This window comes from Anser anser (assembly GCF_964211835.1).
Source record: "Anser anser genome assembly, contig: HAP1_SCAFFOLD_141, whole genome shotgun sequence".
Classification (NCBI taxonomy): Eukaryota; Metazoa; Chordata; class Aves; order Anseriformes; family Anatidae; genus Anser; species Anser anser.
This window is the reverse complement of record NW_028153522.1, coordinates 124,086-262,979: the sequence shown is the minus strand read 5'-3', so window position 1 is coordinate 262,979 and position 138,894 is coordinate 124,086. Positions and strand designations below refer to the sequence as shown.

General features: G+C 47.5%; 3 protein-coding genes, 5 long non-coding RNA genes and 2 pseudogenes across 11 annotated transcripts; all 10 read left to right on the top strand.

The window, feature by feature from the left end:
* Positions 1-14,356: 14,356 nt before the first annotated feature.
* LOC310891979 lies at positions 14,357-19,425 on the top strand. Of its 2 annotated transcripts, none has more exons than XR_014577831.1 (3): positions 14,357-17,979; positions 18,700-18,758; positions 18,966-19,425. It is a non-coding gene; the product is annotated as an uncharacterized lncRNA (long non-coding RNA). The 2 variants fall into 2 exon arrangements; XR_014577832.1 differs by lacking the exon at positions 14,357-17,979 and adding an exon at positions 17,995-18,228.
* Positions 19,426-27,577: 8,152 nt separating this feature from the next.
* LOC310891995 (zinc finger CCCH domain-containing protein 11A-like) lies at positions 27,578-36,609 on the top strand (annotated as a pseudogene). The gene is made up of 14 exons: positions 27,578-27,631; positions 27,858-27,977; positions 28,760-28,883; positions 29,328-29,531; positions 30,049-30,168; positions 30,677-30,757; positions 31,174-31,284; positions 32,023-32,085; positions 32,344-32,466; positions 32,650-32,715; positions 33,229-33,615; positions 34,731-34,900; positions 35,317-35,378; positions 36,156-36,609. The product of its transcript is annotated as a zinc finger CCCH domain-containing protein 11A-like (transcript).
* Positions 36,610-43,678: 7,069 nt separating this feature from the next.
* Positions 43,679-56,023, top strand: LOC310891984. The gene is made up of 7 exons (XR_014577838.1): positions 43,679-43,846; positions 44,319-44,377; positions 44,585-44,716; positions 53,059-53,598; positions 54,381-54,504; positions 54,949-55,152; positions 55,682-56,023. It is a non-coding gene; the product is annotated as an uncharacterized lncRNA (long non-coding RNA).
* Positions 56,024-58,854: 2,831 nt separating this feature from the next.
* On the top strand, positions 58,855-62,241 carry LOC310891994 (zinc finger CCCH domain-containing protein 11A-like; the record flags this gene model as incomplete). The annotated part of the gene is made up of 4 exons (XM_083854187.1): positions 58,855-59,248; positions 60,364-60,533; positions 60,950-61,011; positions 61,789-62,241. 4 exons carry the CDS (start codon positions 58,855-58,857, stop codon positions 62,048-62,050), a joined length of 888 nt encoding a protein of 295 aa, XP_083710313.1. The 3' UTR covers positions 62,051-62,241.
* A 2,613-nt stretch (positions 62,242-64,854) lies between these two features.
* On the top strand, positions 64,855-81,639 carry LOC310891987. The gene is made up of 7 exons (XR_014577840.1): positions 64,855-69,227; positions 69,948-70,006; positions 70,214-70,345; positions 78,675-79,214; positions 79,997-80,120; positions 80,565-80,768; positions 81,298-81,639. It is a non-coding gene; the product is annotated as an uncharacterized lncRNA (long non-coding RNA).
* A 2,831-nt stretch (positions 81,640-84,470) lies between these two features.
* Positions 84,471-90,061, top strand: LOC310891993 (zinc finger CCCH domain-containing protein 11A-like; the record flags this gene model as incomplete). Its single annotated transcript, XM_083854186.1, has 4 exons — positions 84,471-84,864; positions 85,980-86,149; positions 86,566-86,627; positions 87,405-90,061. The coding sequence occupies 4 exons, from the start codon at positions 84,471-84,473 to the stop codon at positions 87,664-87,666; spliced, it is 888 nt and encodes a 295-aa protein (XP_083710312.1). The 3' UTR covers positions 87,667-90,061.
* A 3,677-nt stretch (positions 90,062-93,738) lies between these two features.
* On the top strand, positions 93,739-98,079 carry LOC310891983. Its single transcript, XR_014577837.1, has 3 exons — positions 93,739-97,211; positions 97,683-97,741; positions 97,949-98,079. It is a non-coding gene; the product is annotated as an uncharacterized lncRNA (long non-coding RNA).
* An 8,715-nt stretch (positions 98,080-106,794) lies between these two features.
* LOC310891992 (zinc finger CCCH domain-containing protein 11A-like) lies at positions 106,795-117,941 on the top strand. Its single transcript, XM_083854185.1, has 11 exons — positions 106,795-106,961; positions 107,744-107,867; positions 108,312-108,515; positions 109,044-109,163; positions 109,672-109,752; positions 110,169-110,279; positions 111,018-111,080; positions 112,224-112,610; positions 113,726-113,895; positions 114,312-114,373; positions 115,151-117,941. The coding sequence occupies exons 3-11, from the start codon at positions 108,428-108,430 to the stop codon at positions 115,410-115,412; spliced, it is 1,344 nt and encodes a 447-aa protein (XP_083710311.1). The 5' UTR covers positions 106,795-106,961; positions 107,744-107,867; positions 108,312-108,427; the 3' UTR covers positions 115,413-117,941.
* A 7,852-nt stretch (positions 117,942-125,793) lies between these two features.
* Positions 125,794-127,165, top strand: LOC310891996. The gene is made up of 3 exons (XR_014577841.1): positions 125,794-125,969; positions 126,441-126,499; positions 126,707-127,165. It is a non-coding gene; the product is annotated as an uncharacterized lncRNA (long non-coding RNA).
* Positions 127,166-135,543: 8,378 nt separating this feature from the next.
* Positions 135,544-138,144, top strand: LOC310891991 (zinc finger CCCH domain-containing protein 11A-like; annotated as a pseudogene). The gene is made up of 5 exons: positions 135,544-135,549; positions 135,600-135,719; positions 136,502-136,625; positions 137,070-137,273; positions 137,803-138,144. The product of its transcript is annotated as a zinc finger CCCH domain-containing protein 11A-like (transcript).
* The last annotated feature ends 750 nt before the right edge of the window (positions 138,145-138,894 follow it).

Genomic DNA, 138,894 nt, shown 5'->3' with positions numbered 1-138,894 from the left:
CTGGTCACCGAGAGGAAAAAAAAATTATATAAACTGTGTTATGGAACTAGTAGGTGGCTTGTGGGACGCCTGCCATTGCAATCGTGAATAAAAATGCTACCTCACTGAGATACTTGCCTGAGCCTATGGTATTGGTTACAGAGTGTTTCTAATAAGGTGTTAGGGTGTTAAGGTTTCAGGGCTAAGGCACTAGGGTTGGGTTTCAGGGTTAGGGTTTCCAGGGTTTAGGGTTAGGATTTTAAGGTTGTTAGGGTTGGAGTTATAAGGGTTAGGGTTTGGGGGTTAGTGTGTTAAGGTTTTAAAGTATTTTGTGGTTTTAGTGTTGATAGGGTTTTTAGGGTTAGGGTCTTAGGGTTTTAGTTATGGTCAGGTATTTAGGGTTAGGGTTTTAAGGTCTTATTTTTTTTTTTTTTAAGGTTAGGGTCTCCAGCGTTAGGGCTTTGAGAATCTTTACGTTTTGGGTTAGGGTTTAGAGGGTCTTAATTTTTAGGGTTAGGGCTTTTAGGCGTAGGTCTAGTGTGGTAAATTTTATCGGGTTAGGACTGTAAGGGTTTTTAGGGTTAGGGTTTCTAGGGTTTTTTGGGGTAGGGGTTAGGGTTAGATCCGTGGGAGCCGTAGTGTTAGGGGTCAGGGTTCTTAGGGCTAAGGCCCAATATTAGGGTGGAAGGCCAAACTAAGGGGGGAGCCCCCCCCAAAATTGAAGGGTCGAAGCCCCAATTTAGGGGAAGAAACGTCAAAATTGTGGGGTCCCCCAAAATTGGGCGGAAGAGCTCTTAATATTGGGGGAAACCCAAAAAAGGAGGGTGGGGGACTCTAAAATTGGTTGTGTCCCCCCCCAAATTGGTTGTGTCCCCCCCAAAATTGGTTGTGTCCCCCCCAATTAGGGGAGGAACCCCCAAAATTGGGTGGGCGGACCCCCATATTGGGGGGGCAGAACACTTAAATGGAAGTGTGAAATTCCAGAATTGAATGTGGACCCCCCAGAACAGTCTTCAGGGGTTTAGTGTGGTAAATTTTATCGGGTTAGGGCTGCAAGGGTTTTTAGGGTTAGGGTTTCTAGGGTTTGTTGCGGTAGGGGTTAGGGTTAGATCCGTGGTTGCCATAGCGTTAGGGGTCAAGGTTCTTAGGGGTTAGGCCTAATATTAGGGCGGAAGGCCAAAATAAGAGGGTGGGAGCCCCCCCCAAAATCGAAGGGTTGAAGCCCCAAGTTAGGGGAAGGAACGGCCAAATTGTGGGGTCCCCCAAAATTGGGCGGAAGAACTCTTTAATATTAGGGGGGAACCCAAAGAAGGAGGGTGGGGGACTCTACAATTGGGGGGGACCCCCAAAATTGGTCGGGTCCCCCCAAATTAGGGGAGGAACCCCCAAAATTGGGTGGGTGAACCCCCAAATTGGGGGGAAGAAGACTTAAATGGAAGTGTGAAATTCCAGAATTGAATGTGGACCCCCCCCCAGACCTGGGGAGGAATCCCCAAACTTGGGGGGGACCCCCAAAATTGGGGTTAAAGCCCCAGATCCCGGGGAGCTAAGCCCCAAATTAAGGGAAGGAACCTCAAACATGTGGTGAGAACCCCAACATTGGGGGAAAGAACCTTAATATTAGGGTGGCAGGCCAAGAAAGGATGGTGGGGGCCTCCAAAATTGTGGGGGGCTTGGAACTGGGGGGAATCCCCAAAATGGAGGGGGAACCCCAAAAGTGGGGGGGGGGGGGGCGAAGCACCAAATTAGGGGAAGGAACCCCAAAATTGCGGGGAAAAACTCTGAAATGGAGAGCTGAAAACCCGAAATTGAGGGGAAACCCCCCAAAAAGGCGGGAAAACCCTCCATAAACACGAAACCGGTAATGTAACAGAGCAAAAAATGGCGTCCTACGGCACGCTGCGAGGCTCAATTTTCTGGGGAGTGCTGGGAAATGTAGTTCTTGGCCACCGGGTTTCCGGGAGTCCATATTGTTTTCCCAGAGCATGCCGGGAGATGTAGTTCTCGGACACTGGGCTTCCGGGAGGCCATGTTGGTTTCCCATCTTTGCTGGACTCCGGGTGCTCTGGCTTCACAGAGAAACCCCCAAACTGAAAAATGTACCTGCTAATATATTGGGCTCTAAATGTAGCCCTGGGTTAATTGAATAACAATCCCTGGGTAAGATTGAAGTGCAGGAGGGGTTGGCTACGGTTTTAAGAGCCGGTTTGCAGAAAAGGGATTTCCCGTTAAGAAATGGCATATACTGATTGTTCTCTTCCTTGCTCTGCCAAGACCTGAAGCACATCTTGGAAGCCAGGCAGAATCCATGGAGCCAATGGAGTTCTCAAGCTCGACTTCAGCTTCTTCCCAGCTAGAAGAAGCAAGGACACGCCGGCTGAGTTCCACAGGCAACGCGCCCGTATCTGTAGACGAGGATTTAGAGATGCTACTTTGGGAACTCTCAGACGGCATACTGGAAGCCGAGCTCGACTTGGACCCAGGGAAGGATGAGGATGACCTCCTCCTTGAGCTTTCCAAGATGATTGATGATTGAACTGCATAGTCCTATGGTATATTGAAAAAAAAAAAAAAAAGAAAAAAAGAAAACAACTCTTCTTCTTGTTGGATACCCTGAGGTGATCCTTTTTCTAACTGAGGCTTTGCAATGAGACTTAAAGCACAGTTGGAACTGGTAGAAATTGGCAGGATCTGCACTCAGTTGTCCTAAGTTTTCCTGCTGGTCAGAGTTAAGGTCTTGTGCATGGTTCCGTAACTATAGGTGGCTACCTTTGATATCAAGAGGACAAAGCACTTGTTTCTTTTGGCACAGAAAGATGTCCATCGGCACGCTGTGGTGGCTGTGAATTGACGTAGTGATGGAGCGATGCTCTGAAGGCTCAAACGGAAAGCTTCTTCCTTCCGCCCCCCCTTGGCACAGCTCGATGTTGGGCACATTGTGAAGCCTGGGTGTTCTGATTTCTCGGACAGTTGATACCCAAATCCCGGAGTTACTATGTCAACTCTTGACTTTTATTTGTGTATGCCATTGTTTTGACTGTAATCTTTTCAGATGATGAAGCTGTAGGGGTGGGAGGGAGCAAAATAATTATTCTAGCGTTGTGGACCAAACATGCTGCCAGGAGTGGTGGTGGTGGGGTCAGCCCACCCGGCCTTACTTTCAATTATCAGGGATGATAAAATGGTGTGAAAAGCAGCAGCTCTGCGATACGGCTACGCTACCCCCACTCCCTTCTCTTGTGCTGTACCAAAGTTCCCCCAAGCTTTGGTTGGTGCTTTTTGCTGGTGCCAGTAGGACTCCAGGGCGAGTAGTCGGGACTCTCCTGCAGTAACTGGGTCAATTAAGGGTTGGTTTAAGTGCCTCCTGGTTTTTAAAATTGCTCCCCTGAGCTGCTGGCTCTGCTGCCTGCTACAGCAAATGTTCGGGTGCCATCAGCGTCGCACTTGGGCGTGGGCACTGACCCTGCGGAGGAGAGCTGAGACTCGCGTGTATTGTGTACCCTGCCGCCAGTGATCGTTTTCCCCTAGCAGATCTATTTTGAATCATTTCCCTAAATTTTAGAGGAACTTTAGGCTCTTTGTGCTATGATTTGTGAAGCTGTAGGGGCCCTCAGGCATTTGCTGCTGGCAGAGGAAAACCGCTTGTCGAATTTGTTGTAAATACTTTCTGTTTGGACAACAACGCCTGTGTGTGTGTGTGTGCGTGTGTGTGTGTGTGCGCGTGCGTGCTTTGACGACCCCCTGCAACGCCCCAGCTCCGCGAGGGAAGCTTTGAAGCGGCTCTGGGAAAACCTCTGCGGAAGAAACCGCTGCTAGTGACTTGCGGAAAAGGGACTCCACAATCAGTGAGATTGTAAAGTAGGTATGTTTATTCAGCGCTGGGCAGCACGGGAGGTCGTGGGCATGAAGATTGATGACTCTTCCTCGTCACCGCTAGTTGACCTCTTGTCTTTGCACAGACTCAGTTGCTCCTTGGCTCTTGTCCACCTGCAGGACCAGTTTCTCCCAGTTTCTTAAGACAGGCTCACTCTCTTATTAGGAGACTGACCTTGGTAAGGGGCCCAAGGCTTCTTGCTTTAGTTAATTGGCACAATGCACCATAGTTAGCAAAGACGCTAAGTAGCATCCTAGTTTAACGCTGTCAGCGCTCTATCTCTACTTGATAAGATTCTCCTAACTCCCTCTCTCACTGGAGCCCACGCAGCCCTCCGTCCTGCCGAAGGACTTCACGGGGACTTCTGCCGGCTCCGGGTGCCCGCACACAGACAGAAATGGCTTTGAGAGAAAACAATCAGGAGGAGGAGAGCTCAGAGACTGCGGCCGGCTTCGGCCACCTTCCCCTCGCTTTCCCTCTCCGTGTTCAAACCGAGCACTGTTCTGCCGTCAACCTTCGCTGCCTCTGCCCGCGGCGCTGGGCTTTCGCGTGTGCCATTGCTCCTCTACATATTTTATCCTTCCTTTTGTAAGGAATGGTCCAGCAATTCGTGTCACTAAGGGATTTGAAGGGTTAACATCGAGGCCCGGGTCTAGGTGATAAGAGAACAAAGGGGTTTTTAGGGAAAAGTGCTGACTACTGCAGGGGATGTTGCTAGAGTTTCTGAAATCCGGCGCAGAGGCTCCCAAACGAGGAGGAAGGGGGAGCTGAAGGACAATTGAAGGACAAAAGCCTGAGAGGAAGACAACCAGCATTGAGCCCGAGCAAGCCCCGAGAGACCACCAGAGACTGGTACGCAGGCGCCCCTGGGAGGGGTTTCGGATTCCGGAAACCAATTCTAATAACCCTGCCTCTTCTCGAAGTAGTAATGAATATGTATTAGCCTGGGAGCATCAAAACCAGCCGCCTTACGTAACAGGTGTGCGTCCTGGGGGAGCAGAGACTCCCGGCGCACGCAGCGCTGCTTGCTTGCCTCTATTCGTTTAATAAATTGTAAACTTTGATTGTAATCCTATTTGGATTTATAACAGCCATTTATAACACTTTTTATATTTGTATTTTATTTAAGGCTGTCTTGCCCCCCTCCCCCCCCAGCCTCGCTGCTCGCCAATAAAGCTGGCGCAGGGGCTAAGGGATTTGAAGGGCCTGCTTGTACACCTAAGGGATTTGAGGGCCTGCTTGTACACCTTTGGGGACTGCCTCTTTTGGGGGGGGGGGGGTGTTAGGAGCTGCTTGTATACTTTTTTAGGCATTCCTCTGAGAGGGGGTTGGGAGCTTCGTGTATACTGGGGGGGGAGGGCCTCCCTCGAGGTGGAAGGGGGGGGGTTGGAGCGTTTCTACACTGTAGGGGCCTGCCTGTACACTTTTGGGGCCTGCCTTGGAGGGGTTGGGAACTGCTTGTACACTTTTGGGGCCTGCGTCTGCGCGGGGCGGGGCGGGGGGGGGGGTTGGAGCTGGTTTTAACCTTTCGGGCTTGCATCTGGAGGGGGTTGGGGCCTGCCTTTGGGGGGGTGGTTGTGAGCTGCTTGTATACTGTAGGGGCCTGCTTGTACACCTTTGGGGCCTGCATCTTGGGGGGGGTGGGAGCTGCTTGTACACTGTTAGGGCCTGCCTTGGGGGAGGGGTTGGGGCATGTGCCTTGGGGGCATGGGGTTGGGAGCTGCTTCTACGCTGTAGGGGTCTGGGTCTTGGGGGGTTGGGGCTGTTTGTACACCTTTGGGGCGTGCCTCTGGGGAGGATGGGGAGTTGCTTGTACACCTTTGGGGCCTGTGTCTGGGGGGGGGTTGGGGCCTGTGCCGGGGGGGTTGGGAGCTGCTTGTACGCTCTAGGGTCCTCTGGCAGGCTTTGGGGCCTCCCTTTGAGGGGGGCAGTTGGGAGCTGGTTGTACACCTTTGGGGCCTGAGTCTGGGGTGTGGGGGCTGGGGCTGAGGCCTGGGGCCTGGGGCATGCATCTGGGTGGTGGTGGGGGGGGGTCCAGTTCATGGGGGGGGTGGGTTGGGAGCTGCTTGTGGACAGTTGGGGTCTGCATCCGGGTGTGGCTGGGGCCTGCTTGTAGACTTCTGCAGCCTGTGTCTGGTGTTTGGGGGCTTTTCTGTAGTGTTTGGGGATTGCATTTTGGCTTTGGGATGTGTCTAGAGCTTCTGGGGCCTAGCTGTAGTGCTTGGGGCCTGCGTCTGGGGCTTTTCTGTAGCATTTTGGTAGCGTGTTTGTGATTTGGGGTCTGTATCCAGGGTTTTGCCTTTTTTGTAGTTTCCAGCTTTGTGTCTGTTTCTTTGTTGGTTGCCTGGGGTTTGGGGTTTGGATCATTAGTCAGTGTCATTAGCGTCGGGGGGTTGATATGAAGGGTTAGGGTTGTGGTTAGAGTTGTTAGGGTTAAAGAGAATAAGGATTTTAGGGTAAGGGGATCAAGGTTGTGGGAATAAAAATGTTTTTGCACAGAGTTACATCGTTTAGAGGGAAGGAAGGTGGTATTGATATATGCTTGCAGTGATAAGAAAGCTTAACAGACAACCTTGTAAAATGCAGACAACCAGAATCCTTAGAGCAATTGGGTGGAAATCACGGTGTAAGAAACATTACCACCTCAAAGAGGAAAACAGTCAAGAAAAAAATAAAATTGACTAGTAACAGGCCAGCAGCTTTGTATTTTCTGTGAAGCACTGGATAGATTGTGAACATGGATTACCCAGTCAATGGGGAAACTGGGGAGGGTCCTGGTCACCGAGAGGAAAAAAAAAATTATATAAACTGTGTTATGGAACTAGTAGGTGGCTTGTGGGACGCCTGCCATTGCAATCGTGAATAAAAATGCTACCTCACTGAGATACTTGCCTGAGCCTATGGTATTGGTTACAGAGTGTTTCTAATAAGGTGTTAGGGTTTTAAGGTTTCAGGGCTAAGGCACTAGGGTTGGGTTTCAGGGTTAGGGTTTCCAGGGTTTAGGGTTAGGATTTTAAGGTTGTTAGGGTTGGAGTTATAAGGGTTAGGGTTTGGGGGTTAGTGTGTTAAGGTTTTAAAGTATTTTGTGGTTTTAGTGTTGATAGGGTTTTTAGGGTTAGGGTCTTAGGGATTTAGTTATGGTCAGGTATTTAGGGTTAGGGTTTTAAGGTCTTTTTTTTTTTTTTTTAAGGATAGGGTCTCCAGCGTTAGGGCTTTGAGAATCTTTACGTTTTGGGTTAGGGTTTAGAGGGTCTTAATTTTTAGGGTTAGGGCTTTTAGGCGTAGGTCTAGTGTGGTAAATTTTATCGGGTTAGGACTGTAAGGGTTTTTAGGGTTAGGGTTTCTAGGGTTTGTTGCGGTAGGGGTTAGGGTTAGATCCGTGGTTGCCATAGGCTTAGGGGTCAAGGTTCTTAGGGGTTAGGCCTAATATTAGGGCGGAAGGCCAAAATAAGAGGGTGGGAGCCGCCCCCCAAAATCGAAGGGTTGAAGCCCCAAGTTAGGGGAAGGAACGTCAAAATTGTGGGGTCCCCCAAAATTGAGCGGAAGAGCTCTTAATATTGGGGGAAACCCAAAAAAGGAGGGTGGGGGACTCTACAATTGGGGGGGACCCCCAAAATTGGTCGGGTCCCCCCAAATTAGGGGAGGAACCCCCAAAATTGGGTGGGCGAACCCCCAAATTGGGGGGAAGAAGACTTAAAAGGAAGTGTGAAATTCCAGAATTGAATGTGGACCCCCCCCAGACCTGGGGAGGAATCCCCAAACTTGGGGGGGACCCCCAAAATTGGGGTTAAAGCCCCAGATCCCGGGGAGCTAAGCCCCAAATTAAGGGAAGGAACCTCAAACATGTGGTGAGAACCCCAACACTGGGGGAAAGAACCTTAATATTAGGGTGGCAGGCCAAGAAAGGATGGTGGGGGCCTCCAAAATTGTGGGGGGCTTGGAATTGGGGGGAATCCCCAAAATGGAGGGGGAACCCCAAAAGTGGGGGGGGGGCGAAGCACCAAATTAGGGGAAGGAACCCCAAAATTGCGGGGAAGAACTCTGAAATGGAGAGCTGAAAACCCGAAATTGAGGGGAAACCCCCCAAAACGGCGGGAAAACCCTCCATAAACACGAAACCGGTAATGTAACAGAGCAAAAAATGGCGTCCTACGGCACGCTGCGAGGCTCAATTTTCTGGGGAGTGCTGGGAAATGTAGTTCTTGGCCACCGGGTTTCCGGGAGTCCATATTGTTTTCCCAGAGCATGCCGGGAGATGTAGTTCTCGGACACTGGGCTTCCGGGAGGCCATGTTGGTTTCCCATCTTTGCTAGGCTCCGGGTGCTCTGGCTTCACAGAGAAACCCCCAAACTGAAAAATGTACCTGCTAATATATTGGGCTCTAAATGTAGCCCTGGGTTAATTGAATAACAATCCCTGGGTAAGATTGAAGTGCAGGAGGGGTTGGCTACGGTTTTAAGAGCCGGTTTGCAGAAAAGGGATTTCCCGTTAAGAAATGGCATATACTGATTGTTCTCTTCCTTGCTCTGCCAAGACCTGAAGCACATCTTGGAAGCCAGGCAGAATCCGTGGAGCCAATGGAGTTCTCAAGCTCGACTTCAGCTTCTTCCCAGCTAGAAGAAGCAAGGACACGCCGGCTGAGTTCCACAGGCAACGCGCCCGTATCTGTAGACGAGGATTTAGAGATGCTACTTTGGGAACTCTCAGACGGCATACTGGAAGCCGAGCTCGACTTGGACCCAGGGAAGGATGAGGATGACCTCCTCCTTGAGCTTTCCAAGATGATTGATGATTGAACTGCATAGTCCTATGGTATATTAAAAAAAAAAAAAAAAAGAAAAAAAAAAAAAAAAACAACTCTTCTTCTTGTTGGATACCCCGAGGTGATCCTTTTTCTAACTGAGGCTTTGCAATGAGACTTAAAGCACAGTTGGAACTGGTAGAAATTGGCAGGATCTGCACTCAGTTGTCCTAAGTTTTCCTACTGGTCAGAGTTAAGGTCTTGTGCATGGTTCCGTAACTATAGGTGGCTACCTTTGATATCAAGAGGACAAAGCACTTGTTTCTTTTGGCACAGAAAGATGTCCATCGGCACGCTGTGGTGGCTGTGAATTGACGTAGTGATGGAGCGATGCTCTGAAGGCTTAAATGGAAAGCTTCTTCCTTCCGCCCCCCCTTGGCACAGCTCGATGTTGGGCACATTGTGAAGCCTGGGTGTTCTGATTTCTCGGACAGTTGATACCCAAATCCCGGAGTTACTATGTCAACTCTTGACTTTTATTTGTGTATGCCATTGTTTTGACTGTAATCTTTTCAGATGATGAAGCTGTAGGGGCGGGAGGGAGCAAAATAATTATTCTAGCGTTGTGGACCAAACATGCTGCCAGGAGTGGTGGTGGTGGGGTCAGCCCACCCGGCCTTACTTTCAATTATCAGGGATGATAAAATGGTGTGAAAAGCAGCAGCTCTGCAATACGGCTACGCTACCCCCACTCCCTTCTCTTGTGCTGTACCAAAGTTCCCCCAAGCTTTGGTTGGTGCTTTTTGCTGGTGACAGTAGGACTCCAGGGCGAGTAGTCGGGACTCTCCTGCAGTAACTGGGTCAATTAAGGGTCGGTTTAAGTGCCTCCTGGTTTTTAAAATTGCTCCCCTGAGCTGCTGGCTCTGCTGCCTGCTACAGCAAATGTTCGGGTGCCATCAGCGTCGCACTTGGGCGTGGGCACTGACCCTGCGGAGGAGAGCTGAGACTCGCGTGTATTGTGTACCCTGCCGCCAGTGATCGTTTTCCCCTAGCAGATCTATTTTGAATCATTTCCCTAAATTTTAGAGGAACTTTAGGCTCTTTGTGCTATGATTTGTGAAGCTGTAGGGGCCCTCAGGCATTTGCTGCTGGCAGAGGAAAACCGCTTGTCGAATTTGTTGTAAATACTTTCTGTTTGGACAACAACGCCTGTGTGTGTGTGTGTGTGTGCGTGTGTGTGTGTGTGCGCATGCGTGCTTTGACGACCCCCTGCGACGCCCCAGCTCCGCGAGGGAAGCTTTGAAGCGGCTCTGGGAAAACCTCTGCGGAAGAAACCGCTGCTAGTGACTTGCGGAAAAGGGACTCCACAATCAGTGAGATTGTAAAGTAGGTATGTTTATTCAGCGCTGGGCAGCACGGGAGGTCGTGGGCATGAAGATTGATGACTCTTCCTCGTCACCGCTAGTTGACCTCTTGTCTTTGCACAGACTCAGTTGCTCCTTGGCTCTTGTCCACCTGCAGGACCAGTTTCTCCCAGTTTCTTAAGACAGGCTCACTCTCTTATTAGGAGACTGACCTTGGTAAGGGGCCCAAGGCTTCTTGCTTTAGTTAATTGGCACAATGCACCATAGTTAGCAAAGACGCTAAGTAGCATCCTAGTTTAATGCCGTCAGCGCTCTATCTCTACTTGATAAGATTCTCCTAACTCCCTCTCTCACTGGAGCCCACGCAGCCCTCCGTCCTGCCGAAGGACTTCACGGGGACTTCTGCCGGCTCCGGGTGCCCGCACACAGACAGAAATGGCTTTGAGAGAAAACAATCAGGAGGAGGAGAGCTCAGAGACTGCGGCCGGCTTCGGCCACCTTCCCCTCGCTTTCCCTCTCCGTGTTCAAACCGAGCACTGTTCTGCCGTCAACCTTCGCTGCCTCTGCCCGCGGCGCTGGGCTTTCGCGTGTGCCATTGCTCCTCTACATATTTTATCCTTCCTTTTGTAAGGAATGGTCCAGCAATTCGTGTCACTAAGGGATTTGAAGGGTTAACATCGAGGCCCGGGTCTAGGTGATAAGAGAACAAAGGGGTTTTTAGGGAAAAGTGCTGACTACTGCAGGGGATGTTGCTAGAGTTTCTGAAATCCGGCGCAGAGGCTCCCAAACGAGGAGGAAGGGGGAGCTGAAGGACAATTGAAGGACAAAAGCCTGAGAGGAAGACAACCAGCATTGAGCCCGAGCAAGCCCCGAGAGACCACCAGAGACTGGTACGCAGGCGCCCCTGGGAGGGGTTTCGGATTCCGGAAACCAATTCTAATAACCCTGCCTCTTCTCGAAGTAGTAATGAATATGTATTAGCCTGGGAGCATCAAAACCAGCCGCCTTACGTAACAGGTGTGCGTCCTGGGGGAGCAGAGACTCCCGGCGCACGCAGCGCTGCTTGCTTGCCTCTATTCGTTTAATAAATTGTAAACTTTGATTGTAATCCTATTTGGATTTATAACAGCCATTTATAACACTTTTTATATTTGTATTTTATTTAAGGCTGTCTTGCCCCCCTCCCCCCCCAGCCTCGCTGCTCGCCAATAAAGCTGGCGCAGGGGCTAAGGGATTTGAAGGGCCTGCTTGTACACCTAAGGGATTTGAGGGCCTGCTTGTACACCTTTGGGGACTGCCTCTTTTGGGGGGGGGGGGAGGTGGGGGTGTTAGGAGCTGCTTGTATACTTTTTTAGGCATTCCTCTGAGAGGGGGTTGGGAGCTTCGTGTATACTGGGGGGGGAGGGCCTCCCTCGAGGTGGAAGGGGGGGGGGTTGGAGCGTTTCTACACTGTAGGGGCCTGCCTGTACACTTTTGGGGCCTGCCTTGGAGGGGTTGGGAACTGCTTGTACACCTTTGGGGCCTGCGTCTGCGCGGGGCGGGGGGGGTTGGGGGGTTGGAGCTGGTTTTAACCTTTCGGGCTTGCATCTGGAGGGGGTTGGGGCCTGCCTTTGGGGGGGTGGTTGTGAGCTGCTTGTATACTGTAGGGGCCTGCTTGTACACCTTTGGGGCCTGCGTCTGGGGGGAGGGGTGGGAGCTGCTTGTACACTGTTAGGGCCTGCCTTGGGGGAGGGGTTGGGGCATGTGCCTTGGGGGCATGGGGTTGGGAGCTGCTTCTACGCTGTAGGGGTCTGGGTCTTGGGGGGTTGGGGCTGTTTGTACACCTTTGGGGCGTGCCTCTGGGGAGGATGGGGAGTTGCTTGTACACCTTTGGGGCCTGTGTCTGGGGGGGGGTTGGGGCCTGTGCCGGGGGGGTTGGGAGCTGCTTGTACGCTCTAGGGTCCTCTGGCAGGCTTTGGGGCCTCCCTTTGAGGGGGGCAGTTGGGAGCTGGTTGTACACCTTTGGGGCCTGAGTCTGGGGTGTGGGGACTGGGGCTGAGGCCTGGGGCCTGGGGCATGCATCTGGGTGGTGGTGGGGGGGGGTCCAGTTCATGGGGGGGGTGGGTTGGGAGCTGCTTGTGGACAGTTGGGGTCTGCATCCGGGTGTGGCTGGGGCCTGCTTGTAGACTTCTGCAGCCTGTGTCTGGTGTTTGGGGGCTTTTCTGTAGTGTTTGGGGATTGCATTTTGGCTTTGGGATGTGTCTAGAGCTTCTGGGGCCTAGCTGTAGTGCTTGGGGCCTGCGTCTGGGGCTTTTCTGTAGCATTTTGGTAGCGTGTTTGTGATTTGGGGTCTGTATCCAGGGTTTTGCCTTTTTTGTAGTTTTCAGCGTTGTGTCTGTTTCTTTGTTGGTTGCCTGGGGTTTGGGGTTTGGATCATTAGTCAGTGTCATTAGCGTCGGGGGGTTGATATGAAGGGTTAGGGTTGTAGTTAGAGTTGTTAGGGTTAAAGAGAATAAGGATTTTAGGGTAAGGGGATCAAGGTTGTGGGAATAAAAATGTTTTTGCACAGAGTTACATCGTTTAGAGGGAGGGAAGGTGGTATTGATATATGCTTGCAGTGATAAGAAAGCTTAACAGACAACCTTGTAAAATGCAGACAACCAGAATCCTTAGAGCAATTGGGTGGAAATCACGGTGTAAGAAACATTACCACCTCAAAGAGGAAAACAGTCAAGAAAAAAATAAAATTGACTAGTAACAGGCCAGCAGCTTTGTATTTTCTGTGAAGCACTGGATAGATTGTGAACATGGATTACCCAGTCAATGGGGAAACTGGGGAGGGTCCTGGTCACCGAGAGGAAAAAAAAAATTATATAAACTGTGTTATGGAACTAGTAGGTGGCTTGTGGGACGCCTGCCATTGCAATTGTGAATAAAAATGCTACCTCACTGAGATACTTGCCTGAGCCTATGGTATTGGTTACAGAGTGTTTCTAATAAGGTGTTAGGGTTTTAAGGTTTCAGGGCTAAGGCACTAGGGTTGGGTTTCAGGGTTAGGGTTTCCAGGGTTTAGGGTTAGGATTTTAAGGTTGTTAGGGTTGGAGTTATAAGGGTTAGGGTTTGGGGGTTAGTGTGTTAAGGTTTTAAAGTATTTTGTGGTTTTAGTGTTGATAGGGTTTTTAGGGTTAGGGTCTTAGGGATTTAGTTATGGTCAGGTATTTAGGGTTAGGGTTTTAAGGTCTTTTTTTTTTTTTTTTTAAGGATAGGGTCTCCAGCGTTAGGGCTTTGAGAATCTTTACGTTTTGGGTTAGGGTTTAGAGGGTCTTAATTTTTAGGGTTAGGGCTTTTAGGCGTAGGTCTAGTGTGGTAAATTTTATCGGGTTAGGACTGTAAGGGTTTTTAGGGTTAGGGTTTCTAGGGTTTGTTGGGGTAGGGGTTAGGGTTAGATCCGTGGTTGCCATAGGCTTAGGGGTCAAGGTTCTTAGGGGTTAGGCCTAATATTAGGGCGGAAGGCCAAAATAAGAGGGTGGGAGCCCCCCCCAAAATTGAAGGGTTGAAGCCCCAAGTTAGGGGAAGGAACGTCAAAATTGTGGGGTCCCCCAAAATTGAGCGGAAGAGCTCTTAATATTGGGGGAAACCCAAAAAAGGAGGGTGGGGGACTCTACAATCGGTTGTGTCCCCCCCAAATTAGGGGAGGAACCCCCAAAATTGGGTGGGCGAACCCCCAAATTGGGGGGAAGAAGACTTAAATGGAAGTGTGAAATTCCAGAATTGGATGTGGACCCCCCAGAACAGTCTTCAGGGGTTTAGTGTGGTAAATTTTATCGGGTTAGGGCTGTAAGGGTTTTTAGGGTTAGGGTTTCTAGGGTTTGTTGCGGTAGGGGTTAGGGTTAGATCCGTGGTTGCCATAGGCTTAGGGGTCAAGGTTCTTAGGGGTTAGGCCTAATATTAGGGCGGAAGGCCAAAATAAGAGGGTGGGAGCCCCCCCCAAAATCGAAGGGTTGAAGCCCCAAGTTAGGGGAAGGAACGTCAAAATTGTGGGGTCCCCCAAAATTGAGTGGAAGAGCTCTTAATATTGGGGGAAACCCAAAAAAGGAGGGTGGGGGACTCTACAATTGGGGGGGACCCCCAAAATTGGTCGGGTCCCCCCAAATTAGGGGAGGAACCCCCAAAATTGGGTGGGTGAACCCCCAAATTGGGGGGAAGAAGACTTAAAAGGAAGTGTGAAATTCCAGAATTGAATGTGGACCCCCCCCAGACCTGGGGAGGAATCCCCAAACTTGGGGGGGACCCCCAAAATTGGGGTTAAAGCCCCAGATCCCGGGGAGCTAAGCCCCAAATTAAGGGAAGGAACCTCAAACATGTGGTGAGAACCCCAACACTGGGGGAAAGAACCTTAATATTAGGGTGGCAGGCCAAGAAAGGATGGTGGGGGCCTCCAAAATTGTGGGGGGCTTGGAACTGGGGGGAATCCCCAAAATGGAGGGGGAACCCCAAAAGTGGGGGGGGGGCGAAGCACCAAATTAGGGGAAGGAACCCCAAAATTGCGGGGAAGAACTCTGAAATGGAGAGCTGAAAACCCGAAATTGAGGGGAAACCCCCCACCCCCAAAACGGCGGGAAAACCCTCCATAAACACGAAACCGGTAATGTAACAGAGCAAAAAATGGCGTCCTACGGCACGCTGCGAGGCTCAATTTTCTGGGGAGTGCTGGGAAATGTAGTTCTTGGCCACCGGGTTTCCGGGAGTCCATATTGTTTTCCCAGAGCATGCCGGGAGATGTAGTTCTCGGACACTGGGCTTCCGGGAGGCCATGTTGGTTTCCCATCTTTGCTAGGCTCCGGGTGCTCTGGCTTCACAGAGAAACCCCCAAACTGAAAAATGTACCTGCTAATATATTGGGCTCTAAATGTAGCCCTGGGTTAATTGAATAACAATCCCTGGGTAAGATTGAAGTGCAGGAGGGGTTGGCTACGGTTTTAAGAGCCGGTTTGCAGAAAAGGGATTTCCCGTTAAGAAATGGCATATACTGATTGTTCTCTTCCTTGCTCTGCCAAGACCTGAAGCACATCTTGGAAGCCAGGCAGAATCCGTGGAGCCAATGGAGTTCTCAAGCTCGACTTCAGCTTCTTCCCAGCTAGAAGAAGCAAGGACACGCCGGCTGAGTTCCACAGGCAACGCGCCCGTATCTGTAGACGAGGATTTAGAGATGCTACTTTGGGAACTCTCAGACGGCATACTGGAAGCCGAGCTCGACTTGGACCCAGGGAAGGATGAGGATGACCTCCTCCTTGAGCTTTCCAAGATGATTGATGATTGAACTGCATAGTCCTATGGTATATTAAAAAAAAAAAAAAAAAGAAAAAAAAAAAAAAACAACTCTTCTTCTTGTTGGATACCCCGAGGTGATCCTTTTTCTAACTGAGGCTTTGCAATGAGACTTAAAGCACAGTTGGAACTGGTAGAAATTGGCAGGATCTGCACTCAGTTGTCCTAAGTTTTCCTGCTGGTCAGAGTTAAGGTCTTGTGCATGGTTCCGTAACTATAGGTGGCTACCTTTGATATCAAGAGGACAAAGCACTTGTTTCTTTTGGCACAGAAAGATGTCCATCGGCACGCTGTGGTGGCTGTGAATTGACGTAGTGACGGAGCGATGCTCTGAAGGCTTAAACGGAAAGCTTCTTCCTTCCGCCCCCCTTGGCACAGCTCGATGTTGGGCACACTGTGAAGCCTGGGTGTTCTGATTTCTCGGACAGTTGATACCCAAATCCCGGAGTTACTGTGTCAACTCTTGACTTTTATTTGTGTATGCCATTGTTTTGACTGTAATCTTTTCAGATGATGAAGCTGTAGGGGTGGGAGGGAGCAAAATAATTATTCTAGCGTTGTGGACCAAACATGCTGCCAGGAGTGGTGGTGGTGGGGTCAGCCCACCCGGCCTTACTTTCAGTTATCAGGGATGATAAAATGGTGTGAAAAGCAGCAGCTCTGCGATACGGCTACGCTACCCCCACTCCCTTCTCTTGTGCTGTACCAAAGTTCCCCCAAGCTTTGGTTGGTGCTTTTTGCTGGTGACAGTAGGACTCCAGGGCGAGTAGTCGGGACTCTCCTGCAGTAACTGGGTCAATTAAGGGTCGGTTTAAGTACCTCCTGGTTTTTAAAATTGCTCCCCTGAGCTGCTGGCTCTGCTGCCTGCTACAGCAAATGTTCGGGTGCCATCAGCGTCGCACTTGGGCGTGGGCACTGACCCTGCGGAGGAGAGCTGAGACTCGCGTGTATTGTGTACCCTGCCGCCAGTGATCGTTTTCCCCTAGCAGATCTATTTTGAATCATTTCCCTAAATTTTAGAGGAACTTTAGGCTCTTTGTGCTATGATTTGTGAAGCTGTAGGGGCCCTCAGGCATTTGCTGCTGGCAGAGGAAAACCGCTTGTCGAATTTTTTGTAAATACTTTCTGTTTGGACAACAACGCCTGTGTGTGTGTGTGTGTGTGTGTGTGTGTGTGTGTGTGCGCGTGCGTGCTTTGACGACCCCCTGCGACGCCCCAGCTCCGCGAGGGAAGCTTTGAAGCGGCTCTGGGAAAACCTCTGCGGAAGAAACCGCTGCTAGTGACTTGCGGAAAAGGGACTCCACAATCAGTGAGATTGTAAAGTAGGTATGTTTATTCAGCGCTGGGCAGCACGGGAGGTCGTGGGCATGAAGATTGATGACTCTTCCTCGTCACCGCTAGTTGACCTCTTGTCTTTGCACAGACTCAGTTGCTCCTTGGCTCTTGTCCACCTGCAGGACCAGTTTCTCCCAGTTTCTTAAGACAGGCTCACTCTCTTATTAGGAGACTGACCTTGGTAAGGGGCCCAAGGCTTCTTGCTTTAGTTAATTGGCACAATGCACCATAGTTAGCAAAGACGCTAAGTAGCATCCTAGTTTAACGCCGTCAGCGCTCTATCTCTACTTGATAAGATTCTCCTAACTCCCTCTCTCACTGGAGCCCACGCAGCCCTCCGTCCTGCCGAAGGACTTCACGGGGACTTCTGCCGGCTCCGGGTGCCCGCACACAGACAGAAATGGCTTTGAGAGAAAACAATCAGGAGGAGGAGAGCTCAGAGACTGCGGCCGGCTTCGGCCACCTTCCCCTCGCTTTCCCTCTCCGTGTTCAAACCGAGCACTGTTCTGCCGTCAACCTTCGCTGCCTCTGCCCGCGGCGCTGGGCTTTCGCGTGTGCCATTGCTCCTCTACATATTTTATCCTTCCTTTTGTAAGGAATGGTCCAGCAATTCGTGTCACTAAGGGATTTGAAGGGTTAACATCGAGGCCCGGGTCTAGGTGATAAGAGAACAAAGGGGTTTTTAGGGAAAAGTGCTGACTACTGCAGGGGATGTTGCTAGAGTTTCTGAAATCCGGCGCAGAGGCTCCCAAACGAGGAGGAAGGGGGAGCTGAAGGACAATTGAAGGACAAAAGCCTGAGAGGAAGACAACCAGCACTGAGCCCGAGCAAGCCCCGAGAGACCACCAGAGACTGGTACGCAGGCGCCCCTGGGAGGGGTTTCGGATTCCGGAAACCAATTCTAATAACCCTGCCTCTTCTCGAAGTAGTAATGAATATGTATTAGCCTGGGAGCATCAAAACCAGCCGCCTTACGTAACAGGTGTGCGTCCTGGGGGAGCAGAGACTCCCGGCGCACCCAGCGCTGCTTGCTTGCCTCTATTCGTTTAATAAATTGTAAACTTTGATTGTAATCCTATTTGGATTTATAACAGCCATTTATAACACTTTTTATATTTGTATTTTATTTAAGGCTGTCTTGCCCCCCTCCCCCCCCCAGCCTCGCTGCTCACCAATAAAGCTAGCGCAGGGACCCCTGCCTGCAACCATAGAGACGCGGTCCTCCCGGCCTGCTAGAGCGGCCCCCCACGCTCCTCCAGCATCCCAGCGTACCTTGCGCGCTCCCGCCCGGCCTCAGGGGCTTCCGGAGGCGGCCCAGCAGGGGCGGCGGGAGCAGCGAGGCGGCGGCAGCCATGGCGTACCGCGGGCAGGACCAGAAGGTGCAGACGGTGATGGTGCAGCCCATTGTAGCCTTCCTGCGGCTGGGGAGCGACGGGGGAGCGGGTGGGGGGCGGCCCGGGCCTCAGGGGTCTCAGCCCTGGCCTTGAGGCCTTGTCCCGGGGCCCTGGGGCCTCGTTGCAGGGTTTGAGGCCTTGTCTTGAGGCCTTGTCCCGGGCCTGGAGCTCTTGTCCCCGTGCTGAGCCCTTCACGCAGTGCCCCAGAACCTCATCTTCCGCTACCTGCAGAGCGTGAGTAGCGCGGGGAGAGGACGGGGAGGGGATGGGGATGGGGATTTGGGGGGGGTGGGGGGAGCAGGGAGGGTCCGGGGATCTCCCTCGCTGAGTTTTCGGCTCCCACCCGTTGCTCGGGGCAGGTTTGTGGGGAATGGAGAGCTGTGCGGTGTGCTGGTGGGTACAAGGAGCTGCTGCGCAGCCCGGCGTTTCCCCCTCGTGTTAACGGGAGTGGGATCGTGCAGCCGGGCGTGCAGGAGTGTTCCCTTGTGACTGGAAACGTGTCCTTCAGCAAACGTGTAGTATTCACCCAGTCATATAAGACTCTAAAATGTCAGACTGTTAATTGAAACTGCCCCTGAGAGTTGCTCCTTGGAGTGTTTGGGAGCTCTAGCGGCTATGGTTAGCGGGTATTTCTGAACACACGAGAGAGAACAAAACTGCTCGCGGTGTTTGTGTTCCAATTTACTCTCCTCCTTCGTTCTGCAGAGCTCGAGGATCCAGGTGTGGGTGAGCAAGTGAACGTGCGGATAGAAGGCTGCATCATCGTGAGTGTCAGCACGACCCCACGTTACATCGTTAGTTTGTTTTCCCTCATTCACAATCCTATTTTTTCTTGTCAAGAAAAACTAGCCCAAGGGAAAAAAGAAATCGTGCTTCTCTAACAATTAGTCTTCGTTGTCCAGCCTGGGTCAGCAAAGCTGACGATGGTTCGTGTTGTTGCTGAACTAATTGCCACTGTTGCCGATTTGTAGGGCTTTGACGAGTACGTGAATTTGGCGCTGGACGACGCAGAGGAGATTCACTCCAAGACAAAATCAAGGAAACAGCTGGGTGTGTCGTGTGTCTGTGCAACCCGAGTGACGCGCGGTCTGAAACCTGCCCGGGTGAGCCTTCTAGGTAGCAGCACTGAGACGTACCAACCGTGTGACGAGCCTTGCTGTTGAAGTTCAGTGAGCAATTCCTGGCTACATCTCTGTCCCTGATGATTTTTGAGCTGCTGATTTTGCTGAATGAAGGAGAATCTGTCCCTGCCTGAGACCAGTTCTGGTCTTTGAAACGTGTAATACCAGGCGGCCTGCACTCTGCGTGATGGGCAAAACCCTGCTCAACCACACGAAACACTTTCTGAAAACACGAGATTATTCTCAGGTTCTGGGCTCTCTCTAATCCCCTCTTTCCCTTCTCTGTGCTGCAGGCCGGATCGTGTTAAAAGGGGACAACATCACTCTTCTACAGAGCGTTTCTAAGTAGAATTTGCCATCCTTAGAACAAAGGTGGCTGCCGTGCTGCGGAGTGACTGAGTGCCAGGGGAACGCGGCCCGCTGGTAGATAGGAAGTTATTTGTAACTGGGGTTGCATGCTGAGGTCAAAAGTCTTTCCTTTGTGGGAGCGAGTTGTTTGTAGCTTGAAACAATACGTGATGTATTTCACAAATAACCATTTTTCACATTAACTGTAAATGTAAACACAAATCTGCTTGTTTTCAGTCTCTTCCTTCTGTGAATGGAGAAGGAGGAGAAATATAGAAGCGTGGGCTTTTCTTTTTGCTGTGGATCTGATAAGTTTCGATAACGCTATGTGCTTTCTTGACCATTACATCTGCGTTATGTGGCCAGGGTGGACTCGTTCAGGGCACGGAAGCCCCACACAGTCCTTGAGCTAGCAGGGTGCTAAGGAGGGTGTTGGAGATTTTGCATACAATTGCAGCCCTTTGTTGCTGCAGTGACAGGTTCCTCAGATTCTTTCTAAACAGGGTTTAGCTTGTTGAGAATCTTTTTGGGAGTGTTTATTGTGGATCAGTCAGTAAAAGTATCTTAGTGGGCCCGTGAGGGATTTGGGGCTGTGGTGCAGTAACCCAGTGTTTACAAGTGTTACTGCTATGCATGCTTGTCCAATAACGTCTCCAGATCAGAGAGTGAGAGCGGGCAACTGGTTTGGATTAAATCTGTCACTTCTTGCTGCTTTGGACAGAGCCTGTAGATTAAACCCTTGTGCTGTTCAATAAGCTGGGGTATCAGATGTGTCGGTTGGGTTTTTATCATTTGATTTATTTTTTTTATCCGTTTGGAGATCTGTCTTTTCTATTTAAGTTTCCCCAAGAGAGCTGAGTTGCTTGATGCATCGACCAAAGAGAAGTTCCCCGGCTGACTTGGGACAGCCAGTCCCCTCGTTTTTCTGATCACAAAAAAAAAAAAAAAAAAAGAAAAAGAAAAAAATCGAAGAAGAAAAATTTTGACTGTAACTGTAACTCAGAAACTAAGATTACCTAAATGGAGAGAAATGAATTTTGATGCACAGGCTGTGCTAGAAATCTGTTAATCAGCATTCAGTTTTTCAAAACTTCAATTTGTGTATCATCATCATGAAAATTAATAAATTCAAGGTGGGAGATCCTTTCCTGAAAGGGAAGGACAGAAATACGAGTCTTGCTGTGGGGCCTACCCAGCGCAGTTCTGCCATTCCGAGAAGTAATACGTCAGGAGTGTCACAGCAGACGTTCCCAGGAAGAAACCTTTGAGGGGCAGCATGACACACTTGATTGGCTAAAGCAGCTTCAGCTGGACAGCCTGCTGCCGGGATGGGTAATTCTAAGTTGTGTTCAAGTTGCTGAGTTCCTTTCAGCATGTAGTAAAGATGTAACGTGCCGATGTCGTTTGGGAACAGGAGGCATTACGTGTCACCAGCAGTGGGCACGTAGGGAACAAAACAGTATCTTACGAGGTCCTCCACATCTGCCTTTCATTTTGTCCTTGGTTTGCCAGCTGGAGCTTTCAGGAGGTGAGGAAGGAGGCTGTCCCAGTGAATAGTTCAGGTGTTGCAGGGTATTTGTGATGCAGTGCTTGTAAAATTTACCTGCCCGCATCTCCTGTTACAGGCAGCCCCCCGCGGGCCCTGTGAGATGGGGAGCTGCTGCCCGGGGTTAGGCCCAAGGTGCCCTGTCAGGCCCAGGGCCGCCCTTCCCCTCGCCCTGCCCTTCCCTCCCGCTCCTCAGCCCTTGCTCAGGCCTTTTGGGCCGTCTGGCCGTCCGTCTGGCCGTCTGTCCATCCATCCGGCCATCTGGCCGTCCATCTGGCCCTGTGTCCCCCCGTCCCACCGCCCTGCCCCGTCCCTGCCGTCTCCCTAGGGAAGCAAAGAGTCCCTGGGCTGCCTTCAGGGGGGAGGTTCTGCTCAGGAAATTAAAGCTTCCCCCTTAACGGGCGCCTTGCGAGTTATTTTGAGTTCCAACCTTCTGCCTTCCTTTCGTAGCAGTGCCTCTGAGGGGTGCGCTGTAAGGTAGCCGTCATCTGGCGCGCTGCTCCTGCGTTTCCCAAAGGAACTGCCTTCGGGATCTGACTAACTCTGGATGCACGCGGTTGTCACCTTAATTTCTCCGTTAGTTTGCTGAAAACAACCCGCTTGGGTGACCTTTGTGTTTGTTTCTTCAAACTTGGATCGAGGAGGTCTCTGTTTCCTTATGTTGATGTTCACGGCGAAAGTGCAGAAGGGATGCTTACTGTTGCCCGGGTCAGTCCTGTTGCCAGGATGGGAATGTTTAGCCTACCGGCCCTCTGGTGCTGTTAGGCTGCACTCGGAGTGTGAGCTCTGGGCCTTATTTGGAAAAGACTGCGTTATTTGAGTGTACAAACCCGAGATATTCTGCGGATAGGTGATTCTCAAACCACGTCAGAACCACCGCTGTGACGTGTGCTGGAGTCGGACGCGCGTTTGACTGATCAGGCGGAGCAGGTGAATTGAATTTGTTGCTGGATGGCGAGGTGTTCTGGGGGAAGAGCTAGGCTAAGGAAAACTTCCTCTTACTGCCCCTTCCCATCTCAAATGGCCACTGCCTGGGGAAATTGCTTCTTTATGACATTAACTACAACGTTACAGTGAGGATGAGGAATCATCTTTACTCCCATAGTTATTTGCTGCCAGGCCGCAGCATTGATTTCAGAGATTTAAAAAAAAAAAAAAGGAAAAAGAAAGGAAGTATGTATTCTTTCACATACTCTCTTTTCCCTGAGAGTAAATGTTGTAGCTTCAGCAGTACCCTTCCTCTGGAAACGATTCCCAGTGCCTGCTCAGACACTGGGGAGTAAAATGACAGAACAATGGAGGAGAGCCACCCGATATAAAGAAAGGAAAAAAGGGGTTATGGATGAAGGGAAAGCAACTACATAAACAATTGGTGCTATCTAAAAATTGGTTAACGGTTTGGGACCTGCAGGTGCTGCCTACACGTGCGTGTGTTGCAGTCGTGCCTGTTGCCACTGCGCAAAATGGAGAGAGCTTCTTTGTCGAATGCAGCACGTTAAAGAATGCGCCATCCCTCGTGTGGGACTTCTTCCCCATTGATCTGTGGTTTACCTGAAGGTTTACCATAACCTACATAAGTTTCAAAAGCAAGCAAACAACCAACCAAAAAACAACACCAACATTAAAGAGTGGCAAGGCAGATGCTCATCTGGGGACTCTGACTCATCGGTGACATCACCAAGCAAAGCATTGTGAGCGCTTCGGGTCGGGGCTGCTGTGGCGAGCCTCGCAGCCGGGAGGGAGAGCGGGTACGGTTCGCCTCTGGTGGGTCTGTGTCAGCCCTCTGCCCTGGTGGCTTCGTTAGCAGTGAGGGTTTGACTGCTGTGTTCCCAGCTTTCGCTTCTGCACCGACCGTGTGGCAGAGCCCGCAAGCTGCTTCCTCAGCTGGAAGAGGAAGAGGAGTGACCTCAACTGTGCCGAGGTAAAGCAGAACCGTTGAAAAGATTTGTCAAAGATGCGGCTGGTACCAGCGCAGCCGCTGCAGCTGCAGCAGGTCCTGGAGCATTGGAGAAGATAGAGAGGGGTTTCTTCGTGAAAAGAATGCTGTGAAAGTGTTTTCACGCCAGAAATTAGGAGAAGCGCCTCTGTTGTTTGGATATCCTCTATTGACCTGGCACACGGGCATTACAGCATACCTGGCACACTCTTTGTATTGTTTGTAAAAGAAAAAAAAAAAAAGTGTTTTAGGGCAGGCCAAAAACCTGCCTTGGCACTTCCACATTGCAGCAGTGCTTGCAGGCCGTGCATCCTGGATGCCAGGCAAGGATCTAAATCCGATGGTGCTGTTGGTAACGTGAAGTTCAGGAAGCACTTCTGGGTTTTTCTGCTCTTCCATGTGAATTTTTGCCCTGTGAAGGTGGTGTACTGAGCTCTTTTCTTACCAACAAATAGGTTTAAAAGCAGTTACAGCAAGGATGAGCTGTGTTAGCAGGAGGCTGTTCTGTGCTTTGACCATGGGAAGATGAATGGTTTACCTATGCACCGTTAAATATAATTTGACACCTAGCACACAACACTTGCAGCCTGTGGGGTGCTTTAACAAGCAGGTAAATCAGCGGAGACTGTTTTGCAGCAAGGCTGATGCTGGGTGATTAAAAAGCAGGGTCACAACAAGGATTTATGCTGTTCTTTCTTGCTTGTCATCCGACTGTCCGCTTACACTGTTCTTAAAATAAAAAACCACCAAAACGGGGTAAGCATCTTTAATACCTTTATTATAAATGGAAGGCACAAAACAGGCCAGCAACAGAGACTGTCCAAGAGAAAGACTTTGTGCTTTATAAACAAACAAGAAATTACCCTTAGGTAGGTGTGATAATCCTTCCCTAATGCATTTTTTGGAGTGCAAAAATATTTTGTTCCCTTCTTGCTCTTCTCTCCAGGACAAAGGCAGAATAGCCAACTGGAAAGTTAGACCAGGGAGGTCAGTTTGTTCCATACTGAGAAAGACAAGCCTGTAAAACAAACTAGGCAGGTTTTCTTTGGACTAGTTATCTTCCTTCAGCAAAGGCAAAGTTTATGACACTTGTTGGCATGTATTTCCAGACCCCCAGCTACCGTGACTGTAGTGCATCTGTAATTCTTTTGTACAAAAAGAGTTCAAAATCTCGTAACGCAAAAACTTTACTAGCACCCTGGAGAAAAAAGAAATCTAAAAATCTTGCCAACTTCTATTACAGACCTGCTGAGTGCACCAGAGTTACTCATTTTTATTCAGGCTTTCAGGGGCTAGTTCAGTTGGTTTCTGTTCAGCACTTGGATCGCCATATTGGCAGATGTCAGTTTAAAAAAAAAAAAAAAAGCCTTGGAGATCTTTTTTAAAATGTGACTGCTTTTTATGGCATTTAGGGCTGTGAGGTATCCTTGGTTTTTGCTTTCTTCCCATTCCTTAGACCAGATCCATTCATATCCTGAACAGCGTTCTGGGTCTGTTCAGGAAAATGGAAGGCAACAAGCAAAATGATGAGCTCCTTGGGCATTCAAAAGAGCTCAGTCTGGAAAAGATTTCAAGTCCAACTTCCATGCTAAGGAGCACCAGTAATTTTTAGAAGTAGATGCAGAGGAATCTGCATGGCACTAAGTGTGTTTCTGAAGGTGCTAAAGGTCAGAAGTGACGATTCCTCTCAATACTAAAGAAGAGAAGGAAACCTTGCACTTAACTACTGTTTTTATTCCCTTTGTCAAGCAGTCAAAACCAACAACTAATACGGGAACCCAACTTTTCCCCTCTTTACTTTAGATTTGGGAAAATTCCCTGCCAAAATAATACTTCCTGGAAAATTCACTAGTGTTTGTGTGAGTAAAAGGTTCCAACCTTTTATTATTAATTTGTAAGAACTATTTCATCCGCTTTTGTCCAGAAGAGTCAGAAATAATTTGCACAGAAATGTGTAGCATTTTAATGAAAGGCTTCAGAATCACTCTAATTTGAACTTTATCTGGTCTGGTTGCAGGTTTTATGACATTTAGTGTCTTAAAAAAAAAATCAAAATATCTGACTTCACATCAGAAAAAAAAACCTGCTTGTGGCTAAATAAAATCTGTTGCAGCTCTGGTCATTGAAAAATCATTGGCTGTTAAATTGGACCTAAGTCATCTTTTCTAACCTTTCATGATCTTGCAGCAATGGATGATGATGGATATATGGATTAGGGAACAGCACGTGATGGCAAACCTGTGGTATTTGCTACAGCGCAGAAAGAAAACAAATTGCTTCCAAAAAATCAAACTAATTCAAAATTCTTGGTATCATGCAGCCATGCCACTGGCAAAGTGAGCATTGCCCTGCCTCTCAAAGCTTGCTGTATCCTTGATCTGCTGCCTTCCTGCTGTTAATTGATTGCAACTCTACGTGTCTGATCAGGGCTACGAGTTGTTCTCCATATGGATACCATACGACATATACTGTGCACGCTTGTGTGTATAGATATGTTTATCCTGTATGCATGTACATATTTGATCTGGATAGGCTGGAGCGATGGGCTGAGGTCAACTGTATGAAGTTCAACAAGGCCAAGTGCCGGGTCCTGCACCTGGGTCGCAACAACCCCAAGCAGAGCTACAGGCTGGGAGATGAGTGGCTGGAAAGCTGCCTGGCCGAGAGGGACCTGGGAGTGTTGGTTGACAGTCGGCTGAATATGAGCCAGCAGTGTGCCCAGGTGGCCAAGAAGGCCAACAGCATCCTGGCCTGTATAAGAAGCAGTGTGGCCAGCAGGTCTAGGGAAGTGATTGTGCCCCTGTACTCGGCTCTGGTGAGGCCGCACCTTGAGTACTGTGTTCAGTTTTGGGCCCCTCGCTACAGGAAGGACATGGACGTGCTCGAGCGAGTCCAGAGAAGGGCGACCAAGCTGGTGAGCGGTCTGGAGAACAAGTCTTACGAGGAGCGGCTGAGGGAGCTGGGCTTGTTCAGCCTGGAGAAGAGGAGGCTCAGGGGCGACCTTATCGCTCTCTACAGTTACCTTAAAGGAGGCTGTAAAGAGGTGGGGGTTGGTCTGTTCTCCTACGTGCCTGGTGACAGGACGAGGGGGAATGGGCGAAAGTTGCGACAGGGGAGTTTTAGGTTGGATGTTAGGAAGTACTTCTTTACCGAAAGGGTTATTAAGCATTGGAACGGGCTGCCCAGGGAGGTGGTGGAGTCAGCATCCCTGGAGGTCTTTAAAAGACGTTTAGATGTAGAGCTTAGCGATATGGTTTAGTGGAGTACTTAGTGTTAGGTCGGAGGTTGGACTCGATGATCTTGAGGTCTCTTCCAACCTAGAAATCTGTGATACTGTGTGATACATATGTATGCATATTTGTGTGCTGGCCCCCAGATCACTCATGGTATAAAGCATTGGCCTCGAAGGCATACTCATCAAAATATTTGGTAGATCCTCCTTTTTTTTCTAGTTCCCTCAAAATGAGAGAGTTTTTACGCGCTCTCTGTGTCAAAAAGGCAAAACTTCTGATTTCCACTGTCGCTCTCGCTAACTTTCTATCACTCACTCCTCGTGTGTGTGTCTAAACACATATGTGTGTATGCGTATGCACATTTGTGTATTTCTGTGCACTGGTGTGTTTTTTGCTGTACAGGTAATAAAGACGGGGAAAGGTTTTAGTGTTTTCTTAATAGGTGAAGAAATCTTGAAGACCAGAGATTGGAACATACTGAATTTTGAATTAAAAAAAAAAAAAAAAGTCAAATTTTCTGGCTGTGGAAGATGGAGCCTCATTTTTGCAGCCACTTTGAATCACGAGTTCATCTCTAAATGCACTGGGTTTTTTTGTTTTTGTTTTGTTTTGTGGTTTTTTTTTTTGGTTTTTATTTTTTGAAGAGCTAACTAACCCTGGCTGTCTCCAGTCTGAGAGAGTGTTCAGATGGACTTGCTTCCTCCATTAGTTATAAGCTGTTTAAAAGCACATCCTATGTTTGAATTGTGGATGAGAGGCTCCCTTGGCAAAGTGAGGAGGCAAATTCTTCCTACCCCTTTATCATTAATTCACGGATTCAGTGTTGGTTCGGCCTCCAGGAGAAGTTAACTGGAAGTCTTTGAAGATCGATAACTTTGCTGAGGTTGTCCAGGTAGGTGAACTCGAAGACCCACAGTGACTGGAACGTGCTATTTAATGCGTCATACTGCGTTCTGTAGAAGTTACTCGTAGCCATAGTTGATCATTGCCTTGCATGTATGATCAGGTGGTTTTTGAAGAAGTGACTCCATTTTCAGGCTTCCGGATGTGCTCCAAGGCATATTATTGAGGACGTGGAAGAGAACACTTGCTGACAAAGCTCCTGGCAGCTTTACAGAACTTTAGTTTAATATTGTGTTAGTTCCCGTAACAGCTGATTTCAAGGCATTGCTCTCCTCAAGAGACTAATTTGATGAACAGAAGAAAGCTGGAAAAATGCTTGTTACTCATTATTTTTCACTTGTTGGTACTTTCTTTAGGGTTACTTTTAAAAAGAAGATTTCACTGATCACAAGCCAGTGGAAGACTTTCAGCCCAAGCAAGGGTGAAGACAGCTCTCTCCAAGAGCAGAGGAAGTCCCTGTGGAGAGAACCCGAGCTTGTTATCAGAACTTGTCGGCATGTCTAAACAAGGAGACGATTGCTACTTCTATTTCTATTCTACCTGTACCAAGGTATGGCTGGGTTTCTTTTGCTTTGCTTTGCTTTGTTTTTTTTTTGGTTTTTTTTTTTTTTTCATTTTTTTCAGGAAGGGGTAGAGTAGGAGGAGGAGGCACACTGGTCTTTGGTTAACGTGATAACCAGATAGATTCTGAATTCAATTGTAGCAACCTGAAGCAGTAGCATGGACGTTTTTGAGGCTGTACTATATTTTCCTTGTTGGTTTCCTTTTGGTTACAGGGAGACAACTGTTCCTTCCGCCACTGTGAAGCTGCTCTGGGGAACGAGACAGTCTGCACGCTGTGGCAGGAGGGTCGTTGTTTCAGGAATGTCTGCCGATTCAGACACATGGAAATCGATGTGAGTGCCTAAAGATGTGTTCTCAAAATAAATCAACAAAAGCATTTTTCAGTGCTGTAGGTGTGCTGATTGTGCTTTTGCAGGATAGAGTCCTTTGCTTTGGAATTACACTGGTTTCTGTTAGCAGGGGAGGGGGTGGGAGGAAGGAGAGGGAAATAAAATCAATGCCTTAGGTATGTCTTAGCAAGATTTTCTTTTATTAGACGCCGACAGTATTTTCTCAACAGATGCAGAATAACCGCTAACTAGACTGCTAAAACCTGCTGGAGCAGGGGGGTAATAAACAGGCTGTACTAGCCTCCTGAGAGCAGGCTTGATAATGATCTATCAGGTCTCTTGTGTCCCGGAGTCCTTCAGATAATGCTGTTCTAGCTGCCTGGGCTAGGAAGCAGTGGGGAAAGTTAAAGGTGCAGAAGAACGAAGTCTCCGAGAAGTAGTTCTGGATAGAGTTAACGTAGGCAATTTAAGATGTTCTTTTTCCCTCTGAATAATCCTAGTATAATCCTAGGTGTATTAGTTTAACCCACCCTAAACTGATGTCTGAGAGTGCCTGTCTTCTCAAACTGAATGATGACAAGGCTAAACGTGCATAGTGGTTACAGCTTCTGCAAACTTTGTGAATATGCCCGGAAATACTATACTTCCGTGATAAACTGACCTTTGGAATGATGTTTCAGCACTGTATTGTGACAGCCCTATCGCTGTCGTGACCTGGAACTGTGCATCTCTTTGCAAACCTTAGGTGCATGTTATCACGAGCTTGTCTTTCTTTCTGTCTTCAGAAAAAGCGCGCTGAGATTCCCTGCTACTGGGAGAAGCAGCCAGTAGGCTGTCAGAAAGCCAACTGTGCTTTTCATCACGCAAAGGGACGTTACATCGATGGCGTCTTCTTACCACCAAGCAAGAGTGAGTTTAGGTCCTTTTTCTTTAAGTATTGAAGAATTAATTTTGCATATTACTTAGTGGGTGCCAATAGTGTAGGAGACATCAGGTAACCGTTCATTTGTGAGTGCAGGAAAAGGTCTGCAGTCCTAGGTGGTCAGCTAAACCGAGTGTACTGCTGCTGTACTGCTGGTATTTGTTTTCTGCTTTCATGCTCAGCTTCTCTCTGCTTTGTGTGATATTTGCCTTGCAGTTTGCTTTCTGTTGTTTCGTCTTCTGCTGGGTGGTAGGGAGATGTGTTGTTGTTTGAAGGCAAGTCATTGTTCACGGTGTAAACAGTGGCGGGATGGGCAAAAGGAGATGCTGCATTCATTGCCTGTGCAGGTTATCTGCCTTAGCTACCATCTTCGTGCATTGTGGTCAAAGTTTTAAACTGCCATATTACTGATGATCCTCCTCTTCCTCTAGCTACACTGCCAAGTCCGCCTGAGTCCGCGGACGATGATTTGAAAGTGGCTCAGATGTCACTGCAGCAAAACAAACTTTCTGTCCAGTCCAATCCCTCTCCATAGCTAAGGCGGGTGATGAAAGTGGAAAACTCAGAAAATGTCCCAAGCCCTACACACCCTCCAGTTGTAATCAATGCTGCAGATGATGATGAAGATGATGATGGTGAGCATGGTTTGGTTCTTGGAAGGAATTTGTGCTGTAAATGATTGTGTAAGTCTTTGGTTCTTGGAAGGAATTTGTGCTGTAAATGAATGTATAAATCACAGATGACCTGAGGTCTGACTAGCGATAGGGCAGGCAGTCCGCTCAGGTCACTGGTGGCTTTGTCTGGCAGTCAGTGGACAGAACCTGAAATGTTGGAGGAAAGCTTAGAACCACTCTTGGCTTTAGCTGGTCTGTTGTGTAAAGCTCTATGTGAAACTAGGAAGGAAATTCCTTTTTTTTTGTCTGAAGAGTAATATGTTGTGTAGTAGTTAAAGCTGCAGAGAGAATCTAGAGTCCTAGATGTTTTGTCCTAGGGTAGTCTACTTACGAGTTCATCAGGTCAGTGTAGCTGTATTAAAAAAAAAAAAAAAAAACAACTTTTTTATAGGAACCATGGACTGAAGTGTCATTGCATGAGCTACATAATCACGAACAATCTGGCCTATGCATAACTGAATAGATTTTTCCCCTTCAGACCAGCTTTCTGCGGAAGGAGAAGAAACTAAAACTCCCGTCCAGCAACCAGCTGAGGAAGGCCAAAATGGATTACGGATGATTTCCACTCGGAAAGCCAGTGCTACTACTGCTAAACAAGGTATTCCAGCACCTGTAGTAGGATAAATCGGAAGGAGAACTTGACAATTAACTCAAAAGCAATGTGGCGTAAAAACACAACAGAATGTAGGGGTGCTGAATGGACTCGGTTATTTCCATGATCTCATTTCTCCCTGATACCATCATGTGCCCATTGGGTCAGAAAGTTGAACTCCTTTTCTTTCCTTTTGGAGAACAAAACAGGGTCACAGCATGGAGTTTAAATGGCTGCACGTGCAGCCTGGCAACCACTGTTGAAAGCCATATCTAACGATAGAGGGATCTAATATCACGTAAATGGATTAAAATTAAAACTACAGTTTTTACCCTGAAGGGTGAAAGGAGGGGCAAAATGCCATTGATTCTATGGTTGTTTCACTTGTGAGGAGTGTTGACAGGCTTTATTCTAAATACTTCTGAAAGTTCCTGAGCACTAAGAAGCCTGAGGATCTGTGGTCCTCAGTGAGTGCCTCTAAGCCTTAGTCTCATTAACTGTTTTCTGTTTTCAGAGGACGGTCTGAATTTTGGAATAAAAACACTTGAAGAAATCAAATTGCAGAAAATGAAGGAAAAAACTAAGAGACACGGTGGTGAGTTAATATTCCCTGCTTCCTTACCCTGTTCACCTTCATCCTGTGTGATGATTTTTCTTTCAAAAAAAAACTCTTCCAGTAATACCGGGTAGCTGGCTATGCTTTGGTGAATCCAACTATTTTGCCAAAGAAGTGAAATTTGATTGGCTTCAGAATGGCAGGTGATGGTGGCTGGGAGCTGCTTGAGGGATAGACTTCCATGTTTAGCTGGGGGCATCGAGCAACCTGATTCTCAGCCAGCTGGTATTCTAGATGGGAATTCCAAGGGCAACCAGAGGCAAACTAGTCACCTCTCTTATTTGCATGCTCTGGTCACTGTATGTTTGACAGTAATGAATAATTAAAGTTTTTTGTTCTTCGTGATAGTTTTTTCTGTTTGGTAAACTTCCTTATGTTTTGCTTGCTCTGAGCAGAAGGTCCTTCAAGATCTTCTCTTCCTCCCGTCGATTCTATGATTTTTCCTGCTCCGGAAAAGGAAAATGTCCGGACAGTGGTGAGAACTGTGACACTGTCTACAGAGGAAGGTAATAATTAATGCTTTTGTTTTGATTTCATTACTCCTAAACTGGAAGGTTAAGCAAGAAGGAAGGCAATTCACCCCTGTTAGCCTCCTGGTGCTGCCGCCTTCTGTTCAAAACATGCTTTTATGCTGAAAGTCCCTGGTTGTACTGGAAAGCTTTGGTGCTCAGGTTAAGTGCAGTAGCAGGAGAAAGAAAAAAATGTGTCAGTATGCAAATAGGGGGATAACTGAAAAACAGGAGAGTAACGAGAAGAAAGAGCTCTAGAGGACAGTGCTATGTAAGAAGCAATTTCTGAAGCTTTAAAGAGGCTGACAGTGGCACGTGTGGACAGTAGTGCGATAGGAGTCTGTGTATAAATTATATTGTTTAGAGTTGTGCAAATTCCTTTGAAAGGGAAAGAAGTGAAGAAGAACTTCTACTCATAGACATTCACCTTAGAAAGGAATATTTCTCAGCATTTGTACCTAATAATATTCTGCTTGCTTATGCAGCTCTGTTCTGCACAAAGTATAGCTGTCAAGCAGACTCAGATTCATTCTCGACTACATTCAGCTGGAATTTGAGGCAAACACTGAGACTATGGATACTTTTTCTAAGTTAATTATAGTTGAAATATGAGTTTGTGTGGTTTAGCTGTCAAAACAGTGCCTTGCTGGGTTCTTTTTGGACATGGGCTAACAGTATACTATTTCTATTGGCTACTGGTTTCTATGAAATAGAAAAATTTTACTTTTGTTTTAGGGGAGGAACCTGTGGTTCGACTAGATCTTGCTGAGAAACAAGGAAAACGGAAAGCCTCCGTGGGTAAGAACTTTTTATGAGCTGTTATTTAGGTGCCGCCTTCTCTATATGACTGCATTGAAGAGTATTTTTGACGTATGAGAGGAAAATGCGTTGCAGTGGAGATCTGTGTTGACTGCAGAAATGGCAAAAAAACCATTTAGCAGCTGAAAGGCAATTTTATGAAAATATGCTTGAAAAATAGAAGCTTGTGGTTGACTGTTCTCAAATCTTCCTGCAAAGAAATGTTCTTAAAATATTCCTTGTTTTCTCCGTCTGAAGCTGATGTAAGCGCCCTTCCGGTGAAGCGCAGCCTTGCTGAAAGGCTGGGGAAGAAGGTGGAGGTTCCGGGAAATGCTGACAAAGCACCAAAGAGAGGTACAGCTACTAAACAGGCATCTGGATGTGATTCACGGGTTTTGTATTTAGGCTTTCTGTTTGTCCTTTTCCTGCGATGTTTCTTTTTGCATGTTGGCTGAGGTCTTAATCGCCGGGATTCAAAGTTACCTTTCCTGCCTTGTTTTCGAATGTGAACACAAAGTTGACGTTTATGCAGCCTCCCTAATTTGGTCTTTTTCTGTTTTGCAGTTCAAGTTCCCAAGTCTGTGAAGGAGAGGCTAGGATTACCTTCTCAACGGACTAGTACTGCGAAAGGTAACAACTGGCTATTAAATATACTTTCTCCTTCTTCCTTTCCGTGAACTTAGACCGTTTTCATACAGCCCTAAAAAGGAATTCAAATGAAAACAAAGAACTGATTCCTCTTGCTTGAGTGCTGAAGCTCTTCTGACAGCCACTATCAGAAATCTGGCTCTAGGTGTGTGTTTATTTTCCGCTTGTGCCTTGTCAAGGTTTTAAGCTGCTTCTGTGAACCATCATATACAATTAGAATAGAGCCACTGCCGGGAGCAGGAATTTGAAATGCAGTCTGAAAAAGTAATCAAGTAAACTAGCATTTCTGTGTAGCAGCTCTCTCTGGATAGGGCTGGTCTTCAAAATACAACAAGTGGCTCAGAGGAGGAGGAGAATGTTAGGCTATTGTCCTAAGATGCGTTATTGGGAACGCTCAGGCTTAGTTTTCCTTAGTACTGTGACAAATTTTGGAGACTTAAACTATTGTTGGACTCTCTTTAAATGTTGGTGCTTCTCATTTCTTGATGATGACAGGGAAGGCTGCTAAGCCAAAGGGAGAGATCCATGTGAAAACACTGGAGGAAATCCGTCGTGAGAGAGCTCTTCAGAGACGAGAATGTCAAGCCAAAGCCCAGGCTGAATGGCATGGTAAAACCAAAGATCCCAGCGCAGGGGCAAAAATTCAGGGTGAGCCCAAGAAGCAGAGCGTGCTCACTCTTTCCGGGCCCAGCAAAGTGCAGTCGAAGGAGCCGGCAGGTAAAGCCAAGCCAGAAGGAGAAGTGCGTGTTAAAACCCTGGAAGAAATAAAGCGCGAGAAAGCTCTGCGGATGCAGCAGAGTGGAGGAAATGTGCCAGCTCCCCCAGCACAACCTGGACCTGCCCCAGCCGGGCAGAAATCGTTATGGAACACAAAGCTATCAGGTAATAAGATGCTTTAATACCTGCCTCGGTGAGGTGCTTCCCATATTGAGCAAGTTCCGTTTGCTCAGGATCTGCTTTGCTTTTTCCTTCAATGCGGAGGATAAAAGAGTTTAAGGCTACAAAGTTCAAAGGCAAAGAAGGGCCAGAACGTGCAACCATGTCTGTTTTCGTTAATTACGTGATGGTATTCTGTATTTCCCACTAGAAAATTAACACACTGAGGGGCTTTTTAGTCTAATTTTGGTATTCTGTTTTTTTCTGCCATCTGTTTATGGTATGAAGTCCTCCCTGCGTTGAGTTCAAGTTCACCTTCCTCTTTGGCATGTGTTGCTTAACTTGACACGTGTATGTGTTTGTAAAGCATGCATCAGCGTCTTAATGTGGGGGGCCAGTTTCTGTCAAAAATGACAGAGGATCAAAGGCCTCGTTGTTAAGATTATATCAACTTTGTAAAATGAGATTGTGTGAGGGAGATAAGGAGGGCTTAAAGGCTGCATGCACTGCACATTGTAGCCTTTCTCTCTGTCTCATGGGACACGAGGAAATAAACACACAAAGAAAACAAGTACCCAGCTTTCTTTCGTTTCTTCTCCTGCCAGCCAGATGTTAGGTCAGGAATGGGAGACTAGAATATGACTCTACAAATTTGGATTTTGTAGAACAACTTAATAGATTTTGTGGGACATCACTGCAGGGGAGAGGAAGCTGGTACAACAGTTGCATACACTCTCTTGTCTTACTATACCTGCTGCTTTTCCTTTCCTAGAGGGAGCAAGACTTTAAATACAAAAGCTGTCAACATTTGTGAATCTTACTAGACTTCATACAACGTCTTAGAGTATTGCTTGCACTTGGGATCGCTCTGTGTCTGAGTTTCCCTCGTCCTGGATTATGATTTACTGTAGCTATTCAGTTCCTTTGTTCCTTTGTATGGATTGTTGGTAGACGGAGTTTACTATGTGGAAGATATTGCTGAGAATCCAGGCAATGGCAGTGTAATTCTGCTGGCCAAATACAGTTAACTGTGTAGACGGGCCGTGGAAATGAGGAAGAGAACGTGGATTTTTCATGAGGCAGAGCAAGACTGTATCAGTTCTCTCTTCCTTTTACTCTAGCCAACTTTAACATGTTTGCGAAGCCTTGGGATGGGAAAGTCGCTTCCCCCAAGAAGAAGGCACTGAAACGTAAGGCACCTGGCAGTTTTCCCTCTGCTGTAGCAGCTGTGAAGCCACGGACTGCCTCTGACGCTGACACAATGGGACCTCCAGCCAAAAGAGCAGCTATGGTAAGGACAGGGGCTAATGCAGAAATGGATCCCTTGTAAAATTTACACCCTCCTCTAGGAGAAAAGATGGAAAACTCAAAAGTTCTACAGGCTTTCTGTTTCCTTTTAAATCCAGTAGCTGCCTACAGAATTCTTGTAGTACCCTTCCATATTTATTAGATTAATGGCACTATTTACTTAGTCCTCTGTGATTCTGTGATTTCTCTGGTGTGGAGGATTTTGTCCATTAATGCTGTGTTCTTAAAAGACACAAGATCATTAGTAACCTCCAAGTGAATATTAACTTTCTTCAGGAGCACCTTGGTTTTGTATTTTGGCTAAGGCTCCGCAATGCCAGAGGAGAAGCAGCATGGAGGAAAAAGCTAGTAAGGAATCTTTTACCCATGAGTCCTAAATACTGTTTTGCTGCTTTCTAGGCTGTTCCAGCCACGCTGGAGCACGTCCCAGCCACCAGACTTGAAGAAAATCCCCAAAACAGGTGATGACCACAACTTGTTCTTTTTCTCAATCGGTGTATATCCCCAGTGAAACATAAGTTCTGTCACACGTGGGGAAAAAAGGAGGGTTCTGAGATAATTAAAGCCCAAATCCATCAGAGGAATAAGTCACGTGAAATGACTTTCTAGCAGCTAGCAGGAATGCTTAATTAGACTTACTTTCTTTAAATGCTGCAAGTCGGTACAGCTTTCCAGTGACTTCTTGCTCTGTCTGAATACCTAAATGAGGATGAGGTGAAGTTCTCCTACTTCCTCGTGAGGTGATAAATGATGAGTAGTGTCCTCTGCCTTTTGGTCCTCAAGAAAGCCACCCGAACAAACATACAAGGTGACAAGAGTGCAGGGAGAGCAGAGGGAAGTGATGGCTGCAGATCAGCTTCCTGTAGTGGGGAGCAAACTCTGCTGAGTGTGCCGTGGGAAAAATGACTAACTTAGCAAACAGATATTTGCAGATGGAGACTTCTTAACATTTTAACAGGAAAATTAAGCAAGGTGGCAAAGTGCCTCTTGCTACAAAAATTGAACCATCTTTGCTAGACTCCAGGTGCTCTGGCTTCACAGAGAAACCCCCAAACTGAAAAATGTACCTGCTAATATATTGGGCTCTAAATGTAGCCCTGGGTTAATTGAATAACAATCCCTAGGTAAGATTGAAGTGCAGGAGGGGTTGGCTACGGTTTCAAGAGCCGGTTTGCAGAAAAGGGATTTCCCGTTAAGAAATGGCATATACTGATTGTTCTCTTCCTTGCTCTGCCAAGACCTGAAGCACATCTTGGAAGCCAGGCAGAATCCGTGGAGCCAATGGAGTTCTCAAGCTCGACTTCAGCTTCTTCCCAGCTAGAAGAAGCAAGGACACGCCGGCTGAGTTCCACAGGCAACGCGCCCGTATCTGTAGACGAGGATTTAGAGACGCTACTTTGGGAACTCTCAGACGGCATACTGGAAGCCGAGCTCGACTTGGACCCAGGGAAGGATGAGGATGACCTCCTCCTTGAGCTTTCCAAGATGATTGATGATTGAACTGCATAGTCCTATTGTATATTAAAAAAAAAAAAAAAAAAAACTCTTCTTCTTGTTGGATACCCCGAGGTGATCCTTTTTCTAACTGAGGCTTTGCAATGAGGCTTTGGGGCCTCCCTTTGAGGGGGGCAGTTGGGAGCTGGTTGTACACCTTTGGGGCCTGAGTCTGGGGTGTGGGGGCTGGGGCTGAGGCCTGGGGCCTGGGGCATGCATCTGGGTGGTGGTGGGGGGGGGTCCAGTTCATGGGGGGGGTGGGTTGGGAGCTGCTTGTGGACAGTTGGGGTCTGCATCCGGGTGTGGCTGGGGCCTGCTTGTAGACTTCTGCAGCCTGTGTCTGGTGTTTGGGGGCTTTTCTGTAGTGTTTGGGGATTGCATTTTGGCTTTGGGATGTGTCTAGAGCTTCTGGGGCCTAGCTGTAGTGCTTGGGGCCTGCGTCTGGGGCTTTTCTGTAGCATTTTGGTAGCGTGTTTGTGATTTGGGGTCTGTATCCAGGGTTTTGCCTTTTTTGTAGTTTCCAGCTTTGTGTCTGTTTCTTTGTTGGTTGCCTGGGGTTTGGGGTTTGGATCATTAGTCAGTGTCATTAGCGTCGGGGGGTTGATATGAAGGGTTAGGGTTGTGGTTAGAGTTGTTAGGGTTAAAGAGAATAAGGATTTTAGGGTAAGGGGATCAAGGTTGTGGGAATAAAAATGTTTTTGCACAGAGTTACATCGTTTAGAGGGAGGGAAGGTGGTATTGATATATGCTTGCAGTGATAAGAAAGCTTAACAGACAACCTTGTAAAATGCAGACAACCAGAATCCTTAGAGCAATTGGGTGGAAATCACGGTGTAAGAAACATTACCACCTCAAAGAGGAAAACAGTCAAGAAAAAAATAAAATTGACTAGTAACAGGCCAGCAGCTGTGTATTTTCTGTGAAGCACTGGATAGATTGTGAACATGGATTACCCAGTCAATGGGGAAACTGGGGAGGGTCCTGGTCACCGAGAGGAAAAAAAAAATTATATAAACTGTGTTATGGAACTGGTAGGTGGCTTGTGGGACGCCTGCCATTGCAATCGTGAATAAAAATGCTACCTCACTGAGATACTTGCCTGAGCCTATGGTATTGGTTACAGAGTGTTTCTAATAAGGTGTTAGGGTTTTAAGGTTTCAGGGCTAAGGCACTAGGGTTGGGTTTCAGGGTTAGGGTTTCCAGGGTTTAGGGTTAGGATTTTAAGGTTGTTAGGGTTGGAGTTATAAGGGTTAGGGTTTGGGGGTTAGTGTGTTAAGGTTTTAAAGTATTTTGTGGTTTTAGTGTTGATAGGGTTTTTAGGGTTAGGGTCTTAGGGTTTTAGTTATGGTCAGGTATTTAGGGTTAGGGTTTTAAGGTCTTATTTTTTTTTTTTTAAGGTTAGGGTCTCCAGCGTTAGGGCTTTGAGAATCTTTACGTTTTGGGTTAGGGTTTAGAGGGTCTTAATTTTTAGGGTTAGGGCTTTTAGGCGTAGGTCTAGTGTGGTAAATTTTATCGGGTTAGGACTGTAAGGGTTTTTAGGGTTAGGGTTTCTAGGGTTTTTTGGGGTAGGGGTTAGGGTTAGATCCGTGGGAGCCGTAGTGTTAGGGGTAGGGTTCTTAGGGGTAAGGCCCAATATTAGGGTGGAAGGCCAAACTAAGGGGGGAGCCCCCCCCCAAAATTGAAGGGTTGAAGCCCCAATTTAGGGGAAGAAACGTCAAAATTGTGGGGTCCCCCAAAATTGGGCAGAAGAACTTTTAATATTAGGGGGGAACCCAAAAAAGGAGGGTGGGGGACTCTAAAATCGGTTGTGTCCCCCCCAAATTGGTTGTGTCCCCCCCCAAATTGGTTGTGTCCCCCCCAAAATTGGTTGTGTCCCCCCCAATTAGGGGAGGAACCCCCAAAATTGGGTGGGCGAACCCCCATATTGGGGGGGCAGAACACTTAAATGGAAGTGTGAAATTCCAGAATTGAATGTGGACCCCCCAGAACAGTCTTCAGGGGTTTAGTGTGGTAAATTTTATCGGGTTAGGGCTGTAAGGGTTTTTAGGGTTAGGGTTTCTAGGGTTTGTTGCGGTAGGGGTTAGGATTAGATCCGTGGTTGCCATAGGCTTAGGGGTCAAGGTTCTTAGGGGTTAGGCCTAATATTAGGGTGGAAGGCCAAAATAAGAGGGTGGGAGCCCCCCCCAAAATCGAAGGGTTGAAGCCCCAAGTTAGGGGAAGGAACGTCAAAATTGTGGGGTCCCCCAAAATTGAGCGGAAGAGCTCTTAATATTGGGGGAAACCCAAAAAAGGAGGGTGGGGGACTCTAAAATTGGGGGGACCCCCCAAATTGGTTGTGTCCCCCCCCAAATTGGTTGTGTCCCCCCCAAAATTGGTTGTGCCCCCCACAATTAGGGGAGGAACCCCCAAAATTGGGTGGGCGAACCCCCATATTGGGGGGGCAGAACACTTAAATGGAAGTGTGAAATTCCAGAATTGAATGTGGACCCCCCAGAACAGTCTTCAGGGGTTTAGTGTGGTAAATTTTATCGGGTTAGGGCTGTAAGGGTTTTTAGGGTTAGGGTTTCTAGGGTTTGTTGCGGTAGGGGTTAGGGTTAGATCCGTGGTTGCCATAGCGTTAGGGGTCAAGGTTCTTAGGGGTTAGGCCTAATATTAGGGCGGAAGGCCAAAATAAGAGGGTGGGAGCCCCCCCCAAAATCGAAGGGTTGAAGCCCCAAGTTAGGGGAAGGAACGTCAAAATTGTGGGGTCCCCCAAAATTGGGCGGAAGAACTTTTAATATTAGGGGGAACCCAAAAAAGGAGGGTGGGGGACTCTAAAATCGGTTGTGTCCCCCCCAAATTAGGGGAGGAACCCCCAAAATTGGGTGGGCGAACCCCCAAATTGGGGGGAAGAAGACTTAAATGGAAGTGTGAAATTCCAGAATTGGATGTGGACCCCCCAGAACAGTCTTCAGGGGTTTAGTGTGGTAAATTTTATCGGGTTAGGGCTGCAAGGGTTTTTAGGGTTAGGGTTTCTAGGGTTTGTTGGGGTAGGGGTTAGGGTTAGATCCGTGGTTGCCATAGGCTTAGGGGTCAAGGTTCTTAGGGGTTAGGCCTAATATTAGGGCGGAAGGCCAAAATAAGAGGGGGGGAACCCCCCCCCAAAATCGAAGGGTTGAAGCCCAAAGTTAGGGGAAGGAACGGCCAAATTGTGGGGTCCCCCAAAATTGGGCGGAAGAACTCTTTAATATTAGGGGGGAACCCAAAAAAGGAGGGTGGGGGACTCTACAATTGGGGGGGACCCCCAAAATCGGTCGGGTCCCCCGAAATTAGGGGAGGAACCCCCAAAATTGGGTGGGTGAACCCCCAAATTGGGGGGAAGAAGACTTAAATGGAAGTGTGAAATTCCAGAATTGAATGTGGACCCCCCCCCCAGACCTGGGGAGGAATCCCCAAACTTGGGGGGGACCCCCAAAATTGGGGTTAAAGCCCCAGATCCCGGGGAGCTAAGCCCCAAATTAAGGGAAGGAACCTCAAACATGTGGTGAGAACCCCAACACTGGGGGAAAGAACCTTAATATTAGGGTGGCAGGCCAAGAAAGGATGGTGGGGGCCTCCAAAATTGTGGGGGGCTTGGAATTGGGGGGAATCCCCAAAATGGAGGGGGAACCCCAAAAGTGGGGGGGGGGCGAAGCACCAAATTAGGGGAAGGAACCCCAAAATTGCGGGGAAGAACTCTGAAATGGAGAGCTGAAAACCCGAAATTGAGGGGAAACCCCCCAAAACGGCGGGAAAACCCTCCATAAACACGAAACCGGTAATGTAACAGAGCAAAAAATGGCGTCCTACGGCACGCTGCGAGGCTCAATTTTCTGGGGAGTGCTGGGAAATGTAGTTCTTGGCCACCGGGTTTCCGGGAGTCCATATTGTTTTCCCAGAGCATGCCGGGAGATGTAGTTCTCGGACACTGGGCTTCCGGGAGGCCATGTTGGTTTCCCATCTTTGCTAGGCTCCGGGTGCTCTGGCTTCACAGAGAAACCCCCAAACTGAAAAATGTACCTGCTAATATATTGGGCTCTAAATGTAGCCCTGGGTTAATTGAATAACAATCCCTGGGTAAGATTGAAGTGCAGGAGGGGTTGGCTACGGTTTTAAGAGCCGATTTGCAGAAAAGGGATTTCCCGTTAAGAAATGGCATATACTGATTGTTCTCTTCCTTGCTCTGCCAAGACCTGAAGCACATCTTGGAAGCAAAGCAGAGTCCATGGAGCCAATGGAGTTCTCAAGCTCGACTTCAGCTTCTTCCCAGCTAGAAGAAGCAAGGACACGCCGGCTGAGTTCCACAGGCAACGCGCCCGTATCTGTAGACGAGGATTTAGAGATGCTACTTTGGGAACTCTCAGACGGCATACTGGAAGCCGAGCTCGACTTGGACCCAGGGAAGGATGAGGATGACCTCCTCCTTGAGCTTTCCAAGATGATTGATGATTGAACTGCATAGTCCTATGGTATATTGAAAAAAAAAAAAAAAAAAAAGAAAACAACTCTTCTTCTTGTTGGATACCCTGAGGTGATCCTTTTTCTAACTGAGGCTTTGCAATGAGACTTAAAGCACAGTTGGAACTGGTAGAAATTGGCAGGATCTGCACTCAGTTGTCCTAAGTTTTCCTGCTGGTCAGAGTTAAGGTCTTGTGCATGGTTCCGTAACTATAGGTGGCTACCTTTGATATCAAGAGGACAAAGCACTTGTTTCTTTTGGCACAGAAAGATGTCCATCGGCACGCTGTGGTGGCTGTGAATTGACGTAGTGACGGAGCGATGCTCTGAAGGCTTAAACGGAAAGCTTCTTCCTTCCGCCCCCCCCTTGGCACAGCTCGATGTTGGGCACATTGTGAAGCCTGGGTGTTCTGATTTCTCGGACAGTTGATACCCAAATCCCGGAGTTACTATGTCAACTCTTGACTTTTATTTGTGTATGCCATTGTTTTGACTGTAATCTTTTCAGATGATGAAGCTGTAGGGGCGGGAGGGAGCAGAATAATTATTCTAGCGTTGTGGACCAAACATGCTGCCAGGAGTGGTGGTGGTGGGGTCAGCCCACCCGGCCTTACTTTCAATTATCAGGGATGATAAAATGGTGTGAAAAGCAGCAGCTCTGCGATACGGCTACGCTACCCCCACTCCCTTCTCTTGTGCTGTACCAAAGTTCCCCCAAGCTTTGGTTGGTGCTTTTTGCTGGTGCCAGTAGGACTCCAGGGCGAGTAGTCGGGACTCTCCTGCAGTAACTGGGTCAATTAAGGGTTGGTTTAAGTGCCTCCTGGTTTTTAAAATTGCTCCCCTGAGCTGCTGGCTCTGCTGCCTGCTACAGCAAATGTTCGGGTGCCATCAGCGTCGCACTTGGGCGTGGGCACTGACCCTGCGGAGGAGAGCTGAGACTCGCGTGTATTGTGTACCCTGCCGCCAGTGATCGTTTTCCCCTAGCAGATCTATTTTGAATCATTTCCCTAAATTTTAGAGGAACTTTAGGCTCTTTGTGCTATGATTTGTGAAGCTGTAGGGGCCCTCAGGCATTTGCTGCTGGCAGAGGAAAACCGCTTGTCGAATTTGTTGTAAATACTTTCTGTTTGGACAACAACGCCTGTGTGTGTGTGTGTGTGCGTGTGTGTGTGTGTGTGCGCGTGCGTGCTTTGACGACCCCCTGCGACGCCCCAGCTCCGCGAGGGAAGCTTTGAAGCGGCTCTGGGAAAACCTCTGCGGAAGAAACCGCTGCTAGTGACTTGCGGAAAAGGGACTCCACAATCAGTGAGATTGTAAAGTAGGTATGTTTATTCAGCGCTGGGCAGCACGGGAGGTCGTGGGCATGAAGATTGATGACTCTTCCTCGTCACCGCTAGTTGACCTCTTGTCTTTGCACAGACTCAGTTGCTCCTTGGCTCTTGTCCACCTGCAGGACCAGTTTCTCCCAGTTTCTTAAGATAGGCTCACTCTCTTATTAGGAGACTGACCTTGGTAAGGGGCCCAAGGCTTCTTGCTTTAGTTAATTGGCACAATGCACCATAGTTAGCAAAGACGCTAAGTAGCATCCTAGTTTAACGCTGTCAGCGCTCTATCTCTACTTGATAAGATTCTCCTAACTCCCTCTCTCACTGGAGCCCACGCAGCCCTCCGTCCTGCCGAAGGACTTCACGGGGACTTCTGCCGGCTCCGGGTGCCTGCACACAGACAGAAATGGCTTTGAGAGAAAACAATCAGGAGGAGGAGAGCTCAGAGACTGCGGCCGGCTTCGGCCACCTTCCCCTCGCTTTCCCTCTCCGTGTTCAAACCGAGCACTGTTCTGCCGTCAACCTTCGCTGCCTCTGCCCGCGGCGCTGGGCTTTCGCGTGTGCCATTGCTCCTCTACATATTTTATCCTTCCTTTTGTAAGGAATGGTCCAGCAATTCGTGTCACTAAGGGATTTGAAGGGTTAACATCGAGGCCCGGGTCTAGGTGATAAGAGAACAAAGGGGTTTTTAGGGAAAAGTGCTGACTACTGCAGGGGATGTTGCTAGAGTTTCTGAAATCCGGCGCAGAGGCTCCCAAACGAGGAGGAAGGGGGAGCTGAAGGGCAATTGAAGGACAAAAGCCTGGGAGGAAGACAACCAGCATTCAGCCCGAGCAAGCCCCGAGAGACCACCAGAGACTGATACGCAGGCGCCCCTGGGAGGGGTTTCGGATTCCGGAAACCAATTCTAATAACCCTGCCTCTTCTCGAAGTAGTAATGAATATGTATTAGCCTGGGAGCATCAAAACCAGCCGCCTTAAGTAACAGGTGTGCGTCCTGGGGGAGCAGAGACTCCCGGCGCACCCAGCGCTGCTTGCTTGCCTCTATTCGTTTAATAAATTGTAAACTTTGATTGTAATCCTATTTGGATTTATAACAGCCATTTATAACACTTTTTATATTTGTATTTTATTTAAGGCTGTCTTGCCCCCCTCCCCCCCCCAGCCTCGCTGCTCACCAATAAAGCTAGCGCAGGGACCCCTGCCTGCGACCATAGAGACGCGGTCCTCCCGGCCTGCTAGAGCAGCCCCCCACGCTCCTCCAGCATCCCAGCGTACCTTGCGTGCTCCCGCCCGGCCTCAGGGGCTTCCGGAGGCAGCCCAGCAGGGGCGGCGGGAGCAGCGAGGCGGCGGCAGCCATGGCGTACCGCGGGCAGGACCAGAAGGTGCAGACGGTGATGGTGCAGCCCATCGTAGCCTTCCTGCGGCTGGGGAGCGACGGGGGAGCGGGTGGGGGGCGGCCCGGGCCTCAGGGGTCTCGGCCCGGGCCTTGAGGCCTTGTCCCGGGGCCCTGGGGCCTCGTTGCAGGGTTTGAGGCCTTGTCTTGAGGCCTTGTCCCGGGCCTGGAGCTCTTGTCCCCGTGCTGAGCCCTTCACGCAGTGCCCCAGAACCTCATCTTCCGCTACCTGCAGAGCGTGAGTAGCGCGGGGAGAGGACGGGGAGGGGATGGGGATGGGGATTTGGGGGGGGGTGGGGGGAGCGGGGAGGGTCCGGGGATCTCCCTCGCTGAGTTTTCGGCTCCCACCCGTTGCTCGGGGCAGGTTTGTGGGGAATGGAGAGCTGTGCGGCGTGCTGGTGGGTACAAGGAGCTGCTGCGCAGCCCGGCGTTTCCCCCTCGTGTTAACGGGAGTGGGATCGTGCAGCCGGGCGTGCAGGAGTGTTCCCTTGTGACTGGAAACGTGTCCTTCAGCAAACGTGTAGTATTCACCCAGTCATATAAGACTCTAAAATGTCAGACTGTTAATTGAAACTGCCCCTGAGAGTTGCTCCTTGGAGTGTTTGGGAGCTCTAGCGGCTATGGTTAGCGGGTATTTCTGAACACACGAGAGAGAACAAAACTGCTCGCGCTGTTTGTGTTCCAATTTGCTCTCCTCCTTCGTTCTGCAGAGCTCGAGGATCCAGGTGTGGGTGAGCAAGTGAACGTGCGGATAGAAGGCTGCATCATCGTGAGTGTCAGCACGACCCCACGTTACATCGTTAGTTTGTTTTCCCTCATTCACAATCCTATTTTTTCTTGTCAAGAAAAACTAGCCCAAGGGAAAAAAGAAATCGTGCTTCTCTAACAATTAGTCTTCGTTGTCCAGCCTGGGTCAGCACAGCTGACGATGGTTCGTGTTGTTGCTGAACTAATTGCCACTGTTGCCGATTTGTAGGGCTTTGACGAGTACGTGAATTTGGCGCTGGACGACGCAGAGGAGATTCACTCCAAGACAAAATCAAGGAAACAGCTGGGTGTGTCGTGTGTCTGTGCAACCCGAGTGACGCACGGTCTGAAACCTGCCCGGGTGAGCCTTCTAGGTAGCAGCACTGAGACGTACCAACCGTGTGACGAGCCTTGCTGTTGAAGTTCAGTGAGCAATTCCTGGCTACATCTCTGTCCCTGATGATTTTTGAGCTGCTGATTTTGCTGAATGAAGGAGAATCTGTCCCTGCCTGAGACCAGTTCTGGTCTTTGAAACGTGTAATACCAGGCGGCCTGCACTCTGCATGATGGGCAAAACCCTGCTCAACCACACGAAACACTTTCTGAAAACACGAGATTATTCTCAGGTTCTGGGCTCTCTCTAATCCCCTCTTTCCCTTCTCTGTGCTGCAGGCCGGATCGTGTTAAAAGGGGACAACATCACTCTTCTACAGAGCGTTTCTAAGTAGAATTTGCCATCCTTAGAACAAAGGTGGCTGCCGTGCTGCGGAGTGACTGAGTGCCAGGGGAACGCGGCCCGCTGGTAGATAGGAAGTTATTTGTAACTGGGGTTGCATGCTGAGGTCAAAAGTCTTTCCTTTGTGGGAGCGAGTTGTTTGTAGCTTGAAACAATACGTGATGTATTTCACAAATAGCCATTTTTCACATTAACTGTAAATGTAAACCACAAATCTGCCTGTTTTCAGTCTCTTCCTTCTGTGAATGGAGAAGGAGGAGAAATATAGAAGCGTGGGCTTTTCTTTTTGCTGTGGATCTGATAAGTTTCGATAACGCTATGTGCTTTCTTGACCATTACATCTGCGTTATGTGGCCAGGGTGGACTCGTTCAGGGCACGGAAGCCCCACACAGTCCTTGAGCTAGCAGGGTGCTAAGGAGGGTGTTGGAGATTTTGCATACAATTGCAGCCCTTTGTTGCTGCAGTGACAGGTTCCTCAGATTCTTTCTAAACAGGGTTTAGCTTGTTGAGAATCTTTTTGGGAGTGTTTATTGTGGATCAGTCAGTAAAAGTATCTTAGTGGGCCCGTGAGGGATTTGGGGCTGTGGTGCAGTAACCCAGTGTTTACAAGTGTTACTGCTATGCATGCTTGTCCAATAACGTCTCCAGATCAGAGAGTGAGAGCGGGCAACTGGTTTGGATTAAATCTGTCACTTCTTGCTGCTTTGGACAGAGCCTGTAGATTAAACCCTTGTGCTGTTCAATAAGCTGGGGTATCAGATGTGTCGGTTGGGTTTTTATCATTTGATTTATTTTTTTTATCCGTTTGGAGATCTGTCTTTTCTATTTAAGTTTCCCCAAGAGAGCTGAGTTGCTTGATGCATCGACCAAAGAGAAGTTCCCCGGCTGACTTGGGACAGCCAGTCCCCTCGTTTTTCTGATCACAAAAAAAAAAAAAAAAAAAAGAAAAAGAAAAAAATCGAAGAAGAAAAATTTTGACTGTAACTGTAACTCAGAAACTAAGATTACCTAAATGGAGAGAAATGAATTTTGATGCACAGGCTGTGCTAGAAATCTGTTAATCAGCATTCAGTTTTTCAAAACTTCAATTTGTGTATCATCATCATGAAAATTAATAAATTCAAGGTGGGAGATCCTTTCCTGAAAGGGAAGGACAGAAATACGAGTCTTGCTGTGGGGCCTACCCAGCGCAGTTCTGCCATTCCGAGAAGTAATACGTCAGGAGTGTCACAGCAGACGTTCCCAGGAAGAAACCTTTGAGGGGCAGCATGACACACTTGATTGGCTAAAGCAGCTTCAGCTGGACAGCCTGCTGCCGGGATGGGTAATTCTAAGTTGTGTTCAAGTTGCTGAGTTCCTTTCAGCATGTAGTAAAGATGTAACGTGCCGATGTCGTTTGGGAACAGGAGGCATTACGTGTCACCAGCAGTGGGCACGTAGGGAAAAAAACAGTATCTTACGAGGTCCTCCACATCTGCCTTTCATTTTGTCCTTGGTTTGCCAGCTGGAGCTTTCAGGAGGTGAGGAAGGAGGCTGTCCCAGTGAATAGTTCAGGTGTTGCAGGGTATTTGTGATGCAGTGCTTGTAAAATTTACCTGCCCGCATCTCCTGTTACAGGCAGCCCCCCGCGGGCCCTGTGAGATGGGGAGCTGCTGCCCGGGGTTAGGCCCAAGGTGCCCTGTCAGGCCCAGGGCCGCCCTTCCCCTCGCCCTGCCCTTCCCTCCCGCTCCTCAGCCCTTGCTCAGGCCTTTTGGGCCGTTTGGCCGTCCGTCTGGCCGTCTGTCCATCCATCCGGCTGTCTGGCCGTCCATCTGGCCCTGTGTCCCCCCGTCCCACCGCCCTGCCCCGTCCCTGCCGTCTCCCTAGGGAAGCAAAGAGTCCCTGGGCTGCCTTCAGGGGGGAGGTTCTGCTCAGGAAATTAAAGCTTCCCCCTTAACGGGCGCCTTGCGAGTTATTTTGAGTTCCAACCTTCTGCCTTCCTTTCGTAGCAGTGCCTCTGAGGGGTGCGCTGTAAGGTAGCCGTCATCTGGCGCGCTGCTCCTGCGTTTCCCAAAGGAACTGCCTTCGGGATCTGACTAACTCTGGATGCACGCGGTTGTCACCTTAATTTCTCCGTTAGTTTGCTGAAAACAACCCGCTTGGGTGACCTTTGTGTTTGTTTCTTCAAACTTGGATCGAGGAGGTCTCTGTTTCCTTATGTTGATGTTCACGGCGAAAGTGCAGAAGGGATGCTTACTGTTGCCCGGGTCAGTCCTGTTGCCAGGATGGGAATGTTTAGCCTACCGGCCCTCTGGTGCTGTTAGGCTGCACTCGGAGTGTGAGCTCTGGGCCTTATTTGGAAAAGACTGCGTTATTTGAGTGTACAAACCCGAGATATTCTGCGGATAGGTGATTCTCAAACCACGTCAGAACCACCGCTGTGACGTGTGCTGGAGTCGGACGCGCGTTTGACTGATCAGGCGGAGCAGGTGAATTGAATTTGTTGCTGGATGGCGAGGTGTTCTGGGGGAAGAGCTAGGCTAAGGAAAACTTCCTCTTACTGCCCCTTCCCATCTCAAATGGCCACTGCCTGGGGAAATTGCTTCTTTATGACATTAACTACAACGTTACAGTGAGGATGAGGAATCATCTTTACTCCCATAGTTATTTGCTGCCAGGCCGCAGCATTGATTTCAGAGATTTAAAAAAAAAAAAAAGGAAAAAGAAAGGAAGTATGTATTCTTTCACATACTCTCTTTTCCCTGAGAGTAAATGTTGTAGCTTCAGCAGTACCCTTCCTCTGGAAACGATTCCCAGTGCCTGCTCAGACACTGGGGAGTAAAATGACAGAACAATGGAGGAGAGCCACCCGATATAAAGAAAGGAAAAAAGGGGTTATGGATGAAGGGAAAGCAACTACATAAACAATTGGTGCTATCTAAAAATTGGTTAACGGTTTGGGACCTGCAGGTGCTGCCTACACGTGCGTGTGTTGCAGTCGTGCCTGTTGCCACTGCGCAAAATGGAGAGAGCTTCTTTGTCGAATGCAGCACGTTAAAGAATGCGCCATCCCTCGTGTGGGACTTCTTCCCCATTGATCTGTGGTTTACCTGAAGGTTTACCATAACCTACATAAGTTTCAAAAGCAAGCAAACAACCAACCAAAAAACAACACCAACATTAAAGAGTGGCAAGGCAGATGCTCATCTGGGGACTCTGACTCATCGGTGACATCACCAAGCAAAGCATTGTGAGCGCTTCGGGTCGGGGCTGCTGTGGCGAGCCTCGCAGCCGGGAGGGAGAGCGGGTACGGTTCGCCTCTGGTGGGTCTGTGTCAGCCCTCTGCCCTGGTGGCTTCGTTAGCAGTGAGGGTTTGACTGCTGTGTTCCCAGCTTTCGCTTCTGCACCGACCGTGTGGCAGAGCCCGCAAGCTGCTTCCTCAGCTGGAAGAGGAAGAGGAGTGACCTCAACTGTGCCGAGGTAAAGCAGAACCGTTGAAAAGATTTGTCAAAGATGCGGCTGGTACCAGCGCAGCCGCTGCAGCTGCAGCAGGTCCTGGAGCATTGGAGAAGATAGAGAGGGGTTTCTTCGTGAAAAGAATGCTGTGAAAGTGTTTTCACGCCAGAAATTAGGAGAAGCGCCTCTGTTGTTTGGATATCCTCTATTGACCTGGCACACGGGCATTACAGCATACCTGGCACACTCTTTGTATTGTTTGTAAAAGAAAAAAAAAAAAAGTGTTTTAGGGCAGGCCAAAAACCTGCCTTGGCACTTCCACATTGCAGCAGTGCTTGCAGGCCGTGCATCCTGGATGCCAGGCAAGGATCTAAATCCGATGGTGCTGTTGGTAACGTGAAGTTCAGGAAGCACTTCTGGGTTTTTCTGCTCTTCCATGTGAATTTTTGCCCTGTGAAGGTGGTGTACTGAGCTCTTTTCTTACCAACAAATAGGTTTAAAAGCAGTTACAGCAAGGATGAGCTGTGTTAGCAGGAGGCTGTTCTGTGCTTTGACCATGGGAAGATGAATGGTTTACCTATGCACCGTTAAATATAATTTGACACCTAGCACACAACACTTGCAGCCTGTGGGGTGCTTTAACAAGCAGGTAAATCAGCGGAGACTGTTTTGCAGCAAGGCTGATGCTGGGTGATTAAAAAGCAGGGTCACAACAAGGATTTATGCTGTTCTTTCTTGCTTGTCATCCGACTGTCCGCTTACACTGTTCTTAAAATAAAAAACCACCAAAACGGGGTAAGCATCTTTAATACCTTTATTATAAATGGAAGGCACAAAACAGGCCAGCAACAGAGACTGTCCAAGAGAAAGACTTTGTGCTTTATAAACAAACAAGAAATTACCCTTAGGTAGGTGTGATAATCCTTCCCTAATGCATTTTTTGGAGTGCAAAAATATTTTGTTCCCTTCTTGCTCTTCTCTCCAGGACAAAGGCAGAATAGCCAACTGGAAAGTTAGACCAGGGAGGTCAGTTTGTTCCATACTGAGAAAGACAAGCCTGTAAAACAAACTAGGCAGGTTTTCTTTGGACTAGTTATCTTCCTTCAGCAAAGGCAAAGTTTATGACACTTGTTGGCATGTATTTCCAGACCCCCAGCTACCGTGACTGTAGTGCATCTGTAATTCTTTTGTACAAAAAGAGTTCAAAATCTCGTAACGCAAAAACTTTACTAGCACCCTGGAGAAAAAAGAAATCTAAAAATCTTGCCAACTTCTATTACAGACCTGCTGAGTGCACCAGAGTTACTCATTTTTATTCAGGCTTTCAGGGGCTAGTTCAGTTGGTTTCTGTTCAGCACTTGGATCGCCATATTGGCAGATGTCAGTTTAAAAAAAAAAAAAAAAGCTTTGGAGATCTTTTTTAAAATGTGACTGCTTTTTATGGCATTTAGGGCTGTGAGGTATCCTTGGTTTTTGCTTTCTTCCCATTCCTTAGACCAGATCCATTCATATCCTGAACAGCGTTCTGGGTCTGTTCAGGAAAATGGAAGGCAACAAGCAAAATGATGAGCTCCTTGGGCATTCAAAAGAGCTCAGTCTGGAAAAGATTTCAAGTCCAACTTCCATGCTAAGGAGCACCAGTAATTTTTAGAAGTAGATGCAGAGGAATCTGCATGGCACTAAGTGTGTTTCTGAAGGTGCTAAAGGTCAGAAGTGACGATTCCTCTCAATACTAAAGAAGAGAAGGAAACCTTGCACTTAACTACTGTTTTTATTCCCTTTGTCAAGCAGTCAAAACCAACAACTAATACGGGAACCCAACTTTTCCCCTCTTTACTTTAGATTTGGGAAAATTCCCTGCCAAAATAATACTTCCTGGAAAATTCACTAGTGTTTGTGTGAGTAAAAGGTTCCAACCTTTTATTATTAATTTGTAAGAACTATTTCATCCGCTTTTGTCCAGAAGAGTCAGAAATAATTTGCACAGAAATGTGTAGCATTTTAATGAAAGGCTTCAGAATCACTCTAATTTGAACTTTATCTGGTCTGGTTGCAGGTTTTATGACATTTAGTGTCTTAAAAAAAAAATCAAAATATCTGACTTCACATCAGAAAAAAAAACCTGCTTGTGGCTAAATAAAATCTGTTGCAGCTCTGGTCATTGAAAAATCATTGGCTGTTAAATTGGACCTAAGTCATCTTTTCTAACCTTTCATGATCTTGCAGCAATGGATGATGATGGATATATGGATTAGGGAACAGCACGTGATGGCAAACCTGTGGTATTTGCTACAGCGCAGAAAGAAAACAAATTGCTTCCAAAAAATCAAACTAATTCAAAATTCTTGGTATCATGCAGCCATGCCACTGGCAAAGTGAGCATTGCCCTGCCTCTCAAAGCTTGCTGTATCCTTGATCTGCTGCCTTCCTGCTGTTAATTGATTGCAACTCTACGTGTCTGATCAGGGCTACGAGTTGTTCTCCATATGGATACCATACGACATATACTGTGCACGCTTGTGTGTATAGATATGTTTATCCTGTATGCATGTACATATTTGATCTGGATAGGCTGGAGCGATGGGCTGAGGTCAACTGTATGAAGTTCAACAAGGCCAAGTGCCGGGTCCTGCACCTGGGGCGCAACAACCCCAAGCAGAGCTACAGGCTGGGAGATGAGTGGCTGGAAAGCTGCCTGGCCGAGAGGGACCTGGGAGTGTTGGTTGACAGTCGGCTGAATATGAGCCAGCAGTGTGCCCAGGTGGCCAAGAAGGCCAACAGCATCCTGGCCTGTATAAGAAGCAGTGTGGCCAGCAGGTCTAGGGAAGTGATTGTGCCCCTGTACTCGGCTCTGGTGAGGCCGCACCTTGAGTACTGTGTTCAGTTTTGGGCCCCTCGCTACAGGAAGGACATGGACGTGCTCGAGCGAGTCCAGAGAAGGGCGACCAAGCTGGTGAGGGGTCTGGAGAACAAGTCTTACGAGGAGCGGCTGAGGGAGCTGGGCTTGTTCAGCCTGGAGAAGAGGAGGCTCAGGGGCGACCTTATCGCTCTCTACAGTTACCTTAAAGGAGGCTGTAAAGAGGTGGGGGTTGGTCTGTTCTCCTACGTGCCTGGTGACAGGACGAGGGGGAATGGGCGAAAGTTGCGACAGGGGAGTTTTAGGTTGGATGTTAGGAAGTACTTCTTTACCGAAAGGGTTATTAAGCATTGGAACGGGCTGCCCAGGGAGGTGGTGGAGTCAGCATCCCTGGAGGTCTTTAAAAGACGTTTAGATGTAGAGCTTAGCGATATGGTTTAGTGGAGTACTTAGTGTTAGGTCGGAGGTTGGACTCGATGATCTTGAGGTCTCTTCCAACCTAGAAATCTGTGATACTGTGTGATACATATGTATGCATATTTGTGTGCTGGCCCCCAGATCACTCATGGTATAAAGCATTGGCCTCGAAGGCATACTCATCAAAATATTTGGTAGATCCTCCTTTTTTTTCTAGTTCCCTCAAAATGAGAGAGTTTTTACGCGCTCTCTGTGTCAAAAAGGCAAAACTTCTGATTTCCACTGTCGCTCTCGCTAACTTTCTATCACTCACTCCTCGTGTGTGTGTCTAAACACATATGTGTGTATGCGTATGCACATTTGTGTATTTCTGTGCACTGGTGTGTTTTTTGCTGTACAGGTAATAAAGACGGGGAAAGGTTTTAGTGTTTTCTTAATAGGTGAAGAAATCTTGAAGACCAGAGATTGGAACATACTGAATTTTGAATTAAAAAAAAAAAAAAAAGTCAAATTTTCTGGCTGTGGAAGATGGAGCCTCATTTTTGCAGCCACTTTGAATCACGAGTTCATCTCTAAATGCACTGGGTTTTTTTGTTTTTGTTTTGTTTTGTGGTTTTTTTTTTTGGTTTTTATTTTTTGAAGAGCTAACTAACCCTGGCTGTCTCCAGTCTGAGAGAGTGTTCAGATGGACTTGCTTCCTCCATTAGTTATAAGCTGTTTAAAAGCACATCCTATGTTTGAATTGTGGATGAGAGGCTCCCTTGGCAAAGTGAGGAGGCAAATTCTTCCTACCCCTTTATCATTAATTCACGGATTCAGTGTTGGTTCGGCCTCCAGGAGAAGTTAACTGGAAGTCTTTGAAGATCGATAACTTTGCTGAGGTTGTCCAGGTAGGTGAACTCGAAGACCCACAGTGACTGGAACGTGCTATTTAATGCGTCATACTGCGTTCTGTAGAAGTTACTCGTAGCCATAGTTGATCATTGCCTTGCATGTATGATCAGGTGGTTTTTGAAGAAGTGACTCCATTTTCAGGCTTCCGGATGTGCTCCAAGGCATATTATTGAGGACGTGGAAGAGAACACTTGCTGACAAAGCTCCTGGCAGCTTTACAGAACTTTAGTTTAATATTGTGTTAGTTCCCGTAACAGCTGATTTCAAGGCATTGCTCTCCTCGAGAGACTAATTTGATGAACAGAAGAAAGCTGGAAAAATGCTTGTTACTCATTATTTTTCACTTGTTGGTACTTTCTTTAGGGTTACTTTTAAAAAGAAGATTTCACTGATCACAAGCCAGTGGAAGACTTTCAGCCCAAGCAAGGGTGAAGACAGCTCTCTCCAAGAGCAGAGGAAGTCCCTGTGGAGAGAACCCGAGCTTGTTATCAGAACTTGTCGGCATGTCTAAACAAGGAGACGATTGCTACTTCTATTTCTATTCTACCTGTACCAAGGTATGGCTGGGTTTCTTTTGCTTTGCTTTGCTTTGTTTTTTTTTTGGTTTTTTTTTTTTTTTCATTTTTTTCAGGAAGGGGTAGAGTAGGAGGAGGAGGCACACTGGTCTTTGGTTAACGTGATAACCAGATAGATTCTGAATTCAATTGTAGCAACCTGAAGCAGTAGCATGGACGTTTTTGAGGCTGTACTATATTTTCCTTGTTGGTTTCCTTTTGGTTACAGGGAGACAACTGTTCCTTCCGCCACTGTGAAGCTGCTCTGGGGAACGAGACAGTCTGCACGCTGTGGCAGGAGGGTCGTTGTTTCAGGAATGTCTGCCGATTCAGACACATGGAAATCGATGTGAGTGCCTAAAGATGTGTTCTCAAAATAAATCAACAAAAGCATTTTTCAGTGCTGTAGGTGTGCTGATTGTGCTTTTGCAGGATAGAGTCCTTTGCTTTGGAATTACACTGGTTTCTGTTAGCAGGGGAGGGGGTGGGAGGAAGGAGAGGGAAATAAAATCAATGCCTTAGGTATGTCTTAGCAAGATTTTCTTTTATTAGACGCCGACAGTATTTTCTCAACAGATGCAGAATAACCGCTAACTAGACTGCTAAAACCTGCTGGAGCAGGGGGGTAATAAACAGGCTGTACTAGCCTCCTGAGAGCAGGCTTGATAATGATCTATCAGGTCTCTTGTGTCCCGGAGTCCTTCAGATAATGCTGTTCTAGCTGCCTGGGCTAGGAAGCAGTGGGGAAAGTTAAAGGTGCAGAAGAACGAAGTCTCCGAGAAGTAGTTCTGGATAGAGTTAACGTAGGCAATTTAAGATGTTCTTTTTCCCTCTGAATAATCCTAGTATAATCCTAGGTGTATTAGTTTAACCCACCCTAAACTGATGTCTGAGAGTGCCTGTCTTCTCAAACTGAATGATGACAAGGCTAAACGTGCATAGTGGTTACAGCTTCTGCAAACTTTGTGAATATGCCCGGAAATACTATACTTCCGTGATAAACTGACCTTTGGAATGATGTTTCAGCACTGTATTGTGACAGCCCTATCGCTGTCGTGACCTGGAACTGTGCATCTCTTTGCAAACCTTAGGTGCATGTTATCACGAGCTTGTCTTTCTTTCTGTCTTCAGAAAAAGCGCGCTGAGATTCCCTGCTACTGGGAGAAGCAGCCAGTAGGCTGTCAGAAAGCCAACTGTGCTTTTCATCACGCAAAGGGACGTTACATCGATGGCGTCTTCTTACCACCAAGCAAGAGTGAGTTTAGGTCCTTTTTCTTTAAGTATTGAAGAATTAATTTTGCATATTACTTAGTGGGTGCCAATAGTGTAGGAGACATCAGGTAACCGTTCATTTGTGAGTGCAGGAAAAGGTCTGCAGTCCTAGGTGGTCAGCTAAACCGAGTGTACTGCTGCTGTACTGCTGGTATTTGTTTTCTGCTTTCATGCTCAGCTTCTCTCTGCTTTGTGTGATATTTGCCTTGCAGTTTGCTTTCTGTTGTTTCGTCTTCTGCTGGGTGGTAGGGAGATGTGTTGTTGTTTGAAGGCAAGTCATTGTTCACGGTGTAAACAGTGGCGGGATGGGCAAAAGGAGATGCTGCATTCATTGCCTGTGCAGGTTATCTGCCTTAGCTACCATCTTCGTGCATTGTGGTCAAAGTTTTAAACTGCCATATTACTGATGATCCTCCTCTTCCTCTAGCTACACTGCCAAGTCCGCCTGAGTCCGCGGACGATGATTTGAAAGTGGCTCAGATGTCACTGCAGCAAAACAAACTTTCTGTCCAGTCCAATCCCTCTCCATAGCTAAGGCGGGTGATGAAAGTGGAAAACTCGGAAAATGTCCCAAGCCCTACACACCCTCCAGTTGTAATCAATGCTGCAGATGATGATGAAGATGATGATGGTGAGCATGGTTTGGTTCTTGGAAGGAATTTGTGCTGTAAATGATTGTGTAAGTCTTTGGTTCTTGGAAGGAATTTGTGCTGTAAATGAATGTATAAATCACAGATGACCTGAGGTCTGACTAGCGATAGGGCAGGCAGTCCGCTCAGGTCACTGGTGGCTTTGTCTGGCAGTCAGTGGACAGAACCTGAAATGTTGGAGGAAAGCTTAGAACCACTCTTGGCTTTAGCTGGTCTGTTGTGTAAAGCTCTATGTGAAACTAGGAAGGAAATTCCTTTTTTTTTGTCTGAAGAGTAATATGTTGTGTAGTAGTTAAAGCTGCAGAGAGAATCTAGAGTCCTAGATGTTTTGTCCTAGGGTAGTCTACTTACGAGTTCATCAGGTCAGTGTAGCTGTATTAAAAAAAAAAAAAAAAAACAAAAAAAAAACCAACTTTTTTATAGGAACCATGGACTGAAGTGTCATTGCATGAGCTACATAATCACGAACAATCTGGCCTATGCATAACTGAATAGATTTTTCCCCTTCAGACCAGCTTTCTGCGGAAGGAGAAGAAACTAAAACTCCCGTCCAGCAACCAGCTGAGGAAGGCCAAAATGGATTACGGATGATTTCCACTCGGAAAGCCAGTGCTACTACTGCTAAACAAGGTATTCCAGCACCTGTAGTAGGATAAATCGGAAGGAGAACTTGACAATTAACTCAAAAGCAATGTGGCGTAAAAACACAACAGAATGTAGGGGTGCTGAATGGACTCGGTTATTTCCATGATCTCATTTCTCCCTGATACCATCATGTGCCCATTGGGTCAGAAAGTTGAACTCCTTTTCTTTCCTTTTGGAGAACAAAACAGGGTCACAGCATGGAGTTTAAATGGCTGCACGTGCAGCCTGGCAACCACTGTTGAAAGCCATATCTAACGATAGAGGGATCTAATATCACGTAAATGGATTAAAATTAAAACTACAGTTTTTACCCTGAAGGGTGAAAGGAGGGGCAAAATGCCATTGATTCTATGGTTGTTTCACTTGTGAGGAGTGTTGACAGGCTTTATTCTAAATACTTCTGAAAGTTCCTGAGCACTAAGAAGCCTGAGGATCTGTGGTCCTCAGTGAGTGCCTCTAAGCCTTAGTCTCATTAACTGTTTTCTGTTTTCAGAGGACGGTCTGAATTTTGGAATAAAAACACTTGAAGAAATCAAATTGCAGAAAATGAAGGAAAAAACTAAGAGACACGGTGGTGAGTTAATATTCCCTGCTTCCTTACCCTGTTCACCTTCATCCTGTGTGATGATTTTTCTTTCAAAAAAAAACTCTTCCAGTAATACCGGGTAGCTGGCTATGCTTTGGTGAATCCAACTATTTTGCCAAAGAAGTGAAATTTGATTGGCTTCAGAATGGCAGGTGATGGTGGCTGGGAGCTGCTTGAGGGATAGACTTCCATGTTTAGCTGGGGGCATCGAGCAACCTGATTCTCAGCCAGCTGGTATTCTAGATGGGAATTCCAAGGGCAACCAGAGGCAAACTAGTCACCTCTCTTATTTGCATGCTCTGGTCACTGTATGTTTGACAGTAATGAATAATTAAAGTTTTTTGTTCTTCGTGATAGTTTTTTCTGTTTGGTAAACTTCCTTATGTTTTGCTTGCTCTGAGCAGAAGGTCCTTCAAGATCTTCTCTTCCTCCCGTCGATTCTATGATTTTTCCTGCTCCGGAAAAGGAAAATGTCCGGACAGTGGTGAGAACTGTGACACTGTCTACAGAGGAAGGTAATAATTAATGCTTTTGTTTTGATTTCATTACTCCTAAACTGGAAGGTTAAGCAAGAAGGAAGGCAATTCACCCCTGTTAGCCTCCTGGTGCTGCCGCCTTCTGTTCAAAACATGCTTTTATGCTGAAAGTCCCTGGTTGTACTGGAAAGCTTTGGTGCTCAGGTTAAGTGCAGTAGCAGGAGAAAGAAAAAAATGTGTCAGTATGCAAATAGGGGGATAACTGAAAAACAGGAGAGTAACGAGAAGAAAGAGCTCTAGAGGACAGTGCTATGTAAGAAGCAATTTCTGAAGCTTTAAAGAGGCTGACAGTGGCACGTGTGGACAGTAGTGCGATAGGAGTCTGTGTATAAATTATATTGTTTAGAGTTGTGCAAATTCCTTTGAAAGGGAAAGAAGTGAAGAAGTACTTCTACTCATAGACATTCACCTTAGAAAGGAATATTTCTCAGCATTTGTACCTAATAATATTCTGCTTGCTTATGCAGCTCTGTTCTGCACAAAGTATAGCTGTCAAGCAGACTCAGATTCATTCTCGACTACATTCAGCTGGAATTTGAGGCAAACACTGAGACTATGGATACTTTTTCTAAGTTAATTATAGTTGAAATATGAGTTTGTGTGGTTTAGCTGTCAAAACAGTGCCTTGCTGGGTTCTTTTTGGACATGGGCTAACAGTATACTATTTCTATTGGCTACTGGTTTCTATGAAATAGAAAAATTTTACTTTTGTTTTAGGGGAGGAACCTGTGGTTCGACTAGATCTTGCTGAGAAACAAGGAAAACGGAAAGCCTCCGTGGGTAAGAACTTTTTATGAGCTGTTATTTAGGTGCCGCCTTCTCTATATGACTGCATTGAAGAGTATTTTTGACGTATGAGAGGAAAATGCGTTGCAGTGGAGATCTGTGTTGACTGCAGAAATGGCAAAAAAACCATTTAGCAGCTGAAAGGCAATTTTATGAAAATATGCTTGAAAAATAGAAGCTTGTGGTTGACTGTTCTCAAATCTTCCTGCAAAGAAATGTTCTTAAAATATTCCTTGTTTTCTCCGTCTGAAGCTGATGTAAGCGCCCTTCCGGTGAAGCGCAGCCTTGCTGAAAGGCTGGGGAAGAAGGTGGAGGTTCCGGGAAATGCTGACAAAGCACCAAAGAGAGGTACAGCTACTAAACAGGCATCTGGATGTGATTCACGGGTTTTGTATTTAGGCTTTCTGTTTGTCCTTTTCCTGCGATGTTTCTTTTTGCATGTTGGCTGAGGTCTTAATCGCCGAGATTCAAAGTTACCTTTCCTGCCTTGTTTTCGAATGTGAACACAAAGTTGACGTTTATGCAGCCTCCCTAATTTGGTCTTTTTCTGTTTTGCAGTTCAAGTTCCCAAGTCTGTGAAGGAGAGGCTAGGATTACCTTCTCAACGGACTAGTACTGCGAAAGGTAACAACTGGCTATTAAATATACTTTCTCCTTCTTCCTTTCCGTGAACTTAGACCGTTTTCATACAGCCCTAAAAAGGAATTCAAATGAAAACAAAGAACTGATTCCTCTTGCTTGAGTGCTGAAGCTCTTCTGACAGCCACTATCAGAAATCTGGCTCTAGGTGTGTGTTTATTTTCCGCTTGTGCCTTGTCAAGGTTTTAAGCTGCTTCTGTGAACCATCATATACAATTAGAATAGAGCCACTGCCGGGAGCAGGAATTTGAAATGCAGTCTGAAAAAGTAATCAAGTAAACTAGCATTTCTGTGTAGCAGCTCTCTCTGGATAGGGCTGGTCTTCAAAATACAACAAGTGGCTCAGAGGAGGAGGAGAATGTTAGGCTATTGTCCTAAGATGCGTTATTGGGAACGCTCAGGCTTAGTTTTCCTTAGTACTGTGACAAATTTTGGAGACTTAAACTATTGTTGGACTCTCTTTAAATGTTGGTGCTTCTCATTTCTTGATGATGACAGGGAAGGCTGCTAAGCCAAAGGGAGAGATCCATGTGAAAACACTGGAGGAAATCCGTCGTGAGAGAGCTCTTCAGAGACGAGAATGTCAAGCCAAAGCCCAGGCTGAATGGCATGGTAAAACCAAAGATCCCAGCGCAGGGGCAAAAATTCAGGGTGAGCCCAAGAAGCAGAGCGTGCTCACTCTTTCCGGGCCCAGCAAAGTGCAGTCGAAGGAGCCGGCAGGTAAAGCCAAGCCAGAAGGAGAAGTGCGTGTTAAAACCCTGGAAGAAATAAAGCGCGAGAAAGCTCTGCGGATGCAGCAGAGTGGAGGAAATGTGCCAGCTCCCCCAGCACAACCTGGACCTGCCCCAGCCGGGCAGAAATCGTTATGGAACACAAAGCTATCAGGTAATAAGATGCTTTAATACCTGCCCCGGTGAGGTGCTTCCCATATTGAGCAAGTTCCGTTTGCTCAGGATCTGCTTTGCTTTTTCCTTCAATGCGGAGGATAAAAGAGTTTAAGGCTACAAAGTTCAAAGGCAAAGAAGGGCCAGAACGTGCAACCATGTCTGTTTTCGTTAATTACGTGATGGTATTCTGTATTTCCCACTAGAAAATTAACACACTGAGGGGCTTTTTAGTCTAATTTTGGTATTCTGTTTTTTTCTGCCATCTGTTTATGGTATGAAGTCCTCCCTGCGTTGAGTTCAAGTTCACCTTCCTCTTTGGCATGTGTTGCTTAACTTGACACGTGTATGTGTTTGTAAAGCATGCATCAGCGTCTTAATGTGGGGGGCCAGTTTCTGTCAAAAATGACAGAGGATCAAAGGCCTCGTTGTTAAGATTATATCAACTTTGTAAAATGAGATTGTGTGAGGGAGATAAGGAGGGCTTAAAGGCTGCATGCACTGCACATTGTAGCCTTTCTCTCTGTCTCATGGGACACGAGGAAATAAACACACAAAGAAAACAAGTACCCAGCTTTCTTTCGTTTCTTCTCCTGCCAGCCAGATGTTAGGTCAGGAATGGGAGACTAGAATATGACTCTACAAATTTGGATTTTGTAGAACAACTTAATAGATTTTGTGGGACATCACTGCAGGGGAGAGGAAGCTGGTACAACAGTTGCATACACTCTCTTGTCTTACTATACCTGCTGCTTTTCCTTTCCTAGAGGGAGCAAGACTTTAAATACAAAAGCTGTCAACATTTGTGAATCTTACTAGACTTCATACAACGTCTTAGAGTATTGCTTGCACTTGGGATCGCTCTGTGTCTGAGTTTCCCTCGTCCTGGATTATGATTTACTGTAGCTATTCAGTTCCTTTGTTCCTTTGTATGGATTGTTGGTAGACGGAGTTTACTATGTGGAAGATATTGCTGAGAATCCAGGCAATGGCAGTGTAATTCTGCTGGCCAAATACAGTTAACTGTGTAGACGGGCCGTGGAAATGAGGAAGAGAACGTGGATTTTTCATGAGGCAGAGCAAGACTGTATCAGTTCTCTCTTCCTTTTACTCTAGCCAACTTTAACATGTTTGCGAAGCCTTGGGATGGGAAAGTCGCTTCCCCCAAGAAGAAGGCACTGAAACGTAAGGCACCTGGCAGTTTTCCCTCTGCTGTAGCAGCTGTGAAGCCACGGACTGCCTCTGACGCTGACACAATGGGACCTCCAGCCAAAAGAGCAGCTATGGTAAGGACAGGGGCTAATGCAGAAATGGATCCCTTGTAAAATTTACACCCTCCTCTAGGAGAAAAGATGGAAAACTCAAAAGTTCTACAGGCTTTCTGTTTCCTTTTAAATCCAGTAGCTGCCTACAGAATTCTTGTAGTACCCTTCCATATTTATTAGATTAATGGCACTATTTACTTAGTCCTCTGTGATTCTGTGATTTCTCTGGTGTGGAGGATTTTGTCCATTAATGCTGTGTTCTTAAAAGACACAAGATCATTAGTAACCTCCAAGTGAATATTAACTTTCTTCAGGAGCACCTTGGTTTTGTATTTTGGCTAAGGCTCCGCAATGCCAGAGGAGAAGCAGCATGGAGGAAAAAGCTAGTAAGGAATCTTTTACCCATGAGTCCTAAATACTGTTTTGCTGCTTTCTAGGCTGTTCCAGCCACGCTGGAGCACGTCCCAGCCACCAGACTTGAAGAAAATCCCCAAAACAGGTGATGACCACAACTTGTTCTTTTTCTCAATCGGTGTATATCCCCAGTGAAACATAAGTTCTGTCACACGTGGGGAAAAAAGGAGGGTTCTGAGATAATTAAAGCCCAAATCCATCAGAGGAATAAGTCACGTGAAATGACTTTCTAGCAGCTAGCAGGAATGCTTAATTAGACTTACTTTCTTTAAATGCTGCAAGTCGGTACAGCTTTCCAGTGACTTCTTGCTCTGTCTGAATACCTAAATGAGGATGAGGTGAAGTTCTCCTACTTCCTCGTGAGGTGATAAATGATGAGTAGTATCCTCTGCCTTTTGGTCCTCAAGAAAGCCACCCGAACAAACATACAAGGTGACAAGAGTGCAGGGAGAGCAGAGGGAAGTGATGGCTGCAGATCAGCTTCCTGTAGTGGGGAGCAAACTCTGCTGAGTGTGCCGTGGGAAAAATGACTAACTTAGCAAACAGATATTTGCAGATGGAGACTTCTTAACATTTTAACAGGAAAATTAAGCAAGGTGGCAAAGTGCCTCTTGCTACAAAAATTGAACCATCTTTGCTAGACTCCAGGTGCTCTGGCTTCACAGAGAAACCCCCAAACTGAAAAATGTACCTGCTAATATATTGGGCTCTAAATGTAGCCCTGGGTTAATTGAATAACAATCCCTAGGTAAGATTGAAGTGCAGGAGGGGTTGGCTACGGTTTCAAGAGCCGGTTTGCAGAAAAGGGATTTCCCGTTAAGAAATGGCATATACTGATTGTTCTCTTCCTTGCTCTGCCAAGACCTGAAGCACATCTTGGAAGCCAGGCAGAATCCGTGGAGCCAATGGAGTTCTCAAGCTCGACTTCAGCTTCTTCCCAGCTAGAAGAAGCAAGGACACGCCGGCTGAGTTCCACAGGCAACGCGCCCGTATCTGTAGACGAGGATTTAGAGACGCTACTTTGGGAACTCTCAGACGGCATACTGGAAGCCGAGCTCGACTTGGACCCAGGGAAGGATGAGGATGACCTCCTCCTTGAGCTTTCCAAGATGATTGATGATTGAACTGCATAGTCCTATTGTATATTAAAAAAAAAAAAAAAAAAACTCTTCTTCTTGTTGGATACCCCGAGGTGATCCTTTTTCTAACTGAGGCTTTGCAATGAGGCTTTGGGGCCTCCCTTTGAGGGGGGCAGTTGGGAGCTGGTTGTACACCTTTGGGGCCTGAGTCTGGGGTGTGGGGGCTGGGGCTGAGGCCTGGGGCCTGGGGCATGCATCTGGGTGGTGGTGGGGGGGGGTCCAGTTCATGGGGGGGGTGGGTTGGGAGCTGCTTGTGGACAGTTGGGGTCTGCATCCGGGTGTGGCTGGGGCCTGCTTGTAGACTTCTGCAGCCTGTGTCTGGTGTTTGGGGGCTTTTCTGTAGTGTTTGGGGATTGCATTTTGGCTTTGGGATGTGTCTAGAGCTTCTGGGGCCTAGCTGTAGTGCTTGGGGCCTGCGTCTGGGGCTTTTCTGTAGCATTTTGGTAGCGTGTTTGTGATTTGGGGTCTGTATCCAGGGTTTTGCCTTTTTTGTAGTTTCCAGCTTTGTGTCTGTTTCTTTGTTGGTTGCCTGGGGTTTGGGGTTTGGATCATTAGTCAGTGTCATTAGCGTCGGGGGGTTGATATGAAGGGTTAGGGTTGTGGTTAGAGTTGTTAGGGTTAAAGAGAATAAGGATTTTAGGGTAAGGGGATCAAGGTTGTGGGAATAAAAATGTTTTTGCACAGAGTTACATCGTTTAGAGGGAGGGAAGGTGGTATTGATATATGCTTGCAGTGATAAGAAAGCTTAACAGACAACCTTGTAAAATGCAGACAACCAGAATCCTTAGAGCAATTGGGTGGAAATCACGGTGTAAGAAACATTACCACCTCAAAGAGGAAAACAGTCAAGAAAAAAATAAAATTGACTAGTAACAGGCCAGCAGCTGTGTATTTTCTGTGAAGCACTGGATAGATTGTGAACATGGATTACCCAGTCAATGGGGAAACTGGGGAGGGTCCTGGTCACCGAGAGGAAAAAAAAAATTATATAAACTGTGTTATGGAACTGGTAGGTGGCTTGTGGGACGCCTGCCATTGCAATCGTGAATAAAAATGCTACCTCACTGAGATACTTGCCTGAGCCTATGGTATTGGTTACAGAGTGTTTCTAATAAGGTGTTAGGGTTTTAAGGTTTCAGGGCTAAGGCACTAGGGTTGGGTTTCAGGGTTAGGGTTTCCAGGGTTTAGGGTTAGGATTTTAAGGTTGTTAGGGTTGGAGTTATAAGGGTTAGGGTTTGGGGGTTAGTGTGTTAAGGTTTTAAAGTATTTTGTGGTTTTAGTGTTGATAGGGTTTTTAGGGTTAGGGTCTTAGGGTTTTAGTTATGGTCAGGTATTTAGGGTTAGGGTTTTAAGGTCTTATTTTTTTTTTTTTAAGGTTAGGGTCTCCAGCGTTAGGGCTTTGAGAATCTTTACGTTTTGGGTTAGGGTTTAGAGGGTCTTAATTTTTAGGGTTAGGGCTTTTAGGCGTAGGTCTAGTGTGGTAAATTTTATCGGGTTAGGACTGTAAGGGTTTTTAGGGTTAGGGTTTCTAGGGTTTTTTGGGGTAGGGGTTAGGGTTAGATCCGTGGGAGCCGTAGTGTTAGGGGTAGGGTTCTTAGGGGTAAGGCCCAATATTAGGGTGGAAGGCCAAACTAAGGGGGGAGCCCCCCCCCAAAATTGAAGGGTTGAAGCCCCAATTTAGGGGAAGAAACGTCAAAATTGTGGGGTCCCCCAAAATTGGGCAGAAGAACTTTTAATATTAGGGGGGAACCCAAAAAAGGAGGGTGGGGGACTCTAAAATCGGTTGTGTCCCCCCCAAATTGGTTGTGTCCCCCCCCAAATTGGTTGTGTCCCCCCCAAAATTGGTTGTGTCCCCCCCAATTAGGGGAGGAACCCCCAAAATTGGGTGGGCGAACCCCCATATTGGGGGGGCAGAACACTTAAATGGAAGTGTGAAATTCCAGAATTGAATGTGGACCCCCCAGAACAGTCTTCAGGGGTTTAGTGTGGTAAATTTTATCGGGTTAGGGCTGTAAGGGTTTTTAGGGTTAGGGTTTCTAGGGTTTGTTGCGGTAGGGGTTAGGATTAGATCCGTGGTTGCCATAGGCTTAGGGGTCAAGGTTCTTAGGGGTTAGGCCTAATATTAGGGTGGAAGGCCAAAATAAGAGGGTGGGAGCCCCCCCCAAAATCGAAGGGTTGAAGCCCCAAGTTAGGGGAAGGAACGTCAAAATTGTGGGGTCCCCCAAAATTGAGCGGAAGAGCTCTTAATATTGGGGGAAACCCAAAAAAGGAGGGTGGGGGACTCTAAAATTGGGGGGACCCCCCAAATTGGTTGTGTCCCCCCCCAAATTGGTTGTGTCCCCCCCAAAATTGGTTGTGCCCCCCACAATTAGGGGAGGAACCCCCAAAATTGCGTGGGCGAACCCCCATATTGGGGGGGCAGAACACTTAAATGGAAGTGTGAAATTCCAGAATTGAATGTGGACCCCCCAGAACAGTCTTCAGGGGTTTAGTGTGGTAAATTTTATCGGGTTAGGGCTGTAAGGGTTTTTAGGGTTAGGGTTTCTAGGGTTTGTTGCGGTAGGGGTTAGGGTTAGATCCGTGGTTGCCATAGCGTTAGGGGTCAAGGTTCTTAGGGGTTAGGCCTAATATTAGGGCGGAAGGCCAAAATAAGAGGGTGGGAGCCCCCCCCAAAATCGAAGGGTTGAAGCCCCAAGTTAGGGGAAGGAACGTCAAAATTGTGGGGTCCCCCAAAATTGGGCGGAAGAACTTTTAATATTAGGGGGTACCCAAAAAAGGAGGGTGGGGGACTCTAAAATCGGTTGTGTCCCCCCCAAATTAGGGGAGGAACCCCCAAAATTGGGTGGGCGAACCCCCAAATTGGGGGGAAGAAGACTTAAATGGAAGTGTGAAATTCCAGAATTGGATGTGGACCCCCCAGAACAGTCTTCAGGGGTTTAGTGTGGTAAATTTTATCGGGTTAGGGCTGCAAGGGTTTTTAGGGTTAGGGTTTCTAGGGTTTGTTGGGGTAGGGGTTAGGGTTAGATCCGTGGTTGCCATAGGCTTAGGGGTCAAGGTTCTTAGGGGTTAGGCCTAATATTAGGGCGGAAGGCCAAAATAAGAGGGGGGGAACCCCCCCCCAAAATCGAAGGGTTGAAGCCCAAAGTTAGGGGAAGGAACGGCCAAATTGTGGGGTCCCCCAAAATTGGGCGGAAGAACTCTTTAATATTAGGGGGGAACCCAAAAAAGGAGGGTGGGGGACTCTACAATTGGGGGGGACCCCCAAAATCGGTCGGGTCCCCCGAAATTAGGGGAGGAACCCCCAAAATTGGGTGGGTGAACCCCCAAATTGGGGGGAAGAAGACTTAAATGGAAGTGTGAAATTCCAGAATTGAATGTGGACCCCCCCCCAGACCTGGGGAGGAATCCCCAAACTTGGGGGGGACCCCCAAAATTGGGGTTAAAGCCCCAGATCCCGGGGAGCTAAGCCCCAAATTAAGGGAAGGAACCTCAAACATGTGGTGAGAACCCCAACATTGGGGGAAAGAACCTTAATATTAGGGTGGCAGGCCAAGAAAGGATGGTGGGGGCCTCCAAAATTGTGGGGGGCTTGGAATTGGGGGGAATCCCCAAAATGGAGGGGGAACCCCAAAAGTGGGGGGGGGGCGAAGCACCAAATTAGGGGAAGGAACCCCAAAATTGCGGGGAAGAACTCTGAAATGGAGAGCTGAAAACCCGAAATTGAGGGGAAACCCCCCAAAACGGCGGGAAAACCCTCCATAAACACGAAACCGGTAATGTAACAGAGCAAAAAATGGCGTCCTACGGCACGCTGCGAGGCTCAATTTTCTGGGGAGTGCTGGGAAATGTAGTTCTTGGCCACCGGGTTTCCGGGAGTCCATATTGTTTTCCCAGAGCATGCCGGGAGATGTAGTTCTCGGACACTGGGCTTCCGGGAGGCCATGTTGGTTTCCCATCTTTGCTAGGCTCCGGGTGCTCTGGCTTCACAGAGAAACCCCCAAACTGAAAAATGTACCTGCTAATATATTGGGCTCTAAATGTAGCCCTGGGTTAATTGAATAACAATCCCTGGGTAAGATTGAAGTGCAGGAGAGGTTGGCTACGGTTTCAAGAGCCGGTTTGCAGAAAAGGGATTTCCCGTTAAGAAATGGCATATACTGATTGTTCTCTTCCTTGCTCTGCCAAGACCTGAAGCACATCTTGGAAGCCAGGCAGAATCCGTGGAGCCAATGGAGTTCTCAAGCTCGACTTCAGCTTCTTCCCAGCTAGAAGAAGCAAGGACACGCCGGCTGAGTTCCACAGGCAACGCGCCCGTATCTGTAGACGAGGATTTAGAGATGCTACTTTGGGAACTCTCAGACGGCATACTGGAAGCCGAGCTCGACTTGGACCCAGGGAAGGATGAGGATGACCTCCTCCTTGAGCTTTCCAAGATGATCGATGATTGAACTGCATAGTCCTATGGTATATTGAAAAAAAAAAAAAAAAAAAGAAAACAACTCTTCTTCTTGTTGGATACCCTGAGGTGATCCTTTTTCTAACTGAGGCTTTGCAATGAGACTTAAAGCACAGTTGGAACTGGTAGAAATTGGCAGGATCTGCACTCAGTTGTCCTAAGTTTTCCTGCTGGTCAGAGTTAAGGTCTTGTGCATGGTTCCGTAACTATAGGTGGCTACCTTTGATATCAAGAGGACAAAGCACTTGTTTCTTTTGGCACAGAAAGATGTCCATCGGCACGCTGTGGTGGCTGTGAATTGACGTAGTGACGGAGCGATGCTCTGAAGGCTTAAACGGAAAGCTTCTTCCTTCCGCCCCCCCCTTGGCACAGCTCGATGTTGGGCACATTGTGAAGCCTGGGTGTTCTGATTTCTCGGACAGTTGATACCCAAATCCCGGAGTTACTATGACAACTCTTGACTTTTATTTGTGTATGCCATTGTTTTGACTGTAATCTTTTCAGATGATGAAGCTGTAGGGGCGGGAGGGAGCAGAATAATTATTCTAGCGTTGTGGACCAAACATGCTGCCAGGAGTGGTGGTGGTGGGGTCAGCCCACCCGGCCTTACTTTCAATTATCAGGGATGATAAAATGGTGTGAAAAGCAGCAGCTCTGCGATACGGCTACGCTACCCCCACTCCCTTCTCTTGTGCTGTACCAAAGTTCCCCCAAGCTTTGGTTGGTGCTTTTTGCTGGTGACAGTAGGACTCCAGGGCGAGTAGTCGGGACTCTCCTGCAGTAACTGGGTCAATTAAGGGTTGGTTTAAGTGCCTCCTGGTTTTTAAAATTGCTCCCCTGAGCTGCTGGCTCTGCTGCCTGCTACAGCAAATGTTCGGGTGCCATCAGCGTCGCACTTGGGCGTGGGCACTGACCCTGCGGAGGAGAGCTGAGACTCGCGTGTATTGTGTACCCTGCCGCCAGTGATCGTTTTCCCCTAGCAGATCTATTTTGAATCATTTCCCTAAATTTTAGAGGAACTTTAGGCTCTTTGTGCTATGATTTGTGAAGCTGTAGGGGCCCTCAGGCATTTGCTGCTGGCAGAGGAAAACCGCTTGTCGAATTTGTTGTAAATACTTTCTGTTTGGACAACAACGCCTGTGTGTGTGTGTGTGTGCGTGTGTGTGTGTGTGTGCGCGTGCGTGCTTTGACGACCCCCTGCGACGCCCCAGCTCCGCGAGGGAAGCTTTGAAGCGGCTCTGGGAAAACCTCTGCGGAAGAAACCGCTGCTAGTGACTTGCGGAAAAGGGACTCCACAATCAGTGAGATTGTAAAGTAGGTATGTTTATTCAGCGCTGGGCAGCACGGGAGGTCGTGGGCATGAAGATTGATGACTCTTCCTCGTCACCGCTAGTTGACCTCTTGTCTTTGCACAGACTCAGTTGCTCCTTGGCTCTTGTCCACCTGCAGGACCAGTTTCTCCCAGTTTCTTAAGATAGGCTCACTCTCTTATTAGGAGACTGACCTTGGTAAGGGGCCCAAGGCTTCTTGCTTTAGTTAATTGGCACAATGCACCATAGTTAGCAAAGACGCTAAGTAGCATCCTAGTTTAACGCTGTCAGCGCTCTATCTCTACTTGATAAGATTCTCCTAACTCCCTCTCTCACTGGAGCCCACGCAGCCCTCCGTCCTGCCGAAGGACTTCACGGGGACTTCTGCCGGCTCCGGGTGCCCGCACACAGACAGAAATGGCTTTGAGAGAAAACAATCAGGAGGAGGAGAGCTCAGAGACTGCGGCCGGCTTCGGCCACCTTCCCCTCGCTTTCCCTCTCCGTGTTCAAACCGAGCACTGTTCTGCCGTCAACCTTCGCTGCCTCTGCCCGCGGCGCTGGGCTTTCGCGTGTGCCATTGCTCCTCTACATATTTTATCCTTCCTTTTGTAAGGAATGGTCCAGCAATTCGTGTCACTAAGGGATTTGAAGGGTTAACATCGAGGCCCGGGTCTAGGTGATAAGAGAACAAAGGGGTTTTTAGGGAAAAGTGCTGACTACTGCAGGGGATGTTGCTAGAGTTTCTGAAATCCGGCGCAGAGGCTCCCAAACGAGGAGGAAGGGGGAGCTGAAGGGCAATTGAAGGACAAAAGCCTGGGAGGAAGACAACCAGCATTCAGCCCGAGCAAGCCCCGAGAGACCACCAGAGACTGATACGCAGGCGCCCCTGGGAGGGGTTTCGGATTCCGGAAACCAATTCTAATAACCCTGCCTCTTCTCGAAGTAGTAATGAATATGTATTAGCCTGGGAGCATCAAAACCAGCCGCCTTAAGTAACAGGTGTGCGTCCTGGGGGAGCAGAGACTCCCGGCGCACCCAGCGCTGCTTGCTTGCCTCTATTCGTTTAATAAATTGTAAACTTTGATTGTAATCCTATTTGGATTTATAACAGCCATTTATAACACTTTTTATATTTGTATTTTATTTAAGGCTGTCTTGCCCCCCTCCCCCCCCCAGCCTCGCTGCTCACCAATAAAGCTAGCGCAGGGACCCCTGCCTGCGACCATAGAGACGCGGTCCTCCCGGCCTGCTAGAGCAGCCCCCCACGCTCCTCCAGCATCCCAGCGTACCTTGCGTGCTCCCGCCCGGCCTCAGGGGCTTCCGGAGGCGGCCCAGCAGGGGCGGCGGGAGCAGCGAGGCGGCGGCAGCCATGGCGTACCGCGGGCAGGACCAGAAGGTGCAGACGGTGATGGTGCAGCCCATCGTAGCCTTCCTGCGGCTGGGGAGCGACGGGGGAGCGGGTGGGGGGCGGCCCGGGCCTCAGGGGTCTCGGCCCGGGCCTTGAGGCCTTGTCCCGGGGCCCTGGGGCCTCGTTGCAGGGTTTGAGGCCTTGTCTTGAGGCCTTGTCCCGGGCCTGGAGCTCTTGTCCCCGTGCTGAGCCCTTCACGCAGTGCCCCAGAACCTCATCTTCCGCTACCTGCAGAGCGTGAGTAGCGCGGGGAGAGGACGGGGAGGGGATGGGGATGGGGATTTGGGGGGGGTGGGGGGAGCGGGGAGGGTCCGGGGATCTCCCTCGCTGAGTTTTCGGCTCCCACCCGTTGCTCGGGGCAGGTTTGTGGGGAATGGAGAGCTGTGCGGCGTGCTGGTGGGTACAAGGAGCTGCTGCGCAGCCCGGCGTTTCCCCCTCGTGTTAACGGGAGTGGGATCGTGCAGCCGGGCGTGCAGGAGTGTTCCCTTGTGACTGGAAACGTGTCCTTCAGCAAACGTGTAGTATTCACCCAGTCATATAAGACTCTAAAATGTCAGACTGTTAATTGAAACTGCCCCTGAGAGTTGCTCCTTGGAGTGTTTGGGAGCTCTAGCGGCTATGGTTAGCGGGTATTTCTGAACACACGAGAGAGAACAAAACTGCTCGCGCTGTTTGTGTTCCAATTTGCTCTCCTCCTTCGTTCTGCAGAGCTCGAGGATCCAGGTGTGGGTGAGCAAGTGAACGTGCGGATAGAAGGCTGCATCATCGTGAGTGTCAGCACGACCCCACGTTACATCGTTAGTTTGTTTTCCCTCATTCACAATCCTATTTTTTCTTGTCAAGAAAAACTAGCCCAAGGGAAAAAAGAAATCGTGCTTCTCTAACAATTAGTCTTCGTTGTCCAGCCTGGGTCAGCACAGCTGACGATGGTTCGTGTTGTTGCTGAACTAATTGCCACTGTTGCCGATTTGTAGGGCTTTGACGAGTACGTGAATTTGGCGCTGGACGACGCAGAGGAGATTCACTCCAAGACAAAATCAAGGAAACAGCTGGGTGTGTCGTGTGTCTGTGCAACCCGAGTGACGCACGGTCTGAAACCTGCCCGGGTGAGCCTTCTAGGTAGCAGCACTGAGACGTACCAACCGTGTGACGAGCCTTGCTGTTGAAGTTCAGTGAGCAATTCCTGGCTACATCTCTGTCCCTGATGATTTTTGAGCTGCTGATTTTGCTGAATGAAGGAGAATCTGTCCCTGCCTGAGACCAGTTCTGGTCTTTGAAACGTGTAATACCAGGCGGCCTGCACTCTGCATGATGGGCAAAACCCTGCTCAACCACACGAAACACTTTCTGAAAACACGAGATTATTCTCAGGTTCTGGGCTCTCTCTAATCCCCTCTTTCCCTTCTCTGTGCTGCAGGCCGGATCGTGTTAAAAGGGGACAACATCACTCTTCTACAGAGCGTTTCTAAGTAGAATTTGCCATCCTTAGAACAAAGGTGGCTGCCGTGCTGCGGAGTGACTGAGTGCCAGGGGAACGCGGCCCGCTGGTAGATAGGAAGTTATTTGTAACTGGGGTTGCATGCTGAGGTCAAAAGTCTTTCCTTTGTGGGAGCGAGTTGTTTGTAGCTTGAAACAATACGTGATGTATTTCACAAATAGCCATTTTTCACATTAACTGTAAATGTAAACCACAAATCTGCCTGTTTTCAGTCTCTTCCTTCTGTGAATGGAGAAGGAGGAGAAATATAGAAGCGTGGGCTTTTCTTTTTGCTGTGGATCTGATAAGTTTCGATAACGCTATGTGCTTTCTTGACCATTACATCTGCGTTATGTGGCCAGGGTGGACTCGTTCAGGGCACGGAAGCCCCACACAGTCCTTGAGCTAGCAGGGTGCTAAGGAGGGTGTTGGAGATTTTGCATACAATTGCAGCCCTTTGTTGCTGCAGTGACAGGTTCCTCAGATTCTTTCTAAACAGGGTTTAGCTTGTTGAGAATCTTTTTGGGAGTGTTTATTGTGGATCAGTCAGTAAAAGTATCTTAGTGGGCCCGTGAGGGATTTGGGGCTGTGGTGCAGTAACCCAGTGTTTACAAGTGTTACTGCTATGCATGCTTGTCCAATAACGTCTCCAGATCAGAGAGTGAGAGCGGGCAACTGGTTTGGATTAAATCTGTCACTTCTTGCTGCTTTGGACAGAGCCTGTAGATTAAACCCTTGTGCTGTTCAATAAGCTGGGGTATCAGATGTGTCGGTTGGGTTTTTATCATTTGATTTATTTTTTTTATCCGTTTGGAGATCTGTCTTTTCTATTTAAGTTTCCCCAAGAGAGCTGAGTTGCTTGATGCATCGACCAAAGAGAAGTTCCCCGGCTGACTTGGGACAGCCAGTCCCCTCGTTTTTCTGATCACAAAAAAAAAAAAAAAAAAAAGAAAAAGAAAAAAATCGAAGAAGAAAAATTTTGACTGTAACTGTAACTCAGAAACTAAGATTACCTAAATGGAGAGAAATGAATTTTGATGCACAGGCTGTGCTAGAAATCTGTTAATCAGCATTCAGTTTTTTGTGTATCATCATCATGAAAATTAATAAATTCAAGGTGGGAGATCCTTTCCTGAAAGGGAAGGACAGAAATACGAGTCTTGCTGTGGGGCCTACCCAGCGCAGTTCTGCCATTCCGAGAAGTAATACGTCAGGAGTGTCACAGCAGACGTTCCCAGGAAGAAACCTTTGAGGGGCAGCATGACACACTTGATTGGCTAAAGCAGCTTCAGCTGGACAGCCTGCTGCCGGGATGGGTAATTCTAAGTTGTGTTCAAGTTGCTGAGTTCCTTTCAGCATGTAGTAAAGATGTAACGTGCCGATGTCGTTTGGGAACAGGAGGCATTACGTGTCACCAGCAGTGGGCACGTAGGGAACAAAACAGTATCTTACGAGGTCCTCCACATCTGCCTTTCATTTTGTCCTTGGTTTGCCAGCTGGAGCTTTCAGGAGGTGAGGAAGGAGGCTGTCCCAGTGAATAGTTCAGGTGTTGCAGGGTATTTGTGATGCAGTGCTTGTAAAATTTACCTGCCCGCATCTCCTGTTACAGGCAGCCCCCCGCGGGCCCTGTGAGATGGGGAGCTGCTGCCCGGGGTTAGGCCCAAGGTGCCCTGTCAGGCCCAGGGCCGCCCTTCCCCTCGCCCTGCCCTTCCCTCCCGCTCCTCAGCCCTTGCTCAGGCCTTTTGGGCCGTTTGGCCGTCCGTCTGGCCGTCTGTCCATCCATCCGGCTGTCTGGCCGTCCATCTGGCCCTGTGTCCCCCCGTCCCACCGCCCTGCCCCGTCCCTGCCGTCTCCCTAGGGAAGCAAAGAGTCCCTGGGCTGCCTTCAGGGGGGAGGTTCTGCTCAGGAAATTAAAGCTTCCCCCTTAACGGGCGCCTTGCGAGTTATTTTGAGTTCCAACCTTCTGCCTTCCTTTCGTAGCAGTGCCTCTGAGGGGTGCGCTGTAAGGTAGCCGTCATCTGGCGCGCTGCTCCTGCGTTTCCCAAAGGAACTGCCTTCGGGATCTGACTAACTCTGGATGCACGCGGTTGTCACCTTAATTTCTCCGTTAGTTTGCTGAAAACAACCCGCTTGGGTGACCTTTGTGTTTGTTTCTTCAAACTTGGATCGAGGAGGTCTCTGTTTCCTTATGTTGATGTTCACGGCGAAAGTGCAGAAGGGATGCTTACTGTTGCCCGGGTCAGTCCTGTTGCCAGGATGGGAATGTTTAGCCTACCGGCCCTCTGGTGCTGTTAGGCTGCACTCGGAGTGTGAGCTCTGGGCCTTATTTGGAAAAGACTGCGTTATTTGAGTGTACAAACCCGAGATATTCTGCGGATAGGTGATTCTCAAACCACGTCAGAACCACCGCTGTGACGTGTGCTGGAGTCGGACGCGCGTTTGACTGATCAGGCGGAGCAGGTGAATTGAATTTGTTGCTGGATGGCGAGGTGTTCTGGGGGAAGAGCTAGGCTAAGGAAAACTTCCTCTTACTGCCCCTTCCCATCTCAAATGGCCACTGCCTGGGGAAATTGCTTCTTTATGACATTAACTACAACGTTACAGTGAGGATGAGGAATCATCTTTACTCCCATAGTTATTTGCTGCCAGGCCGCAGCATTGATTTCAGAGATTTAAAAAAAAAAAAAAGGAAAAAGAAAGGAAGTATGTATTCTTTCACATACTCTCTTTTCCCTGAGAGTAAATGTTGTAGCTTCAGCAGTACCCTTCCTCTGGAAACGATTCCCAGTGCCTGCTCAGACACTGGGGAGTAAAATGACAGAACAATGGAGGAGAGCCACCCGATATAAAGAAAGGAAAAAAGGGGTTATGGATGAAGGGAAAGCAACTACATAAACAATTGGTGCTATCTAAAAATTGGTTAACGGTTTGGGACCTGCAGGTGCTGCCTACACGTGCGTGTGTTGCAGTCGTGCCTGTTGCCACTGCGCAAAATGGAGAGAGCTTCTTTGTCGAATGCAGCACGTTAAAGAATGCGCCATCCCTCGTGTGGGACTTCTTCCCCATTGATCTGTGGTTTACCTGAAGGTTTACCATAACCTACATAAGTTTCAAAAGCAAGCAAACAACCAACCAAAAAACAACACCAACATTAAAGAGTGGCAAGGCAGATGCTCATCTGGGGACTCTGACTCATCGGTGACATCACCAAGCAAAGCATTGTGAGCGCTTCGGGTCGGGGCTGCTGTGGCGAGCCTCGCAGCCGGGAGGGAGAGCGGGTACGGTTCGCCTCTGGTGGGTCTGTGTCAGCCCTCTGCCCTGGTGGCTTCGTTAGCAGTGAGGGTTTGACTGCTGTGTTCCCAGCTTTCGCTTCTGCACCGACCGTGTGGCAGAGCCCGCAAGCTGCTTCCTCAGCTGGAAGAGGAAGAGGAGTGACCTCAACTGTGCCGAGGTAAAGCAGAACCGTTGAAAAGATTTGTCAAAGATGCGGCTGGTACCAGCGCAGCCGCTGCAGCTGCAGCAGGTCCTGGAGCATTGGAGAAGATAGAGAGGGGTTTCTTCGTGAAAAGAATGCTGTGAAAGTGTTTTCACGCCAGAAATTAGGAGAAGCGCCTCTGTTGTTTGGATATCCTCTATTGACCTGGCACACGGGCATTACAGCATACCTGGCACACTCTTTGTATTGTTTGTAAAAGAAAAAAAAAAAAAGTGTTTTAGGGCAGGCCAAAAACCTGCCTTGGCACTTCCACGTTGCAGCAGTGCTTGCAGGCCGTGCATCCTGGATGCCAGGCAAGGATCTAAATCCGATGGTGCTGTTGGTAACGTGAAGTTCAGGAAGCACTTCTGGGTTTTTCTGCTCTTCCATGTGAATTTTTGCCCTGTGAAGGTGGTGTACTGAGCTCTTTTCTTACCAACAAATAGGTTTAAAAGCAGTTACAGCAAGGATGAGCTGTGTTAGCAGGAGGCTGTTCTGTGCTTTGACCATGGGAAGATGAATGGTTTACCTATGCACCGTTAAATATAATTTGACACCTAGCACACAACACTTGCAGCCTGTGGGGTGCTTTAACAAGCAGGTAAATCAGCGGAGACTGTTTTGCAGCAAGGCTGATGCTGGGTGATTAAAAAGCAGGGTCACAACAAGGATTTATGCTGTTCTTTCTTGCTTGTCATCCGACTGTCCGCTTACACTGTTCTTAAAATAAAAAACCACCAAAACGGGGTAAGCATCTTTAATACCTTTATTATAAATGGAAGGCACAAAACAGGCCAGCAACAGAGACTGTCCAAGAGAAAGACTTTGTGCTTTATAAACAAACAAGAAATTACCCTTAGGTAGGTGTGATAATCCTTCCCTAATGCATTTTTTGGAGTGCAAAAATATTTTGTTCCCTTCTTGCTCTTCTCTCCAGGACAAAGGCAGAATAGCCAACTGGAAAGTTAGACCAGGGAGGTCAGTTTGTTCCATACTGAGAAAGACAAGCCTGTAAAACAAACTAGGCAGGTTTTCTTTGGACTAGTTATCTTCCTTCAGCAAAGGCAAAGTTTATGACACTTGTTGGCATGTATTTCCAGACCCCCAGCTACCGTGACTGTAGTGCATCTGTAATTCTTTTGTACAAAAAGAGTTCAAAATCTCGTAACGCAAAAACTTTACTAGCACCCTGGAGAAAAAAGAAATCTAAAAATCTTGCCAACTTCTATTACAGACCTGCTGAGTGCACCAGAGTTACTCATTTTTATTCAGGCTTTCAGGGGCTAGTTCAGTTGGTTTCTGTTCAGCACTTGGATCGCCATATTGGCAGATGTCAGTTTAAAAAAAAAAAAAAAAGCTTTGGAGATCTTTTTTAAAATGTGACTGCTTTTTATGGCATTTAGGGCTGTGAGGTATCCTTGGTTTTTGCTTTCTTCCCATTCCTTAGACCAGATCCATTCATATCCTGAACAGCGTTCTGGGTCTGTTCAGGAAAATGGAAGGCAACAAGCAAAATGATGAGCTCCTTGGGCATTCAAAAGAGCTCAGTCTGGAAAAGATTTCAAGTCCAACTTCCATGCTAAGGAGCACCAGTAATTTTTAGAAGTAGATGCAGAGGAATCTGCATGGCACTAAGTGTGTTTCTGAAGGTGCTAAAGGTCAGAAGTGACGATTCCTCTCAATACTAAAGAAGAGAAGGAAACCTTGCACTTAACTACTGTTTTTATTCCCTTTGTCAAGCAGTCAAAACCAACAACTAATACGGGAACCCAACTTTTCCCCTCTTTACTTTAGATTTGGGAAAATTCCCTGCCAAAATAATACTTCCTGGAAAATTCACTAGTGTTTGTGTGAGTAAAAGGTTCCAACCTTTTATTATTAATTTGTAAGAACTATTTCATCCGCTTTTGTCCAGAAGAGTCAGAAATAATTTGCACAGAAATGTGTAGCATTTTAATGAAAGGCTTCAGAATCACTCTAATTTGAACTTTATCTGGTCTGGTTGCAGGTTTTATGACATTTAGTGTCTTAAAAAAAAAATCAAAATATCTGACTTCACATCAGAAAAAAAAACCTGCTTGTGGCTAAATAAAATCTGTTGCAGCTCTGGTCATTGAAAAATCATTGGCTGTTAAATTGGACCTAAGTCATCTTTTCTAACCTTTCATGATCTTGCAGCAATGGATGATGATGGATATATGGATTAGGGAACAGCACGTGATGGCAAACCTGTGGTATTTGCTACAGCGCAGAAAGAAAACAAATTGCTTCCAAAAAATCAAACTAATTCAAAATTCTTGGTATCATGCAGCCATGCCACTGGCAAAGTGAGCATTGCCCTGCCTCTCAAAGCTTGCTGTATCCTTGATCTGCTGCCTTCCTGCTGTTAATTGATTGCAACTCTACGTGTCTGATCAGGGCTACGAGTTGTTCTCCATATGGATACCATACGACATATACTGTGCACGCTTGTGTGTATAGATATGTTTATCCTGTATGCATGTACATATTTGATCTGGATAGGCTGGAGCGATGGGCTGAGGTCAACTGTATGAAGTTCAACAAGGCCAAGTGCCGGGTCCTGCACCTGGGGCGCAACAACCCCAAGCAGAGCTACAGGCTGGGAGATGAGTGGCTGGAAAGCTGCCTGGCCGAGAGGGACCTGGGAGTGTTGGTTGACAGTCGGCTGAATATGAGCCAGCAGTGTGCCCAGGTGGCCAAGAAGGCCAACAGCATCCTGGCCTGTATAAGAAGCAGTGTGGCCAGCAGGTCTAGGGAAGTGATTGTGCCCCTGTACTCGGCTCTGGTGAGGCCGCACCTTGAGTACTGTGTTCAGTTTTGGGCCCCTCGCTACAGGAAGGACATGGACGTGCTCGAGCGAGTCCAGAGAAGGGCGACCAAGCTGGTGAGGGGTCTGGAGAACAAGTCTTACGAGGAGCGGCTGAGGGAGCTGGGCTTGTTCAGCCTGGAGAAGAGGAGGCTCAGGGGCGACCTTATCGCTCTCTACAGTTACCTTAAAGGAGGCTGTAAAGAGGTGGGGGTTGGTCTGTTCTCCTACGTGCCTGGTGACAGGACGAGGGGGAATGGGCGAAAGTTGCGACAGGGGAGTTTTAGGTTGGATGTTAGGAAGTACTTCTTTACCGAAAGGGTTATTAAGCATTGGAACGGGCTGCCCAGGGAGGTGGTGGAGTCAGCATCCCTGGAGGTCTTTAAAAGACGTTTAGATGTAGAGCTTAGCGATATGGTTTAGTGGAGTACTTAGTGTTAGGTCGGAGGTTGGACTCGATGATCTTGAGGTCTCTTCCAACCTAGAAATCTGTGATACTGTGTGATACATATGTATGCATATTTGTGTGCTGGCCCCCAGATCACTCATGGTATAAAGCATTGGCCTCGAAGGCATACTCATCAAAATATTTGGTAGATCCTCCTTTTTTTTCTAGTTCCCTCAAAATGAGAGAGTTTTTACGCGCTCTCTGTGTCAAAAAGGCAAAACTTCTGATTTCCACTGTCGCTCTCGCTAACTTTCTATCACTCACTCCTCGTGTGTGTGTCTAAACACATATGTGTGTATGCGTATGCACATTTGTGTATTTCTGTGCACTGGTGTGTTTTTTGCTGTACAGGTAATAAAGACGGGGAAAGGTTTTAGTGTTTTCTTAATAGGTGAAGAAATCTTGAAGACCAGAGATTGGAACATACTGAATTTTGAATTAAAAAAAAAAAAAAAAGTCAAATTTTCTGGCTGTGGAAGATGGAGCCTCATTTTTGCAGCCACTTTGAATCACGAGTTCATCTCTAAATGCACTGGGTTTTTTTGTTTTTGTTTTGTTTTGTGGTTTTTTTTTTTGGTTTTTATTTTTTGAAGAGCTAACTAACCCTGGCTGTCTCCAGTCTGAGAGAGTGTTCAGATGGACTTGCTTCCTCCATTAGTTATAAGCTGTTTAAAAGCACATCCTATGTTTGAATTGTGGATGAGAGGCTCCCTTGGCAAAGTGAGGAGGCAAATTCTTCCTACCCCTTTATCATTAATTCACGGATTCAGTGTTGGTTCGGCCTCCAGGAGAAGTTAACTGGAAGTCTTTGAAGATCGATAACTTTGCTGAGGTTGTCCAGGTAGGTGAACTCGAAGACCCACAGTGACTGGAACGTGCTATTTAATGCGTCATACTGCGTTCTGTAGAAGTTACTCGTAGCCATAGTTGATCATTGCCTTGCATGTATGATCAGGTGGTTTTTGAAGAAGTGACTCCATTTTCAGGCTTCCGGATGTGCTCCAAGGCATATTATTGAGGACGTGGAAGAGAACACTTGCTGACAAAGCTCCTGGCAGCTTTACAGAACTTTAGTTTAATATTGTGTTAGTTCCCGTAACAGCTGATTTCAAGGCATTGCTCTCCTCAAGAGACTAATTTGATGAACAGAAGAAAGCTGGAAAAATGCTTGTTACTCATTATTTTTCACTTGTTGGTACTTTCTTTAGGGTTACTTTTAAAAAGAAGATTTCACTGATCACAAGCCAGTGGAAGACTTTCAGCCCAAGCAAGGGTGAAGACAGCTCTCTCCAAGAGCAGAGGAAGTCCCTGTGGAGAGAACCCGAGCTTGTTATCAGAACTTGTCGGCATGTCTAAACAAGGAGACGATTGCTACTTCTATTTCTATTCTACCTGTACCAAGGTATGGCTGGGTTTCTTTTGCTTTGCTTTGCTTTGTTTTTTTTTTGGTTTTTTTTTTTTTTTCATTTTTTTCAGGAAGGGGTAGAGTAGGAGGAGGAGGCACACTGGTCTTTGGTTAACGTGATAACCAGATAGATTCTGAATTCAATTGTAGCAACCTGAAGCAGTAGCATGGACGTTTTTGAGGCTGTACTATATTTTCCTTGTTGGTTTCCTTTTGGTTACAGGGAGACAACTGTTCCTTCCGCCACTGTGAAGCTGCTCTGGGGAACGAGACAGTCTGCACGCTGTGGCAGGAGGGTCGTTGTTTCAGGAATGTCTGCCGATTCAGACACATGGAAATCGATGTGAGTGCCTAAAGATGTGTTCTCAAAATAAATCAACAAAAGCATTTTTCAGTGCTGTAGGTGTGCTGATTGTGCTTTTGCAGGATAGAGTCCTTTGCTTTGGAATTACACTGGTTTCTGTTAGCAGGGGAGGGGGTGGGAGGAAGGAGAGGGAAATAAAATCAATGCCTTAGGTATGTCTTAGCAAGATTTTCTTTTATTAGACGCCGACAGTATTTTCTCAACAGATGCAGAATAACCGCTAACTAGACTGCTAAAACCTGCTGGAGCAGGGGGGTAATAAACAGGCTGTACTAGCCTCCTGAGAGCAGGCTTGATAATGATCTATCAGGTCTCTTGTGTCCCGGAGTCCTTCAGATAATGCTGTTCTAGCTGCCTGGGCTAGGAAGCAGTGGGGAAAGTTAAAGGTGCAGAAGAACGAAGTCTCCGAGAAGTAGTTCTGGATAGAGTTAACGTAGGCAATTTAAGATGTTCTTTTTCCCTCTGAATAATCCTAGTATAATCCTAGGTGTATTAGTTTAACCCACCCTAAACTGATGTCTGAGAGTGCCTGTCTTCTCAAACTGAATGATGACAAGGCTAAACGTGCATAGTGGTTACAGCTTCTGCAAACTTTGTGAATATGCCCGGAAATACTATACTTCCGTGATAAACTGACCTTTGGAATGATGTTTCAGCACTGTATTGTGACAGCCCTATCGCTGTCGTGACCTGGAACTGTGCATCTCTTTGCAAACCTTAGGTGCATGTTATCACGAGCTTGTCTTTCTTTCTGTCTTCAGAAAAAGCGCGCTGAGATTCCCTGCTACTGGGAGAAGCAGCCAGTAGGCTGTCAGAAAGCCAACTGTGCTTTTCATCACGCAAAGGGACGTTACATCGATGGCGTCTTCTTACCACCAAGCAAGAGTGAGTTTAGGTCCTTTTTCTTTAAGTATTGAAGAATTAATTTTGCATATTACTTAGTGGGTGCCAATAGTGTAGGAGACATCAGGTAACCGTTCATTTGTGAGTGCAGGAAAAGGTCTGCAGTCCTAGGTGGTCAGCTAAACCGAGTGTACTGCTGCTGTACTGCTGGTATTTGTTTTCTGCTTTCATGCTCAGCTTCTCTCTGCTTTGTGTGATATTTGCCTTGCAGTTTGCTTTCTGTTGTTTCGTCTTCTGCTGGGTGGTAGGGAGATGTGTTGTTGTTTGAAGGCAAGTCATTGTTCACGGTGTAAACAGTGGCGGGATGGGCAAAAGGAGATGCTGCATTCATTGCCTGTGCAGGTTATCTGCCTTAGCTACCATCTTCGTGCATTGTGGTCAAAGTTTTAAACTGCCATATTACTGATGATCCTCCTCTTCCTCTAGCTACACTGCCAAGTCCGCCTGAGTCCGCGGACGATGATTTGAAAGTGGCTCAGATGTCACTGCAGCAAAACAAACTTTCTGTCCAGTCCAATCCCTCTCCATAGCTAAGGCGGGTGATGAAAGTGGAAAACTCGGAAAATGTCCCAAGCCCTACACACCCTCCAGTTGTAATCAATGCTGCAGATGATGATGAAGATGATGATGGTGAGCATGGTTTGGTTCTTGGAAGGAATTTGTGCTGTAAATGATTGTGTAAGTCTTTGGTTCTTGGAAGGAATTTGTGCTGTAAATGAATGTATAAATCACAGATGACCTGAGGTCTGACTAGCGATAGGGCAGGCAGTCCGCTCAGGTCACTGGTGGCTTTGTCTGGCAGTCAGTGGACAGAACCTGAAATGTTGGAGGAAAGCTTAGAACCACTCTTGGCTTTAGCTGGTCTGTTGTGTAAAGCTCTATGTGAAACTAGGAAGGAAATTCCTTTTTTTTTGTCTGAAGAGTAATATGTTGTGTAGTAGTTAAAGCTGCAGAGAGAATCTAGAGTCCTAGATGTTTTGTCCTAGGGTAGTCTACTTACGAGTTCATCAGGTCAGTGTAGCTGTATTAAAAAAAAAAAAAAAAAACAAAAAAAAAACCAACTTTTTTATAGGAACCATGGACTGAAGTGTCATTGCATGAGCTACATAATCACGAACAATCTGGCCTATGCATAACTGAATAGATTTTTCCCCTTCAGACCAGCTTTCTGCGGAAGGAGAAGAAACTAAAACTCCCGTCCAGCAACCAGCTGAGGAAGGCCAAAATGGATTACGGATGATTTCCACTCGGAAAGCCAGTGCTACTACTGCTAAACAAGGTATTCCAGCACCTGTAGTAGGATAAATCGGAAGGAGAACTTGACAATTAACTCAAAAGCAATGTGGCGTAAAAACACAACAGAATGTAGGGGTGCTGAATGGACTCGGTTATTTCCATGATCTCATTTCTCCCTGATACCATCATGTGCCCATTGGGTCAGAAAGTTGAACTCCTTTTCTTTCCTTTTGGAGAACAAAACAGGGTCACAGCATGGAGTTTAAATGGCTGCACGTGCAGCCTGGCAACCACTGTTGAAAGCCATATCTAACGATAGAGGGATCTAATATCACGTAAATGGATTAAAATTAAAACTACAGTTTTTACCCTGAAGGGTGAAAGGAGGGGCAAAATGCCATTGATTCTATGGTTGTTTCACTTGTGAGGAGTGTTGACAGGCTTTATTCTAAATACTTCTGAAAGTTCCTGAGCACTAAGAAGCCTGAGGATCTGTGGTCCTCAGTGAGTGCCTCTAAGCCTTAGTCTCATTAACTGTTTTCTGTTTTCAGAGGACGGTCTGAATTTTGGAATAAAAACACTTGAAGAAATCAAATTGCAGAAAATGAAGGAAAAAACTAAGAGACACGGTGGTGAGTTAATATTCCCTGCTTCCTTACCCTGTTCACCTTCATCCTGTGTGATGATTTTTCTTTCAAAAAAAAACTCTTCCAGTAATACCGGGTAGCTGGCTATGCTTTGGTGAATCCAACTATTTTGCCAAAGAAGTGAAATTTGATTGGCTTCAGAATGGCAGGTGATGGTGGCTGGGAGCTGCTTGAGGGATAGACTTCCATGTTTAGCTGGGGGCATCGAGCAACCTGATTCTCAGCCAGCTGGTATTCTAGATGGGAATTCCAAGGGCAACCAGAGGCAAACTAGTCACCTCTCTTATTTGCATGCTCTGGTCACTGTATGTTTGACAGTAATGAATAATTAAAGTTTTTTGTTCTTCGTGATAGTTTTTTCTGTTTGGTAAACTTCCTTATGTTTTGCTTGCTCTGAGCAGAAGGTCCTTCAAGATCTTCTCTTCCTCCCGTCGATTCTATGATTTTTCCTGCTCCGGAAAAGGAAAATGTCCGGACAGTGGTGAGAACTGTGACACTGTCTACAGAGGAAGGTAATAATTCATGCTTTTGTTTTGATTTCATTACTCCTAAACTGGAAGGTTAAGCAAGAAGGAAGGCAATTCACCCCTGTTAGCCTCCTGGTGCTGCCGCCTTCTGTTCAAAACATGCTTTTATGCTGAAAGTCCCTGGTTGTACTGGAAAGCTTTGGTGCTCAGGTTAAGTGCAGTAGCAGGAGAAAGAAAAAAATGTGTCAGTATGCAAATAGGGGGATAACTGAAAAACAGGAGAGTAACGAGAAGAAAGAGCTCTAGAGGACAGTGCTATGTAAGAAGCAATTTCTGAAGCTTTAAAGAGGCTGACAGTGGCACGTGTGGACAGTAGTGCGATAGGAGTCTGTGTATAAATTATATTGTTTAGAGTTGTGCAAATTCCTTTGAAAGGGAAAGAAGTGAAGAAGTACTTCTACTCATAGACATTCACCTTAGAAAGGAATATTTCTCAGCATTTGTACCTAATAATATTCTGCTTGCTTATGCAGCTCTGTTCTGCACAAAGTATAGCTGTCAAGCAGACTCAGATTCATTCTCGACTACATTCAGCTGGAATTTGAGGCAAACACTGAGACTATGGATACTTTTTCTAAGTTAATTATAGTTGAAATATGAGTTTGTGTGGTTTAGCTGTCAAAACAGTGCCTTGCTGGGTTCTTTTTGGACATGGGCTAACAGTATACTATTTCTATTGGCTACTGGTTTCTATGAAATAGAAAAATTTTACTTTTGTTTTAGGGGAGGAACCTGTGGTTCGACTAGATCTTGCTGAGAAACAAGGAAAACGGAAAGCCTCCGTGGGTAAGAACTTTTTATGAGCTGTTATTTAGGTGCCGCCTTCTCTATATGACTGCATTGAAGAGTATTTTTGACGTATGAGAGGAAAATGCGTTGCAGTGGAGATCTGTGTTGACTGCAGAAATGGCAAAAAAACCATTTAGCAGCTGAAAGGCAATTTTATGAAAATATGCTTGAAAAATAGAAGCTTGTGGTTGACTGTTCTCAAATCTTCCTGCAAAGAAATGTTCTTAAAATATTCCTTGTTTTCTCCGTCTGAAGCTGATGTAAGCGCCCTTCCGGTGAAGCGCAGCCTTGCTGAAAGGCTGGGGAAGAAGGTGGAGGTTCCGGGAAATGCTGACAAAGCACCAAAGAGAGGTACAGCTACTAAACAGGCATCTGGATGTGATTCACGGGTTTTGTATTTAGGCTTTCTGTTTGTCCTTTTCCTGCGATGTTTCTTTTTGCATGTTGGCTGAGGTCTTAATCGCCGGGATTCAAAGTTACCTTTCCTGCCTTGTTTTCGAATGTGAACACAAAGTTGACGTTTATGCAGCCTCCCTAATTTGGTCTTTTTCTGTTTTGCAGTTCAAGTTCCCAAGTCTGTGAAGGAGAGGCTAGGATTACCTTCTCAACGGACTAGTACTGCGAAAGGTAACAACTGGCTATTAAATATACTTTCTCCTTCTTCCTTTCCGTGAACTTAGACCGTTTTCATACAGCCCTAAAAAGGAATTCAAATGAAAACAAAGAACTGATTCCTCTTGCTTGAGTGCTGAAGCTCTTCTGACAGCCACTATCAGAAATCTGGCTCTAGGTGTGTGTTTATTTTCCGCTTGTGCCTTGTCAAGGTTTTAAGCTGCTTCTGTGAACCATCATATACAATTAGAATAGAGCCACTGCCGGGAGCAGGAATTTGAAATGCAGTCTGAAAAAGTAATCAAGTAAACTAGCATTTCTGTGTAGCAGCTCTCTCTGGATAGGGCTGGTCTTCAAAATACAACAAGTGGCTCAGAGGAGGAGGAGAATGTTAGGCTATTGTCCTAAGATGCGTTATTGGGAACGCTCAGGCTTAGTTTTCCTTAGTACTGTGACAAATTTTGGAGACTTAAACTATTGTTGGACTCTCTTTAAATGTTGGTGCTTCTCATTTCTTGATGATGACAGGGAAGGCTGCTAAGCCAAAGGGAGAGATCCATGTGAAAACACTGGAGGAAATCCGTCGTGAGAGAGCTCTTCAGAGACGAGAATGTCAAGCCAAAGCCCAGGCTGAATGGCATGGTAAAACCAAAGATCCCAGCGCAGGGGCAAAAATTCAGGGTGAGCCCAAGAAGCAGAGCGTGCTCACTCTTTCCGGGCCCAGCAAAGTGCAGTCGAAGGAGCCGGCAGGTAAAGCCAAGCCAGAAGGAGAAGTGCGTGTTAAAACCCTGGAAGAAATAAAGCGCGAGAAAGCTCTGCGGATGCAGCAGAGTGGAGGAAATGTGCCAGCTCCCCCAGCACAACCTGGACCTGCCCCAGCCGGGCAGAAATCGTTATGGAACACAAAGCTATCAGGTAATAAGATGCTTTAATACCTGCCTCGGTGAGGTGCTTCCCATATTGAGCAAGTTCCGTTTGCTCAGGATCTGCTTTGCTTTTTCCTTCAATGCGGAGGATAAAAGAGTTTAAGGCTACAAAGTTCAAAGGCAAAGAAGGGCCAGAACGTGCAACCATGTCTGTTTTCGTTAATTACGTGATGGTATTCTGTATTTCCCACTAGAAAATTAACACACTGAGGGGCTTTTTAGTCTAATTTTGGTATTCTGTTTTTTTCTGCCATCTGTTTATGGTATGAAGTCCTCCCTGCGTTGAGTTCAAGTTCACCTTCCTCTTTGGCATGTGTTGCTTAACTTGACACGTGTATGTGTTTGTAAAGCATGCATCAGCGTCTTAATGTGGGGGGCCAGTTTCTGTCAAAAATGACAGAGGATCAAAGGCCTCGTTGTTAAGATTATATCAACTTTGTAAAATGAGATTGTGTGAGGGAGATAAGGAGGGCTTAAAGGCTGCATGCACTGCACATTGTAGCCTTTCTCTCTGTCTCATGGGACACGAGGAAATAAACACACAAAGAAAACAAGTACCCAGCTTTCTTTCGTTTCTTCTCCTGCCAGCCAGATGTTAGGTCAGGAATGGGAGACTAGAATATGACTCTACAAATTTGGATTTTGTAGAACAACTTAATAGATTTTGTGGGACATCACTGCAGGGGAGAGGAAGCTGGTACAACAGTTGCATACACTCTCTTGTCTTACTATACCTGCTGCTTTTCCTTTCCTAGAGGGAGCAAGACTTTAAATACAAAAGCTGTCAACATTTGTGAATCTTACTAGACTTCATACAACGTCTTAGAGTATTGCTTGCACTTGGGATCGCTCTGTGTCTGAGTTTCCCTCGTCCTGGATTATGATTTACTGTAGCTATTCAGTTCCTTTGTTCCTTTGTATGGATTGTTGGTAGACGGAGTTTACTATGTGGAAGATATTGCTGAGAATCCAGGCAATGGCAGTGTAATTCTGCTGGCCAAATACAGTTAACTGTGTAGACGGGCCGTGGAAATGAGGAAGAGAACGTGGATTTTTCATGAGGCAGAGCAAGACTGTATCAGTTCTCTCTTCCTTTTACTCTAGCCAACTTTAACATGTTTGCGAAGCCTTGGGATGGGAAAGTCGCTTCCCCCAAGAAGAAGGCACTGAAACGTAAGGCACCTGGCAGTTTTCCCTCTGCTGTAGCAGCTGTGAAGCCACGGACTGCCTCTGACGCTGACACAATGGGACCTCCAGCCAAAAGAGCAGCTATGGTAAGGACAGGGGCTAATGCAGAAATGGATCCCTTGTAAAATTTACACCCTCCTCTAGGAGAAAAGATGGAAAACTCAAAAGTTCTACAGGCTTTCTGTTTCCTTTTAAATCCAGTAGCTGCCTACAGAATTCTTGTAGTACCCTTCCATATTTATTAGATTAATGGCACTATTTACTTAGTCCTCTGTGATTCTGTGATTTCTCTGGTGTGGAGGATTTTGTCCATTAATGCTGTGTTCTTAAAAGACACAAGATCATTAGTAACCTCCAAGTGAATATTAACTTTCTTCAGGAGCACCTTGGTTTTGTATTTTGGCTAAGGCTCCGCAATGCCAGAGGAGAAGCAGCATGGAGGAAAAAGCTAGTAAGGAATCTTTTACCCATGAGTCCTAAATACTGTTTTGCTGCTTTCTAGGCTGTTCCAGCCACGCTGGAGCACGTCCCAGCCACCAGACTTGAAGAAAATCCCCAAAACAGGTGATGACCACAACTTGTTCTTTTTCTCAATCGGTGTATATCCCCAGTGAAACATAAGTTCTGTCACACGTGGGGAAAAAAGGAGGGTTCTGAGATAATTAAAGCCCAAATCCATCAGAGGAATAAGTCACGTGAAATGACTTTCTAGCAGCTAGCAGGAATGCTTAATTAGACTTACTTTCTTTAAATGCTGCAAGTCGGTACAGCTTTCCAGTGACTTCTTGCTCTGTCTGAATACCTAAATGAGGATGAGGTGAAGTTCTCCTACTTCCTCGTGAGGTGATAAATGATGAGTAGTGTCCTCTGCCTTTTGGTCCTCAAGAAAGCCACCCGAACAAACATACAAGGTGACAAGAGTGCAGGGAGAGCAGAGGGAAGTGATGGCTGCAGATCAGCTTCCTGTAGTGGGGAGCAAACTCTGCTGAGTGTGCCGTGGGAAAAATGACTAACTTAGCAAACAGATATTTGCAGATGGAGACTTCTTAACATTTTAACAGGAAAATTAAGCAAGGTGGCAAAGTGCCTCTTGCTACAAAAATTGAACCATCTTTGCTAGACTCCAGGTGCTCTGGCTTCACAGAGAAACCCCCAAACTGAAAAATGTACCTGCTAATATATTGGGCTCTAAATGTAGCCCTGGGTTAATTGAATAACAATCCCTGGGTAAGATTGAAGTGCAGGAGGGGTTGGCTACGGTTTCAAGAGCCGGTTTGCAGAAAAGGGATTTCCCGTTAAGAAATGGCATATACTGATTGTTCTCTTCCTTGCTCTGCCAAGACCTGAAGCACATCTTGGAAGCCAGGCAGAATCCGTGGAGCCAATGGAGTTCTCAAGCTCGACTTCAGCTTCTTCCCAGCTAGAAGAAGCAAGGACACGCCGGCTGAGTTCCACAGGCAACGCGCCCGTATCTGTAGACGAGGATTTAGAGACGCTACTTTGGGAACTCTCAGACGGCATACTGGAAGCCGAGCTCGACTTGGACCCAGGGAAGGATGAGGATGACCTCCTCCTTGAGCTTTCCAAGATGATTGATGATTGAACTGCATAGTCCTATTGTATATTAAAAAAAAAAAAAAAAAAAACTCTTCTTCTTGTTGGATACCCCGAGGTGATCCTTTTTCTAACTGAGGCTTTGCAATGAGACTTAAAGCACAGTTGGAACTGGTAGAAATTGGCAGGATCTGCACTCAGTTGTCCTAAGTTTTCCTGCTGGTCAGAGTTAAGGTCTTGTGCATGGTTCCGTAACTATAGGTGGCTACCTTTGATATCAAGAGGACAAAGCACTTGTTTCTTTTGGCACAGAAAGATGTCCATCGGCACGCTGTGGTGGCTGTGAATTGACGTAGTGATGGAGCGATGCTCTGAAGGCTTAAACGGAAAGCTTCTTCCTTCCGCCCCCCCTTGGCACAGCTCGATGTTGGGCACATTGTGAAGCCTGGGTGTTCTGATTTCTCGGACAGTTGATACCCAAATCCCGGAGTTACTATGTCAACTCTTGACTTTTATTTGTGTATGCCATTGTTTTGACTGTAATCTTTTCAGATGATGAAGCTGTAGGGGCGGGAGGGAGCAAAATAATTATTCTAGCGTTGTGGACCAAACATGCTGCCAGGAGTGGTGGTGGTGGGGTCAGCCCACCCGGCCTTACTTTCAATTATCAGGGATGATAAAATGGTGTGAAAAGCAGCAGCTCTGCGATACGGCTACGCTACCCCCACTCCCTTCTCTTGTGCTGTACCAAAGTTCCCCCAAGCTTTGGTTGGTGCTTTTTGCTGGTGACAGTAGGACTCCAGGGCGAGTAGTCGGGACTCTCCTGCAGTAACTGGGTCAATTAAGGGTTGGTTTAAGTGCCTCCTGGTTTTTAAAATTGCTCCCCTGAGCTGCTGGCTCTGCTGCCTGCTACAGCAAATGTTCGGGTGCCATCAGCGTCGCACTTGGGCGTGGGCACTGACCCTGCGGAGGAGAGCTGAGACTCGCGCGTATTGTGTACCCTGCCGCCAGTGATCGTTTTCCCCTAGCAGATCTATTTTGAATCATTTCCCTAAATTTTAGAGGAACTTTAGGCTCTTTGTGCTATGATTTGTGAAGCTGTAGGGGCCCTCAGGCATTTGCTGCTGGCAGAGGAAAACCGCTTGTCGAATTTGTTGTAAATACTTTCTGTTTGGACAACAACGCCTGTGTGTGTGTGTGTGTGCGTGTGTGTGTGTGCGCATGCGTGCTTTGACGACCCCCTGCGACGCCCCAGCTCCGCGAGGGAAGCTTTGAAGCGGCTCTGGGAAAACCTCTGCGGAAGAAACCGCTGCTAGTGACTTGCGGAAAAGGGACTCCACAATCAGTGAGATTGTAAAGTAGGTATGTTTATTCAGCGCTGGGCAGCACGGGAGGTCGTGGGCATGAAGATTGATGACTCTTCCTCGTCACCGCTAGTTGACCTCTTGTCTTTGCACAGACTCAGTTGCTCCTTGGCTCTTGTCCACCTGCAGGACCAGTTTCTCCCAGTTTCTTAAGACAGGCTCACTCTCTTATTAGGAGACTGACCTTGGTAAGGGGCCCAAGGCTTCTTGCTTTAGTTAATTGGCACAATGCACCATAGTTAGCAAAGACGCTAAGTAGCATCCTAGTTTAACGCCGTCAGCGCTCTATCTCTACTTGATAAGATTCTCCTAACTCCCTCTCTCACTGGAGCCCACGCAGCCCTCCGTCCTGCCGAAGGACTTCACGGGGACTTCTGCCGGCTCCGGGTGCCTGCACACAGACAGAAATGGCTTTGAGAGAAAACAATCAGGAGGAGGAGAGCTCAGAGACTGCGGCCGGCTTCGGCCACCTTCCCCTCGCTTTCCCTCTCCGTGTTCAAACCGAGCACTGTTCTGCCGTCAACCTTCGCTGCCTCTGCCCGCGGCGCTGGGCTTTCGCGTGTGCCATTGCTCCTCTACATATTTTATCCTTTCTTTTGTAAGGAATGGTCCAGCAATTCGTGTCACTAAGGGATTTGAAGGGTTAACATCGAGGCCCGGGTCTAGGTGATAAGAGAACAAAGGGGTTTTTAGGGAAAAGTGCTGACTACTGCAGGGGATGTTGCTAGAGTTTCTGAAATCCGGCGCAGAGGCTCCCAAACGAGGAGGAAGGGGGAGCTGAAGGACAATTGAAGGACAAAAGCCTGAGAGGAAGACAACCAGCATTGAGCCCGAGCAAGCCCCGAGAGACCACCAGAGACTGGTACGCAGGCGCCCCTGGGAGGGGTTTCGGATTCCGGAAACCAATTCTAATAACCCTGCCTCTTCTCGAAGTAGTAATGAATATGTATTAGCCTGGGAGCATCAAAACCAGCCGCCTTACGTAACAGGTGTGCGTCCTGGGGGAGCAGAGACTCCCGGCGCACCCAGCGCTGCTTGCTTGCCTCTATTAGTTTAATAAATTGTAAACTTTGATTGTAATCCTATTTGGATTTATAACAGCCATTTATAACACTTTTTATATTTGTATTTTATTTAAGGCTGTCTTGCCCCCCTCCCCCCCCAGCCTCGCTGCTCGCCAATAAAGCTGGCGCAGGGGCTAAGGGATTTGAAGGGCCTGCTTGTACACCTAAGGGATTTGAGGGCCTGCTTGTACACCTTTGGGGACTGCCTCTTTTGGGGGGGGGGGGAGGTGGGGGTGTTAGGAGCTGCTTGTATACTTTTTTAGGCATTCCTCTGAGAGGGGGTTGGGAGCTTCGTGTATACTGGGGGGTGAGGGCCTCCCTCGAGGTGGAAGGGGGGGGGGGGTTGGAGCGTTTCTACACTGTAGGGGCCTGCCTGTACACTTTTGGGGCCTGCCTTGGAGGGGTTGGGAACTGCTTGTACACCTTTGGGGCCTGCGTCTGCGCGGGGCGGGGGGGGTTGGGGGGTTGGAGCTGGTTTTAACCTTTCGGGCTTGCATCTGGAGGGGGTTGGGGCCTGCCTTTGGGGGGGTGGTTGTGAGCTGCTTGTATACTGTAGGGGCCTGCTTGTACACCTTTGGGGCCTGCGTCTGGGGGGGGGTGGGAGCTGCTTGTACACTGTTAGGGCCTGCCTTGGGGGAGGGGTTGGGGCATGTGCCTTGGGGGCATGGGGTTGGGAGCTGCTTCTATGCTGTAGGGGTCTGGGTCTTGGGGGGTTGGGGCTGTTTGTACACCTTTGGGGCGTGCCTCTGGGGAGGATGGGGAGTTGCTTGTACACCTTTGGGGCCTGTGTCTGGGGGGGGGTTGGGGCCTGTGCCGGGGGGGTTGGGAGCTGCTTGTACGCTCTAGGGTCCTCTGGCAGGCTTTGGGGCCTCCCTTTGAGGGGGGCAGTTGGGAGCTGGTTGTACACCTTTGGGGCCTGAGTCTGGGGTGTGGGGGCTGGGGCTGGGGCTGAGGCCTGGGGCATGCATCTGGGTGGTGGTGGGGGGGGGTCCAGTTCATGGGGGGGGGGGGTTGGGAGCTGCTTGTGGACAGTTGGGGTCTGCATCCGGGTGTGGCTGGGGCCTGCTTGTAGACTTCTGCAGCCTGTGTCTGGTGTTTGGGGGCTTTTCTGTAGTGTTTGGGGATTGCATTTTGGCTTTGGGATGTGTCTAGAGCTTCTGGGGCCTAGCTGTAGTGCTTGGGGCCTGCGTCTGGGGCTTTTCTGTAGCATTTTGGTAGCGTGTTTGTGATTTGGGGTCTGTATCCAGGGTTTTGCCTTTTTTGTAGTTTCCAGCTTTGTGTCTGTTTCTTTGTTGGTTGCCTGGGTTTTGGGGTTTGGATCATTAGTCAGTGTCATTAGCGTCGGGGGGTTGATATGAAGGGTTAGGGTTGTGGTTAGAGTTGTTAGGGTTAAAGAGAATAAGGATTTTAGGGTAAGGGGATCAAGGTTGTGGGAATAAAAATGTTTTTGCACAGAGTTACATCGTTTAGAGGGAGGGAAGGTGGTATTGATATATGCTTGCAGTGATAAGAAAGCTTAACAGACAACCTTGTAAAATGCAGACAACCAGAATCCTTAGAGCAATTGGGTGGAAATCACGGTGTAAGAAACATTACCACCTCAAAGAGGAAAACAGTCAAGAAAAAAATAAAATTGACTAGTAACAGGCCAGCAGCTGTGTATTTTCTGTGAAGCACTGGATAGATTGTGAACATGGATTACCCAGTCAATGGGGAAACTGGGGAGGGTCCTGGTCACCGAGAGGAAAAAAAAAATTATATAAACTGTGTTATGGAACTAGTAGGTGGCTTGTGGGACGCCTGCCATTGCAATCGTGAATAAAAATGCTACCTCACTGAGATACTTGCCTGAGCCTATGGTATTGGTTACAGAGTGTTTCTAATAAGGTGTTAGGGTTTTAAGGTTTCAGGGCTAAGGCACTAGGGTTGGGTTTCAGGGTTAGGGTTTCCAGGGTTTAGGGTTAGGATTTTAAGGTTGTTAGGGTTGGAGTTATAAGGGTTAGGGTTTGGGGGTTAGTGTGTTAAGGTTTTAAAATATTTTGTGGTTTTAGTGTTGATAGGGTTTTTAGGGTTAGGGTCTTAGGGTTTTAGTTATGGTCAGGTATTTAGGGTTAGGGTTTTAAGGTCTTATTTTTTTTTTTTTAAGGTTAGGGTCTCCAGCGTTAGGGCTTTGAGAATCTTTACGTTTTGGGTTAGGGTTTAGAGGGTCTTAATTTTTAGGGTTAGGGCTTTTAGGCGTAGGTCTAGTGTGGTAAATTTTATCGGGTTAGGACTGTAAGGGTTTTTAGGGTTAGGGTTTCTAGGGTTTGTTGGGGTAGGGGTTAGGGTTAGATCCGTGGTTGCCATAGGCTTAGGGGTCAAGGTTCTTAGGGGTTAGGCCTAATATTAGGGCGGAAGGCCAAAATAAGAGGGTGGGAGCCCCCCCCAAAATTGAAGGGTTGAAGCCCCAAGTTAGGGGAAGGAACGTCAAAATTGTGGGGTCCCCCAAAATTGGGCGGAAGAACTTTTAATATTAGGGGGGAACCCAAAAAAGGAGGGTGGGGGACTCTACAATCGGTTGTGTCCCCCCCAAATTAGGGGAGGAACCCCCAAAATTGGGTGGGCGAACCCCCAAATTGGGGGGAAGAAGACTTAAATGGAAGTGTGAAATTCCAGAATTGGATGTGGACCCCCCAGAACAGTCTTCAGGGGTTTAGTGTGGTAAATTTTATCGGGTTAGGGCTGTAAGGGTTTTTAGGATTAGGGTTTCTAGGGTTTGTTGCGGTAGGGGTTACGGTTAGATCCGTGGTTGCCATAGGCTTAGGGGTCAAGGTTCTTAGGGGTTAGGCCTAATATTAGGGCGGAAGGCCAAAATAAGAGGGTGGGAGCCCCCCCCCAAAATCGAAGGGTTGAAGCCCCAAGTTAGGGGAAGGAATGTCAAAATTGTGGGGTCCCCCAAAATTGAGCGGAAGAGCTCTTAATATTGGGGGAAACCCAAAAAAGGAGGGTGGGGGACTCTACAATTGGGGGGGACCCCCAAAATTGGTCGGGTCCCCCCAAATTAGGGGAGGAACCCCCAAAATTGGGTGGGTGAACCCCCAAATTGGGGGGAAGAAGACTTAAAAGGAAGTGTGAAATTCCAGAATTGAATGTGGACCCCCCCCAGACCTGGGGAGGAATCCCCAAACTTGGGGGGGACCCCCAAAATTGGGGTTAAAGCCCCAGATCCCGGGGAGCTAAGCCCCAAATTAAGGGAAGGAACCTCAAACATGTGGTGAGAACCCCAACACTGGGGGAAAGAACCTTAATATTAGGGTGGCAGGCCAAGAAAGGATGGTGGGGGCCTCCAAAATTGTGGGGGGCTTGGAATTGGGGGGAATCCCCAAAATGGAGGGGGAACCCCAAAAGTGGGGGGGGGGCGAAGCACCAAATTAGGGGAAGGAACCCCAAAATTGCGGGGAAGAACTCTGAAATGGAGAGCTGAAAACCCGAAATTGAGGGGAAACCCCCCAAAACGGCAGGAAAACCCTCCATAAACACGAAACCGGTAATGTAACAGAGCAAAAAATGGCGTCCTACGGCACGCTGCGAGGCTCAATTTTCTGGGGAGTGCTGGGAAATGTAGTTCTTGGCCACCGGGTTTCCGGGAGTCCATATTGTTTTCCCAGAGCATGCCGGGAGATGTAGTTCTCGGACAATGGGCTTCCGGGAGGCCATGTTGGTTTCCCATCTTTGCTAGGCTCCGGGTGCTCTGGCTTCACAGAGAAACCCCCAAACTGAAAAATGTACCTGCTAATATATTGGGCTCTAAATGTAGCCCTGGGTTAATTGAATAACAATCCCTGGGTAAGATTGAAGTGCAGGAGGGGTTGGCTACGGTTTCAAGAGCCGGTTTGCAGAAAAGGGATTTCCCGTTAAGAAATGGCATATACTGATTGTTCTCTTCCTTGCTCTGCCAAGACCTGAAGCACATCTTGGAAGCCAGGCAGAATCCGTGGAGCCAATGGAGTTCTCAAGCTCGACTTCAGCTTCTTCCCAGCTAGAAGAAGCAAGGACACGCCGGCTGAGTTCCACAGGCAACGCGCCCGTATCTGTAGACGAGGATTTAGAGATGCTACTTTGGGAACTCTCAGACGGCATACTGGAAGCCGAGCTCGACTTGGACCCAGGGAAGGATGAGGATGACCTCCTCCTTGAGCTTTCCAAGATGATCGATGATTGAACTGCATAGTCCTATGGTATATTAAAAAAAAAAAAAAAAAAAGAAAAAAAAAAAAGAAAACAACTCTTCTTCTTGTTGGATACCCTGAGGTGATCCTTTTTCTAACTGAGGCTTTGCAATGAGACTTAAAGCACAGTTGGAACTGGTAGAAATTGGCAGGATCTGCACTCAGTTGTCCTAAGTTTTCCTGCTGGTCAGAGTTAAGGTCTTGTGCATGGTTCCGTAACTATAGGTGGCTACCTTTGATATCAAGAGGACAAAGCACTTGTTTCTTTTGGCACAGAAAGATGTCCATCGGCACGCTGTGGTGGCTGTGAATTGACGTAGTGACGGAGCGATGCTCTGAAGGCTTAAACGGAAAGCTTCTTCCTTCCGCCCCCCTTGGCACAGCTCGATGTTGGGCACATTGTGAAGCCTGGGTGTTCTGATTTCTCGGACAGTTGATACCCAAATCCCGGAGTTACTATGTCAACTCTTGACTTTTATTTGTGTATGCCATTGTTTTGACTGTAATCTTTTCAGATGATGAAGCTGTAGGGGCGGGAGGGAGCAAAATAATTATTCTAGCGTTGTGGACCAAACATGCTGCCAGGAGTGGTGGTGGTGGGGTCAGCCCACCCGGCCTTACTTTCAATTATCAGGGATGATAAAATGGTGTGAAAAGCAGCAGCTCTGCGATACGGCTACGCTACCCCCACTCCCTTCTCTTGTGCTGTACCAAAGTTCCCCCAAGCTTTGGTTGGTGCTTTTTGCTGGTGACAGTAGGACTCCAGGGCGAGTAGTCGGGACTCTCCTGCAGTAACTGGGTCAATTAAGGGTTGGTTTAAGTACCTCCTGGTTTTTAAAATTGCTCCCCTGAGCTGCTGGCTCTGCTGCCTGCTACAGCAAATGTTCGGGTGCCATCAGCGTCGCACTTGGGCGTGGGCACTGACCCTGCGGAGGAGAGCTGAGACTCGCGTGTATTGTGTACCCTGCCGCCAGTGATCGTTTTCCCCTAGCAGATCTATTTTGAATCATTTCCCTAAATTTTAGAGGAACTTTAGGCTCTTTGTGCTATGATTTGTGAAGCTGTAGGGGCCCTCAGGCATTTGCTGCTGGCAGAGGAAAACCGCTTGTCGAATTTGTTGTAAATACTTTCTGTTTGGACAACAACGCCTGTGTGTGTGTGTGTGTGCGTGTGTGTGTGTGCGCATGCGTGCTTTGACGACCCCCTGCGACGCCCCAGCTCCGCGAGGGAAGCTTTGAAGCGGCTCTGGGAAAACCTCTGCGGAAGAAACCGCTGCTAGTGACTTGCGGAAAAGGGACTCCACAATCAGTGAGATTGTAAAGTAGGTATGTTTATTCAGCGCTGGGCAGCACGGGAGGTCGTGGGCATGAAGATTGATGACTCTTCCTCGTCACCGCTAGTTGACCTCTTGTCTTTGCACAGACTCAGTTGCTCCTTGGCTCTTGTCCACCTGCAGGACCAGTTTCTCCCAGTTTCTTAAGACAGGCTCACTCTCTTATTAGGAGACTGACCTTGGTAAGGGGCCCAAGGCTTCTTGCTTTAGTTAATTGGCACAATGCACCATAGTTAGCAAAGACGCTAAGTAGCATCCTAGTTTAACGCCGTCAGCGCTCTATCTCTACTTGATAAGATTCTCCTAACTCCCTCTCTCACTGGAGCCCACGCAGCCCTCCGTCCTGCCGAAGGACTTCACGGGGACTTCTGCCGGCTCCGGGTGCCCGCACACAGACAGAAATGGCTTTGAGAGAAAACAATCAGGAGGAGGAGAGCTCAGAGACTGCGGCCGGCTTCGGCCACCTTCCCCTCGCTTTCCCTCTCCGTGTTCAAACCGAGCACTGTTCTGCCGTCAACCTTCGCTGCCTCTGCCCGCGGCGCTGGGCTTTCGCGTGTGCCATTGCTCCTCTACATATTTTATCCTTCCTTTTGTAAGGAATGGTCCAGCAATTCGTGTCACTAAGGGATTTGAAGGGTTAACATCGAGGCCCGGGTCTAGGTGATAAGAGAACAAAGGGGTTTTTAGGGAAAAGTGCTGACTACTGCAGGGGATGTTGCTAGAGTTTCTGAAATCCGGCGCAGAGGCTCCCAAACGAGGAGGAAGGGGGAGCTGAAGGACAATTGAAGGACAAAAGCCTGAGAGGAAGACAACCAGCATTGAGCCCGAGCAAGCCCCGAGAGACCACCAGAGACTGGTACGCAGGCGCCCCTGGGAGGGGTTTCGGATTCCGGAAACCAATTCTAATAACCCTGCCTCTTCTCGAAGTAGTAATGAATATGTATTAGCCTGGGAGCATCAAAACCAGCCGCCTTACGTAACAGGTGTGCGTCCTGGGGGAGCAGAGACTCCCGGCGCACCCAGCGCTGCTTGCTTGCCTCTATTCGTTTAATAAATTGTAAACTTTGATTGTAATCCTATTTGGGACTCAGCCATTTATAACACTTTTTATATTTGTATTTTATTTAAGGCTGTCTTGCCCCCCTCCCCCCCCCAGCCTCGCTGCTCACCAATAAAGCTAGCGCAGGGACCCCTGCCTGCAACCATAGAGACGCGGTCCTCCCGGCCTGCTAGAGCGGCCCCCCACGCTCCTCCAGCATCCCAGCGTACCTTGCGCGCTCCCGCCCGGCCTCAGGGGCTTCCGGAGGCGGCCCAGCAGGGGCGGCGGGAGCAGCGAGGCGGCGGCAGCCATGGCGTACCGCGGGCAGGACCAGAAGGTGCAGACGGTGATGGTGCAGCCCATCGTAGCCTTCCTGCGGCTGGGGAGCGACGGGGGAGCGGGTGGGGGGCGGCCCGGGCCTCAGGGGTCTCGGCCCTGGCCTTGAGGCCTTGTCCCGGGGCCCTGGGGCCTCGTTGCAGGGTTTGAGGCCTTGTCTTGAGGCCTTGTCCCGGGCCTGGAGCTCTTGTCCCCGTGCTGAGCCCTTCACGCAGTGCCCCAGAACCTCATCTTCCGCTACCTGCAGAGCGTGAGTAGCGCGGGGAGAGGACGGGGAGGGGATGGGGATGGGGATTTGGGGGGGGTGGGGGGAGCGGGGAGGGTCCGGGGATCTCCCTCGCTGAGTTTTCGGCTCCCACCCGTTGCTCGGGGCAGGTTTGTGGGGAGTGGAGAGCTGTGCGGCGTGCTGGTGGGTACAAGGAGCTGCTGCGCAGCCCGGCGTTTCCCCCTCGTGTTAACGGGAGTGGGATCGTGCAGCCGGGCGTGCAGGAGTGTTCCCTTGTGACTGGAAACGTGTCCTTCAGCAAACGTGTAGTATTCACCCAGTCATATAAGACTCTAAAATGTCAGACTGTTAATTGAAACTGCCCCTGAGAGTTGCTCCTTGGAGTGTTTGGGAGCTCTAGCGGCTATGGTTAGCGGGTATTTCTGAACACACGAGAGAGAACAAAACTGCTCGCGGTGTTTGTGTTCCAATTTACTCTCCTCCTTCGTTCTGCAGAGCTCGAGGATCCAGGTGTGGCTGAGCAAGTGAACGTGCGGATAGAAGGCTGCATCATCGTGAGTGTCAGCACGACCCCACGTTACATCGTTAGTTTGTTTTCCCTCATTCACAATCCTATTTTTTCTTGTCAAGAAAAACTAGCCCAAGGGAAAAAAGAAATCGTGCTTCTCTAACAATTAGTCTTCGTTGTCCAGCCTGGGTCAGCAAAGCTGACGATGGTTCGTGTTGTTGCTGAACTAATTGCCACTGTTGCCGATTTGTAGGGCTTTGACGAGTACGTGAATTTGGCGCTGGACGACGCAGAGGAGATTCACTCCAAGACAAAATCAAGGAAACAGCTGGGTGTGTCGTGTGTCTGTGCAACCCGAGTGACGCGCGGTCTGAAACCTGCCCGGGTGAGCCTTCTAGGTAGCAGCACTGAGACGTACCAACCGTGTGACGAGCCTTGCTGTTGAAGTTCAGTGAGCAATTCCTGGCTACATCTCTGTCCCTGATGATTTTTGAGCTGCTGATTTTGCTGAATGAAGGAGAATCTGTCCCTGCCTGAGACCAGTTCTGGTCTTTGAAACGTGTAATACCAGGCGGCCTGCACTCTGCGTGATGGGCAAAACCCTGCTCAACCACACGAAACACTTTCTGAAAACACGAGATTATTCTCAGGTTCTGGGCTCTCTCTAATCCCCTCTTTCCCTTCTCTGTGCTGCAGGCCGGATCGTGTTAAAAGGGGACAACATCACTCTTCTACAGAGCGTTTCTAAGTAGAATTTGCCATCCTTAGAACAAAGGTGGCTGCCGTGCTGCGGAGTGACTGAGTGCCAGGGGAACGCGGCCCGCTGGTAGATAGGAAGTTATTTGTAACTGGGGTTGCATGCTGAGGTCAAAAGTCTTTCCTTTGTGGGAGCGAGTTGTTTGTAGCTTGAAACAATACGTGATGTATTTCACAAATAACCATTTTTCACATTAACTGTAAATGTAAACACAAATCTGCTTGTTTTCAGTCTCTTCCTTCTGTGAATGGAGAAGGAGGAGAAATATAGAAGCGTGGGCTTTTCTTTTTGCTGTGGATCTGATAAGTTTCGATAACGCTATGTGCTTTCTTGACCATTACATCTGCGTTATGTGGCCAGGGTGGACTCGTTCAGGGCACGGAAGCCCCACACAGTCCTTGAGCTAGCAGGGTGCTAAGGAGGGTGTTGGAGATTTTGCATACAATTGCAGCCCTTTGTTGCTGCAGTGACAGGTTCCTCAGATTCTTTCTAAACAGGGTTTAGCTTGTTGAGAATCTTTTTGGGAGTGTTTATTGTGGATCAGTCAGTAAAAGTATCTTAGTGGGCCCGTGAGGGATTTGGGGCTGTGGTGCAGTAACCCAGTGTTTACAAGTGTTACTGCTATGCATGCTTGTCCAATAACGTCTCCAGATCAGAGAGTGAGAGCGGGCAACTGGTTTGGATTAAATCTGTCACTTCTTGCTGCTTTGGACAGAGCCTGTAGATTAAACCCTTGTGCTGTTCAATAAGCTGGGGTATCAGATGTGTCGGTTGGGTTTTTATCATTTGATTTATTTTTTTTATCCGTTTGGAGATCTGTCTTTTCTATTTAAGTTTCCCCAAGAGAGCTGAGTTGCTTGATGCATCGACCAAAGAGAAGTTCCCCGGCTGACTTGGGACAGCCAGTCCCCTCGTTTTTCTGATCACAAAAAAAAAAAAAAAAAAAAGAAAAAGAAAAAAATCGAAGAAGAAAAATTTTGACTGTAACTGTAACTCAGAAACTAAGATTACCTAAATGGAGAGAAATGAATTTTGATGCACAGGCTGTGCTAGAAATCTGTTAATCAGCATTCAGTTTTTCAAAACTTCAATTTGTGTATCATCATCATGAAAATTAATAAATTCAAGGTGGGAGATCCTTTCCTGAAAGGGAAGGACAGAAATACGAGTCTTGCTGTGGGGCCTACCCAGCGCAGTTCTGCCATTCCGAGAAGTAATACGTCAGGAGTGTCACAGCAGACGTTCCCAGGAAGAAACCTTTGAGGGGCAGCATGACACACTTGATTGGCTAAAGCAGCTTCAGCTGGACAGCCTGCTGCCGGGATGGGTAATTCTAAGTTGTGTTCAAGTTGCTGAGTTCCTTTCAGCATGTAGTAAAGATGTAACGTGCCGATGTCGTTTGGGAACAGGAGGCATTACGTGTCACCAGCAGTGGGCACGTAGGGAACAAAACAGTATCTTACGAGGTCCTCCACATCTGCCTTTCATTTTGTCCTTGGTTTGCCAGCTGGAGCTTTCAGGAGGTGAGGAAGGAGGCTGTCCCAGTGAATAGTTCAGGTGTTGCAGGGTATTTGTGATGCAGTGCTTGTAAAATTTACCTGCCCGCATCTCCTGTTACAGGCAGCCCCCCGCGGGCCCTGTGAGATGGGGAGCTGCTGCCCGGGGTTAGGCCCAAGGTGCCCTGTCAGGCCCAGGGCCGCCCTTCCCCTCGCCCTGCCCTTCCCTCCCGCTCCTCAGCCCTTGCTCAGGCCTTTTGGGCCGTCTGGCCGTCCGTCTGGCCGTCTGTCCATCCATCCGGCTGTCTGGCCGTCCATCTGGCCCTGTGTCCCCCCGTCCCACCGCCCTGCCCCGTCCCTGCCGTCTCCCTAGGGAAGCAAAGAGTCCCTGGGCTGCCTTCAGGGGGGAGGTTCTGCTCAGGAAATTAAAGCTTCCCCCTTAACGGGCGCCTTGCGAGTTATTTTGAGTTCCAACCTTCTGCCTTCCTTTCGTAGCAGTGCCTCTGAGGGGTGCGCTGTAAGGTAGCCGTCATCTGGCGCGCTGCTCCTGCGTTTCCCAAAGGAACTGCCTTCGGGATCTGACTAACTCTGGATGCACGCGGTTGTCACCTTAATTTCTCCGTTAGTTTGCTGAAAACAACCCGCTTGGGTGACCTTTGTGTTTGTTTCTTCAAACTTGGATCGAGGAGGTCTCTGTTTCCTTATGTTGATGTTCACGGCGAAAGTGCAGAAGGGATGCTTACTGTTGCCCGGGTCAGTCCTGTTGCCAGGATGGGAATGTTTAGCCTACCGGCCCTCTGGTGCTGTTAGGCTGCACTCGGAGTGTGAGCTCTGGGCCTTATTTGGAAAAGACTGCGTTATTTGAGTGTACAAACCCGAGATATTCTGCGGATAGGTGATTCTCAAACCACGTCAGAACCACCGCTGTGACGTGTGCTGGAGTCGGACGCGCGTTTGACTGATCAGGCGGAGCAGGTGAATTGAATTTGTTGCTGGATGGCGAGGTGTTCTGGGGGAAGAGCTAGGCTAAGGAAAACTTCCTCTTACTGCCCCTTCCCATCTCAAATGGCCACTGCCTGGGGAAATTGCTTCTTTATGACATTAACTACAACGTTACAGTGAGGATGAGGAATCATCTTTACTCCCATAGTTATTTGCTGCCAGGCCGCAGCATTGATTTCAGAGATTTAAAAAAAAAAAAAAGGAAAAAGAAAGGAAGTATGTATTCTTTCACATACTCTCTTTTCCCTGAGAGTAAATGTTGTAGCTTCAGCAGTACCCTTCCTCTGGAAACGATTCCCAGTGCCTGCTCAGACACTGGGGAGTAAAATGACAGAACAATGGAGGAGAGCCACCCGATATAAAGAAAGGAAAAAAGGGGTTATGGATGAAGGGAAAGCAACTACATAAACAATTGGTGCTATCTAAAAATTGGTTAACGGTTTGGGACCTGCAGGTGCTGCCTACACGTGCGTGTGTTGCAGTCGTGCCTGTTGCCACTGCGCAAAATGGAGAGAGCTTCTTTGTCGAATGCAGCACGTTAAAGAATGCGCCATCCCTCGTGTGGGACTTCTTCCCCATTGATCTGTGGTTTACCTGAAGGTTTACCATAACCTACATAAGTTTCAAAAGCAAGCAAACAACCAACCAAAAAACAACACCAACATTAAAGAGTGGCAAGGCAGATGCTCATCTGGGGACTCTGACTCATCGGTGACATCACCAAGCAAAGCATTGTGAGCGCTTCAGGTCGGGGCTGCTGTGGCGAGCCTCGCAGCCGGGAGGGAGAGCGGGTACGGTTCGCCTCTGGTGGGTCTGTGTCAGCCCTCTGCCCTGGTGGCTTCGTTAGCAGTGAGGGTTTGACTGCTGTGTTCCCAGCTTTCGCTTCTGCACCGACCGTGTGGCAGAGCCCGCAAGCTGCTTCCTCAGCTGGAAGAGGAAGAGGAGTGACCTCAACTGTGCCGAGGTAAAGCAGAACCGTTGAAAAGATTTGTCAAAGATGCGGCTGGTACCAGCGCAGCCGCTGCAGCTGCAGCAGGTCCTGGAGCATTGGAGAAGATAGAGAGGGGTTTCTTCGTGAAAAGAATGCTGTGAAAGTGTTTTCACGCCAGAAATTAGGAGAAGCGCCTCTGTTGTTTGGATATCCTCTATTGACCTGGCACACGGGCATTACAGCATACCTGGCACACTCTTTGTATTGTTTGTAAAAGAAAAAAAAAAAAAGTGTTTTAGGGCAGGCCAAAAACCTGCCTTGGCACTTCCACATTGCAGCAGTGCTTGCAGGCCGTGCATCCTGGATGCCAGGCAAGGATCTAAATCCGATGGTGCTGTTGGTAACGTGAAGTTCAGGAAGCACTTCTGGGTTTTTCTGCTCTTCCATGTGAATTTTTGCCCTGTGAAGGTGGTGTACTGAGCTCTTTTCTTACCAACAAATAGGTTTAAAAGCAGTTACAGCAAGGATGAGCTGTGTTAGCAGGAGGCTGTTCTGTGCTTTGACCATGGGAAGATGAATGGTTTACCTATGCACCGTTAAATATAATTTGACACCTAGCACACAACACTTGCAGCCTGTGGGGTGCTTTAACAAGCAGGTAAATCAGCGGAGACTGTTTTGCAGCAAGGCTGATGCTGGGTGATTAAAAAGCAGGGTCACAACAAGGATTTATGCTGTTCTTTCTTGCTTGTCATCCGACTGTCCGCTTACACTGTTCTTAAAATAAAAAACCACCAAAACGGGGTAAGCATCTTTAATACCTTTATTATAAATGGAAGGCACAAAACAGGCCAGCAACAGAGACTGTCCAAGAGAAAGACTTTGTGCTTTATAAACAAACAAGAAATTACCCTTAGGTAGGTGTGATAATCCTTCCCTAATGCATTTTTTGGAGTGCAAAAATATTTTGTTCCCTTCTTGCTCTTCTCTCCAGGACAAAGGCAGAATAGCCAACTGGAAAGTTAGACCAGGGAGGTCAGTTTGTTCCATACTGAGAAAGACAAGCCTGTAAAACAAACTAGGCAGGTTTTCTTTGGACTAGTTATCTTCCTTCAGCAAAGGCAAAGTTTATGACACTTGTTGGCATGTATTTCCAGACCCCCAGCTACCGTGACTGTAGTGCATCTGTAATTCTTTTGTACAAAAAGAGTTCAAAATCTCGTAACGCAAAAACTTTACTAGCACCCTGGAGAAAAAAGAAATCTAAAAATCTTGCCAACTTCTATTACAGACCTGCTGAGTGCACCAGAGTTACTCATTTTTATTCAGGCTTTCAGGGGCTAGTTCAGTTGGTTTCTGTTCAGCACTTGGATCGCCATATTGGCAGATGTCAGTTTAAAAAAAAAAAAAAAAGCTTTGGAGATCTTTTTTAAAATGTGACTGCTTTTTATGGCATTTAGGGCTGTGAGGTATCCTTGGTTTTTGCTTTCTTCCCATTCCTTAGACCAGATCCATTCATATCCTGAACAGCGTTCTGGGTCTGTTCAGGAAAATGGAAGGCAACAAGCAAAATGATGAGCTCCTTGGGCATTCAAAAGAGCTCAGTCTGGAAAAGATTTCAAGTCCAACTTCCATGCTAAGGAGCACCAGTAATTTTTAGAAGTAGATGCAGAGGAATCTGCATGGCACTAAGTGTGTTTCTGAAGGTGCTAAAGGTCAGAAGTGACGATTCCTCTCAATACTAAAGAAGAGAAGGAAACCTTGCACTTAACTACTGTTTTTATTCCCTTTGTCAAGCAGTCAAAACCAACAACTAATACGGGAACCCAACTTTTCCCCTCTTTACTTTAGATTTGGGAAAATTCCCTGCCAAAATAATACTTCCTGGAAAATTCACTAGTGTTTGTGTGAGTAAAAGGTTCCAACCTTTTATTATTAATTTGTAAGAACTATTTCATCCGCTTTTGTCCAGAAGAGTCAGAAATAATTTGCACAGAAATGTGTAGCATTTTAATGAAAGGCTTCAGAATCACTCTAATTTGAACTTTATCTGGTCTGGTTGCAGGTTTTATGACATTTAGTGTCTTAAAAAAAAAATCAAAATATCTGACTTCACATCAGAAAAAAAAACCTGCTTGTGGCTAAATAAAATCTGTTGCAGCTCTGGTCATTGAAAAATCATTGGCTGTTAAATTGGACCTAAGTCATCTTTTCTAACCTTTCATGATCTTGCAGCAATGGATGATGATGGATATATGGATTAGGGAACAGCACGTGATGGCAAACCTGTGGTATTTGCTACAGCGCAGAAAGAAAACAAATTGCTTCCAAAAAATCAAACTAATTCAAAATTCTTGGTATCATGCAGCCATGCCACTGGCAAAGTGAGCATTGCCCTGCCTCTCAAAGCTTGCTGTATCCTTGATCTGCTGCCTTCCTGCTGTTAATTGATTGCAACTCTACGTGTCTGATCAGGGCTACGAGTTGTTCTCCATATGGATACCATACGACATATACTGTGCACGCTTGTGTGTATAGATATGTTTATCCTGTATGCATGTACATATTTGATCTGGATAGGCTGGAGCGATGGGCTGAGGTCAACTGTATGAAGTTCAACAAGGCCAAGTGCCGGGTCCTGCACCTGGGGCGCAACAACCCCAAGCAGAGCTACAGGCTGGGAGATGAGTGGCTGGAAAGCTGCCTGGCCGAGAGGGACCTGGGAGTGTTGGTTGACAGTCGGCTGAATATGAGCCAGCAGTGTGCCCAGGTGGCCAAGAAGGCCAACAGCATCCTGGCCTGTATAAGAAGCAGTGTGGCCAGCAGGTCTAGGGAAGTGATTGTGCCCCTGTACTCGGCTCTGGTGAGGCCGCACCTTGAGTACTGTGTTCAGTTTTGGGCCCCTCGCTACAGGAAGGACATGGACGTGCTCGAGCGAGTCCAGAGAAGGGCGACCAAGCTGGTGAGCGGTCTGGAGAACAAGTCTTACGAGGAGCGGCTGAGGGAGCTGGGCTTGTTCAGCCTGGAGAAGAGGAGGCTCAGGGGCGACCTTATCGCTCTCTACAGTTACCTTAAAGGAGGCTGTAAAGAGGTGGGGGTTGGTCTGTTCTCCTACGTGCCTGGTGACAGGACGAGGGGGAATGGGCGAAAGTTGCGACAGGGGAGTTTTAGGTTGGATGTTAGGAAGTACTTCTTTACTGAAAGGGTTATTAAGCATTGGAACGGGCTGCCCAGGGAGGTGGTGGAGTCAGCATCCCTGGAGGTCTTTAAAAGACGTTTAGATGTAGAGCTTAGCGATATGGTTTAGTGGAGTACTTAGTGTTAGGTCGGAGGTTGGACTCGATGATCTTGAGGTCTCTTCCAACCTAGAAATCTGTGATACTGTGTGATACATATGTATGCATATTTGTGTGCTGGCCCCCAGATCACTCATGGTATAAAGCATTGGCCTCGAAGGCATACTCATCAAAATATTTGGTAGATCCTCCTTTTTTTTCTAGTTCCCTCAAAATGAGAGAGTTTTTACGCGCTCTCTGTGTCAAAAAGGCAAAACTTCTGATTTCCACTGTCGCTCTCGCTAACTTTCTATCACTCACTCCTCGTGTGTGTGTCTAAACACATATGTGTGTATGCGTATGCACATTTGTGTATTTCTGTGCACTGGTGTGTTTTTTGCTGTACAGGTAATAAAGACGGGGAAAGGTTTTAGTGTTTTCTTAATAGGTGAAGAAATCTTGAAGACCAGAGATTGGAACATACTGAATTTTGAATTAAAAAAAAAAAAAAAAGTCAAATTTTCTGGCTGTGGAAGATGGAGCCTCATTTTTGCAGCCACTTTGAATCACGAGTTCATCTCTAAATGCACTGGGTTTTTTTGTTTTTGTTTTGTTTTGTGGTTTTTTTTTTTGGTTTTTATTTTTTGAAGAGCTAACTAACCCTGGCTGTCTCCAGTCTGAGAGAGTGTTCAGATGGACTTGCTTCCTCCATTAGTTATAAGCTGTTTAAAAGCACATCCTATGTTTGAATTGTGGATGAGAGGCTCCCTTGGCAAAGTGAGGAGGCAAATTCTTCCTACCCCTTTATCATTAATTCACGGATTCAGTGTTGGTTCGGCCTCCAGGAGAAGTTAACTGGAAGTCTTTGAAGATCGATAACTTTGCTGAGGTTGTCCAGGTAGGTGAACTCGAAGACCCACAGTGACTGGAACGTGCTATTTAATGCGTCATACTGCGTTCTGTAGAAGTTACTCGTAGCCATAGTTGATCATTGCCTTGCATGTATGATCAGGTGGTTTTTGAAGAAGTGACTCCATTTTCAGGCTTCCGGATGTGCTCCAAGGCATATTATTGAGGACGTGGAAGAGAACACTTGCTGACAAAGCTCCTGGCAGCTTTACAGAACTTTAGTTTAATATTGTGTTAGTTCCCGTAACAGCTGATTTCAAGGCATTGCTCTCCTCAAGAGACTAATTTGATGAACAGAAGAAAGCTGGAAAAATGCTTGTTACTCATTATTTTTCACTTGTTGGTACTTTCTTTAGGGTTACTTTTAAAAAGAAGATTTCACTGATCACAAGCCAGTGGAAGACTTTCAGCCCAAGCAAGGGTGAAGACAGCTCTCTCCAAGAGCAGAGGAAGTCCCTGTGGAGAGAACCCGAGCTTGTTATCAGAACTTGTCGGCATGTCTAAACAAGGAGACGATTGCTACTTCTATTTCTATTCTACCTGTACCAAGGTATGGCTGGGTTTCTTTTGCTTTGCTTTGCTTTGTTTTTTTTTTGGTTTTTTTTTTTTTTTCATTTTTTTCAGGAAGGGGTAGAGTAGGAGGAGGAGGCACACTGGTCTTTGGTTAACGTGATAACCAGATAGATTCTGAATTCAATTGTAGCAACCTGAAGCAGTAGCATGGACGTTTTTGAGGCTGTTCTATATTTTCCTTGTTGGTTTCCTTTTGGTTACAGGGAGACAACTGTTCCTTCCGCCACTGTGAAGCTGCTCTGGGGAACGAGACAGTCTGCACGCTGTGGCAGGAGGGTCGTTGTTTCAGGAATGTCTGCCGATTCAGACACATGGAAATCGATGTGAGTGCCTAAAGATGTGTTCTCAAAATAAATCAACAAAAGCATTTTTCAGTGCTGTAGGTGTGCTGATTGTGCTTTTGCAGGATAGAGTCCTTTGCTTTGGAATTACACTGGTTTCTGTTAGCAGGGGAGGGGGTGGGAGGAAGGAGAGGGAAATAAAATCAATGCCTTAGGTATGTCTTAGCAAGATTTTCTTTTATTAGACGCCGACAGTATTTTCTCAACAGATGCAGAATAACCGCTAACTAGACTGCTAAAACCTGCTGGAGCAGGGGGGTAATAAACAGGCTGTACTAGCCTCCTGAGAGCAGGCTTGATAATGATCTATCAGGTCTCTTGTGTCCCGGAGTCCTTCAGATAATGCTGTTCTAGCTGCCTGGGCTAGGAAGCAGTGGGGAAAGTTAAAGGTGCAGAAGAACGAAGTCTCCGAGAAGTAGTTCTGGATAGAGTTAACGTAGGCAATTTAAGATGTTCTTTTTCCCTCTGAATAATCCTAGTATAATCCTAGGTGTATTAGTTTAACCCACCCTAAACTGATGTCTGAGAGTGCCTGTCTTCTCAAACTGAATGATGACAAGGCTAAACGTGCATAGTGGTTACAGCTTCTGCAAACTTTGTGAATATGCCCGGAAATACTATACTTCCGTGATAAACTGACCTTTGGAATGATGTTTCAGCACTGTATTGTGACAGCCCTATCGCTGTCGTGACCTGGAACTGTGCATCTCTTTGCAAACCTTAGGTGCATGTTATCACGAGCTTGTCTTTCTTTCTGTCTTCAGAAAAAGCGCGCTGAGATTCCCTGCTACTGGGAGAAGCAGCCAGTAGGCTGTCAGAAAGCCAACTGTGCTTTTCATCACGCAAAGGGACGTTACATCGATGGCGTCTTCTTACCACCAAGCAAGAGTGAGTTTAGGTCCTTTTTCTTTAAGTATTGAAGAATTAATTTTGCATATTACTTAGTGGGTGCCAATAGTGTAGGAGACATCAGGTAACCGTTCATTTGTGAGTGCAGGAAAAGGTCTGCAGTCCTAGGTGGTCAGCTAAACCGAGTGTACTGCTGCTGTACTGCTGGTATTTGTTTTCTGCTTTCATGCTCAGCTTCTCTCTGCTTTGTGTGATATTTGCCTTGCAGTTTGCTTTCTGTTGTTTCGTCTTCTGCTGGGTGGTAGGGAGATGTGTTGTTGTTTGAAGGCAAGTCATTGTTCACGGTGTAAACAGTGGCGGGATGGGCAAAAGGAGATGCTGCATTCATTGCCTGTGCAGGTTATCTGCCTTAGCTACCATCTTCGTGCATTGTGGTCAAAGTTTTAAACTGCCATATTACTGATGATCCTCCTCTTCCTCTAGCTACACTGCCAAGTCCGCCTGAGTCCGCGGACGATGATTTGAAAGTGGCTCAGATGTCACTGCAGCAAAACAAACTTTCTGTCCAGTCCAATCCCTCTCCATAGCTAAGGCGGGTGATGAAAGTGGAAAACTCGGAAAATGTCCCAAGCCCTACACACCCTCCAGTTGTAATCAATGCTGCAGATGATGATGAAGATGATGATGGTGAGCATGGTTTGGTTCTTGGAAGGAATTTGTGCTGTAAATGATTGTGTAAGTCTTTGGTTCTTGGAAGGAATTTGTGCTGTAAATGAATGTATAAATCACAGATGACCTGAGGTCTGACTAGCGATAGGGCAGGCAGTCCGCTCAGGTCACTGGTGGCTTTGTCTGGCAGTCAGTGGACAGAACCTGAAATGTTGGAGGAAAGCTTAGAACCACTCTTGGCTTTAGCTGGTCTGTTGTGTAAAGCTCTATGTGAAACTAGGAAGGAAATTCCTTTTTTTTTGTCTGAAGAGTAATATGTTGTGTAGTAGTTAAAGCTGCAGAGAGAATCTAGAGTCCTAGATGTTTTGTCCTAGGGTAGTCTACTTACGAGTTCATCAGGTCAGTGTAGCTGTATTAAAAAAAAAAAAAAAAACAAAAAAAAAACCAACTTTTTTATAGGAACCATGGACTGAAGTGTCATTGCATGAGCTACATAATCACGAACAATCTGGCCTATGCATAACTGAATAGATTTTTCCCCTTCAGACCAGCTTTCTGCGGAAGGAGAAGAAACTAAAACTCCCGTCCAGCAACCAGCTGAGGAAGGCCAAAATGGATTACGGATGATTTCCACTCGGAAAGCCAGTGCTACTACTGCTAAACAAGGTATTCCAGCACCTGTAGTAGGATAAATCGGAAGGAGAACTTGACAATTAACTCAAAAGCAATGTGGCGTAAAAACACAACAGAATGTAGGGGTGCTGAATGGACTCGGTTATTTCCATGATCTCATTTCTCCCTGATACCATCATGTGCCCATTGGGTCAGAAAGTTGAACTCCTTTTCTTTCCTTTTGGAGAACAAAACAGGGTCACAGCATGGAGTTTAAATGGCTGCACGTGCAGCCTGGCAACCACTGTTGAAAGCCATATCTAACGATAGAGGGATCTAATATCACGTAAATGGATTAAAATTAAAACTACAGTTTTTACCCTGAAGGGTGAAAGGAGGGGCAAAATGCCATTGATTCTATGGTTGTTTCACTTGTGAGGAGTGTTGACAGGCTTTATTCTAAATACTTCTGAAAGTTCCTGAGCACTAAGAAGCCTGAGGATCTGTGGTCCTCAGTGAGTGCCTCTAAGCCTTAGTCTCATTAACTGTTTTCTGTTTTCAGAGGACGGTCTGAATTTTGGAATAAAAACACTTGAAGAAATCAAATTGCAGAAAATGAAGGAAAAAACTAAGAGACACGGTGGTGAGTTAATATTCCCTGCTTCCTTACCCTGTTCACCTTCATCGTGTGTGATGATTTTTCTTTCAAAAAAAAACTCTTCCAGTAATACCGGGTAGCTGGCTATGCTTTGGTGAATCCAACTATTTTGCCAAAGAAGTGAAATTTGATTGGCTTCAGAATGGCAGGTGATGGTGGCTGGGAGCTGCTTGAGGGATAGACTTCCATGTTTAGCTGGGGGCATCGAGCAACCTGATTCTCAGCCAGCTGGTATTCTAGATGGGAATTCCAAGGGCAACCAGAGGCAAAGTAGTCACCTCTCTTATTTGCATGCTCTGGTCACTGTATGTTTGACAGTAATGAATAATTAAAGTTTTTTGTTCTTCGTGATAGTTTTTTCTGTTTGGTAAACTTCCTTATGTTTTGCTTGCTCTGAGCAGAAGGTCCTTCAAGATCTTCTCTTCCTCCCGTCCATTCTATGATTTTTCCTGCTCCGGAAAAGGAAAATGTCCGGACAGTGGTGAGAACTGTGACACTGTCTACAGAGGAAGGTAATAATTCATGCTTTTGTTTTGATTTCATTACTCCTAAACTGGAAGGTTAAGCAAGAAGGAAGGCAATTCACCCCTGTTAGCCTCCTGGTGCTGCCGCCTTCTGTTCAAAACATGCTTTTATGCTGAAAGTCCCTGGTTGTACTGGAAAGCTTTGGTGCTCAGGTTAAGTGCAGTAGCAGGAGAAAGAAAAAAATGTGTCAGTATGCAAATAGGGGGATAACTGAAAAACAGGAGAGTAACGAGAAGAAAGAGCTCTAGAGGACAGTGCTATGTAAGAAGCAATTTCTGAAGCTTTAAAGAGGCTGACAGTGGCACGTGTGGACAGTAGTGCGATAGGAGTCTGTGTATAAATTATATTGTTTAGAGTTGTGCAAATTCCTTTGAAAGGGAAAGAAGTGAAGAAGTACTTCTACTCATAGACATTCACCTTAGAAAGGAATATTTCTCAGCATTTGTACCTAATAATATTCTGCTTGCTTATGCAGCTCTGTTCTGCACAAAGTATAGCTGTCAAGCAGACTCAGATTCATTCTCGACTACATTCAGCTGGAATTTGAGGCAAACGCTGAGACTATGGATACTTTTTCTAAGTTAATTATAGTTGAAATATGAGTTTGTGTGGTTTAGCTGTCAAAACAGTGCCTTGCTGGGTTCTTTTTGGACATGGGCTAACAGTATACTATTTCTATTGGCTACTGGTTTCTATGAAATAGAAAAATTTTACTTTTGTTTTAGGGGAGGAACCTGTGGTTCGACTAGATCTTGCTGAGAAACAAGGAAAACGGAAAGCCTCCGTGGGTAAGAACTTTTTATGAGCTGTTATTTAGGTGCCGCCTTCTCTATATGACTGCATTGAAGAGTATTTTTGACGTATGAGAGGAAAATGCGTTGCAGTGGAGATCTGTGTTGACTGCAGAAATGGCAAAAAAACCATTTAGCAGCTGAAAGGCAATTTTATGAAAATATGCTTGAAAAATAGAAGCTTGTGGTTGACTGTTCTCAAATCTTCCTGCAAAGAAATGTTCTTAAAATATTCCTTGTTTTCTCCGTCTGAAGCTGATGTAAGCGCCCTTCCGGTGAAGCGCAGCCTTGCTGAAAGGCTGGGGAAGAAGGTGGAGGTTCCGGGAAATGCTGACAAAGCACCAAAGAGAGGTACAGCTACTAAACAGGCATCTGGATGTGATTCACGGGTTTTGTATTTAGGCTTTCTGTTTGTCCTTTTCCTGCGATGTTTCTTTTTGCATGTTGGCTGAGGTCTTAATCGCCGGGATTCAAAGTTACCTTTCCTGCCTTGTTTTCGAATGTGAACACAAAGTTGACGTTTATGCAGCCTCCCTAATTTGGTCTTTTTCTGTTTTGCAGTTCAAGTTCCCAAGTCTGTGAAGGAGAGGCTAGGATTACCTTCTCAACGGACTAGTACTGCGAAAGGTAACAACTGGCTATTAAATATACTTTCTCCTTCTTCCTTTCCGTGAACTTAGACCGTTTTCATACAGCCCTAAAAAGGAATTCAAATGAAAACAAAGAACTGATTCCTCTTGCTTGAGTGCTGAAGCTCTTCTGACAGCCACTATCAGAAATCTGGCTCTAGGTGTGTGTTTATTTTCCGCTTGTGCCTTGTCAAGGTTTTAAGCTGCTTCTGTGAACCATCATATACAATTAGAATAGAGCCACTGCCGGGAGCAGGAATTTGAAATGCAGTCTGAAAAAGTAATCAAGTAAACTAGCATTTCTGTGTAGCAGCTCTCTCTGGATAGGGCTGGTCTTCAAAATACAACAAGTGGCTCAGAGGAGGAGGAGAATGTTAGGCTATTGTCCTAAGATGCGTTATTGGGAACGCTCAGGCTTAGTTTTCCTTAGTACTGTGACAAATTTTGGAGACTTAAACTATTGTTGGACTCTCTTTAAATGTTGGTGCTTCTCATTTCTTGATGATGACAGGGAAGGCTGCTAAGCCAAAGGGAGAGATCCATGTGAAAACACTGGAGGAAATCCGTCGTGAGAGAGCTCTTCAGAGACGAGAATGTCAAGCCAAAGCCCAGGCTGAATGGCATGGTAAAACCAAAGATCCCAGCGCAGGGGCAAAAATTCAGGGTGAGCCCAAGAAGCAGAGCGTGCTCACTCTTTCCGGGCCCAGCAAAGTGCAGTCGAAGGAGCCGGCAGGTAAAGCCAAGCCAGAAGGAGAAGTGCGTGTTAAAACCCTGGAAGAAATAAAGCGTGAGAAAGCTCTGCGGATGCAGCAGAGTGGAGGAAATGTGCCAGCTCCCCCAGCACAACCTGGACCTGCCCCAGCCGGGCAGAAATCGTTATGGAACACAAAGCTATCAGGTAATAAGATGCTTTAATACCTGCCTCGGTGAGGTGCTTCCCATATTGAGCAAGTTCCGTTTGCTCAGGATCTGCTTTGCTTTTTCCTTCAATGCGGAGGATAAAAGAGTTTAAGGCTACAAAGTTCAAAGGCAAAGAAGGGCCAGAACGTGCAACCATGTCTGTTTTCGTTAATTACGTGATGGTATTCTGTATTTCCCACTAGAAAATTAACACACTGAGGGGCTTTTTAGTCTAATTTTGGTATTCTGTTTTTTTCTGCCATCTGTTTATGGTATGAAGTCCTCCCTGCGTTGAGTTCAAGTTCACCTTCCTCTTTGGCATGTGTTGCTTAACTTGACACGTGTATGTGTTTGTAAAGCATGCATCAGCGTCTTAATGTGGGGGGCCAGTTTCTGTCAAAAATGACAGAGGATCAAAGGCCTCGTTGTTAAGATTATATCAACTTTGTAAAATGAGATTGTGTGAGGGAGATAAGGAGGGCTTAAAGGCTGCATGCACTGCACATTGTAGCCTTTCTCTCTGTCTCATGGGACACGAGGAAATAAACACACAAAGAAAACAAGTACCCAGCTTTCTTTCGTTTCTTCTCCTGCCAGCCAGATGTTAGGTCAGGAATGGGAGACTAGAATATGACTCTACAAATTTGGATTTTGTAGAACAACTTAATAGATTTTGTGGGACATCACTGCAGGGGAGAGGAAGCTGGTACAACAGTTGCATACACTCTCTTGTCTTACTATACCTGCTGCTTTTCCTTTCCTAGAGGGAGCAAGACTTTAAATACAAAAGCTGTCAACATTTGTGAATCTTACTAGACTTCATACAACGTCTTAGAGTATTGCTTGCACTTGGGATCGCTCTGTGTCTGAGTTTCCCTCGTCCTGGATTATGATTTACTGTAGCTATTCAGTTCCTTTGTTCCTTTGTATGGATTGTTGGTAGACGGAGTTTACTATGTGGAAGATATTGCTGAGAATCCAGGCAATGGCAGTGTAATTCTGCTGGCCAAATACAGTTAACTGTGTAGACGGGCCGTGGAAATGAGGAAGAGAACGTGGATTTTTCATGAGGCAGAGCAAGACTGTATCAGTTCTCTCTTCCTTTTACTCTAGCCAACTTTAACATGTTTGCGAAGCCTTGGGATGGGAAAGTCGCTTCCCCCAAGAAGAAGGCACTGAAACGTAAGGCACCTGGCAGTTTTCCCTCTGCTGTAGCAGCTGTGAAGCCACGGACTGCCTCTGACGCTGACACAATGGGACCTCCAGCCAAAAGAGCAGCTATGGTAAGGACAGGGGCTAATGCAGAAATGGATCCCTTGTAAAATTTACACCCTCCTCTAGGAGAAAAGATGGAAAACTCAAAAGTTCTACAGGCTTTCTGTTTCCTTTTAAATCCAGTAGCTGCCTACAGAATTCTTGTAGTACCCTTCCATATTTATTAGATTAATGGCACTATTTACTTAGTCCTCTGTGATTCTGTGATTTCTCTGGTGTGGAGGATTTTGTCCATTAATGCTGTGTTCTTAAAAGACACAAGATCATTAGTAACCTCCAAGTGAATATTAACTTTCTTCAGGAGCACCTTGGTTTTGTATTTTGGCTAAGGCTCCGCAATGCCAGAGGAGAAGCAGCATGGAGGAAAAAGCTAGTAAGGAATCTTTTACCCATGAGTCCTAAATACTGTTTTGCTGCTTTCTAGGCTGTTCCAGCCACGCTGGAGCACGTCCCAGCCACCAGACTTGAAGAAAATCCCCAAAACAGGTGATGACCACAACTTGTTCTTTTTCTCAATCGGTGTATATCCCCAGTGAAACATAAGTTCTGTCACACGTGGGGAAAAAAGGAGGGTTCTGAGATAATTAAAGCCCAAATCCATCAGAGGAATAAGTCACGTGAAATGACTTTCTAGCAGCTAGCAGGAATGCTTAATTAGACTTACTTTCTTTAAATGCTGCAAGTCGGTACAGCTTTCCAGTGACTTCTTGCTCTGTCTGAATACCTAAATGAGGATGAGGTGAAGTTCTCCTACTTCCTCGTGAGGTGATAAATGATGAGTAGTGTCCTCTGCCTTTTGGTCCTCAAGAAAGCCACCCGAACAAACATACAAGGTGACAAGAGTGCAGGGAGAGCAGAGGGAAGTGATGGCTGCAGATCAGCTTCCTGTAGTGGGGAGCAAACTCTGCTGAGTGTGCCGTGGGAAAAATGACTAACTTAGCAAACAGATATTTGCAGATGGAGACTTCTTAACATTTTAACAGGAAAATTAAGCAAGGTGGCAAAGTGCCTCTTGCTACAAAAATTGAACCATCTTTGCTAGACTCCAGGTGCTCTGGCTTCACAGAGAAACCCCCAAACTGAAAAATGTACCTGCTAATATATTGGGCTCTAAATGTAGCCCTGGGTTAATTGAATAACAATCCCTAGGTAAGATTGAAGTGCAGGAGGGGTTGGCTACGGTTTCAAGAGCCGGTTTGCAGAAAAGGGATTTCCCGTTAAGAAATGGCATATACTGATTGTTCTCTTCCTTGCTCTGCCAAGACCTGAAGCACATCTTGGAAGCCAGGCAGAATCCGTGGAGCCAATGGAGTTCTCAAGCTCGACTTCAGCTTCTTCCCAGCTAGAAGAAGCAAGGACACGCCGGCTGAGTTCCACAGGCAACGCGCCCGTATCTGTAGACGAGGATTTAGAGACGCTACTTTGGGAACTCTCAGACGGCATACTGGAAGCCGAGCTCGACTTGGACCCAGGGAAGGATGAGGATGACCTCCTCCTTGAGCTTTCCAAGATGATTGATGATTGAACTGCATAGTCCTATTGTATATTAAAAAAAAAAAAAAAAAAACTCTTCTTCTTGTTGGATACCCCGAGGTGATCCTTTTTCTAACTGAGGCTTTGCAATGAGACTTAAAGCACAGTTGGAACTGGTAGAAATTGGCAGGATCTGCACTCAGTTGTCCTAAGTTTTCCTGCTGGTCAGAGTTAAGGTCTTGTGCATGGTTCCGTAACTATAGGTGGCTACCTTTGATATCAAGAGGACAAAGCACTTGTTTCTTTTGGCACAGAAAGATGTCCATCGGCACGCTGTGGTGGCTGTGAATTGACGTAGTGACGGAGCGATGCTCTGAAGGCTTAAACGGAAAGCTTCTTCCTTCCGCCCCCCTTGGCACAGCTCGATGTTGGGCACATTGTGAAGCCTGGGTGTTCTGATTTCTCGGACAGTTGATACCCAAATCCCGGAGTTACTATGTCAACTCTTGACTTTTATTTGTGTATGCCATTGTTTTGACTGTAATCTTTTCAGATGATGAAGCTGTAGGGGCGGGAGGGAGCAAAATAATTATTCTAGCGTTGTGGACCAAACATGCTGCCAGGAGTGGTGGTGGTGGGGTCAGCCCACCCGGCCTTACTTTCAATTATCAGGGATGATAAAATGGTGTGAAAAGCAGCAGCTCTGCGATACGGCTACGCTACCCCCACTCCCTTCTCTTGTGCTGTACCAAAGTTCCCCCAAGCTTTGGTTGGTGCTTTTTGCTGGTGACAGTAGGACTCCAGGGCGAGTAGTCGGGACTCTCCTGCAGTAACTGGGTCAATTAAGGGTTGGTTTAAGTGCCTCCTGGTTTTTAAAATTGCTCCCCTGAGCTGCTGGCTCTGCTGCCTGCTACAGCAAATGTTCGGGTGCCATCAGCGTCGCACTTGGGCGTGGGCACTGACCCTGCGGAGGAGAGCTGAGACTCGCGTGTATTGTGTACCCTGCCGCCAGTGATCGTTTTCCCCTAGCAGATCTATTTTGAATCATTTCCCTAAATTTTAGAGGAACTTTAGGCTCTTTGTGCTATGATTTGTGAAGCTGTAGGGGCCCTCAGGCATTTGCTGCTGGCAGAGGAAAACCGCTTGTCGAATTTGTTGTAAATACTTTCTGTTTGGACAACAACGCCTGTGTGTGTGTGTGTGTGCGTGTGTGTGTGTGCGCATGCGTGCTTTGACGACCCCCTGCGACGCCCCAGCTCCGCGAGGGAAGCTTTGAAGCGGCTCTGGGAAAACCTCTGCGGAAGAAACCGCTGCTAGTGACTTGCGGAAAAGGGACTCCACAATCAGTGAGATTGTAAAGTAGGTATGTTTATTCAGCGCTGGGCAGCACGGGAGGTCGTGGGCATGAAGATTGATGACTCTTCCTCGTCACCGCTAGTTGACCTCTTGTCTTTGCACAGACTCAGTTGCTCCTTGGCTCTTGTCCACCTGCAGGACCAGTTTCTCCCAGTTTCTTAAGACAGGCTCACTCTCTTATTAGGAGACTGACCTTGGTAAGGGGCCCAAGGCTTCTTGCTTTAGTTAATTGGCACAATGCACCATAGTTAGCAAAGACGCTAAGTAGCATCCTAGTTTAACGCCGTCAGCGCTCTATCTCTACTTGATAAGATTCTCCTAACTCCCTCTCTCACTGGAGCCCACGCAGCCCTCCGTCCTGCCGAAGGACTTCACGGGGACTTCTGCCGGCTCCGGGTGCCCGCACACAGACAGAAATGGCTTTGAGAGAAAACAATCAGGAGGAGGAGAGCTCAGAGACTGCGGCCGGCTTCGGCCACCTTCCCCTCGCTTTCCCTCTCCGTGTTCAAACCGAGCACTGTTCTGCCGTCAACCTTCGCTGCCTCTGCCCGCGGCGCTGGGCTTTCGCGTGTGCCATTGCTCCTCTACATATTTTATCCTTCCTTTTGTAAGGAATGGTCCAGCAATTCGTGTCACTAAGGGATTTGAAGGGTTAACATCGAGGCCCGGGTCTAGGTGATAAGAGAACAAAGGGGTTTTTAGGGAAAAGTGCTGACTACTGCAGGGGATGTTGCTAGAGTTTCTGAAATCCGGCGCAGAGGCTCCCAAACGAGGAGGAAGGGGGAGCTGAAGGACAATTGAAGGACAAAAGCCTGAGAGGAAGACAACCAGCATTCAGCCCGAGCAAGCCCCGAGAGACCACCAGAGACTGGTACGCAGGCGCCCCTGGGAGGGGTTTCGGATTCCGGAAACCAATTCTAATAACCCTGCCTCTTCTCGAAGTAGTAATGAATATGTATTAGCCTGGGAGCATCAAAACCAGCCGCCTTAAGTAACAGGTGTGCGTCCTGGGGGAGCAGAGACTCCCGGCGCACCCAGCGCTGCTTGCTTGCCTCTATTCGTTTAATAAATTGTAAACTTTGATTGTAATCCTATTTGGATTTATAACAGCCATTTATAACACTTTTTATATTTGTATTTTATTTAAGGCTGTCTTGCCCCCCTCCCCCCCCAGCCTCGCTGCTCGCCAATAAAGCTGGCGCAGGGGCTAAGGGATTTGAAGGGCCTGCTTGTACACCTAAGGGATTTGAGGGCCTGCTTGTACACCTTTGGGGACTGCCTCTTTTGGGGGGGGGGGAGGTGGGGGTGTTAGGAGCTGCTTGTATACTTTTTTAGGCATTCCTCTGAGAGGGGGTTGGGAGCTTCGTGTATACTGGGGGGGGAGGGCCTCCCTCGAGGTGGAAGGGGGGGGGGTTGGAGCGTTTCTACACTGTAGGGGCCTGCCTGTACACTTTTGGGGCCTGCCTTGGAGGGGTTGGGAACTGCTTGTACACCTTTGGGGCCTGCGTCTGCGCGGGGCGGGGGGGGTTGGGGGGTTGGAGCTGGTTTTAACCTTTCGGGCTTGCATCTGGAGGGGGTTGGGGCCTGCCTTTGGGGGGGTGGTTGTGAGCTGCTTGTATACTGTAGGGGCCTGCTTGTACACCTTTGGGGCCTGCGTCTGGGGGGGGGTGGGAGCTGCTTGTACACTGTTAGGGCCTGCCTTGGGGGAGGGGTTGGGGCATGTGCCTTGGGGGCATGGGGTTGGGAGCTGCTTCTACGCTGTAGGGGTCTGGGTCTTGGGGGGTTGGGGCTGTTTGTACACCTTTGGGGCGTGCCTCTGGGGAGGATGGGGAGTTGCTTGTACACCTTTGGGGCCTGTGTCTGGGGGGGGGTTGGGGCCTGTGCCGGGGGGGTTGGGAGCTGCTTGTACGCTCTAGGGTCCTCTGGCAGGCTTTGGGGCCTCCCTTTGAGGGGGGCAGTTGGGAGCTGGTTGTACACCTTTGGGGCCTGAGTCTGGGGTGTGGGGGCTGGGGCTGAGGCCTGGGGCCTGGGGCATGCATCTGGGTGGTGGTGGGGGGGGGTCCAGTTCATGGGGGGGGGGGGTTGGGAGCTGCTTGTGGACAGTTGGGGTCTGCATCCGGGTGTGGCTGGGGCCTGCTTGTAGACTTCTGCAGCCTGTGTCTGGTGTTTGGGGGCTTTTCTGTAGTGTTTGGGGATTGCATTTTGGCTTTGGGATGTGTCTAGAGCTTCTGGGGCCTAGCTGTAGTGCTTGGGGCCTGCGTCTGGGGCTTTTCTGTAGCATTTTGGTAGCGTGTTTGTGATTTGGGGTCTGTATCCAGGGTTTTGCCTTTTTTGTAGTTTCCAGCTTTGTGTCTGTTTCTTTGTTGGTTGCCTGGGGTTTGGGGTTTGGATCATTAGTCAGTGTCATTAGCGTCGGGGGGTTGATATGAAGGGTTAGGGTTGTGGTTAGAGTTGTTAGGGTTAAAGAGAATAAGGATTTTAGGGTAAGGGGATCAAGGTTGTGGGAATAAAAATGTTTTTGCACAGAGTTACATCGTTTAGAGGGAGGGAAGGTGGTATTGATATATGCTTGCAGTGATAAGAAAGCTTAACAGACAACCTTGTAAAATGCAGACAACCAGAATCCTTAGAGCAATTGGGTGGAAATCACGGTGTAAGAAACATTACCACCTCAAAGAGGAAAACAGTCAAGAAAAAAATAAAATTGACTAGTAACAGGCCAGCAGCTGTGTATTTTCTGTGAAGCACTGGATAGATTGTGAACATGGATTACCCAGTCAATGGGGAAACTGGGGAGGGTCCTGGTCACCGAGAGGAAAAAAAAAATTATATAAACTGTGTTATGGAACTGGTAGGTGGCTTGTGGGACGCCTGCCATTGCAATCGTGAATAAAAATGCTACCTCACTGAGATACTTGCCTGAGCCTATGGTATTGGTTACAGAGTGTTTCTAATAAGGTGTTAGGGTTTTAAGGTTTCAGGGCTAAGGCACTAGGGTTGGGTTTCAGGGTTAGGGTTTCCAGGGTTTAGGGTTAGGATTTTAAGGTTGTTAGGGTTGGAGTTATAAGGGTTAGGGTTTGGGGGTTAGTGTGTTAAGGTTTTAAAGTATTTTGTGGTTTTAGTGTTGATAGGGTTTTTAGGGTTAGGGTCTTAGGGTTTTAGTTATGGTCAGGTATTTAGGGTTAGGGTTTTAAGGTCTTATTTTTTTTTTTTTAAGGTTAGGGTCTCCAGCGTTAGGGCTTTGAGAATCTTTACGTTTTGGGTTAGGGTTTAGAGGGTCTTAATTTTTAGGGTTAGGGCTTTTAGGCGTAGGTCTAGTGTGGTAAATTTTATCGGGTTAGGACTGTAAGGGTTTTTAGGGTTAGGGTTTCTAGGGTTTTTTGGGGTAGGGGTTAGGGTTAGATCCGTGGGAGCCGTAGTGTTAGGGGTAGGGTTCTTAGGGGTAAGGCCCAATATTAGGGTGGAAGGCCAAACTAAGGGGGGAGCCCCCCCCCAAAATTGAAGGGTTGAAGCCCCAATTTAGGGGAAGAAACGTCAAAATTGTGGGGTCCCCCAAAATTGGGCAGAAGAACTTTTAATATTAGGGGGGAACCCAAAAAAGGAGGGTGGGGGACTCTAAAATCGGTTGTGTCCCCCCCAAATTGGTTGTGTCCCCCCCCAAATTGGTTGTGTCCCCCCCAAAATTGGTTGTGTCCCCCCCAATTAGGGGAGGAACCCCCAAAATTGGGTGGGCGAACCCCCATATTGGGGGGGCAGAACACTTAAATGGAAGTGTGAAATTCCAGAATTGAATGTGGACCCCCCAGAACAGTCTTCAGGGGTTTAGTGTGGTAAATTTTATCGGGTTAGGGCTGTAAGGGTTTTTAGGGTTAGGGTTTCTAGGGTTTGTTGCGGTAGGGGTTAGGATTAGATCCGTGGTTGCCATAGGCTTAGGGGTCAAGGTTCTTAGGGGTTAGGCCTAATATTAGGGTGGAAGGCCAAAATAAGAGGGTGGGAGCCCCCCCCAAAATCGAAGGGTTGAAGCCCCAAGTTAGGGGAAGGAACGTCAAAATTGTGGGGTCCCCCAAAATTGAGCGGAAGAGCTCTTAATATTGGGGGAAACCCAAAAAAGGAGGGTGGGGGACTCTAAAATTGGGGGGACCCCCCAAATTGGTTGTGTCCCCCCCCAAATTGGTTGTGTCCCCCCCAAAATTGGTTGTGCCCCCCACAATTAGGGGAGGAACCCCCAAAATTGGGTGGGCGAACCCCCATATTGGGGGGGCAGAACACTTAAATGGAAGTGTGAAATTCCAGAATTGAATGTGGACCCCCCAGAACAGTCTTCAGGGGTTTAGTGTGGTAAATTTTATCGGGTTAGGGCTGTAAGGGTTTTTAGGGTTAGGGTTTCTAGGGTTTGTTGCGGTAGGGGTTAGGGTTAGATCCGTGGTTGCCATAGCGTTAGGGGTCAAGGTTCTTAGGGGTTAGGCCTAATATTAGGGCGGAAGGCCAAAATAAGAGGGTGGGAGCCCCCCCCAAAATCGAAGGGTTGAAGCCCCAAGTTAGGGGAAGGAACGTCAAAATTGTGGGGTCCCCCAAAATTGGGCGGAAGAACTTTTAATATTAGGGGGAACCCAAAAAAGGAGGGTGGGGGACTCTAAAATCGGTTGTGTCCCCCCCAAATTAGGGGAGGAACCCCCAAAATTGGGTGGGCGAACCCCCAAATTGGGGGGAAGAAGACTTAAATGGAAGTGTGAAATTCCAGAATTGGATGTGGACCCCCCAGAACAGTCTTCAGGGGTTTAGTGTGGTAAATTTTATCGGGTTAGGGCTGCAAGGGTTTTTAGGGTTAGGGTTTCTAGGGTTTGTTGGGGTAGGGGTTAGGGTTAGATCCGTGGTTGCCATAGGCTTAGGGGTCAAGGTTCTTAGGGGTTAGGCCTAATATTAGGGCGGAAGGCCAAAATAAGAGGGGGGGAACCCCCCCCCAAAATCGAAGGGTTGAAGCCCAAAGTTAGGGGAAGGAACGGCCAAATTGTGGGGTCCCCCAAAATTGGGCGGAAGAACTCTTTAATATTAGGGGGGAACCCAAAAAAGGAGGGTGGGGGACTCTACAATTGGGGGGGACCCCCAAAATCGGTCGGGTCCCCCGAAATTAGGGGAGGAACCCCCAAAATTGGGTGGGTGAACCCCCAAATTGGGGGGAAGAAGACTTAAATGGAAGTGTGAAATTCCAGAATTGAATGTGGACCCCCCCCCAGACCTGGGGAGGAATCCCCAAACTTGGGGGGGACCCCCAAAATTGGGGTTAAAGCCCCAGATCCCGGGGAGCTAAGCCCCAAATTAAGGGAAGGAACCTCAAACATGTGGTGAGAACCCCAACATTGGGGGAAAGAACCTTAATATTAGGGTGGCAGGCCAAGAAAGGATGGTGGGGGCCTCCAAAATTGTGGGGGGCTTGGAATTGGGGGGAATCCCCAAAATGGAGGGGGAACCCCAAAAGTGGGGGGGGGGCGAAGCACCAAATTAGGGGAAGGAACCCCAAAATTGCGGGGAAGAACTCTGAAATGGAGAGCTGAAAACCCGAAATTGAGGGGAAACCCCCCAAAACGGCGGGAAAACCCTCCATAAACACGAAACCGGTAATGTAACAGAGCAAAAAATGGCGTCCTACGGCACGCTGCGAGGCTCAATTTTCTGGGGAGTGCTGGGAAATGTAGTTCTTGGCCACCGGGTTTCCGGGAGTCCATATTGTTTTCCCAGAGCATGCCGGGAGATGTAGTTCTCGGACACTGGGCTTCCGGGAGGCCATGTTGGTTTCCCATCTTTGCTAGGCTCCGGGTGCTCTGGCTTCACAGAGAAACCCCCAAACTGAAAAATGTACCTGCTAATATATTGGGCTCTAAATGTAGCCCTGGGTTAATTGAATAACAATCCCTGGGTAAGATTGAAGTGCAGGAGGGGTTGGCTACGGTTTTAAGAGCCGATTTGCAGAAAAGGGATTTCCCGTTAAGAAATGGCATATACTGATTGTTCTCTTCCTTGCTCTGCCAAGACCTGAAGCACATCTTGGAAGCAAAGCAGAGTCCATGGAGCCAATGGAGTTCTCAAGCTCGACTTCAGCTTCTTCCCAGCTAGAAGAAGCAAGGACACGCCGGCTGAGTTCCACAGGCAACGCGCCCGTATCTGTAGACGAGGATTTAGAGATGCTACTTTGGGAACTCTCAGACGGCATACTGGAAGCCGAGCTCGACTTGGACCCAGGGAAGGATGAGGATGACCTCCTCCTTGAGCTTTCCAAGATGATTGATGATTGAACTGCATAGTCCTATGGTATATTGAAAAAAAAAAAAAAAAAAAGAAAACAACTCTTCTTCTTGTTGGATACCCTGAGGTGATCCTTTTTCTAACTGAGGCTTTGCAATGAGACTTAAAGCACAGTTGGAACTGGTAGAAATTGGCAGGATCTGCACTCAGTTGTCCTAAGTTTTCCTGCTGGTCAGAGTTAAGGTCTTGTGCATGGTTCCGTAACTATAGGTGGCTACCTTTGATATCAAGAGGACAAAGCACTTGTTTCTTTTGGCACAGAAAGATGTCCATCGGCACGCTGTGGTGGCTGTGAATTGACGTAGTGACGGAGCGATGCTCTGAAGGCTTAAACGGAAAGCTTCTTCCTTCCGCCCCCCCCTTGGCACAGCTCGATGTTGGGCACATTGTGAAGCCTGGGTGTTCTGATTTCTCGGACAGTTGATACCCAAATCCCGGAGTTACTATGTCAACTCTTGACTTTTATTTGTGTATGCCATTGTTTTGACTGTAATCTTTTCAGATGATGAAGCTGTAGGGGCGGGAGGGAGCAGAATAATTATTCTAGCGTTGTGGACCAAACATGCTGCCAGGAGTGGTGGTGGTGGGGTCAGCCCACCCGGCCTTACTTTCAATTATCAGGGATGATAAAATGGTGTGAAAAGCAGCAGCTCTGCGATACGGCTACGCTACCCCCACTCCCTTCTCTTGTGCTGTACCAAAGTTCCCCCAAGCTTTGGTTGGTGCTTTTTGCTGGTGCCAGTAGGACTCCAGGGCGAGTAGTCGGGACTCTCCTGCAGTAACTGGGTCAATTAAGGGTTGGTTTAAGTGCCTCCTGGTTTTTAAAATTGCTCCCCTGAGCTGCTGGCTCTGCTGCCTGCTACAGCAAATGTTCGGGTGCCATCAGCGTCGCACTTGGGCGTGGGCACTGACCCTGCGGAGGAGAGCTGAGACTCGCGTGTATTGTGTACCCTGCCGCCAGTGATCGTTTTCCCCTAGCAGATCTATTTTGAATCATTTCCCTAAATTTTAGAGGAACTTTAGGCTCTTTGTGCTATGATTTGTGAAGCTGTAGGGGCCCTCAGGCATTTGCTGCTGGCAGAGGAAAACCGCTTGTCGAATTTGTTGTAAATACTTTCTGTTTGGACAACAACGCCTGTGTGTGTGTGTGTGTGCGTGTGTGTGTGTGTGTGCGCGTGCGTGCTTTGACGACCCCCTGCGACGCCCCAGCTCCGCGAGGGAAGCTTTGAAGCGGCTCTGGGAAAACCTCTGCGGAAGAAACCGCTGCTAGTGACTTGCGGAAAAGGGACTCCACAATCAGTGAGATTGTAAAGTAGGTATGTTTATTCAGCGCTGGGCAGCACGGGAGGTCGTGGGCATGAAGATTGATGACTCTTCCTCGTCACCGCTAGTTGACCTCTTGTCTTTGCACAGACTCAGTTGCTCCTTGGCTCTTGTCCACCTGCAGGACCAGTTTCTCCCAGTTTCTTAAGATAGGCTCACTCTCTTATTAGGAGACTGACCTTGGTAAGGGGCCCAAGGCTTCTTGCTTTAGTTAATTGGCACAATGCACCATAGTTAGCAAAGACGCTAAGTAGCATCCTAGTTTAACGCTGTCAGCGCTCTATCTCTACTTGATAAGATTCTCCTAACTCCCTCTCTCACTGGAGCCCACGCAGCCCTCCGTCCTGCCGAAGGACTTCACGGGGACTTCTGCCGGCTCCGGGTGCCTGCACACAGACAGAAATGGCTTTGAGAGAAAACAATCAGGAGGAGAAGAGCTCAGAGACTGCGGCCGGCTTCGGCCACCTTCCCCTCGCTTTCCCTCTCCGTGTTCAAACCGAGCACTGTTCTGCCGTCAACCTTCGCTGCCTCTGCCCGCGGCGCTGGGCTTTCGCGTGTGCCATTGCTCCTCTACATATTTTATCCTTCCTTTTGTAAGGAATGGTCCAGCAATTCGTGTCACTAAGGGATTTGAAGGGTTAACATCGAGGCCCGGGTCTAGGTGATAAGAGAACAAAGGGGTTTTTAGGGAAAAGTGCTGACTACTGCAGGGGATGTTGCTAGAGTTTCTGAAATCCGGCGCAGAGGCTCCCAAACGAGGAGGAAGGGGGAGCTGAAGGGCAATTGAAGGACAAAAGCCTGGGAGGAAGACAACCAGCATTCAGCCCGAGCAAGCCCCGAGAGACCACCAGAGACTGATACGCAGGCGCCCCTGGGAGGGGTTTCGGATTCCGGAAACCAATTCTAATAACCCTGCCTCTTCTCGAAGTAGTAATGAATATGTATTAGCCTGGGAGCATCAAAACCAGCCGCCTTAAGTAACAGGTGTGCGTCCTGGGGGAGCAGAGACTCCCGGCGCACCCAGCGCTGCTTGCTTGCCTCTATTCGTTTAATAAATTGTAAACTTTGATTGTAATCCTATTTGGATTTATAACAGCCATTTATAACACTTTTTATATTTGTATTTTATTTAAGGCTGTCTTGCCCCCCTCCCCCCCCCAGCCTCGCTGCTCACCAATAAAGCTAGCGCAGGGACCCCTGCCTGCGACCATAGAGACGCGGTCCTCCCGGCCTGCTAGAGCAGCCCCCCACGCTCCTCCAGCATCCCAGCGTACCTTGCGTGCTCCCGCCCGGCCTCAGGGGCTTCCGGAGGCGGCCCAGCAGGGGCGGCGGGAGCAGCGAGGCGGCGGCAGCCATGGCGTACCGCGGGCAGGACCAGAAGGTGCAGACGGTGATGGTGCAGCCCATCGTAGCCTTCCTGCGGCTGGGGAGCGACGGGGGAGCGGGTGGGGGGCGGCCCGGGCCTCAGGGGTCTCGGCCCGGGCCTTGAGGCCTTGTCCCGGGGCCCTGGGGCCTCGTTGCAGGGTTTGAGGCCTTGTCTTGAGGCCTTGTCCCGGGCCTGGAGCTCTTGTCCCCGTGCTGAGCCCTTCACGCAGTGCCCCAGAACCTCATCTTCCGCTACCTGCAGAGCGTGAGTAGCGCGGGGAGAGGACGGGGAGGGGATGGGGATGGGGATTTGGGGGGGGTGGGGGGAGCGGGGAGGGTCCGGGGATCTCCCTCGCTGAGTTTTCGGCTCCCACCCGTTGCTCGGGGCAGGTTTGTGGGGAATGGAGAGCTGTGCGGCGTGCTGGTGGGTACAAGGAGCTGCTGCGCAGCCCGGCGTTTCCCCCTCATGTTAACGGGAGTGGGATCGTGCAGCCGGGCGTGCAGGAGTGTTCCCTTGTGACTGGAAACGTGTCCTTCAGCAAACGTGTAGTATTCACCCAGTCATATAAGACTCTAAAATGTCAGACTGTTAATTGAAACTGCCCCTGAGAGTTGCTCCTTGGAGTGTTTGGGAGCTCTAGCGGCTATGGTTAGCGGGTATTTCTGAACACACGAGAGAGAACAAAACTGCTCGCGCTGTTTGTGTTCCAATTTGCTCTCCTCCTTCGTTCTGCAGAGCTCGAGGATCCAGGTGTGGGTGAGCAAGTGAACGTGCGGATAGAAGGCTGCATCATCGTGAGTGTCAGCACGACCCCACGTTACATCGTTAGTTTGTTTTCCCTCATTCACAATCCTATTTTTTCTTGTCAAGAAAAACTAGCCCAAGGGAAAAAAGAAATCGTGCTTCTCTAACAATTAGTCTTCGTTGTCCAGCCTGGGTCAGCACAGCTGACGATGGTTCGTGTTGTTGCTGAACTAATTGCCACTGTTGCCGATTTGTAGGGCTTTGACGAGTACGTGAATTTGGCGCTGGACGACGCAGAGGAGATTCACTCCAAGACAAAATCAAGGAAACAGCTGGGTGTGTCGTGTGTCTGTGCAACCCGAGTGACGCACGGTCTGAAACCTGCCCGGGTGAGCCTTCTAGGTAGCAGCACTGAGACGTACCAACCGTGTGACGAGCCTTGCTGTTGAAGTTCAGTGAGCAATTCCTGGCTACATCTCTGTCCCTGATGATTTTTGAGCTGCTGATTTTGCTGAATGAAGGAGAATCTGTCCCTGCCTGAGACCAGTTCTGGTCTTTGAAACGTGTAATACCAGGCGGCCTGCACTCTGCATGATGGGCAAAACCCTGCTCAACCACACGAAACACTTTCTGAAAACACGAGATTATTCTCAGGTTCTGGGCTCTCTCTAATCCCCTCTTTCCCTTCTCTGTGCTGCAGGCCGGATCGTGTTAAAAGGGGACAACATCACTCTTCTACAGAGCGTTTCTAAGTAGAATTTGCCATCCTTAGAACAAAGGTGGCTGCCGTGCTGCGGAGTGACTGAGTGCCAGGGGAACGCGGCCCGCTGGTAGATAGGAAGTTATTTGTAACTGGGGTTGCATGCTGAGGTCAAAAGTCTTTCCTTTGTGGGAGCGAGTTGTTTGTAGCTTGAAACAATACGTGATGTATTTCACAAATAGCCATTTTTCACATTAACTGTAAATGTAAACCACAAATCTGCCTGTTTTCAGTCTCTTCCTTCTGTGAATGGAGAAGGAGGAGAAATATAGAAGCGTGGGCTTTTCTTTTTGCTGTGGATCTGATAAGTTTCGATAACGCTATGTGCTTTCTTGACCATTACATCTGCGTTATGTGGCCAGGGTGGACTCGTTCAGGGCACGGAAGCCCCACACAGTCCTTGAGCTAGCAGGGTGCTAAGGAGGGTGTTGGAGATTTTGCATACAATTGCAGCCCTTTGTTGCTGCAGTGACAGGTTCCTCAGATTCTTTCTAAACAGGGTTTAGCTTGTTGAGAATCTTTTTGGGAGTGTTTATTGTGGATCAGTCAGTAAAAGTATCTTAGTGGGCCCGTGAGGGATTTGGGGCTGTGGTGCAGTAACCCAGTGTTTACAAGTGTTACTGCTATGCATGCTTGTCCAATAACGTCTCCAGATCAGAGAGTGAGAGCGGGCAACTGGTTTGGATTAAATCTGTCACTTCTTGCTGCTTTGGACAGAGCCTGTAGATTAAACCCTTGTGCTGTTCAATAAGCTGGGGTATCAGATGTGTCGGTTGGGTTTTTATCATTTGATTTATTTTTTTTATCCGTTTGGAGATCTGTCTTTTCTATTTAAGTTTCCCCAAGAGAGCTGAGTTGCTTGATGCATCGACCAAAGAGAAGTTCCCCGGCTGACTTGGGACAGCCAGTCCCCTCGTTTTTCTGATCACAAAAAAAAAAAAAAAAAAAGAAAAAGAAAAAAATCGAAGAAGAAAAATTTTGACTGTAACTGTAACTCAGAAACTAAGATTACCTAAATGGAGAGAAATGAATTTTGATGCACAGGCTGTGCTAGAAATCTGTTAATCAGCATTCAGTTTTTCAAAACTTCAATTTGTGTATCATCATCATGAAAATTAATAAATTCAAGGTGGGAGATCCTTTCCTGAAAGGGAAGGACAGAAATACGAGTCTTGCTGTGGGGCCTACCCAGCGCAGTTCTGCCATTCCGAGAAGTAATACGTCAGGAGTGTCACAGCAGACGTTCCCAGGAAGAAACCTTTGAGGGGCAGCATGACACACTTGATTGGCTAAAGCAGCTTCAGCTGGACAGCCTGCTGCCGGGATGGGTAATTCTAAGTTGTGTTCAAGTTGCTGAGTTCCTTTCAGCATGTAGTAAAGATGTAACGTGCCGATGTCGTTTGGGAACAGGAGGCATTACGTGTCACCAGCAGTGGGCACGTAGGGAAAAAAACAGTATCTTACGAGGTCCTCCACATCTGCCTTTCATTTTGTCCTTGGTTTGCCAGCTGGAGCTTTCAGGAGGTGAGGAAGGAGGCTGTCCCAGTGAATAGTTCAGGTGTTGCAGGGTATTTGTGATGCAGTGCTTGTAAAATTTACCTGCCCGCATCTCCTGTTACAGGCAGCCCCCCGCGGGCCCTGTGAGATGGGGAGCTGCTGCCCGGGGTTAGGCCCAAGGTGCCCTGTCAGGCCCAGGGCCGCCCTTCCCCTCGCCCTGCCCTTCCCTCCCGCTCCTCAGCCCTTGCTCAGGCCTTTTGGGCCGTTTGGCCGTCCGTCTGGCCGTCTGTCCATCCATCCGGCTGTCTGGCCGTCCATCTGGCCCTGTGTCCCCCCGTCCCACCGCCCTGCCCCGTCCCTGCCGTCTCCCTAGGGAAGCAAAGAGTCCCTGGGCTGCCTTCAGGGGGGAGGTTCTGCTCAGGAAATTAAAGCTTCCCCCTTAACGGGCGCCTTGCGAGTTATTTTGAGTTCCAACCTTCTGCCTTCCTTTCGTAGCAGTGCCTCTGAGGGGTGCGCTGTAAGGTAGCCGTCATCTGGCGCGCTGCTCCTGCGTTTCCCAAAGGAACTGCCTTCGGGATCTGACTAACTCTGGATGCACGCGGTTGTCACCTTAATTTCTCCGTTAGTTTGCTGAAAACAACCCGCTTGGGTGACCTTTGTGTTTGTTTCTTCAAACTTGGATCGAGGAGGTCTCTGTTTCCTTATGTTGATGTTCACGGCGAAAGTGCAGAAGGGATGCTTACTGTTGCCCGGGTCAGTCCTGTTGCCAGGATGGGAATGTTTAGCCTACCGGCCCTCTGGTGCTGTTAGGCTGCACTCGGAGTGTGAGCTCTGGGCCTTATTTGGAAAAGACTGCGTTATTTGAGTGTACAAACCCGAGATATTCTGCGGATAGGTGATTCTCAAACCACGTCAGAACCACCGCTGTGACGTGTGCTGGAGTCGGACGCGCGTTTGACTGATCAGGCGGAGCAGGTGAATTGAATTTGTTGCTGGATGGCGAGGTGTTCTGGGGGAAGAGCTAGGCTAAGGAAAACTTCCTCTTACTGCCCCTTCCCATCTCAAATGGCCACTGCCTGGGGAAATTGCTTCTTTATGACATTAACTACAACGTTACAGTGAGGATGAGGAATCATCTTTACTCCCATAGTTATTTGCTGCCAGGCCGCAGCATTGATTTCAGAGATTTAAAAAAAAAAAAAAGGAAAAAGAAAGGAAGTATGTATTCTTTCACATACTCTCTTTTCCCTGAGAGTAAATGTTGTAGCTTCAGCAGTACCCTTCCTCTGGAAACGATTCCCAGTGCCTGCTCAGACACTGGGGAGTAAAATGACAGAACAATGGAGGAGAGCCACCCGATATAAAGAAAGGAAAAAAGGGGTTATGGATGAAGGGAAAGCAACTACATAAACAATTGGTGCTATCTAAAAATTGGTTAACGGTTTGGGACCTGCAGGTGCTGCCTACACGTGCGTGTGTTGCAGTCGTGCCTGTTGCCACTGCGCAAAATGGAGAGAGCTTCTTTGTCGAATGCAGCACGTTAAAGAATGCGCCATCCCTCGTGTGGGACTTCTTCCCCATTGATCTGTGGTTTACCTGAAGGTTTACCATAACCTACATAAGTTTCAAAAGCAAGCAAACAACCAACCAAAAAACAACACCAACATTAAAGAGTGGCAAGGCAGATGCTCATCTGGGGACTCTGACTCATCGGTGACATCACCAAGCAAAGCATTGTGAGCGCTTCGGGTCGGGGCTGCTGTGGCGAGCCTCGCAGCCGGGAGGGAGAGCGGGTACGGTTCGCCTCTGGTGGGTCTGTGTCAGCCCTCTGCCCTGGTGGCTTCGTTAGCAGTGAGGGTTTGACTGCTGTGTTCCCAGCTTTCGCTTCTGCACCGACCGTGTGGCAGAGCCCGCAAGCTGCTTCCTCAGCTGGAAGAGGAAGAGGAGTGACCTCAACTGTGCCGAGGTAAAGCAGAACCGTTGAAAAGATTTGTCAAAGATGCGGCTGGTACCAGCGCAGCCGCTGCAGCTGCAGCAGGTCCTGGAGCATTGGAGAAGATAGAGAGGGGTTTCTTCGTGAAAAGAATGCTGTGAAAGTGTTTTCACGCCAGAAATTAGGAGAAGCGCCTCTGTTGTTTGGATATCCTCTATTGACCTGGCACACGGGCATTACAGCATACCTGGCACACTCTTTGTATTGTTTGTAAAAGAAAAAAAAAAAAAGTGTTTTAGGGCAGGCCAAAAACCTGCCTTGGCACTTCCACATTGCAGCAGTGCTTGCAGGCCGTGCATCCTGGATGCCAGGCAAGGATCTAAATCCGATGGTGCTGTTGGTAACGTGAAGTTCAGGAAGCACTTCTGGGTTTTTCTGCTCTTCCATGTGAATTTTTGCCCTGTGAAGGTGGTGTACTGAGCTCTTTTCTTACCAACAAATAGGTTTAAAAGCAGTTACAGCAAGGATGAGCTGTGTTAGCAGGAGGCTGTTCTGTGCTTTGACCATGGGAAGATGAATGGTTTACCTATGCACCGTTAAATATAATTTGACACCTAGCACACAACACTTGCAGCCTGTGGGGTGCTTTAACAAGCAGGTAAATCAGCGGAGACTGTTTTGCAGCAAGGCTGATGCTGGGTGATTAAAAAGCAGGGTCACAACAAGGATTTATGCTGTTCTTTCTTGCTTGTCATCCGACTGTCCGCTTACACTGTTCTTAAAATAAAAAACCACCAAAACGGGGTAAGCATCTTTAATACCTTTATTATAAATGGAAGGCACAAAACAGGCCAGCAACAGAGACTGTCCAAGAGAAAGACTTTGTGCTTTATAAACAAACAAGAAATTACCCTTAGGTAGGTGTGATAATCCTTCCCTAATGCATTTTTTGGAGTGCAAAAATATTTTGTTCCCTTCTTGCTCTTCTCTCCAGGACAAAGGCAGAATAGCCAACTGGAAAGTTAGACCAGGGAGGTCAGTTTGTTCCATACTGAGAAAGACAAGCCTGTAAAACAAACTAGGCAGGTTTTCTTTGGACTAGTTATCTTCCTTCAGCAAAGGCAAAGTTTATGACACTTGTTGGCATGTATTTCCAGACCCCCAGCTACCGTGACTGTAGTGCATCTGTAATTCTTTTGTACAAAAAGAGTTCAAAATCTCGTAACGCAAAAACTTTACTAGCACCCTGGAGAAAAAAGAAATCTAAAAATCTTGCCAACTTCTATTACAGACCTGCTGAGTGCACCAGAGTTACTCATTTTTATTCAGGCTTTCAGGGGCTAGTTCAGTTGGTTTCTGTTCAGCACTTGGATCGCCATATTGGCAGATGTCAGTTTAAAAAAAAAAAAAAAAGCTTTGGAGATCTTTTTTAAAATGTGACTGCTTTTTATGGCATTTAGGGCTGTGAGGTATCCTTGGTTTTTGCTTTCTTCCCATTCCTTAGACCAGATCCATTCATATCCTGAACAGCGTTCTGGGTCTGTTCAGGAAAATGGAAGGCAACAAGCAAAATGATGAGCTCCTTGGGCATTCAAAAGAGCTCAGTCTGGAAAAGATTTCAAGTCCAACTTCCATGCTAAGGAGCACCAGTAATTTTTAGAAGTAGATGCAGAGGAATCTGCATGGCACTAAGTGTGTTTCTGAAGGTGCTAAAGGTCAGAAGTGACGATTCCTCTCAATACTAAAGAAGAGAAGGAAACCTTGCACTTAACTACTGTTTTTATTCCCTTTGTCAAGCAGTCAAAACCAACAACTAATACGGGAACCCAACTTTTCCCCTCTTTACTTTAGATTTGGGAAAATTCCCTGCCAAAATAATACTTCCTGGAAAATTCACTAGTGTTTGTGTGAGTAAAAGGTTCCAACCTTTTATTATTAATTTGTAAGAACTATTTCATCCGCTTTTGTCCAGAAGAGTCAGAAATAATTTGCACAGAAATGTGTAGCATTTTAATGAAAGGCTTCAGAATCACTCTAATTTGAACTTTATCTGGTCTGGTTGCAGGTTTTATGACATTTAGTGTCTTAAAAAAAAAATCAAAATATCTGACTTCACATCAGAAAAAAAAACCTGCTTGTGGCTAAATAAAATCTGTTGCAGCTCTGGTCATTGAAAAATCATTGGCTGTTAAATTGGACCTAAGTCATCTTTTCTAACCTTTCATGATCTTGCAGCAATGGATGATGATGGATATATGGATTAGGGAACAGCACGTGATGGCAAACCTGTGGTATTTGCTACAGCGCAGAAAGAAAACAAATTGCTTCCAAAAAATCAAACTAATTCAAAATTCTTGGTATCATGCAGCCATGCCACTGGCAAAGTGAGCATTGCCCTGCCTCTCAAAGCTTGCTGTATCCTTGATCTGCTGCCTTCCTGCTGTTAATTGATTGCAACTCTACGTGTCTGATCAGGGCTACGAGTTGTTCTCCATATGGATACCATACGACATATACTGTGCACGCTTGTGTGTATAGATATGTTTATCCTGTATGCATGTACATATTTGATCTGGATAGGCTGGAGCGATGGGCTGAGGTCAACTGTATGAAGTTCAACAAGGCCAAGTGCCGGGTCCTGCACCTGGGGCGCAACAACCCCAAGCAGAGCTACAGGCTGGGAGATGAGTGGCTGGAAAGCTGCCTGGCCGAGAGGGACCTGGGAGTGTTGGTTGACAGTCGGCTGAATATGAGCCAGCAGTGTGCCCAGGTGGCCAAGAAGGCCAACAGCATCCTGGCCTGTATAAGAAGCAGTGTGGCCAGCAGGTCTAGGGAAGTGATTGTGCCCCTGTACTCGGCTCTGGTGAGGCCGCACCTTGAGTACTGTGTTCAGTTTTGGGCCCCTCGCTACAGGAAGGACATGGACGTGCTCGAGCGAGTCCAGAGAAGGGCGACCAAGCTGGTGAGGGGTCTGGAGAACAAGTCTTACGAGGAGCGGCTGAGGGAGCTGGGCTTGTTCAGCCTGGAGAAGAGGAGGCTCAGGGGCGACCTTATCGCTCTCTACAGTTACCTTAAAGGAGGCTGTAAAGAGGTGGGGGTTGGTCTGTTCTCCTACGTGCCTGGTGACAGGACGAGGGGGAATGGGCGAAAGTTGCGACAGGGGAGTTTTAGGTTGGATGTTAGGAAGTACTTCTTTACCGAAAGGGTTATTAAGCATTGGAACGGGCTGCCCAGGGAGGTGGTGGAGTCAGCATCCCTGGAGGTCTTTAAAAGACGTTTAGATGTAGAGCTTAGCGATATGGTTTAGTGGAGTACTTAGTGTTAGGTCGGAGGTTGGACTCGATGATCTTGAGGTCTCTTCCAACCTAGAAATCTGTGATACTGTGTGATACATATGTATGCATATTTGTGTGCTGGCCCCCAGATCACTCATGGTATAAAGCATTGGCCTCGAAGGCATACTCATCAAAATATTTGGTAGATCCTCCTTTTTTTTCTAGTTCCCTCAAAATGAGAGAGTTTTTACGCGCTCTCTGTGTCAAAAAGGCAAAACTTCTGATTTCCACTGTCGCTCTCGCTAACTTTCTATCACTCACTCCTCGTGTGTGTGTCTAAACACATATGTGTGTATGCGTATGCACATTTGTGTATTTCTGTGCACTGGTGTGTTTTTTGCTGTACAGGTAATAAAGACGGGGAAAGGTTTTAGTGTTTTCTTAATAGGTGAAGAAATCTTGAAGACCAGAGATTGGAACATACTGAATTTTGAATTAAAAAAAAAAAAAAAAGTCAAATTTTCTGGCTGTGGAAGATGGAGCCTCATTTTTGCAGCCACTTTGAATCACGAGTTCATCTCTAAATGCACTGGGTTTTTTTGTTTTTGTTTTGTTTTGTGGTTTTTTTTTTTGGTTTTTATTTTTTGAAGAGCTAACTAACCCTGGCTGTCTCCAGTCTGAGAGAGTGTTCAGATGGACTTGCTTCCTCCATTAGTTATAAGCTGTTTAAAAGCACATCCTATGTTTGAATTGTGGATGAGAGGCTCCCTTGGCAAAGTGAGGAGGCAAATTCTTCCTACCCCTTTATCATTAATTCACGGATTCAGTGTTGGTTCGGCCTCCAGGAGAAGTTAACTGGAAGTCTTTGAAGATCGATAACTTTGCTGAGGTTGTCCAGGTAGGTGAACTCGAAGACCCACAGTGACTGGAACGTGCTATTTAATGCGTCATACTGCGTTCTGTAGAAGTTACTCGTAGCCATAGTTGATCATTGCCTTGCATGTATGATCAGGTGGTTTTTGAAGAAGTGACTCCATTTTCAGGCTTCCGGATGTGCTCCAAGGCATATTATTGAGGACGTGGAAGAGAACACTTGCTGACAAAGCTCCTGGCAGCTTTACAGAACTTTAGTTTAATATTGTGTTAGTTCCCGTAACAGCTGATTTCAAGGCATTGCTCTCCTCGAGAGACTAATTTGATGAACAGAAGAAAGCTGGAAAAATGCTTGTTACTCATTATTTTTCACTTGTTGGTACTTTCTTTAGGGTTACTTTTAAAAAGAAGATTTCACTGATCACAAGCCAGTGGAAGACTTTCAGCCCAAGCAAGGGTGAAGACAGCTCTCTCCAAGAGCAGAGGAAGTCCCTGTGGAGAGAACCCGAGCTTGTTATCAGAACTTGTCGGCATGTCTAAACAAGGAGACGATTGCTACTTCTATTTCTATTCTACCTGTACCAAGGTATGGCTGGGTTTCTTTTGCTTTGCTTTGCTTTGTTTTTTTTTTGTTTTTTTTTTTTTTTTCATTTTTTTCAGGAAGGGGTAGAGTAGGAGGAGGAGGCACACTGGTCTTTGGTTAACGTGATAACCAGATAGATTCTGAATTCAATTGTAGCAACCTGAAGCAGTAGCATGGACGTTTTTGAGGCTGTACTATATTTTCCTTGTTGGTTTCCTTTTGGTTACAGGGAGACAACTGTTCCTTCCGCCACTGTGAAGCTGCTCTGGGGAACGAGACAGTCTGCACGCTGTGGCAGGAGGGTCGTTGTTTCAGGAATGTCTGCCGATTCAGACACATGGAAATCGATGTGAGTGCCTAAAGATGTGTTCTCAAAATAAATCAACAAAAGCATTTTTCAGTGCTGTAGGTGTGCTGATTGTGCTTTTGCAGGATAGAGTCCTTTGCTTTGGAATTACACTGGTTTCTGTTAGCAGGGGAGGGGGTGGGAGGAAGGAGAGGGAAATAAAATCAATGCCTTAGGTATGTCTTAGCAAGATTTTCTTTTATTAGACGCCGACAGTATTTTCTCAACAGATGCAGAATAACCGCTAACTAGACTGCTAAAACCTGCTGGAGCAGGGGGGTAATAAACAGGCTGTACTAGCCTCCTGAGAGCAGGCTTGATAATGATCTATCAGGTCTCTTGTGTCCCGGAGTCCTTCAGATAATGCTGTTCTAGCTGCCTGGGCTAGGAAGCAGTGGGGAAAGTTAAAGGTGCAGAAGAACGAAGTCTCCGAGAAGTAGTTCTGGATAGAGTTAACGTAGGCAATTTAAGATGTTCTTTTTCCCTCTGAATAATCCTAGTATAATCCTAGGTGTATTAGTTTAACCCACCCTAAACTGATGTCTGAGAGTGCCTGTCTTCTCAAACTGAATGATGACAAGGCTAAACGTGCATAGTGGTTACAGCTTCTGCAAACTTTGTGAATATGCCCGGAAATACTATACTTCCGTGATAAACTGACCTTTGGAATGATGTTTCAGCACTGTATTGTGACAGCCCTATCGCTGTCGTGACCTGGAACTGTGCATCTCTTTGCAAACCTTAGGTGCATGTTATCACGAGCTTGTCTTTCTTTCTGTCTTCAGAAAAAGCGCGCTGAGATTCCCTGCTACTGGGAGAAGCAGCCAGTAGGCTGTCAGAAAGCCAACTGTGCTTTTCATCACGCAAAGGGACGTTACATCGATGGCGTCTTCTTACCACCAAGCAAGAGTGAGTTTAGGTCCTTTTTCTTTAAGTATTGAAGAATTAATTTTGCATATTACTTAGTGGGTGCCAATAGTGTAGGAGACATCAGGTAACCGTTCATTTGTGAGTGCAGGAAAAGGTCTGCAGTCCTAGGTGGTCAGCTAAACCGAGTGTACTGCTGCTGTACTGCTGGTATTTGTTTTCTGCTTTCATGCTCAGCTTCTCTCTGCTTTGTGTGATATTTGCCTTGCAGTTTGCTTTCTGTTGTTTCGTCTTCTGCTGGGTGGTAGGGAGATGTGTTGTTGTTTGAAGGCAAGTCATTGTTCACGGTGTAAACAGTGGCGGGATGGGCAAAAGGAGATGCTGCATTCATTGCCTGTGCAGGTTATCTGCCTTAGCTACCATCTTCGTGCATTGTGGTCAAAGTTTTAAACTGCCATATTACTGATGATCCTCCTCTTCCTCTAGCTACACTGCCAAGTCCGCCTGAGTCCGCGGACGATGATTTGAAAGTGGCTCAGATGTCACTGCAGCAAAACAAACTTTCTGTCCAGTCCAATCCCTCTCCATAGCTAAGGCGGGTGATGAAAGTGGAAAACTCGGAAAATGTCCCAAGCCCTACACACCCTCCAGTTGTAATCAATGCTGCAGATGATGATGAAGATGATGATGGTGAGCATGGTTTGGTTCTTGGAAGGAATTTGTGCTGTAAATGATTGTGTAAGTCTTTGGTTCTTGGAAGGAATTTGTGCTGTAAATGAATGTATAAATCACAGATGACCTGAGGTCTGACTAGCGATAGGGCAGGCAGTCCGCTCAGGTCACTGGTGGCTTTGTCTGGCAGTCAGTGGACAGAACCTGAAATGTTGGAGGAAAGCTTAGAACCACTCTTGGCTTTAGCTGGTCTGTTGTGTAAAGCTCTATGTGAAACTAGGAAGGAAATTCCTTTTTTTTTGTCTGAAGAGTAATATGTTGTGTAGTAGTTAAAGCTGCAGAGAGAATCTAGAGTCCTAGATGTTTTGTCCTAGGGTAGTCTACTTACGAGTTCATCAGGTCAGTGTAGCTGTATTAAAAAAAAAAAAAAAAAACAAAAAAAAAACCAACTTTTTTATAGGAACCATGGACTGAAGTGTCATTGCATGAGCTACATAATCACGAACAATCTGGCCTATGCATAACTGAATAGATTTTTCCCCTTCAGACCAGCTTTCTGCGGAAGGAGAAGAAACTAAAACTCCCGTCCAGCAACCAGCTGAGGAAGGCCAAAATGGATTACGGATGATTTCCACTCGGAAAGCCAGTGCTACTACTGCTAAACAAGGTATTCCAGCACCTGTAGTAGGATAAATCGGAAGGAGAACTTGACAATTAACTCAAAAGCAATGTGGCGTAAAAACACAACAGAATGTAGGGGTGCTGAATGGACTCGGTTATTTCCATGATCTCATTTCTCCCTGATACCATCATGTGCCCATTGGGTCAGAAAGTTGAACTCCTTTTCTTTCCTTTTGGAGAACAAAACAGGGTCACAGCATGGAGTTTAAATGGCTGCACGTGCAGCCTGGCAACCACTGTTGAAAGCCATATCTAACGATAGAGGGATCTAATATCACGTAAATGGATTAAAATTAAAACTACAGTTTTTACCCTGAAGGGTGAAAGGAGGGGCAAAATGCCATTGATTCTATGGTTGTTTCACTTGTGAGGAGTGTTGACAGGCTTTATTCTAAATACTTCTGAAAGTTCCTGAGCACTAAGAAGCCTGAGGATCTGTGGTCCTCAGTGAGTGCCTCTAAGCCTTAGTCTCATTAACTGTTTTCTGTTTTCAGAGGACGGTCTGAATTTTGGAATAAAAACACTTGAAGAAATCAAATTGCAGAAAATGAAGGAAAAAACTAAGAGACACGGTGGTGAGTTAATATTCCCTGCTTCCTTACCCTGTTCACCTTCATCCTGTGTGATGATTTTTCTTTCAAAAAAAAACTCTTCCAGTAATACCGGGTAGCTGGCTATGCTTTGGTGAATCCAACTATTTTGCCAAAGAAGTGAAATTTGATTGGCTTCAGAATGGCAGGTGATGGTGGCTGGGAGCTGCTTGAGGGATAGACTTCCATGTTTAGCTGGGGGCATCGAGCAACCTGATTCTCAGCCAGCTGGTATTCTAGATGGGAATTCCAAGGGCAACCAGAGGCAAACTAGTCACCTCTCTTATTTGCATGCTCTGGTCACTGTATGTTTGACAGTAATGAATAATTAAAGTTTTTTGTTCTTCGTGATAGTTTTTTCTGTTTGG

What these genes read in the sequence shown, in the direction of transcription:
- LOC310891992 (XM_083854185.1), top strand. Translation starts at nt 108,428, where the DNA reads ATGAAAGTGGAAAACTCGGAAAATGTCCCAAGCCCTACACACCCTCCA. An exon ending in AAAAACTAAGAGACACGGTG is followed by an intron (nt 109,753 to 110,168) that starts GTGAGTTAATAT and finishes TGCTCTGAGCAG; the next exon opens with AAGGTCCTTCAAGATCTTCT. An exon ending in GAAGAAAATCCCCAAAACAG is followed by an intron (nt 114,374 to 115,150) that starts GTGATGACCACA and finishes TGCTCTGCCAAG; the next exon opens with ACCTGAAGCACATCTTGGAA.